The sequence below is a fragment of the Heloderma suspectum genome, chromosome Z (genome assembly GCF_057233095.1).
Source record: "Heloderma suspectum isolate Gila_16-S chromosome Z, 16-S_ref, whole genome shotgun sequence".
Classification (NCBI taxonomy): Eukaryota; Metazoa; Chordata; class Lepidosauria; order Squamata; family Helodermatidae; genus Heloderma; species Heloderma suspectum.
Genome location: NC_139476.1, coordinates 12,255,350 through 12,399,528, shown reverse-complemented (window position 1 = coordinate 12,399,528; position 144,179 = coordinate 12,255,350). Strand labels below are relative to the sequence as shown.

General features: G+C 46.3%; 2 protein-coding genes across 4 annotated transcripts in view; one reads left to right on the top strand and one right to left on the bottom strand.

The window, feature by feature from the left end:
• Nucleotides 1–40,788, bottom strand: part of ZAP70 (zeta chain of T cell receptor associated protein kinase 70) — a 43,996-nt gene extending 3,208 nt beyond the window's left edge. The window contains exons 1-13 of one of the 3 annotated variants that reach the window (XM_084826389.1): nt 40,750–40,788; nt 40,419–40,474; nt 24,443–24,900; nt 21,556–21,716; nt 20,706–20,844; nt 18,040–18,121; nt 17,316–17,356; nt 16,881–16,935; nt 13,137–13,320; nt 7,973–8,179; nt 7,069–7,261; nt 4,976–5,116; nt 1,152–1,264 (exon numbers count right to left, since the gene is read on the bottom strand). In XM_084826389.1, coding sequence (XP_084682515.1) covers nt 1,152–1,264; nt 4,976–5,116; nt 7,069–7,261; nt 7,973–8,179; nt 13,137–13,320; nt 16,881–16,935; nt 17,316–17,356; nt 18,040–18,121; nt 20,706–20,844; nt 21,556–21,716; nt 24,443–24,844 — 1,718 coding nt within the window. In that variant the 5' untranslated portion in view covers nt 24,845–24,900; nt 40,419–40,474; nt 40,750–40,788. Of the gene's footprint in view, nt 1–1,151; nt 1,265–4,975; nt 5,117–7,068; nt 7,262–7,972; nt 8,180–13,136; nt 13,321–16,880; nt 16,936–17,315; nt 17,357–18,039; nt 18,122–20,705; nt 20,845–21,555; nt 21,717–24,442; nt 24,949–40,418; nt 40,674–40,749 lie in introns of those variants that run through there. The other 2 variants (XM_084826387.1, XM_084826388.1) reach the window with 2 other exon arrangements.
• Nucleotides 40,789–62,970: 22,182 nt separating this feature from the next.
• Nucleotides 62,971–143,963, top strand: ADAMTS10 (ADAM metallopeptidase with thrombospondin type 1 motif 10). The gene is made up of 24 exons (XM_084825529.1): nt 62,971–63,058; nt 70,186–70,550; nt 81,246–81,405; nt 82,781–82,998; nt 83,579–83,662; nt 88,883–89,028; nt 106,072–106,115; nt 109,396–109,501; nt 110,050–110,196; nt 110,318–110,459; nt 112,049–112,156; nt 115,219–115,364; nt 115,455–115,518; nt 117,029–117,131; nt 124,566–124,699; nt 126,865–126,988; nt 129,752–129,832; nt 130,071–130,234; nt 130,804–130,930; nt 133,018–133,147; nt 133,841–134,045; nt 136,620–136,796; nt 142,326–142,482; nt 143,823–143,963. Exons 1-24 carry the CDS (start codon nt 62,971–62,973, stop codon nt 143,930–143,932), a joined length of 3,330 nt encoding a protein of 1,109 aa, XP_084681655.1. The 3' UTR covers nt 143,933–143,963.
• Nucleotides 143,964–144,179: the final 216 nt, after the last annotated feature.

Here is a 144,179-nt window from a genome sequence, read left to right as displayed (position 1 = left end):
GCACATTCCTCCGGCGCAACCTGCCGTGCAACCGGTTGCAGAACTCCTTACAGAACTGGTTGTGCAACTCCTTTGCACAACTGCTTGCTCAAGCGCAATGAGCAACCACTTGCACCACAGTAAGATTCAGCAGAACTCCGCTAGCTGTTTTTGTGTTTGTGGAATGACACCATTAGATACCGCCCTCTGAAACATAGGCAGCTGGTGCACGTGGGCCAGAATTGGCTGGCTTATCTCTCAGGCAACAGTTTTAAGACATTTTTATTCTCTTGGGCATTTTAATGAGTTGTATGTAAAGTATTGCAGGGGAAGCTGTTGTTTTAAATGTTGTTGTTTCAGTCTGCCATTCTCCTGAATGGCTATTTAATGGCTCCAGTTGTTCTGCTGATTTTAAGTGTTTTAAGTGTCTATTTCATGGCTGAGGTTTTGGTTTCAACCTGCATTTCTCTGTGATAAAGATTGATGAAGGGTAATAGATATCAATGCCTCACCAAAATAAATAATGAAAACAAAATGAAATAAAACTTTCTTTCAGACAACAACAATCGCAATAGCAATGAGCTAGGGGATCCCCAACTTGGTGGCTTCCAGATCATCATCATTATCATCTCTATATCACCATCTCTGGGCAGTTCACAATAATCCACAAGATAAAATACAGGATAAAATGTCAATATACAAAATTTAAAAACATTTCAACAGCAAAAAATAATTTCATGCTGGCTGGGGGATGCTGGGAGTTGTAGTCAAACACATCTGAAGGCCTCAAGAGTGGAGGAGGCTGAGCTAAAACTGTCCCACAAGTCCAGGGAGAAGCAAAACATGAAAGAATAATAGTGGGAACCTAAGTTAATTGCTCTCTGAAACTTTTTATAAAAAATTAATCCTCCCTCCACCCTGCCCCCCCAAATCAATGAAATGCCCCTTCCTATTTTCGCCACCTGAAAATGGGGTGGAGAATGGTGTGTGTATTGGATGGAGGGGGATTTCATTTCAGCCCTAGGGCTACTGTGCTGCAGGTAAAATAGTCTTGCAGGTGGCCAGATGTGGCGATTCCCCAGTTCAGAGATATCGAGGTGCAGCCAATTTGGGGGAGAAGGACGCCAGAACCCTTGCAAAGCGAAGCTTTATTCTGCTGAAGAGGGCCTTACTTGAACGTCCAACACTGTTGCATCAGTTTGTACATCTCAGGTGGGCACCTCGGCGGGCATTCCATCCGCTTCCCGCCCTCAATGAACGTCATGACCTCAGGACCTTTCATTTTCTAGGAGAATGGAAGACAGAGAAATTCATTCATTCCATATTTCTATACCACCCCATAGGCAAAGTTCTGTGGGTGGTTCACGAAAATGAAAAACCATTCAAATACATTATCCAAAGCACAAAAGCCATTTACATAGAAACATATAATGACAACATATAAACACACACAACATACAAAGATATAAACATATAAACAAGACAACATATAAACACTGAAGATATAAAGATATAAACAAGACAACATATAAAGACTGACAACTTATAAACACAGACAATGTATAAAAATATAAACATATAAACAAGACAACATATAAAGACAACATATAAAGACAGACAACATATAAATACAGACAACATATAGAGATATAAACAAGACAACATATAAAGACAGACAACATATAAACACAGACAACATATAAATGCAGACAACATATAAAGATATAAAGATATAAACAAGACAACATATAAAGACAACATATAAACAGAGACAACAGATAAAGACAACAGATAAACAACAGATAAACACAGATAAGATGTATCTAAAAAACATTTTGAAACCATCAGCCAAAGACAATCCAGAACCTGATTAAAAACCTCATTATGCCATAATGTCCCCCACAGGAGCTGATTTTCCAGCAAAACCATTTCCAGTCCACTCGTGTCTGTAAAGTGCCAAGGTCTCAAACGTGGAACTAGGGTGGCCACTTATGTGTTACCATGAAGGAGGAAATGTGTTGCCAAGAAAGAGGACAAAACAGGATGCCAATTCGCATAACATTTACATAATTTATATGCAGAGCTGCAAATTTAGAAATGACTAGGGATGTACGAAAGTCACTTACCAATCCGCGGATTATGTTTATGGTGGGGGGGAGGCGTTCCGTTCCTCCCCCCCGGAATCCTCGAACGGCCGGCTGTGCTCCGCGGCAGCTCCGCGGAGCAGCTGGCCAGGCCCAGGCCAGAGCTGTCCGCAGCTGGATTTCCGGCCGCGGAGGGCTCTGGGTAAAACAAAAAACAAAAAACCCACACGTACGCAAATGGTGGTGGCTACAGCCACCGCCATTTGCGTTCCTTATTTTTGGCCGTCTTAGTCTACGCTATTTGCGTTCCCCTTTATTTTCGAAAATAGAAATATTTTCTACGTAAATATTTACGTAGACTAAGATGGCTAAAAATAAGGAACGCAAATGGCGGCAGCTGTAGCCGCTGCCATTTGTGTACATGTGTTTTTTTTCTGCCAGCCGTGAAAAATCGCCAGCCATGATAGGCTACATAAATTTTTACGTAGCCTATCACGTCTCTGTAAAAAAACAACACACACACACAACCTGACAAAACTGCAAATGGCGGTGGCGGCAGCTGGTTGGAAGACCAGCCGCCGCCGCCGTAGCTGCCGCCGGAGCCACCGCCACCCAGAACATCCGCCCCAGGTAAGTCTCGTCCTGGGGGGGATCCGCGGGGGGGGGGCAGGGGTGGCAGGCCGTTCCGCCACGGAGTTCGGGGGGCCGAATGCACTGGCATTCGGCCTCACCGAGATCCGTGGCGGAATTCTCTGACATCCCTAGAAATGACTATAATTTAGATAGAACTACAAGGCATCTTGCTATAGTGGGGAAGACAGAGCAGGTGACCTGTGTGTTGGACAATTTATGGGCCTCTCGTTCCCTCTGTATCTTTCTTTGATTTTTAAAGACCAATCTTGGATAGCCCATCAAATAGTGGACACCATTAAATAGTGGGTGGTCCTCTGACAGCTCTTCTAAAAGAGGACTGTCCTCTGTAAAGCAGGATACCTGGCCACCATACCTGCCTGGGACTCTAGCAGTTGACCCAGCCACCTTGCTCTGGACCACTGTAACTGAGGGAGCTGTAGCTCAGCATCTGTCTGGCATGTGGAAGGTTCCAGATTCATTCCATGGCATCTCCAGATAAAGAAAGGATTAGGTCACTAACAAGCAGGAAGGCCTCTGCTTGAATCCTGGGAGAGCCGTTGCCAGGTGGAATAAACAATACATGGCTACAGGGACAGCTAGCTTGATCTGGTATAAGCCAGTATTCTCTATTCTCAATTTTCCCATTGGAGCAGAGGAGATCCTGGCTTGTTCTCCGCTGTGCTACAGCAGCTCTGCTATGGGATGGCCAAAAGGTGGCATTGCAAGTACTGGCTCTGGTGGGCTTATGACTATGAGGCCTACTAGTTCCCACCTAATCCTGATCTTGTCACATCTCAGGGCTTGCTCCAAAGAAGAAAGTTTCTGCCTCCTCAGGGCCTCTAGGAAAAAAGACTAAATTCTCTAGCGGAGGTATCAGCACCACAGGAGAAGGGTGTTTACTGTTTGGTTTAAGAGCTATTGCTGTTAACTCCACCTAAGAATCCATCAGGTTCTATCACTGAGCCCCTGGCATAGCCAAAAAGATCCCCAGGTTTAGTTCCCTGCTGGGGAAGACTCCTGCCTGAAACCTAAACAGCCACAACGAGTCAGCATTAGTGACCATCGTGAGGAAATCCAGCCCTTTTTTTCCAGGAGCCCTTGGCTTGGCTTGCATTTGTGCGCCAAGCTGTGGGCTTTCCCCCTGAGATCTGGGAACTTTCTCAGATTTTAAGAAAAATCGCCATTTACGCAAATGGCATCTTTGCATCTGCAATAATTCACACAAATTTGTCTGTAATTTGCTTAATTTTGAGCAAATTGCACCTGCAGCTTGCACAAATTGTGGCTGCTATTTGTGCAAATTCAGCAAATTACAGCTGAGATTAAGTAAATTAAGCAAGTTACGGCTGAAATATGTGTAAATGGCGACTAAAACAAAACACAGAAATTTGTGTGCTGGCCTGACTCGATAGAGATTGAGTCTGGCCAGCTCGTGGAGTACAGGGGGCTGAGCTGCTGAAAGCTCAGTGAACTTCTCCTCTCCCCCCGCCGCCCTGAATGGATTCCACTGACATCCCTAGTCAGTATAGACTAGCCTTCCCCAGTTGGTGCTGTCCAGTTGGGTTGGGCTGTTTCTTGTGTTTCTGCTTTTTGTGTTACTGACTTTTCTTCAGAACCATGAAGGCTGGAATCTTATTTCAGCTTTACAGGAAGGACTGCAGCTCAGTGGCAGAGACCCTGCTTTGCCTGTGGAACATCCCGTTTTCAAACCCTGGCATCTCCAGGAAAGGCTGGGAAAGACTCCAATCTGTAGCCCTGCTATTCAGTGTAAACAATACAGAGCTGGATGGACCAATGGTCTGACTCAGCATACAGTGGCTCCCTCTGTTCCTCATCGGCACTCACTTTAGGCACCACTAGGCTTTGCATCTGACTGCTCATTGGCAGAACAGAGACTGAAGCTGAAGCTCCAATATTTTGGCCCCCTAATGCGAAGAGAAAACTCCCTGGAAAAGACCCTGATGCTGGGAAAGACTGAAGGCAAAAGGAGAAGGGGACGGCAGAGGATGAGATGGCTAGATAGCATCACGGGTGCAATGAATATGAACTTGAGCACGCTCCGGGAGAGAGCGCAGGACAGGAAGGCCTGGCGTGCTATGGTCCATGGGGTCACGAAGAGTCGGACACGACTGAACGACTGAACAACAACAAGGCTTTGCATTGACCCTACCAGGTCCTGCCACTCACTCAGGATTGGCCCCTTCACTCCCAGGCTCCAGTTCTGGGTCACAAGGTCAAAGTGTTAGGGGAATCACCAACCCAGCCCAGTTCTTGCTCACCTTGTAGGGTTTCTGTCCATAGCTAAAGGCTTCCCACATGGTCACACCATAACTCCAGACATCGCTCTTGCTCGAAAACTTCCGGAACAGGATGCACTCCGGGGCATACCACTTCAGCGGCCATTTCCCAGTGGTCTTGGCCTGTGTTCAAAGACAGAAGGGATGTGGCTCATTGCAAAGAATACTTAGGCAATCTGAGGAGTGTGGAAAGAGTAAATGGAGGTGGAAATCCATCTCTGGTAGGGATGGGCGAACTCACCTCATCCCGCCTTGTGAGCCACTTGCCAGACCCTGGCTGGCCGCCCAACCCTGCTTGTTGCTGGGTGGTCCATGGGCACCTAGTGAGTGGTGAGTGGCCTCCCTCTCCCTCACTGATCAGCCATTTTGCATAAAAATGGTGGCTCAGCCTTATAGGGAAAGGCTGATTTTGTGCAAATGGCGGCTATAAAGAGGGCCATTTATGCAACATTACAGGTGTAAATGGTCTAAATAGAGGGCGGTACTTTGCTCTCAAGCATGCCAACCCCCAGTTAAAATAAATCATTAAAAAAACCTTAAGAAATTTAATAAAAAATCAGGAGGGGCACGGAACCTGGCAGGCACCAAGAGAGCTTTCCATGGGCACACTGGTGCCCACTGGCACTATGTTGGAAACCCCGACCATAACAACTCACCCATGTGTTGAGGGCCTTCTTGGAGTACCCTTCTGAGTTGAGCTGTGGTATGTATTCACAAAGGAGAGGGCCTTTTCTGTGGTGGCACACCAACTCTGGAATGCCCTCCCCAAACAGGCCCGACTGACACCAATACAACAGTCTTTCCAGTGCCAGCTGATTTGTCCATCCCTAACTACAATTCGGGATCAGGGGCCTGCTGTCCCATGTGTCAAGACCCCAGAATGGCAGACAGGAGCACGTCTTGCATACTGATGGGTTCCTGAGTCCAAGAGAACCTCCTCCCACCCCATGCTGCCATTGAGACCCAGTGACTAGGAAGGACTATGAAAGTTTCCAGGTCAGGTGGGAAACTGCACGGGCAACAACATTTATTCATTTTTATTCAAGTATTGTATTTCTATACTGCCCCAAAGCTGAAGCTGTCTGGGTAATCCACAAATAATTAATAACAGCAGGATTCAATGGTTTTCTGTTCTCCAGCTCTTGACTCCTAGTTAGGAATGGCTGTCACAGCGAAACCCAGCCCTTTTTGGGCTTGCCGGATTTCCCTGGAGCCCCTAGCTTGACTTGCATTTGTGAGCCGAGCCATGGGCTTTCCCCCGAAATCCAGGAACTTCCTTGGTTTTTTTCTTTCTAAAATTGTCGTTCACACAAATTGCGACTGCAAATTTCATGGTTTATGCAAATTTTGGCTATAATTAGTTTAATTTGCACAAATTGCAGCCATAATATGCTTAATTTTGTGCAAATTGTGCCTGCAATTTGTGCAAATTGCAGGTGTAATTTGTGCAAACTAAGCATGTTCCAGGTGCAATTTGCACAAATTAAGCAAATTATCACTGCAATTTGGTTGAATCATGCAAACTGCAGCTGCAATATGTGTAACAGGCGATTTAAGATAAAAAGAGAAAAAATCCGTAAGCTGGCCCGACTTGATACTGATCGAGTCAGGCCAGCTTGTGCTGAATCATGCAAATTGCAGCTGTAATATGCGTAATGGGCAATTTAAGAAAAAAAGAGAAAAAAATCTGTAAACTGGCCTGACTTGATACTGATCGAGTCAGGCCAGCTTGTGGGTAAGTGAGCCGAAATCCAAGGAGCTGAGTGGCTGAAAGTTCACCAAACTTCACCCCGCAGATGGATTCCTGCGACATCCCTATTCCTGGTTCCTGAGCTCATGATTCCCGGTTCCCCGGCTCCCAGGTCTTGCTTGCCCGCTGTCTAGGACTCTGCGCTCTCACAGATAGTACCAGTCATAGCACAGGCTCATTGATAACACGCATTAGTGTTTTCTGGGGATCCCCGGTGTGACTGCGCAGCTCCTCTCTCCCTGAGAAATCTGGATGGTTCTTGCACCACAAGACCCTGTCTCAACCTCCTGCAGAACCAATCCCCAATTAGTTCTTCGATGCTCACCATGTAGTAACTGTCGTCAGCAGCCAAAGCCTTGGACAGCCCAAAATCGCTGATCTTGGCATAATGCTGGTTGACCAGCAGAACATTCCGAGCTGCTAGGTCCCGATGGACAAAATTCTTCTCCTCCAGGTACTTCATGCCAATGGCCACCTGGTGCATGAGCTCCACTATGTTACTCACAGGGATTTCGTCCCTAGGGGAGAGGGAAGGAAGAGAAAATCCCAGCTTCTTCAGAGTGAGGCAATGACCTGGGGGTCCACTTCCACTAGACACCCTCCTGGTTGGGATTCGGGTACAACAAGGGTGAGGAACCTCTTTCAGACCCAGGGCAGAATTCAATTTCAGAGAAGCACTGAGGGGCTGCATTCTAGTGGTGGGCGGGGCTGAAAGCAAATGGGAGGAGGCAAAGGCAAAAGGGGTGGGGCCAAAAATACAAATGCCAGCATCTTTTAGCTTAAACGTCTTCCTGCCAGTAACTAAGCCTTAAGGGAGGCATTTCAACCTGTTAGAATGGGGAAAGGACAGCACAAAAGCTGGGAAACCACTGAACTATTGGTGATTGGGGAAAAGGGACTGGGGCAAAAGAAATAAGCCAAGGCCTTCTGGGGAACACTGGTGGGCCAGATTCAGACCCCCAGTGGGTTGGATTTGCCCCCAGGCCTGACGTTCTCCACCCCTGGACTATGAACACCCTGGCCCTCACAGGAACCACGTAATTTGGCCAGCCCATATGAATGCTCTGCTGATTATGCAGATCTCTGCAGATCCATCATTGAGCATGGGGCTGGACTAGATGATCTCCAAGAACCCTTTGAACTTGTTGATTATACTGGATTGGACTGCAGACAAGCAGCTCTAACGCTACATTCTGGAAATGTATCCATCGTGTCCCACATTGGCTCACCTCTTGGAAGACAAGAACTTGTTCAGCGGCCCACCAGATGCCATCTCCATCACCAGCATGAGGGCCTCGGCCTCGCAGACTCCGATCACGCGGACGATGTGGGGGTTGTCGAGCTGATGCATGATCTGTGCCTCCTTCATCATGTCGTCCCTCTCCGTCTTCTCGTTACCACTTTTCAGCATCTTGATGGCCACGTCAATTTGTTTCCTAGGAGATGGGGGGAAATGGAGGTGACAGCAATGCCATGACGGCATGGAGAATGGGACACAGTTGGCATTAAGGCTACACATCTGGAGGGCACCAGGTTCAGGAAGGCTGCTTTATTGTAGCTGGACTTAGGGAGAAATCCGATTACCAGTTGTTTTCCAAGCCATATTCAAGGTGTTGGTTTTGACCTTTAAAACCCAATATGGTTCCGGCCCAACCTATCTTAAGGAGTGCCTCCAGCAACACCAGACAGGCCACTCAACAAGATCGGCCTCGGATGGCCTTCTGTCTGTCCCATCAGCCAGGACAGCTAGTCTGGTGAGGATGAGGAAGAGGGCCTTCTCTGCAGTGGCCCCCACTCTGTGGAACTCCCTCCCTAGGGAACTCCGCCATGCGCCCTCTTTAATAAGCTTCTGCCATGCGTTGAAAACTTGGTTGTTCAGGCAGGCATTTGGGGGTGGGCTAGGGAAATTTTAGAAAATGATGTTTTAATGTGTAATTTTGTTGTTTTTAAACTGTTTGTATTATTGTACATTGCCCAGAGTGGCTGGGTGAATGGCCAGATAAGAAATTAAATAAATAAATAAATAAATAAATAAATCCACAAGGGATTCAAGTGGGTCCAAATTTCTATGAATCCAACTGGCGGATTCTGCAGCGAACCAGCTTTTTCCAAGTCAGAGTTGTGGACCATTTTTTCACTTGCGGAGGGGGGGAGGTTGCACTAATTTGCGTAAATACTAATTCACATTCGCTAATGCAGATTAACTAATGCACATTAGCACAAGTGTGCATTAGTGAGAATGCGCTAATGTGAATTAGTGCAGGTAGAACAATTTTGTTGTTCAGTCGTTCTGTCGTGTCCGACTCTTCGTGACCCCATGGACCATAGCACGCCAGGCCTTCCTGTCCTGCGCTCTCTCCCGGAGCGTGCTCAAGTTCATATTCATTGCATCAGTGATGCTATCTAGCCATCTCATCCTCTGCTGTCCCCTTCTCCTTTTGCCTTCAGTCTTTCCCAGCATCAGGGTCTTTTCCAGGGAGTTTTCTCTTCGCATTAGGTGGCCAAAATATTGGAGCTTCAGCTTCATTATCTGTCCTTCCAATGAGCACTCAGGGTTGATTTCCTTTAGGATGGACTGATTTGACCTCCTTGCAGTCCAGGGGACTCGTAAGAGTCTTCTCCAGCACCACAGTTCGAAAGCATCAATTCTTCGGCGCTCAGCCTTCCTTATAGTCCAGCTCTCACAGCCATACATTACTACTGGGAAAACCATAGCTTTGATTAGACGGACCTTTGTCGGCAAGGTGATGTCTCTGCTTCTTACTATGCTGTCTAAGTTTGCCATAGCTTTCCTCCCAAGGAGCAAGCGTCTTTTAATTTCATGGCTACAGTCACCGTCTGCGGTGATCTTGGAGCCCAAGAAAGTAAAATCTGTCACTGCTTCCATTTCTTCCCCTTCTATATGCCAGGAAGTGATGGGGCCAGATGCCATGATCTTTGTTTTTTTAATGTTGAGTTTCAAACCAGCTTTTGCACTCTCCTCTTTCACCGTCAACAAGAGGCTCTTGAGATCCTCTTCGCTTTCTGCCATTAGGGTGGTATCGTCTGCATATCGGAGGTTGTTGATAATTCTCCCAGCAATCTTAATTCTGACCTCTGATTCATCCAACCCGGCATTTCTCATGATGTACTCTGCATATAAGTTAAATAAGCAGGGTGACAATATGCAGCCTTGTCGTACTCCTTTCCCAATTTTGAACCAATCGGTTGTTCCATGTCTGGTTCTTACTGTTGCTTCTTGACCCTCGTACAGGTTTCTCAGGAGACAGGTAAGGTGGTCTGGTACTCCCATCACTTTAAGAATTTGCCACAGTTTGTTGTGATCCACACAATCAAAGGCTTTAGCATAGTCAATGAAGCAGAAATAGACGTTTTTCTGGAATTCTCTTGCTTTCTCCATGATCCAGCGAATGTTGGCGATTTGATCTCTAGTTCCTCTGCCTCTTCGAAACCCAGCTTGTACTTCCGGTAGTTCTCGGTTCGCATACTGCTGAAGCCTAGCTTGTAGGATTTTGAGCATCACCTTGCTGGCATGTGAAATGAGTGCAATTGTGCGGTAGTTTGAACACTCTTTGGCGTTGCCCTTCTTTGGAATTGGAATGTAAACTGACCTTTTCCAGTCTTGTGGCCACTGTTGAGTGTTCCAAATTTGTTGGCATATTGAATGCAGCACTTTAACAGCATCATCTTTTAGGATTTTAAATAGCTCGGCTGGAATACTGTCATCTCCACTAGCTTTGTTGTTACTAATGCTTCCTAAGGCCCACTTGACTTCACTCTCGAGGATGTCCGGCTCAAGTTCAGTGACCGCACTATCATGGCTATCAGGGACATTCAGATCTTTCCTGTATAGTTCTTCTGTGTATTCTTGCCACCTCTTCTTAATCTCATCTGCTTCTGTTAGGTCCCTGCCTTCTTTGTCCTTTATCATGCCCGTCTTTGCACAAAACGTTCCCTTGAGATCTCCAATTTTCTTGAAGAGATCTCTAGTCTTTCCCATTCTGTTGTTTTCCTCGATTTCTTTGCATTGTTCATTTAAGAAGGCCTTCTTGTCTCTCCTTGCTATTCTCTGGAACTCTGCATTCAGTTGGGTATATCTTCCCCTTTCTCCCTTGCTTTTCGCTTCCCTTCTTTCCTCAGCTACTTGTAAAGCCTCATCAGACAGCCACTTTGCTTTCTTGCATTTCTTTTTCTTTGGGATGGATTTCGTTGCTGCCTCCTGAACAATGTTACAGACCTCCGTCCATAGTTCCTCAGGCACTCTGTCTATCAGGTCTAATCCCTGAAATCTATTCCTCACCTCCACTGTATATTCATCAGGGATATGATTTAGGTCATACCTGAACGGTTTAGTGGTTTTCCCGACGTTCTTCAATTTAAGCCGAAATTTTGCAAGAAGCAGCTCATGATCTGAGCCACAGTCAGCTCCAGGTCTTGTTTTTACTGACTGTATGGAGCTTCTCCATCTTTGGCTGCAAAGGACATAATCAATCTGATTTCGATATTGACCATCTGGTGACGTCCATGTGTAGAGTCGCCTCTTGTGCTGTTGGAAAAGAGTGTTTGCTATGATCAGCATGTTCTCTTGGCAAAACTCTATTAGCTTTTGTCCTGCTTCATTTTGTACACCAAGGCCATGCCTGCCTGTTATCCCGGTGATTTCTTGACTTCCTACTTTAGCATTCCAATCCCCTATGATGAAGAGGACATCTTTTTTTGGTGTTAGTTCTAGAAGGTGTTGTAGGTCTTCATAGAACCGATCAACCTCAGCTTCTTTGGCCTCAGTGGTTGGGGCATAGACTTGAATTACTGTGATGTTGAATGGTTTGCCTTGGATTTGTACTGAGATCATTCTATCATTTTTAAGATTGTACCCCAGTACTGCTTTTCCCACCCTTTTGTTGACTATGAGTGCTACTCCATTTCTTCTAAGGGATTCTTGCCCACAATAGTAGATATGATGGTCACCTGAATTAAATTCGCCCATGCCTGTCCATTTTAGTTCGCTGATTCCCAAGATGTCGATGTTCAATCTTGCCATCTCATGTTTGACCACCTCCAGCTTACCTTGATTCATTGATCTGACATTCCAGGTTCCTAAACAATATTGTTCTTTACAGCATCGGATTTTCTTTTCACCACCAGACACATCCACAGCTGAGTGTCCTTTCGGGTTTGGCCCAGCCGCTTCACTCTTTCTGGCGCTACTTGGAAATACCCTCTGCTCTTCCCCAGTAGCATATTGGACACCTTCCGACCTGAGGGGCTCATCTTCCGGCGTCATATCTTTTAGCCTTGTGATACGTTCCATGGGGTTTTCTTGGCAAGAATACTGGAGTGGGTTGCCATTTCCTTCTCCAGTGGACCACATTTTGTCAGAACTCTCTGCCATGACCTGTCCGTCTTGGGTGGCCCTGCACGGCATAGCTTATGGCTTCACTGAGTTACGCAAGCCCCTTCGCCACAACAAGGCAGTGATCCATGAAGGGGAGGTAGAACAATGTTGTGGTTTAAAAAATCAGATTCCATCAATGAGTCAATGAGAGATCAGAAGATGCCTGACATGAAACACAGATGGAAAAGATTTAATAATATCTTTAGGGATGGCGGAGAATTCTGCCATGGATTTCAGTGAAGCTGAATGCACTGGCATTCGGCCCCCTGAAACCTGTGGCAGAACGGCCTCCCACCCCCCGCCACCCCGTGGCAGCTGGGCTCTCGGCTGGCTGCTGTGGCCGCAATTTGCGTCCTGCCAGGCTGCCGTGATAGGCTACGTAAGTATTTACGTAGCCTGTGACGGGAAAGAGCAGGGGCGCAAACAGCAGCTGCTACGCTGTTTGCGCCGCTGCTCTTTCTGTGATTTACGTATTAAGTATTTACGTAGCCTATCACGGTAAAGGCAGCCACGCAAATGGCGGCCAGTAAATACTTACGTAGCCTATCACGGAAAGAGCAGCGGTGCAAACAGTGTAGCAGCCGCCGTTTGCGCCCCTGTTGTTTGCCATGATAGGCTACGTAAATACTTACGTAGCCTATCACGGCAGCCTGGCAGGACAAAAGCCGCTGTGGCCAGAACTCCACCTGTGGACAGCCCTGGCCGGTGGCTCCGCGGAGCCACTGCGGAGCAAAGCTGGCCCAGGGAGGATTCTGGGGGGAGGGACAGAGCGCCTCCCCCCCACCGCGAATCAAAGCTGCGAAAAGGTAAGTGACTTTCGTACATCCCTAAATACCTGCACATCCCTAGCTGGACCCTTCTGATTGCATGCAGTAACCCACTGGCGAGGGGGAAAATAGCAATGGAGGACCCTGAGGGCACTTCTCACACAGGGCCCTTTTCACCTGTACGAACACACAGTCCAGCCGTCTGCTGAGGACCCAGGCATGCACACTTACTTCTTCATTTTGTAAACTCCTTTCCTGACACACCCGAAGTTGCCCGAACCGAGCTCCACCTCGTCGACGATGAGGTTGGTCCTCTTCAGAAACAACTTCCGATCCTTCAGCTCTTCAGGATCACTGTACGGGCTCTCGTAGCACGACGTGTCCATGGGCAGGATCCGCGTCTTCTTCCCTGCTCCTACCCCATCCCCAAGAGATCAAGGTACGATCACTGTGGCTCATGTTTTATGAGTGGTGGTGGCTGTTTGGATTGCAGCTGAATGGAACCTCCATGAACAGGGACAGTTCACCTCTGCCCACCAAATGCTGGGATTAAAGAACAGAGAAAGACCACCCCTTTCATGTTGGGTTTGTGGGCATCCTGCAGGCATATGACCGCCAAATTTCGTAATTTACAAACCTTACCACTTCATAATGCTCACCTTTTTAACGAACCTGGACTGGAGGCGTATGAGTTCACTATTACGTTCAGAATTGATTGTGAGCTTCTGAGCATGCACAGTCTATATCTCAACAATGCCAGTTTTGTGCAAACTGTTAGTTGGCTTAAATATTTCATTGCCTAATCCAGTGCTTCTTCCCTTCTGTTTGCCACCATTGCTCCCTCTGCCACCGCTCTGGCTCCAAGTGAAGGACTCAGCACCCCCCCCCCCATTTTTAGTCATCCTACAGTCTTCTTAGCAGCTTCCCTCATTGTCTCCACTGCCACTGCTCCTCTGGCTTTGAGGAAGCACTATGTGATTTTAAATGCCAGCTCCCAAGATGCACTTTCATATCACGCATATGCAAAAGCTCATTTACACAAAACAAGAGTTTGCTTTGAGGGGCAACTCTCGTCCAAGCCTGCATAGGTGAGTTCATCATTTTCTGAGTAAATAGCAAACTTACTCAGGTAAGGTTCACCCATCGCTAGGGATGTCTGTCACTGGGAAATCTGGTTCTTTTTTTGGCTTGACAAAGTTCAATGCCATATACAACTCACTTTGTGTCTGCAAGCTGAGCTACAGGCTGTTCCCCAAACTCCGGGAACTTTTTTGAGCATTTTTGGGAAGATTCCATGATTTGTGCACATTTCTTAAGTAATTTATGCAAATTATGGCTGAATCTGCACAAATTATGGATGAATTTCCCCAAGTTACAGCTAAATTTGTGCAAATTGTGCAAATTGGCTGTGATTTGCCTAATTTGCACAAATTCAATTGTAATTTGTGCACATTTGCCTGAAAATTGCTCAAATTGCATAACCTTCTCTTCTCCCCCCAATGCACAAAATTCCCCGCAAAATCTGTGAATTGGCCTGATTCACTGTATATCAAGTTGGGAGCCTCAGCGGGAACTGAAACAAAGTCCAGGGAGCCAGGCCTAGGAAAACTCATCAAACTCTACCCCCTAAAAGGATTTCTCCAACATCCTTACCCATCCCTACATATGACTGGCCCAGGGATGGAAGAATATGTCTATTTTGGTTTCTCTCAGTTTCTCATTTTTTTCTAGGTTTAAATTAAGTTCGTCTCAAACTTTCAGAATTTCTCCAGTCTTAGGTTCAGTTTATCCCAAATGCTGAGAGTTTAAAAAAAAATTTGCATGAAAATTTTTGTGTACATTTCTCCTATTAGATGCATCTTTCTATATTGAATGATATCCACATTTTTGCAAGCATTTTTCCTAATATAATGCATTTTTAACATTATTTCCCCTGCTACATGCAGTTTTTTTGATTGGAGAACACTGCAAAATTTGGAAAAGTATGAATTTTGAAGGGCACCTGAGTTACTGTTTGCATAATAGTTTTAAAGTGTGAAATTAGGTAAGTTCTCACAGAAATGTGAACTGAACAAATTTCTTCCCCATCCCTTTGAGGCCACTGATGGAAACAAGATGCTGGACTAGATGGGTGTTGGTTCTGATCCAGCAGGAGCCACTTGGACTTTTGTTTGGGCCTTGTGATGGATATTCACCAATAGAATTTAATTTCTTGCACAATCAAGCTACCTTAAAATGTTGGGGAATGGCCAATTGCCTATTTGTTAAACTTCCTTTCTCTAAGGAACAGACTCCATTCCTTCTGTCTTCCCTCATCACGCACTCTAATAGCGCACTCAGGTGGTGAGTGCCAACAGCATTCCCGCCCAAAAGGGCTCAGTGAGAAAAAAGAGGGTGGTATCAGCATGATTGAAGGAACCCAAAGGATTGCAGAAATAATAATAAAAAAATATTTAAGAGAGGGGAAAAAACCCTCAGAGGGCAAAAACCAGCCCAATGAGGACTAGGATGCTGAGTGGCCCCAAAACACTGAGTGTCTGTTGGGGATGTGGTGGGTGACCAGAAAACCAGACAGATGAAATGAGGTATCCTGGATATTTATCAGGATAACAGTGAAAGAAGGCATGACTGAACAGGAACACTCCAAACTGCAAAGTTTTCCTGCACATCCCACTTGTACAATTTATTAACAAAATTCTCTGAAAATGCTCTTGCCATTTTGCAGACATCCTATTTCAAATGCTACGATTGTAGCACAGCTGGCCACAAGATGGAGCTGATGTAACATGCATCCTGGAACAATCTCACTTTTGCACTGCTCATTCCTGCCTTTGTAATTGATCTTTGTAATGCCATTTATACTGGTAGTGTAAAATTAAAATCAATTTCTTATGTAGATATGAAACCCCCAAGTCAGCTTTGGATGATTCTTTCTTTCTTTCTTTCTTTCTTTCTTTCTTTCTTTCTTTCTTTCTTTCTTTCTACATTGGACGAAAAAGTAATTTTCAATCCAAAATAGTGTCTAGTGTTTCTGTTCCAGGGGGTGTTAAAGCTCTTGCAGCCCAAAGGCCAAATTCCATTTTGGAGAAGCCCACCAGGGCCATACTGCAGTGGTGGGCAGGGCCAGAGGCAGGAGGGGTGTGGCCAAGATATCAAAAATACTGCCAGCAATAAAGCTTTTGGAGAGGCACTTCAACCTTTTTGAATGGGCAAAAACTGTGCGAGATCTGGAAACCCACCCAATGATTGGAGGGTGTGGGAAGAACGGTGGGGCCAAGGAAAGGAGCATGGACATATAGGGAACCCTGGAAAGCAGATTGTGACCCCAGGCAGGCCAGATTTGGCCTCCATGCCTGAGGTTAAACACCCCTGTTCTAGTGGCATGGGCAGACATCAATTCTGACACTATACTGTGAATGTGCTTTGTTGTGAGTTGTGCAGTTGGGATAGGAGGGGGGACTCTCTAGTTAGCTTTAAAGAAATTCTAATGATAAATAAAATAATAATCATGATCTTTTAGAGAGCCAGTGTGGTGTAGTGGCAAGAGTGTTGGACTGGGAGCTGGGAGATCCGGGTTCTAGTCCCCACTCGGCCATGGAAGCTCACTGGGTGACTTTGGGCCAGTCACACACTCTCAGCCCAACCTACCTCACAGGGTTGTTGTTGTGAGGATAAAATGGAGAGGAGGAGGATAATGTAAGCTGCCTTGGGTTCCTTGCAAGAGGAAAAAAGGCGGGGTATAAATGCAATAATAAATCAATCAATCAATCAATCTTAATAATGCCATTGTAACATATACATGCATATGTATTTACCTATCACCCCAAGTTTCTTGTGGCCTTGTCAAGACTGCCCACTGCTTTGGCAAAAGGTGAAACAATACAAAGCCAAACATAACGTAGGGTTTCTTTCTTGGGTTTAAGTCTCAATGTTTTCTGAGTGCAAAAGTTTATTTTTCAAAGAAGACTTACTCACCTATGGGTTCAGGTGTGTATCCATCTGAGTTTTGAGATGTGAATCTCCGAGGGGCCTAGCCAGGAGCAAAAGAGGATGTTCAGGAGAGGATACAACCATTTTATCTTAACAACAACCCTGTAAGATGGGTTAGGCAGCAAGCGATTTGCCCAAGAACATTCAGTGAGCTTTATGGCTGAGTGGGGGTTCGAACCTACGCCCTCAGCTTTATCCTCTGTACAACTGTGGACAACCACCCATGTATTTCTGGCACACAGAACGATTCAACCAAATGTTCTTGGCTGGAACATAGGACTGCTGAAGGCTTGCCTAAGTGCCCCCAACTATGTCCTGCCTAGGCCAAAATAGGCCCAAATGCTGATGCCAACCCTTCGAGGTGGTACCTGCCTAGCGCAATTTGAGGAGAAGGGTGCAAAAGGCAACTGTCATACTTACCAACCCAGAGGGGTGTGCTGGAGGAGCTGGTGCTGCCGCGGCTGGAAATCAGGAAGAAAAGAAAGGTCGAGAATTGAGTTTGGCTAGGCTACATCGCAAGGTGGCAAGCAGTGGCATAGGAGAGCCAAGGTGTGCAGGATCGGAACCCCAGAAATGTTTGATTAGCTTCAAGCTCTTGCTGCCAGCAACTGGCGGTCTCCTAAGGGAGGTGAGGCCAGGGGAATTAGCGTGCCCCTCACCAGATCAGACTCCAGGTGAGTGGAGTTTGGCCCATGATTTTGCATCCTTGCTTTAGGACTATAATAATAGTCCTAAAGCAGGGATATAACAGAACTGCTTTGTCAGTCTTATTATATTTATCTATTTTTTAAAATTTCTTGGCCGCCTTTAAGGGCAGAAGCCCTCCCAAGGTGACTCACAACACTAGAATACGTAAAAACAATTAAAATATTGAAAGCGATAAAAACATCAACACATAACAATAAAAGCAACAATAAAAGCCAATAATAAAACCACCCACAGAACAGCAAAAACGACAGTTGTTATTATATTATAATCTCTCTCTCTCTCTCTCTCTCTCTCTTTAAGATTTGCTGTGCATGGGGAGGGAAGAGGGGGGTGACGAGAAGTGTACACAACACAACACTGAAAAAAAGTTAGGGAAAAGGTCGTCAGTTTTTCTGAGTGTTCTTGGCATGGCAAAGGGGAGAAAGAGGACACTTACCCACTGGAATTTCTGGATTGGGGGTGCTCTCCTTCAAATAATAGATCAGGCCATCCGGTTTGAGTTTGCAATACTCCACCAGCTGGGGAAAGAGTTTGAGAGAGAAAGTGAGAGAATGAACTCTAAGAAGTGATTGTCCAAGCAGGACCTCTGGTTTAACTTGTCTGTTTGGCATCCTTGGCTCAGATTGCAAGATTTCCTTGCAGGTATTGGGTTGAAGCCAGCTCTCACACATGCAGAGGGTTTAATTCACCTACCAAACTCATTCTTTACAGGGCTGTTTGGGGCTGGGGGAGGTGCCTAAAGATTTTCCAGTACTGCTGCAAACGTCTGGGTTCCCCCAAACCTGTTGTTATCTCTTTTCCTGTGCATGGATGGTGCTGTTTTGGCTGCATAGGCAATGGCACTCACCACCTGTGCATCAGAAATAGAGGCAACATTAACTAAATGGTAGGTCCAGATTCAGAGGCACTATGGCACTGACTACCGGTCTCTGGGGAGCAACAATAGGAGAGGGCTGTTTCCCCCATGGCTGTGCTTATGGGCATTCCAGAGGCATTCTGGGAAACAGGAAGCTGGACTAGCTAGACCTTTGTTCTGATCCAGCAGGACTTTTCTTTTGATCTTAAGAATGGTGTAAGTTAGCACCAGTGTCAGCTCCAGGTTTTGAAGGCCCTTTGGCAAGACCTCCTCCATGGGCTCCTCCTTCAGTGAGTCTCCCTTCTCACCGCCTCTGTCACCAGCTGCTGCTTCTCCTCCTCCTCTTCCTCATTGCTCCCACTTGCTCACTGGACAGGCCAGGGAGCAAGCAGGCCGTGGCATCTCCTGCTCCTCCTTCTCACCACCACCGTTGTCTGGGCCAGAGCGAGAGGCAGGTGAACAGGTGAATGCAATGGTGAAGAGGAGGAGGAGCAATTCCAGAGGGTTCTTGTGAGTGGGCCCTTCTTGTCCCTCGGCAAGTGCCCAACCATGCCTACCCTTGATGCCAGCCCTGCCTACCACAGTGTAACCATTTGGCCAACTGCTCATCTGTGTCACCTTGCCAAATGGAGAAAAAGGGCTTTACCACTTCGCCTCAGCCAGGGAAGCTCTCAAGAAGGACATCCTGGAGGTACTGTAAGCACCAAAGTTGGGAAATGGGGGACTTGAAGGGGTAAACTTAGATGTTCCTCTACTCCTTTACCCAAACTAATTATGAGTCAAGCCCAAACTTCAATGACGTTTAGAGCCAGTTTGTAATTAGTTTTGCTGGTGACACAGGATGCTGAGGCTTGTGGGAGGTTCGGAGGCTTGGGGGGTGTCATTGGGAAGCTTGGGGGGCAGGCAGCAGGGCCCTGACATGCACCTGATGATAAGGGATGGACGGACTCACCTCTGTCTGGTTTCGCCAGGCACTTGCCAAGCTGCCACCACCCGCCCCTGTTCACTGTGTGAGCCGCGGGAGCCACCTGTCCTCTTGGCGACACCACCATTTTGCGTTAAAATGGCAGGTCAGGGTTTTCTGGATATGTAATGCTACATAAATGGAGGCCGTAAAGGGGCCATTTACACCACATTACAGGCATGAATGGACAATTCAAGCCTGTAATATGGTGTAAATGGCCCCTTTAGGGCCACCATTTATGTAATATTACATATCCTGAAAACTCTGAGCTGCCATTTGTACACAAAATGGTGGCTCGCTAAGGGGACAGGCAGCCGCCAGGTGCTCGCGGACTTCATGGGCGCTTGGCAAGTGGGTCCAGCAAGTGGCAATGTCTTGGCGAATGGGGTCTGGGAGACTGAGAGGGGAGGGGGGGAGCCTGTGAGACACCACCTCCTTCTCTGACTCCCATGACATCCCTACTGATGTCCCTAGGAGTATTAAGAGGTATAAATTTCAGAACTGGGATTTGGAGAAAAGCAAGCTACTTTTTGGAGAGTGGGGGAATAGCTCTGTTTGGTGGGACTAGTTCCTAATCAAGTTGAGGGGAATTAACTAGAGATGAATGAACCTGTCCATTTTGGGTTCTCTCGGTTTCTCATTTTTCCAGTTTTAGGTTCAGTTTGTCCTGAACGTACAGAATTTATCCAGTCTTACGTTGGCTTTGTCTGAAATTTCAACATTTTGTCTGCATGAAAATTCACTAGCATTTCTGTGCACATTTCTCCTAATCCATGCATTTTTGTCCACATTCATTCATTCATTTATATACTGAATTTGTACACCACTTTACATCTAAACAGATTCCAGGGTGGTGAACAATAAAACATTGCCTAATATATACATTGCCTAATACACAACAAAATTTTTGCTTAATATACACATTTCTTGCAAGCAGTTTTCCTAATATAATGCCTTTAAATATTATTTTCCCCAATACATGCATTTTTTTCATTGGAGAATGCCACTGAAAAAGGCCAGAGGGGTGCGAGTTTCGAAGTATCACTGCGTTTCGGTTCACGTAGTGGTTTGAAAGTGCAAAATTAGGTAAGTTTACAGTAAGATGCAAAAACTGAACAAATCCTCCCCCATCTGTAGAATTAGACCATTGCTCGCCCCACAGTAGCTGATGCTGAGGTACACTGTCTCTGAATAAGGAGGTTTCATTTAAATATATACATGCTAGAAGGGGAGGGAGGGCTATGTATGTGTGCAAACACACACACACTCACACACAACCCACCTGCCATAGCGTATCAAACTTGGTTCCATCTTCCATAGAGTATTTCCCTGCTTTGTCCTGCTTTATCAGGTAGTGATACACCGTTTTGCCATATATAAGAGACAGTGCATAAGCTCCTTTCTCTGGCTTTTGTCTCAACCTGTGTGCAGAGGGGATGGGGTCAGAATCACCTGAGTTTCCACAATCCATCTGGCATTTGCATAGCAACTCAAAGCAGGAGGCACAAAGCATTTTTCCAGCAAACACAGACATACAAGGCCCTCTCTAGGTTCGAGGGGACCCTCAACCAAGTTCCCTGTGGTGGACTCCCTCCTAAGCCCTGGCAATCTTAGCTGGCCGTTGTGGTAGCAGTGGGTGAGGATAGCTGTGGTGTTAGGACTGGCTGTTTCAGTTTCCCACGCTGCCTCACTCTGAGTCTGCCACTTTAATTTCCCATAGTGCCTTTGACATAGCATCAGTCCAGGTCTGCCATTTTAGTTCCCCACAATGGCCCACAGCAATGCAAAATTGCGGGCATTGTAGGGAATTAAAAATGAAGCTTCCAGACCCAGCCACTCAGCTGGTGATCATAGCAGTAGGGGGAGAAATATAAGGAGGTCCCAGAACAATGTTAGTGGTCAACTCCATGCCTGAGGACTGAGGGCTGGTAGCTGCTTGATGAGGCCGCCTGCCTGCATTGGACCAGAAGGCGTAACATTTGTAACATCACTCAAAATAGGTTCTTCACTTGGTGGTGCAAAGCCGTGTGGATAACTGTTCTGAACTTGGAACAGCAGGAAGGGGGAAGAGGGAAAACGCCCCCAGAACTAGAAGGAAAGTTTTTCTCACATCCCTAACTGTCAGCACTTACAAGAATTTCCCATCAGGCTGTGCTCCGGAGTAGAGTCGGCTTTCGGCTAGCTCCCGAGTGATGGGGCCATGGTACCAAGGGAGTTTTTCATGGGCTGTCGTGGCAAGAAGCTTCTCCACCTGTGGGGCTTGGCTTATGATTGCAAGTTCGAGGGTCTCTCCCTATGAAGAAGTGAGAGAGGGTGGAAGAAACTTTCTTATGTTTCCAGGAATTATTGAAACGGCATTATTTTCTTTAAAGAAAAGGCACGAATGTTTACATTTTGTGCGCAACTTTCCCTAGCGTACACATCCTTGTAGACATCCTTATTTAATGCACATACTCTTCTAAGCAACTTCCTCTGATATATACAGTTTTGTACACAATTTTAGAGCTGAGAACTGCAGCACAACCTTCAGAGAAGGAATCCAAAGGTATTCCAAACCACATATTAGTCCAAGAAGTGCAAATTAGATTGGTTAGGGATGCACGAAAATTTCATTTTGGTTTGCAAATCACTTGGAAATACCCTGTTTGGAACCCTGAATGCGAATGTGAAGAGAGAAGCCCATGTTCTCCGAAAATATTTTAGTATTCCTGAATGTGTGTTCCCATTTGAAAAATGACCACTTTAGAAAATGCACACTTTAAAAAATGCACAGTTTTAAAAATTTGCATGTTCATGCTTTAGTCAAATACACACAGAAATGCCCACTATTCCCATTTGAAATGTGCAGTTTCTGCATTCAAACAGACTAAAAAAGAGGTCCCAAAATGAGAATGGGAGTGAGCTGAACCATGTTTGAAGTGACGTTCAGAGAGTTTTGTCTCTCCTATCCATCTGTGAGGTAGCTTTGCCTAAAAATGGGAACCACATGAAATTCCCCCTATCATTAGATGTTCAGCCCAGCACAGCTACTTTTGAGTGGTAGGCTATGGTAGAACGAACCACAGGAGTTGAACCCAGAACTGGTCTGGGCATTAGCCCCATGGAGGCAAGATGTGCAACACTGATGTTTGGCAGTAGGGATTTATGAGAAATCCATTTCAGTTTTAAATCAGGATCTACCCAGTTCGCACCTCACCATCTGAACACAGACTCAAAGGCAATCTGTAGTCGAAGTCCATCCATTTCTAAGCTTGCAATGTGATTTGCTGACCCCCCCCCACGTGAAAAAGAGTGTTCAATGGCATGCGTACATTTGAAAAATACACATGAAAAAATACATCCTTTTGGAAAATGTGCACAACCATGCTTTAATCAATGGGAGAAGAATGCATTCATGTCAAAGATGCACACAACTGATGTCCCTAATTGCTACCCTAAGGACAACTGCCTAAGGACACTGTCTGGCCTTTGACACTTTGCTGAAGGCCTTTCTTTGTAATCAAATAGCCTCTAATTGCTGATGGGTGGAAAGCAGGGATGGGAGAGTGTGACCCTCTAAATGGTATTGAACTGCAGTTCCCATCTTGCCTCACCATTGGCTATGCTACCTAGGGCTGATGGGAATTGTAGTCCAATACCATCTGTAGGACCACTGTTCCTCAACCCCTGTTCTAAAGCAAAGGTTGGCTTGCTTCAGTCTTCTTTACAATCTCAGTGGTCTATCCATTTTAATTTACATGGAGGGGGCTGTAGCTCAGTGATGGAACATGTGCTTTGCAGGCAGAAGGCCCCAAAGTTTAATTCTGACAGGGTCTAAGGCAGCTTCCTATGTTCTGTGTAGGAATGGGTGGATGAGTGATGTTCAAGATCACCAGCATTCTCTGAACACCATCTTACCACTTGTCTCATTCCCAGTTCCCCTTTACAATTGCTGCTTTTGCTCAGCCTGAATGGGAAACTTGCGCAAATTGAGCAGAGATCCAACAGGAGATTTGCACAAGTTTCCCCAAGTTTGCGCAACTCCCCCCAATTTTCTTAATTTGTGCAACTTTCTTCCATAACTAAAGAGGGTCTAATCGAACTGGGAATCAGGAATGAGATGGATGTGAGCATGTTTACATATACTTTCAGTGGACATGTCCTCATGCTCGTGTTTGGAGCTTCGGACGGGGCATGCTCACATGTTTGTGAGCAAAAATGAAATACTCATACATCCCTAGTTCTGATTAGCCATAGCTCAGTGGTAGAGCATCTGCTTTGCATGCAGAAGGTCGCAGGTTCAATCTGCAGCATCTCCAGTTAGAAGGTAGAGGTAGGAGGTGATGGGAAAGACCTTTCTCTGGAAAGATGCTGCTATTCAGTTTAGATCAGGCCTGGGGAAACTGTGGCCCTCCAGACTCCAACTCCTATCATCCCTGCCCCCTGAACAGACTCACACAGGCTGATGGGAATTGCAGTCCAAACATACCTGGGGCCACATGTTCCCCTCGCTGCTTTATACCAATCAGCAACTGGAGAATATTTGATTAGCATCTGATGTGGCAGCAAAGTCCATATTTCTGCCCAGAAAAATAGCATATAAAGATATAAAATTGGGGATGTTGGAGGAATCCATTTGCAGGGTGAAGCTCAATAAGTTTCCTTTGGTTCAAACCCCCCCCCCCGACTTTGGTCCATTTTCCGCGAGAACTGGCCTGGCGCGATCTGCATGGAATTGGGCCAGTTTGCGGATTTTCCTTACTTTTTTTATTTGCGCATATAGAGATCTGCCTAAATTGGAGCTGCAATTTGTGCAAATCTCTGTTTGTGGAAATAAAAAAAAAACAAGGAATGCAACAAGTTCTCAGATTTTGGGGAGAACCTGCAGCTTGGCCCACAAAGGCGAGCAGAATCAGGCACACCAGGGAACTCCTTCAAGCCAAAAACGAAGCGGATTTCCCGGTGTTGGACATCCCTACATAAAATACGTTTGAAAAAGGAATCAGTGACAAAGAAAAAAGGGTGGTATTTGGCCCATACCTCCAGTTTCCACGTCTGCCGAATGTATTCGCGCACCATGTTCTCCCGGATGTTATCAAAGACCCCTGCCTGGGGCTCCAAGCTGCTGGGACGGTTGCATGGCTTCCGGAGAGTACAGCAAAGTCCGTCCGCGTCCTTGGAATAAAACTCACAGAGCTCCTCGGGGCCGCAGTGTGCTTTCCCCCCGGCGATGGCATAAGTTCCATTCATCTGGCGCTCGATGGGGTAGTGGTAGAACTGCAGCTTGTGCACCAGGGACAGGACATAACCACCCAGGTTCCGGAGGCACTGTCGGAGCAGAAACAGCCCGTCCGCCATCCCAGCCAGTTTGAGGTGCTCCTCTGCATCAGCGCGGGAGATGCTCCCGTAGTAGAAGGGGAGGTGAGCAGCTGCATTGGGCATCTTGCAAACGTTCCTGGCTCCCCCAAAATTGTGCTCATAGAGTGCTTAGGAAAAGTCTAGGAAACAAGGGACAGGCAAGAACTAACTGACTGATGTCAACGGCCCTGTGGAGAAGAAGGAGTGAGGGAGAAAGGAGCAGGCTGAGGGAACATTGAGAGCCAATGGGTTGTAGTGGTGAGAGTGTTGGACTGGGACTCGGGAGATCTGGGTTCTACTCCCCATTCAGCCATGAAGCTCACTGGGTGACTTTGGGCCAGGCACTGAATCTCAGCCTAACCTAAGAACATAAGAACATCAGAAGAGCCCTGCTGGACCAGACCAAGGATCCATCCAGTCCAGCACTCTGTTCACACAGGGGCCAACCAGCTGTCGACCAGGAACCCACAATCAGAACACGAGTGCAACAGCACCCTCCCGCCTGTTCCCCAGCAACTGGTGTACACAGGCAGACTGCCTCTGATACTGGAGGTGGTATATAACCATCAGGACCAGTAGCCATTGATAGCCTTCTCCTCCAGGAATTTGTCCAACCCCCTTTTAAAGCCATCGAAATTGGTGGCCTTCACCACATCCTGTGGTAGCGAATTCCACAGTTTAACTCTGCACTGTGTGAAGAAGCCCTTCCTCTTATCTGTACTCCTTTTATCTGTACCTCACAGGGTTGTTGTGAGGATAAAATGGAGAGCAGGGGGACCAAGTAAGCTACCTTGGGTTCCCTGCAAGAGGAAAAAAAGATGGGATATAAATGTAATAATAAATAAATCAGGCCCTTCCTCCACTTGGACGGCTCCAGCCATGATATAAGAGGCAAAGCAGGGCTCCTCCATCAGCCCTGCTGAAAATCAAATTTCCCCCCTCTTCCCTTCCCATCCCTTTTTAATTTCTGTCATGTATTTTTAGATTGTAAGCCTGTGGGCAGAGACTGTCTTTTACTGATTGATTGTAAGCCACTCTGGGACCTGGGGGAGGGGCGGGGGGCTAAGGAGTGGCATACAGATACATAATTTTATTTATTTATTTATCAAATGAATCAAATGCCTCCCAAAATAAATTTCTCAAGGCATTTTACATTTCAAAAGATCATCATATTGCCATAAAATCAAACTCTCACCACCAGCAGCCGATCCAGAAGGCTGCACTCAGGTTGACGAGAGAAGGGACGTGAGGCCATCCCACCAGCCCTGCTGAAAGACTTGGTTCTTTTCCTCTTCCTCTTCCCTTCCTTTATCCTTGTGTGTCATGACTTTTAGGATTATAATCCTATAGGCAGGGGACTGTCTCCTTTTACAGATTATATGTAAATTGCTCCTGGAGCCATTTTGGCTGAGGAGCGGGATAAAAACACTTAAAATAAAAACAATTAAGCATGGATGCCTTTTTAGAGAGCAATCCTATGGCCTCTAGACTGCAGGGGGGGATAACATAGGATAGTTCAGAGTCCTAGATCCGGGGTCAGAGACAGTGCTCTGGCCTCAGACCCAGGAGTCTGAGCACCCTGCCCCTTCCCCTTGCAGCTGCTATGGAAAGAACCATGACAGCTGCCTTTCCAGGCTCTCAAAAGCAACCTCAGAGAGAAGGGAGAGCGGGTGGTACTGCAGGCGGGGAGGGTGCAGGGTGAGGAAGTGGGGATATGAGCTCTCCCCTACGCTCCCCAGCCTCCTTCCCTCCCCTTCCGCAGAGCTCCAGCTAGACAGTCAAAAATGCCCATTTAGCCAAATTGCCTAGCAGGAAAAGCACAGACCTGAAGATCGCTTCCACGCTCCTCCCGCTCCGCATAGGATGCCCATCGCCCTCTGAATTTGGAGGCTGGCGGGCATCCGGATAGGATTGCGCCCTTAGTCAATCGAAAAGTAGGGATGCACGAAAGTGACTTACCTGTTTGCAGATGTGATTCGCGGTGGGGGGGGAGGCACTCCATCCCTCCCCCCGGAATCCTCGACGGATTCTGCTGTAGCAGCCGCCATTTGCGTCCAGCCAAGCTGCCGCGATAGGCTACGTAAATACGTAATACTATCACGCCAAGCCAAAAAAACAACAATAAAAAACCAGTGTATGCAAATGGTGGTGGCTACAGCAGCCGCCATTTGCGTTCCCTATTTTTCGCTGTTCTAGCCTACGTAAATATTTATGTAGGCTATTACGGTGAAAAAAAAGGAACTCAAATAGCGCCCACTACGCTATTTGCATTCCCTTTTTTTCCCGCCATAATAGCCTACGTAAATATTTACGTAGGCTAGAATGGCAAAAAATAGGGAACGCAAATGGCAGCCGCCGTAGCCGCCATTTGTGTACGCTGGTTGTTTGTTTTTTTTGGCTTGGTGTGATAGGCTACGTAAATACTTATGTAGCCTATCACAGCTGCAAGGATGCCAATGGCAGCTGCAGCAGCCCGGCTGCAGCTGGCCAGGAGACCAGCCACTGGAGCTGCTGCCGCCGGAGCTGGCGCCGCCACATCCGCCCCAGGTAAGTTCTGTCCTGGGGGGATTCCGTGGGGGGGGGCAGGGGGGCAGGAGGCTGTTCCACCATGGATTCCGGGGGAATCCATGGCGGAATTCTCTGCCATCTCTATCAAAAAGGCTCCCAACCTATTCATCAGACTAGTTCATCGATTCAAGGTTGCAGTGTCTATTTGAATGCTTGATTCTCTACCGTTGATTCTCTTGTTTCTTTCCTGCATTGAGCCAGGGGTTGGACTCGATGGCCTTGTAGGCCCCTTCCAACCCTACTATTCTGTGATTCTATGATTCTATGATTCTATGACTGCATTGGTCATCTTTTATTGTTTGTTTTGCTGTTTGTTTTAATACCAACCCTGGGGATTGTGATTCCAGAGAAAGGGAGGAATAGAAATGTTTCTTAAAGAAGCTGGGCCTCTCTTAGGGTGAGCCAAGTTCAGCATAGTCCCCCCCTTCCCCTCGTCCCTTGCACTGCAGCTGACTTGGAATGGGTGGAGATGTGACCTGGGTCAACTAGACTCTGCCTACAGACCATGCCGTCCACCAACCCCAGGATTAAATCTGCCAGATTGTACTGTTATGTTACAGTTTTGGAACATTATCTTTTCAGAAATAGCAGACATTATCGATCAAACTCTACGTCTCACACCAGTCCAGCATTGGCTCTGTTAACAATATGGGAGGAACAAAATGCCAAAGTGACATCGAAATAATGAATCATGTTTACATAGATGGCAGCTTGCTGGGTAATTGCTAAACACTGGAATATTGCAGAACTTTTAATGCTGAAGTCTTGGGACATGGAGCCCTGCCAAATAGCCATGGCAATAAAAAATGGAGGTATCAACTTAAATGAGCTAAAGGGAAAGTTTAAATATCGGATTGTTATACAACATGGTATGATTTTATGCAGTAACATGTCTCCAAGCCTTTCTTCAGATTATGGAAAAAGACAAAGGGTAGTATCCAATAGTAGTTCTCCTTAGAGTAAACCCATTGAAATGAATGGGACTTTGGTTAATCATGACCAACTTCATTCCCATTCATTTCTATTGGTCTGCTCTAAGTAGGACTAACATCAGATAGTATCCAAAGACTGCTATCCTGTGCTCACCTACCCAAGTGTCATTCTTACTGAACTCAGTGGGACTTACTTATGAGTAGACCTATATAAGATTGCACTGTAAAAATATAATTTGATATTATGAAGAGCCATAAAGAAAATCTCCAGGCAACCAATGGATCCCCCACTCTCATAGTTTTGCTTATAAAGTCGGAAAAATCCTAGAATCCTAGAACAGAATCATAGAAGAGTAGGGTTGGAAGGGGCCTACAAGGCCATCGAGTCCAACCCCCTGCTCAGTGCAGGAATCCAAGTCAGAGCATCCCTGACAGGTGGCTGTCCAGCCTCGTCTTGAAGGCCTCCAGTGTGGGAGAGCCCACCGCCTCCCTAGGGAATTGGTTCCATTGTCGTATTGCTCTAACAGTCAGGAAGCTTTTCCTGATGTTCAGCTGGAATCTGGCTTCCTGTAACTTGAGCTGATTATTCCGCATCCTGCACTCTGGGATGATGGAGAAGAGATCCTGGCCTTCCTCTCTGTGACAGCCTTTCAAGTACTTGAAGAGCGCTATCATATCTCCCCGCAGACTTCCCTTCTCAAGGCGAAACAGGCCCAGTTCTCTCAGTCTCTCCTCATATGGCAATGTTAAAAATATACTACCCTCTGGCAACAAGTAAGAGTCAGACTGGATGCAATTTATTTTTCTTTTTTGTTTGATTGTCTATGTATTCAGAAAATTAATACATTTCTTGTTTTTAATCTGCCAGATTGCACTCCTTGCAGCATCCCATGTGTTTGAGATCATCTTCCAGTCCCAGAAGGCAAGAGCTCTTCTAGAGGAAGTGGCGCAGGAAGTTGTGGCAGGAAGCAGAGCCAGTGACGAGGGCCGCGACTGAAGAGCCGGCCGGCGCTCTCTTTGTGCGTGTTAGGGACTTCCTGAGAAAATGTGGCTGGGGGAGGGGGGAACAGCCTTTGACACATGCTTGCACTCAAGCTGAAACATTACTTGAGGTGGAGGACCTTCAAGTAAATCCGTATGCGTTTGCAGAAAATTCACATTCCAGTGGCCATCTTTGTTTTTCCCTTCAGTTCTGCATGTGAGCAGGATCAGGGCTGTCAAGAAAAGAGCCCTGCTGGATCAGATGAAGGGTCCATCTAGTCCAGCATTCTGTTCACAGAGTGGCCAACCAATCGGGAAGCCTTGAAGCAGGACATGGGCACCCTCCCGCCCATGTTGCCCAGCAACTGGTGTTCATAGGCATAAGGCCTCTGAGTCTGGAGGTAATTTATATCCATTACTAGACTTTGATCACCATTTATCCTCTATGAATTTGTCCAGTCCTCTGTTAAAGCTACCCAAATTGATGGCCATCACTACATCTTGTGGTAGCAAATTCCATAGTTTAACTATGTGCTGTGTGAAGAAGCCCTTCCTTTAGGTATGTCAGAGAAATCCGTTTGGGGGGCAGAGTTTGATGAGTTTTCCTAGTCTTGCCTCCCCCCTGCCCCCCGACTTCTTTTCGGTTCCCACTGTGGCACCTGACTTGATCTGCAGTGCATTGGGCCAGTTCATGGATTTTCTGGGAATTTTGTGCATTTTTTTGGGAAGGTTCATATTTTCATGCCTATTTTCACAAATCAGTTGTATGCACTTTTGAAATGTACACATTTTTTTCTCCCATTGATTAACATATATTTGAACCCGATTTTCAAAAGTACGCGTTTTTCATGCCCATTTTTCAAATGTGCACATTTTTAGTTCAGAAATGCACAGATTCCCACTGCAGCTTGCGTTTGGGTCTGCATTCTGTTCCAGGAGGTGCGAATTGGGAATGTTCTGGTCAAAAACAAACTGAAACAAATTTCTCATACATCCCTAAATTTGGTATTGAGTCCTGCAAATTAGTTAAGTCTTTGTTGAAAAGTTCCTCCTTTTTTCTGTCCTGAATCTCTTGCAATAGCCTTCTCACATTGGGGTATTATGGATGAGAGAGAGAAAAAATATTACTTCTCTTTATCCACTCTCTCCACAACCATATTTTATTCTTTTCTTGATTTTTAGTTCCATCTATCCAGGCAGAGGACTCTTGAGTGTTTGACTCTTAAAAAAATCTGGCTTTGAATCCCTGTATATTCAACCATGTTCGTGGTGCTAAATTAAGGTTGTCCCCTCTTCTTTCTGATGAGTTCCTCACTTTTAACAGCTACACAGCAGGAAGGCTTAATCTGGTCCTTTTCATGCTAGTGATAGCTGTACCCACTGCATTTGGCTGGCGCAGATGGGAGGAAGTTCCACTCGTTTTTGGTTTTGTTATTTCTGAGAATATACTTAGATTTGCAATTTCCATCCAAGAATTTAAAAACATCTGCATGTGGGCGAAGTGATACTGACAGATTAATCCATTCCTGCCCCATGCACACGCACATAGAACTGAATCCGTTCAATCTAATTCATGGTAATTTCCCCTCGACCTTTGCTGACTTTAGCCCCAATGCCCCCAAAGGCCAGTGTCCAAATGATTGCCCCAAAGAGATCAGACATGGTGAACCTGTCCTCCAAAACGTCTCCAGTGGAGGCTGATGGGTCCGATTTTGGTGGGGATGTGAATCCACTCCAGGTTTTGGGGATAGGGTTCCTATTTGGGGGATAGGTTTGGCACCTTGGAGAGCTCCTTTAGAGCTCTGGCTGGTTCTAACTGAAACCCAGAATGGATTCACAGCTGTGCTGAAATCAGAGCCACCCGCCTCCACTGACATCTCTCTTCCAAGTCGCACTGCCAATTTTGTCTCCACAACAGGTCAGCAAAGTGACTGAGCCTGGGCCAGCTGTGGCATCTGGCACCTTTGGGCAGTTACCAAGGCCCCTTTCTGACACATACCTCTGGCCCCCTTGTAATTCCCCCCCCACACACACACATACTGCTCTGGTCCTTCAAGCTCTGCTAGATGTTTGGTTCTAGCTGCCATTTTAAATTTCCCACAAGGCTATGTGAGGGCAGGGGTGGGCAGAAAGTAGATCTCCAGATGTTCAGCTTCAGCTCCCAGCATTCCTGACCACTGAGCCATGCTGGCAGGGGCTTCTGTGAGTTGAAGTCCAAAACAGCAAAACATGTCCCTTCTGCCCATCCCTCCGCTAGAGGCAGTGCAGGAAATTCAAATGGTAGCTGTCACCACTGAATGAACATTCCAGGATCCAACAACGGATGAGGGAACTCTCTCCAGGGCCACATCAACCATGGAGCTGGCCCTGGACTGAACTTAGAATTCAAGGCTCCAAAATCCAGAGAGAAATATAAAACATGTAGATGGGGAGAATTCCATAAGCATCCCTTCCTTGAAATCAATGCAGCTTACTTCCAGAGAACCTTACTTTTCATGAATGATACAGCTATCAATGGCTGCTAGTCCTAATAGCTATATATTACCTCCAGTCTCAGAGGCAGTATACTGGGGGATACAACAGAGAGGGTGCTGTCATTCTTATGTCCTCCTTGTGGGCTTCCAATTGGGGCATCTGCTTGGCCACTGTGGAGACCAGGATGCTGGACTAGAGAGGACTTTGTTCTGATCCAGCATGGAATCATTGGGGTTTGAAGGGAATCTGGAGATCATCTAGTCCAACACCCTACTCGATGCAGGCTCTGCACTGCAGGGCACAGCTACAGCATCCCTGAGAGATAGCTGCCCAGCTTCTGCTTAAATACCTCCAGCAAAGGAGAACCCACCCCTCCTGAGTGCTCAGCGTTGAGTTAGTAAATTTCTCCTAATATTTAGCCAAAATCTGCCTCCCTGCAATTTCCACCCATTGTTTCTAGACCTGCCCCCTGGAGCAATAGAAAACAAGCCTGCTCCATCTTTTGCCTGCCTGGCAGCCCTTCAAACATTTGGTTCCATGTGCTTCATGCATTTGTTTGCTTGTCATTCAGATGATATGACAGCCTTTCAGTACAGCTCTTCTTACGTTCTTATCTTAACCATGTTCAGGATGGTGGCCGATTGACAAATGGGCAAAGCCTGGGAGGAGGAAAGGTACATTTCTAGTCTGACATGATCGCCTCCAATCAACATCTCTCTCTTTTAAAAAGATACAAGATCACAACAACTGACTTGCCTCCGGATGCCTGACTTTTTTGTGGTTGGCAGTTTCTGAGCAGCACAGTGAGTGTGGGTGAGAGGAACCGACAGGGCCATTACTCACTCTTCAAGGGACAGTTTAGTCCTCTGCTGTGTTCGAGGAAGCCATTTGCGAATCGTGAGAGCTCAGTGGGGAGTGGGTGGTGATGATGAGGAGAAACAGACCTGCGTCTTTGAATGGGGGGGCGGGTAGGACAAGATGAAAAAGAGTTTGGTATTTGCTGGAAAAGATTGCTCAGGAGAATTCTGCGGAAAGGGATGTTTTGCTGTAGAAGCAAAATTTGCTACGCATGCTTGGATCCTACCTGGTTACCTTTGGCAAGCTCCGAACACAGAATCAGCTTGCACCGAAATTGAGCCAGACATTCTCCTGGATGGAAGTGTGGCCTGAAATTTGTTGGAGCAGGGAAACCTGCCCCCCCCCCCCCGGGTCACTATCCCCCACCACACACAACTCCACTACCACCAGTCGTGCCAACTGGCTGTAACAGAGAGAGATGAAGTGGGGCTGTTCCACCAGCCTGCTCAAATACAACTCATTCTTTCCTCTGCCCTCCCCACCCCATTTTCCTTGTCTGTTGCATCTTTTTTAGATTGTAAGCCTGTGGGCAGGAACTGTCTTGTTTTACTGATTGCCGCTCTGGGAGCCTTTCTGGCTGAGAAGTGGGCTAAAATACTTTAAACAAACAAACAAAAACAAGCAAGGTCCAGTTTTGCCCTGGGCAATTGTGCTCCTCCTTAGGATTTTAACTTCCGAAAGGTCTCTTAGGAGTGAGATGACTTCATGGTTCCCATACCCAGCAATATGTCAGACAGCGGTTTTATTTGCAGACTTTTTTTTTTAGAACCCTGATTTTCTTGTTCTTCAAGCTGCGTTTAAAACCAATGTTTTGAACCGCGGTTGCCTTTGCTTATTATTTAGTTTGGGTTGGGTTGTTGTTTTTAAATGTACTTCTAAGTCGCATTTTGAACTCCTTTTGTATTACACTGATTTTAAAAAAGCTGCCTTGTGTACAGTTTTGTTTTAAAAAGCAGGATATAAATAAATAAGCTCCTCTTTCATTCCAATTCACCAACACCCCAATAAATACCGACCCCCCCATTTCCCCACCTGCAAATAGAACAGGAAAGTGTAGAGCGGGGGGCAGGGGGGATTTCTGCTCAGCCCTAGTTTAAGCCTCTTTTGCCCACACAGAAACATATTTGTTTATTTATATAAATAAAATATATAAATAAAAGCATTTTTATTTTTCTGTTTCCACCAACCTTCATCGGAGCGACTTACAAAATGTCTCTACAACAGAACATCCAGACAGCTAAGTTAAAAGAGCAAAACATTTGAGAAAAAAAGGAAAAGACAGAAAAGACACAAGGAAGGTCCCACAAATGATCATTCAGCAAGCAGCAATATGCTCTCAGGAGGCTAACAGTGCAGTCCTATATGTGTCTGCTCAGAAGTAAGCTCCCTGGAGTTCAAAATGGGACTTTCTCCCAGGGAAGCGTCTAAAGGATTGCAGCCTTAATTGCTCTGCGGAAAGCAGGCAATAATCGAACAGGGGTTGGGCAAACTTTTGGACCTCCATAAGTCCCATGATCTCTCAGCTTTGGCTATTCTGGCTAGGGATGATGGGACTTGTAGGCCAAAACATCTGGAGGGCCCCAAACTGCCCACCCCTGAACTAGGCGGACCTGTCCAGTCCAGGGTGAGTTTTCAGTAGTCTGGGCACTGTTCCTTGAAACTGAGGGGTGACACACTTTCCAGTCACTTTGGGTAGCTAGTACAAGCCATCAAAGCTGTTCACCCAGTTCTTTTAGTCTACCACTGAGTGCCAGGTATATAGAAACCTAGGAGGGTGGGGGGCAGACATTATACATACCAATGCATGGAACAAAGCTTCATCTTTCTTTTCTTTTAAATGAAAAGCAGACTTGGGAGGCTGCAATTTTAAGTGGAGGAGCAGTGGAGGGGAGGGTACTTCACCCTTCCACACAGCCCACTTCCCCCATTTAAAAGTCCTTCTTCCGGTTGTTTGCCATCTTCCTTGTGGAGTTGTAAGCACTGTTTTGCCTTGTAAACGCTGATCTGGAACCTTGCAAAGGGACTATCAAATTGGAGGGGAGCAATTTTGAGCAAATGTGAAAGGGTTAAGCACCTCACTCCTTTTGCACTTCTGCTCACAATTCCAGGCTCCTGAGGCTTCTTTAGTGATTTTTTTTTTAAAAGATGGGACTAAATTACACACATCTACATGTAACATCTAATTTGCCAAAGAGACAGAGAGAGAGAGAGAGAGAGAGAGAGAGAGAGAGAGAGAGAGAGAGGCTCATGGATGTTGCTGTTTTTTTTCTTAATGAAGGAGTGTTTGCAACAATTTCTGCTTAGAACAATTTTTGCTGATTTTGCTGGAACTTGCATCCACATTCAGGCTGTGAACCTAAGCACGCTTACCAGGGAGTAACCCCACTGAACACTGTAGGACTTTCCTTTTGAGTAAACACGCAGAGGATTGTTGTGCATGCATTCTTAAGATCGCAGCCATGTGGCTTAGTCACAGAATCATAGAATCATAGAATTGGAAGGGGCCTACAAGACCATCGAGTCCAACCCCCTGCTCAGTGCAGGAAGCCTGATTCCCAGGCGGTCTCCCATCCAAGCACTAACCAGGGCTGACCCTGCTTAGCTTCCGAGATCAGAGGAGATCAGGCACATCCAGTCCTTTGCTCATCCTTTGCATGTTTTACTTGGAAGTACATCCCACTAAATTTAAAGGTTTTGAGTGGGGGAATGGGCAGTGTGGAAGGGTGTATTATTTGTGTATTTATTTATAATATTTATATACTGCTCCACATCCAAAGATTTCAGAGCAGTGAACAGCAGAATAAAAACACCATGTTAAAATAATTACTAATTTTAAAAAAGAAACAGACTTCTGATAAAACAAAGTTCTGATAAAACTGTGGCCAGTCACTCAAGGAAGGCTTCCTGACATAACAATGTTTTCAGCAGGCGCAGAAAGCAACACAATGTTAGTGCCTACCTGACCTCCGGGGCAGGGAGTTCCAAAGAAAGGGGGCCACCACACTAAAGGCTTTTCCCCTGGTGGACTCCAACCAGGCCATGGATCCATTTGGAACCACCAGAAGCAAGTCCTCTGATGACCTCAGTGACTGGGCAGATTGGTAAGGAAGGAGGCGCTCTCTCGGGTATCCTGGTTCCAAGTTGTTTAGGGCTTTGTATGCTAGTACTAATACTTTAAACCTGGCGTGGTAGCGAATAGGCAGTCAGTGCAGTTCCCTCAGCAAAGCAGTTACACACTGAAAAGGGGCAGCTCCTAACAACAGCCGAGCTGCTGCATTCTGCACTAGCTCCAGCTTCCAGACCAGCCTTAAGGGCAGCCCCACATAGAGCACATTGCAGTAATCTAGTCTTGAGGTTACCTGTGCCTGGACCCCTGTAGCCAAGCTACCCCTGTCCAGGAGAGGGTTAAACACACCTCCCCTCCATGGCTCCTCTGCTAAAAGGTGTGTCCCCTGAAGGCTGCTTTTTATTCAAAAACAAGGAAGTTGTGATTGACTGAGTGCAAGCAAGATTCTTTTTCTGCGGTGTTTCACTGATGTCCACATGTACTCTAGTACATTGGTTAAAAAACAAAATGCCAAAAGAAAGTTCTTCGTTTACTTTTTTGCAGTGTTTTACTGATGCCTATAAGCACTCCTTTAGATGGGCAAATCCCCACCCCCAAGAATCTTGTTCATTTTGGGATTGCTTTTTTTGCAGTGTTTTACTGATGCACATGTGAGTTCCTGTCCCTTGGTAAAACACACACACATACGCAGAAACATTCCTATTTAGACCAAGTGTCTCAGTGCTTACTCGCCATAAGATGTCTACTCTGCTTGTGCAATGAAGCCACAGCTACCACGGACATATAGATATAAATATAGATATAGATATACAATTTGGCTAGCTTTGTGATAGAATTTGATTGCAAATTATGGAGATATTCATGATTTTCCACCCTATTGTGGGCAGGAAAATTGAGGGGGATCATTGCATTGAATTTCTCCAGTGAGAGGAAGAATTTCCAGATGGCATTAGTAGCATTCATAGCACAGCATCTCTCATTTTTCTTATGGTGGCATTTTAGGCAGCAACTGTGTTTTGCAGCATCCACAATGCATTGGACATAGTGTCATTTGGGGGCATTTGGTGGGGTGTGGTGTGGAATGTAAGTTGAATATACATTTGGCTCCATCAGTACAGGCTTTTCAAAGCAAGAGTTTGAACCATCTCTTTGGAGTCACTATTAGTTGCAATGCTGGACTGAATTTTACAGAGCAACCCAGTACATATTTACTCAGAAACAAGTCTCATTGTATTCAATGGAACATACTCCCAGATAAGTGAATATAGGATTGCAGCCTTCATAATCTATAGGGCTGCTGGTTTTAAACTGCAGTCTTTTATACAGTTACCTAGGCTTACATCTGAGTAGACGTGCAGAAAATTGCACTGTTAATTGTTAACAGAGCAATTATGTTAATCAATGCCTACTCTAAAGCAACCTCTTTGATTTCAATGGGGCTTACATGCCAGTAAGTGCATAAGGTTTAAATAATTGATTGACTTTACATGGCTTGTGAAATGTTTGAATGTGATTACTAGAATGTGATTTTTGTAGTCTCATCTTTTATTTTGTATTTTTATATGTGAAGCTTGGGAAGGATTTGCTGTAAAAAACAGCCTAGAAATATTTAAAAAGGAAGAAACATTAACAGTGATGATGATGATGATAAGTCCTATTTCTTATCTTTGTAAGCTGCTCTGGGACCTTTTTTTAGCTGAAGGGCAGGATTAAAATGCTATAAATAAATAATAACTTGCAACCTCAAAAAGGGGCGGGGGGAACCTAATGAGAAAACTGTTTAACAATATCTATGGGAAGAAATGTGTTAGTTTAGAAAGTGATTAGAAAGGAAATATATGCTGAATCAGTGTATTTGTTATTCTGGAGGGGAAACTGTCAATAAAATGTTATAAGAAAACAAATAGGTCGGTATGTATACCAAGAAGCATTAAGCTGGATTTGGCTTACTCCCAGGTAAGGCAGCAATTCTGTACCTATTGACCTGGGAGTAAGCCTCATTCAATTCAATGGGGTTTACTTCTGAGTAGACATGCATAGGATTGCACTATACGTCTCTCTAATTTATATGCACAGACGTCATACCATTCTGCATTAAAAATGCATAGTGGATTTCTCCCACCATCTGTTTTCTTGTCTTTTGTACAAACATCTGCATGAAATGAGAATAAGAGAATACCTTCCACAGTAAATTGGCCCATTTGGTTTAAATTGTAATCATATATTTAGACACCTATTATCCAGCTTTCATTTTAAATGTAGCCCATTAGGCAAAGTCTGCCTCTAAAATTCAGGCAGGCTCTGAAAATAAATTCTTATGTCTGTCAAAGTGATATTTTTATTTTTTTTTATGTTTTATGGATTTTTCAAACAACATTTGCTTTGTAATTGTCATGGGGCTATATAATAAATCTGTGGATGGATTGAATGAAGTCCATAATTTAAATGTTAAAGAAGAGGAGTTCAATTTTTTTTAAAGTTGTTTGGTGGTGGATAATGCAGCAGAATTAAATTGAGAAGACTTAAATTCAAACCCTCACACAGCTACCAAGTTTTCTGGGTGAAATAAGATCACAGTCTCTCAGCATTAACTGAGGGTTATTGTGAGACTAAAATGGGGCAGGGATGGGGGTCTGCCCTGAATTCCATGGCAAAAATGCAATAAAATATAACTAATCATACAACCCAATAAAACCCTAATGTTTCTTTTTTTTCTTATCTTTTTTTTAAAGAAGCACCACGTAAGAAACATTGTAGCACTCCCAAACTGGAGTATTAATAACTGGAGCTGCGCCAGAGGTCTATGCAATATTTATCTATATCGGCTGCCATTTTTTGCAGTTTACAAAAACCCAAAACAAAACATTAAAACGTAAACACAAAACGAGCTCAAAAGCCACAAAATTATAAAAAGCAGAATAAAGAAACAGTCAGCAACCCCTTACCCTAAAAAGCTTAGGAAAATAAGAAAAAGTTTTTCCCTGATGCCAAAAGTCCAATAAAAACATATCTGGAAAGAATGTTCGACCACTGAGAAGACCCCTCTCTCGGCTAGTCCACCACTCACCTTGGAACAGTGGGGACAAACACAGCAGGATGTCCACTGGAGATCTCAATGTACAGGTAGGTACAGATGGAGTAAGGCTCTAAGCCATGTTACTTAAATGTACAGGGGTGGGGAAACTGTTGGACTACAACTCCTGTCATGCGTTGGCCATGTTGTCTGGGACTCATGGGAGTTGGAGTCCAGCACCATCTGGAGGTCCCCAGGTTGCTCACCCCTGGCTGAAAAGGTCAGCACTTTGGTTTGGACTTGGAAAGAGAAAGTGAACAGAGCAGCCTGACCCAATCTGGTGCCCTCCAGATGTTTTGGAATTCAACTCCATCTGCATTTGCCAGCATGGCCAATGGGCAGGGATGCTGGGAGTTATAGTCCAAATCATCTGGAGGGCACCAGGTTGAGGAAGGCTGAAATAAAGGGAAACAAAATTATTTATTTCCTTCTTTTTTCTAAAAACATGCATGTTCAGGGTCAAATGACTTGGAACTGGATATGATGAGGGCCACAGGCTTACTGGCTTCTTAAAAAGTTTAAAAGGAGAGGCCCTGCTCAAAACAGCTATGAGCAGCTAAATATGAAACTTCTATGTTCAGAGGCAGGATCTGAGAACCAAATGTCTGAGCCCCTGAAGGAAGGGCTCTCCCCACCAGCCCTAGATTGTGAGATTGCCACAAACATCTGGCTGTCCACTGTTGGAGGCAGAATGCTGGAATTCCATAGCTCAGTGGTAGAACCCCTGCTTTGCATGCAGAGGGCCCCATGTTCAGTCCCCGGGATTTCCACTTAGGGTTGGAAAACTCCTGCCTGAAATACTGGAGAGCTGCTGCTGCCAGTCAGTGTCGACAATACTGGGCTAGATGGACCCAGGGTCTGACTCCAAATAAGTCCTCTTCCTACATTCTGGACTAGGTGGACCCTTGGGGAGATTCCAAATATGTGAATCTTATATTATATCTTATATAATTATATAAACACATCTAAGTTCTTAATATAAGAATCCCCATGCTGGATCAGGCCAAAGGCCCATCTTGATCAGCATGCTTGACAAAGTTCCCAATTCACTTCATGGTGTCGCCTCTGGGCACTCTTTTACCCTGCCTTCCATAATCAAAAGGATGTCAAGTGACAGAAACAGGGATAGCAAAGAGACTGGTGAAGCTGTAAGACGGGTGGCCTTTGGTTTTGTTGCTGAAACTCGGAACTTCAGAAAGAGTCAGGATGGAACCAGGTAAGAACATAAGAACATCAGAAGAGCCCTGCTGGATCAGACCAAGGGTCCATCTAGTCCAGCGTTCTGCTCACACAGTGGCCAACCAGCTGCCCACAGAAACCCACAAGCAGGACACGAGGGCAACACCACCCTCCCACCCATGTTCCCGAGCAACTGGTGTTTGGAGCTGCGGGCTGGCAACTTCCTTGTCATCCTGAGCTGCCTGATATCTCATACAGAGGGCATCATGATGAAGAAAAACACAGCGAAGAGTTATGTCCATGTCACATCAGTTGCATCTGTCTACGAAAGTTTCCATGAAAGCTTATGGCAAAATAAAACCATTTGTTAGTGTTTATGGTGCCTTAAGACTCTGTGTTGTTTATGCTGCTGCATGCTGAAAGAATGCCACCACGACCCTATGAAAGAGAAGCAACCAGTCTGAAATCTCTTCCCTTAAAGTCCGGGCGTCATCTTGAGGGACTGAACTCCTGATATAGCCTTACCTGAGTCAGAGAGCAAGCAGACGGTGCGTCTTTCCTTAAACGTTTTCTTCTGTTTTCTAAAAATGATAATAATTAAATCAAATTAAATGAAAGCTGTTCTCCGTTCCAAGGCACAACAGTTGTTTTGGGTAATGAGTGGTTGCGGAGATGATGAGGTAGAGATGGAGTCCGTTGCCCTGAAAAGGATGAGACTGAGTTTTGCTCTGCAGACGTTGCTCTGGTGACTTTGAAGCTTTGACCTGATTTCCTCATTGTGAAGGCAGGAAAGTTGAAAGGGTGAATTTAAAGCAATGCACATGGGTTTCACAAAGCTGTGAAAGTATGGTGTTACCTTAGGGGGTTGAAAGTGTCACTGAAGAGCAGGGTAGCAATATTGCCATCTTTCCCCAGCACCTGTATCTTTGGCTGCTGTGCAGCAGGCTGACAGCTAACAGATGAAGCCTTCTCTCTCTCCCCAACCTCTGCGTCTCCCTGCTTGTAAAAGCTGCAGTTGTAGATTACTGCCTCTTATTAAGGCATGGTGGAAGGCGCAGAAGCTCTGGAGGGGAGGAGGGTGAAGGAGGGAAAGGGTGGCAACTTTGCCTACCAATTAGAGCAGGGATATTGAATCCCTGCTCTTTAGGACAAGAGACTAATTCCATTTTGGAGAAGCTCTCAGGGCCTGCATTCCAGCAGTGGGTGGTGCTGAAGGCAAAATGGGGCTGAGCCAAAAATACCCCAAATGCCCATAACAACATATTTTAGCATACAGCTCTTACTGCCACTAAGCCTTAGGAGATGAATTGCAACCTTCCAGACTGGGGAGGGGAAAACTGCACAAAACCTGGGAAGCAACCAAATGATTGGCAGTTGGGGGAAAGTGGGTGGGAAAGAGGAAGGAGGTATGGCCATCTAGGAAATCACAGAGGGCCAGATTTGGACTCCAGAAAGGCCAGATTTGGCCCGTGGGCCTAAAGTTCAACACCCCTGAGTTAGAGTTTCCGCTGAATTTGGCCTCAAGCCAAATTTCGAGGCACACTTTAGCTTCCTTTCAGAGAAAAACAGCCAAGGGGCTTTGAATGGAACAAATAGTATTTTGTTACAAACAGCAAAAAAGAAGTTTTGATTGTGGTTCACACATCCTCATTAGGAGTATGAATGTCAGAGGAACCTTGTTGGCGGGTGGAGCTCGATGAGCTCTTATTGGCTTGGTGCCCCGGACTTCAGTGTGTCTTCAACTTCTTGGGCTGCAACAAGTCAGGCCAGCTAGTGGATTTTCTGTCTTTTTTAATTTGTGGAAATAGACATTTGTGTAAATTGCAGGTACAATTTGTGTAATTTGTGCAAATCTCAGCTCCATTTTGCGCAAATTGCAAAAATTGCAGCCATATTTTGCATGAATTATGCAAATTGCATCTGAAATTTGCACAAATGTCTATTATTGCAAATAAAAGAAAAAGTATGGGTAAAGGTCCTAGATTTCAGCAACAACCCACACTGTTCAATTTGCAAATGCAAGTCATTTGCAGACATACCATGCAGGCACACCATGGAACTCTGAGGAGCCCCCAAAGGGCTGGATTTCCTGGCAACAGACATCCCTAATTAAGAGTCTAAATTCTGTCCTGAAGAAGTTCTTTGCATCTGAAAAATCCAGATTCTCTTATTGAAATAAATTATGCTCCTTTGGGGACATTTATTTATTTATGTATGTCTTTATTTTTACATTTTTATCCTGCCTTTTTTTCCTCTTGCAAGGAGCCCAAGGCAATGTAAGTTGTACTCCTCCTCTCCCTTTTATCCTCACAACAACCCTGTGAGGTAGGTCGGGCTGAGAGTCTGTGACTGGCCCAAAGTCACCCAGTGAGCGTCATGGCCGAGTGGGGACTAGAAGCTGAGTCTTCTGAGTCTGACCATTACACCACACTGGCTCTCAATTTACCTAATTTACATGCATTATTGTGTCTCAGGGAGTGGTTTATTTACAGTTAGTTTTCTAACAGTTTTTGGGGTCAAGCATTCAGTGTCAAAATGAATAGACAGGGACACTCCCCCAAAGAATGGAGTTTGTAAGTGCAGAAAGGGAAAAGCCCTCTGCATATGCTTAGAGGTTATCTTACTTCAAACCTGCTTTTTAAAGAGGAGGTGGGACTTAAGAATTGGGAGGCAGAGGGTGCATTAAAATGAGTGTAGTTACAAAAGGAGGGTGTGTCTACAAGATCAAAATCAACAGCTTGCAAGGCATTACTTTAATATTTTTTATGTTTCATTTACTTAATTTAAGAATTCTTATACCCCACTTCTCCCTTCCAAAAAAGGAGTTGCCCAAAGCAACTTAGAAAATATAAAAACAGAAAAATGACAGCTACTCATTAAAAGATGTTAACAAGTTAAAAGCAGCAGCGAAGAAAACACCAACCCCTCAAGAGCTAGCAGTCAATTAATTAAACATTTAACATGGGAACTGGTTTCCTGTGGGCTGATTGGCCCACCCCTTGTGGGTATGGCCTGTCATGTTTGTTTATACCATGCAATCTTTGCCTGATTGACAGAACCAGCATCAAGCGTAGGCATAGTTGGGCAGTTGCTGAGGGCCCACACCTCTCCAGGGTCCCACTGACAAGATCCTCCTGGAGTTGCTTCTCCTCTCTGCCACTGCAAGCGGCTTGTTCACCTGCCTCTTGCTCTGGCTGAGACAACAGTGGTGGTGAGAAGGAGGAGCATGAGATGCCACGGCCTCCTTGCTCCCTGGTTCTCTGCCTGTCAAGCAAGCAAGTGGCAGCAATGAGGAGAAAGAGGGTGACGAACAAGAACAGCTGGTGACAATGGGAGAGAGAAGGTAGACTCACTGAGGGAGAGGCCCAGTGAGGGTGTCTTGCCCAAGGGCCCTCCAAAACTGGAGCTGGCCCAGACAGCTCGAATCAGGGTGATGATTGGTCAGTGAGAACCCATGTGATTGGCCACGCCCACATTCTGGCAGGTTGTTAAATGTGTTCCATGGGACGACCTTACAGAAATGCGGCCCAATGCCCAGCTGTCACGTCTCTCAAGGGCTGTTAGAGTAACTGGAGGTAGGTCAGGTGCTAGAAGACATTGCCTTCCAATCAATCAGCTGAGACATCTAAACTGATGGCCCATCATCCTCAGGGACAAAAAGTTTTGTGCATGAGGAGGAAAATATGAGAAATATTGAATAGATGGGAGCCACTTAAGACAAGCCACAAAAGAAAAGAAAAGTCTTCCTTCTTTTGTCCACAAGAGGGTGCTTTAAAACTGAATGCTGGTGCATGTTCTTCTCGATGTTGTTTTAATCTCCGAAAGGATCCCCTGCAAATGACTGTTTCATCCCCCCACCCCCCAATCTCCACCCTAGGCTGTTGTACTTGTCCACATGCCTCAATTTGAGCAGATCCATTTGAAATGCAGTCCTGAGGATTCTCATAGTTGGGCAACTGCCAAGGGCCCACGCCCCAGCAGGGACCCACTGACAAGAGCCCCCCTGGAGTTGCTCCTCCTCTCCACCCTTGCAACCGGCTTGTTCACCTGCCTCTCGCTCTGGTCCAGACAACGGAGGTGGTGAGAAGGAGGAGTAGGAGATGCCACGGCCTCTTTGCTCCCTGGCTCTCTACCTGCCAAGCAAGCAAGTGGTGGCAATGATGAGGAAGAAGGTGAGGAGCATCTGGTAAGAAGGTGGGCTCACCTACTGTGTAGGTATCTTGCCCAAGGGCCCTCCAAAACCTGAAGCCAGCACAGCTCCTGCCCACCTCCTTTGTGTCTCAGCCCTTTTCATACAGTGGAATAGCCCCAGGATTGAGGGGGCAAAGTTCCTATGTCAATGAACCTCCACCAACTTACCTGATGGCAGTCCCACACAGCTGGGTCCCGAAGCCGTCAGTTCATTTACCCACCATGCCCTCCATGTAACACCACCTAGGCCAGGGGTAGGTAACATTTTTGTTCTGTGGGCACACTGGGCAATTTGAGAAATGGTCATAGGCTCCACCACAACATGGCTATCATGGGAGCCATAGCTAGTCACAACAGACAAGTATCCTGCCCAAATGACTGAGTACAAGGCAGAGGTGGGTCCTGAGTCTCAACATACTAAACAACTTCTTTGAACCTACACTTTTCAGCACCAACAGAAACCTACAAACCTACAGAGGGCAAATCCTTTCTGCTTCCTGCTCCTATGCCAGCCAACTCACTCCCCCCATTTCTTTTTCTCTCGCTCTCTAGATCATCACCCATAGATGATCTCCCTCCCCCTCCCCCCCTCTCACCCCCCCCATCCATTGGTTTCTTGTCTTCATTTCCTAAGAGACACATAAGACATAAAGAGTGCCTGACTTTTTTCTGGATAGCAGCTAGGTTGGTCATAGCTGCTAACTGGAAATGAGCAAATGAATTTTCTCTTATCATACAGAAACAGAAAATTTGGCACCTCTTGGCTCAGGACACTTTTTCCAAGAATCCCAAGGATGCCATTTCTAACCTACTTTTTCCGCATGTCTTTCTCTTGGTGGGAGTTGCTTCCAGGTTTGGCACCTCACTGGGAGGGGGGATACATGTTGTTGCCTTAAAGCCCAACCTGCTACTGTACATGGATTCAGAGGTAGCATTACGTTGTCTAGGGATGCCGCTTAAATACACAATTAGCCAATCAGTAATCCAAATCCAGCCAGTTCATAATTCCCGTACTTATCATGAGCCCTGACCCCAATGGGGTAGAAGTTTTTAATTACTTAAGTAATAAGTTCTTAATTAAAAATGAGACAGATGGTGAGTTAATTTCTTTCTTTTACATCTGCACATTGGGCAGAACACAGCAGCCAAGGTCAGCCAGCATCCACCATCTTTGCACATGCTCAAATGTTGTTAGTTTACCCAGGGCAGGAGAACCTCCAGCCCACTGGACTCATTTGGCCTGTAGGTGTTCCCCATCTGGCCTGTGGAGGTCTTGCCTCCCTCTGTGCCCCCCTGCTCAAGCCCTACCCCCCCAGGGTTCTCCCAGAGGCTAGGGCAGGGAATCTTCCTCTTACCTGTCATCATTGATTGGAGATAACACTCTCGAAGGGCCCTGGAGGCTACTGGAGGTTTATGAAGGGGGCAGGGAGAAGAATTCCCTTGTTATCTCCGATCAATGATCGGGGATAACAGGAGGATTCCCTTTAGTGTACTGCAGCTCACCTACCCAACTGGAGCTCTAGATGGCACTCTGGCAGGGGAATGATGATGTAATTGGGTGTGGCCACCTCCTCTGCTTTAACCCTTATTTATGTATGTATTTATGTATTTATTTAATTATTTAATTTTTATACCACCCAATAGCCAAAGCTCCTGGGCAGTTCACATAATTAAAACCACAAAAATGCAACAGAAAATACAATAGAAAATATAATAAATTAGCATTTTTTGGAAACAAAACACATGACAATGGAAAATTAGACAATGATGCACCAGGACACATGACATCATCGCACTAGGGATGTTGGCGGATTCGGTCCAGGGGGTAGAGTTTGCCTAGCTTTCAGCTGCTTGGCCCCCTGGACTTCTAATTGCTTTCCTGCAAATTCCCCTGACTCAGTCCACATCAAATTGGACCAGCGTGCAGGTTCCCATTTTTTTAAATTACTATTTGTGTAAAGCAATTTGTGCAAATTGCAGCTGCAGTTTGTGTGAATTATACCAACTGCAGCCGTAATGTATGTGAATTACATAAATTGCACCCCAAATTTGCATAATTTCAATTAATTGAAGTCAAAATGTGTGTGATTTGCACAAATTGTGGCCACGGTTTGCACAAACTGCTTTTTACATCCCCCCCCCGACTGAAGAAGTTCCCAGATTTCAGGAACAGCCCCCCAAGTGGATCAGCTCATGATGGCAAGCTGAGTCAGGGGGTAGTGGGGGGATTCATAGGGCCAAAAAAAAAGGCTGGATTTCCTGGGGAAGGAAATCCCCAGATGTGCCACCATCCCAAGGTGTGACCACCATTAGAAAAAATCGGAATATAGGAGCAGTTTCTTCTGGATATTCATTCAGTTCGTAAATCGTGCTGCAATCTGAATTGCTATCAGGTCCCTTTGGCCATTATTAAGTATGCCTTGCTGGTCAGAGGGAGGGGAGAGAAATCCAGGTGTGTACACATTTCGAAGAAATGTTTAAAGTTTTTTTTTTTTTAATTCCTTATTGGATCACTCTTAGAAGGTGCTGGGACTCTTCTCTGAGCATCAGTCCTACCCACATTTCCTGAGGGCTGGACTGGAAGGATACCCATGGGAACCATAAAAGAAAATGAGGAAAGGAACCACTGGCCACCTTGGAAAGTGGTAAGGGGAGCTAAATCCTCCTATAAGACCACCTTTTCCCATATGAGCTTGTGTGAGGTTTCAGATCTTTGTGGGAAACTCTTCTCTCAGTCCAGCCACCATCAGAAGCACGTTTGCTGGGGACTCGAGACAGGCCTTCTTGGTGGTGGCTCCCAGGCTTTGCCATGGAAGGTTAAGTAGGACCCCTCTCTATTGTCCTTCTGCCTGCAGGCAAAGATGTTTTTATTCAGACAGGCCTTGGGCATATACACTAGTCTGTTGCTGAAGAGTGTTGGGGGTGTTGTTTATTCTTTGTATTGTTGTGTTTTTAATGCATTTGTTTTTATGCAAAGTTTTAATTAAGATTTTGTTTTTCACCTGGATTTTATTGTTAGCTGCCTACCTTGAGGGTCAGTTTTATTTGTTTTATTTTTAATTTTTATTTACCAGGTACAGTCCCCCATGCTTAATGCTTTCAAACACCATGCTTTAATGCTTTCAAACAACCCCCTCCAGTCTGAATTTCTGCCTAGATTTTGGCATTCCAAAGTGGAACGAAAGCTTTATGAAGTATCCATTGTTTCTTTTTTAAAATATCTAGGAAGCAATCCTATGGCTGCTAGTCGGCAGCTAGATGGCCATAGGATATGTGAGTTTCCGGGAAACAACCTTGGAGCCTGCGCTCCGAGGTCAGCTCCCGGAGCACCAACCTTCCCTGCCTTCCGCTCTGCCTCACACGCAGCATGAAACAACCCCGTGCTCTGCGCTCAGAAGAGGAGCGCAGAGCGGCCATAATGGGGTGTTCCAGGTGGCGTTCTGGGGCAGGGAGGGTGGAAATGCTGGTACAACACATCCTATGTCTCATCCAGCAGCCTCCTCCCCCACTCCGCCTTCCCACGGCTAGACAGCCAAAATCAGCTGTCCAGCTGCGAACACAGGGCAGGGAGAAGCGTGGAGGGAATGTTCCTCTGTCCATTTGCATCTTTACAATGCATGCATGCTTATCAATAAAAAGATGAGAAAGCAAAGAAAATAGTGATTATAGTACTAGGGATCTCTTCGAGATTTCCTTTTGCCAGGAGTTTTTCTGGTGCGGATTGTGCAAATCTGTGTCCTATTTGTGCCCTTTCCATTGGGCCATCTGGTTGGTCACTGTGGGAACAGAATGCTGGACTAGATGATGATGATGGTTACATTTATATCCTACCCTTTTTTACCTCTTGCAAGGAACCCAAGGCTTCAAGGTGGCAGTGGCCGAGAAACCTGGACATCCAGTGGTATAATGGAGACAGGGTTCGCAGGGACACAGCACCAAAACATTCTTTATTAGCAGGGACGCTGATGTCATCTGCCACCCAGATTGGACTTCCTCTGCTTCCTCTGAGCTTAGCTGCAATCCTCACACTAGCTGGGGAGGAAAATGAATTTCCCCAGCAACAATAGATTGCTCCCTGTGGTAATGCAAAGTATTTTGTGGTTGCCTAGTCTTGAATGGGCAATTACATTTTTACAATTACTTCACAGTAGACCAGCACCAGATAGATACCAAAACCGCTAGAACTGGTTTGTTGATATGGATCAACCCAGCGGCCTGCAATTTTAGAATCTCCTTCGGGGCATAGCTAGGGAGACTGTCAGGGTGAGTGCCTGCAGTTCAAAGTTTACCCCATGACACCAGTGGTTACTATTTCTGTGTTTGTATAAGTTTAAAATAAATAAAAAATGTAATTACAAAGCAAACAAACAACTACTAAGTAGACCCCCAAAGCCGGTGACTAGAACATTTCCCAGAATGCCCTGAAACCCCTAGAACACATCCCAGAATCCTCTGTAACGAACACAGTGTGGAAGACGTACAGTGGTTCTGAGCAAATGTGGAAATCAACAACATTTGAAAGCACAGAGCGAGCTTTTGATAAAACATGGGTTTCATTTGAAAGTGTAGCAATGTTAGGTGCAGTCCAGGTCACCGTCTCGCTGTGTGTAACAACTGTCCAAAGGGAGGTTGATGAGTGGGAGGGTTTCTTGGCCGGCTCTCTCACTGGGTGGGAAGAGTCATTTCCTTCCTTTTATTTAGTTCATGCAGCGTTGACCACAGTGTATGGCCCCTCCGTTGCACACGCATAAAAGGAGACTTGAACAAAAGTGCCAAGCATTTCACTGAGGAACAAGACCAGCATTTTTTGGTCCAGGAAGGCTCACCTCTCTGGAACAGGAACTTGGCTCAGGGCCTGATAATTCGAACTCGCCACCTTCCCTTCTTATGTATTCATTTGAAGGAAACGCAACCTCACACCCATGGATTTCCTTTTCTGAACTTTATTTAGATACCTCAGGGACTGAAGTCTCCCCCACCCTCAAGGCATTTTAAAGGCTGCACCAAAACTCCCCCCCCCCCAATTCAATGCCATATGGTGATGAATTTAGGGGGACATTTTGGTGATTTTTCAGTGGGTGGCCAAATTTGTTAACAGGTTCATGAGTCTTATCCCTGGCGGGCAGCACAAGGTCTCTTTACATTTAAACTGCCAAGCCTCATCCCCCCCCCCCCCCGAATTTGTAGGAACAATGGTGCAGCTGGAGGAGCATTTGAAGAAAAAGATGGTTGTCAGCAGTAAGGACAAAAAACATGTTCAAAAAGAAATAGATCAGTTGCCACCTGCTCACGATAAGCCCCTCACCACCTCTTTAGAAATTTTGCTTTCCTCCTTACCCCATTCTTAAGCCTAACGTAGAACTTGCAGTTCAGTGCTATTTCAAAAGCACTTTCTTGGATTCCAGCTCTGGAAAATCCTGCTGTTGCAAGTTTTTTCTGGGTTGCTGTTGTTTTTCAAGAGGCCTGAGTTCAAATCCTGTTTCTAGAATCTAAACTTGGAAAGTCCTCCCCCCAAATACTCTAGAAGTGTGTTTTTGTGTTTTTGTTTTTTTGCAGGGGTCGTGTGGTGGTGGCATTCTCTGTAATGTTGCAAGCAATTTCTGGACCTTATTTTGGGTCTTTGGCTGAAGCTTGTTTAGTATGTTCAAAACGTGGATGTCTGGATCCTCCAAGATACTAGTGTGTGTCCCTGTTTGTGTGCAAGACACCAAGAGGTTCTTCTCCAATGAGGTCCAGTATGTCAGTCCTGAACTCTGGTGTGGAAAAACCTCAATGAAATTGCCAGCAATTTGTGCTGGGCTTGCCAATGTTTTTAACCAGCCTCTGCTCCCATGCCTTTAGGAAGCAGCATATTCCTCAGGCATTAAGAGGCAGTTGTGCTTTGCTCTGTACTGTGAAAAAGCTTCATTTGCTGGTTTCTGCCAACCTAGCTGCTGTTTCTAAAGTCACAGGAGCAGTTGGCAACCCTAAGTCACGAGCTCTTGGTTTTCCTATCTGTAAAATGAGAATGGGAATGTCCTGATTAAACAGGCTTGGGGTCAGGGTTCATGAGATCTGAAAAATGGCAGAGCCCATTTTCAAGGGGCATAGAATAACTTGAGTTAACAATATAAGAGGATGGGAACAGAAAATAATCTAATCCAGCATTCTGTCTCCAGCACTGGACAGCCAGATGATCCATGAAAGCCTCCTCCCTTGTTTCTTTGAGAATCTGGTATCCAGATGTAGAGTCCCTCTGCTCGTGGAAGCTCCATCAAGCTTTCATGGCTAATAGACTCTGGCAGACCCTTCAAAGATCATGTTGCCTGGTTGGGTCATGTCAAAGGCTCGTCCAGTCCAGTATCCTGTTCCTCGCAGCAGCTAGACAAAGGCTTCTAGGATAGAAGTGGGGGAACTTGTCCTGCTGGCTTGGGCCAATGGGATCTAAGATCCAACAGCTTCTGGAGAGTTACAGGTTGCTCCATCCCTGATCTAGGAAGCCAACAATGATGGCCTTTCTTAGTCATCACTGGTATACTGCCTCTAAATGTGGAGGTTCCACTTGCAGATTCCAAAGGATGGATAGATAGATAGATAGATAGATAGATGCAGATGATAGATAGATGCCAAAGACAGACAGATAGATAGATGTAGGAGATGGATCGATAAATGCAGATGATGATGATAGACACACAGATGTAGGATACAGATAGACAGATAGATAGATGATAGAAAGAAAGATAGATAGATAGATAGATATAGATAGATGCAGAAGACAGATAGATTTGGGAGATGGATCGATAAATGCAGATGATGATGATAATGATAGACAGACAGACAGACAGACAGATGCAGAAGATAGATGCAAAAGATAGATAGATGATAGCTAGCTAGATAGAAGAGATAGATATAAACACAGACAGACAGACAGACAGAGGAGATAGATGCAAAAGATAGATAGATGATAGATAGCTAGATAGCTAGATAGAAGAGATAGATATAGACAGATAGATAGACAGACAGACAGAGGAGATGATAGATAGATAGATAGATAGATAGATAGATAGATAGATAGATGCAGAAGACAGACAGATAGATGTAAGAGATGGATAAATGCAGATGACAGACAGACAGATGTAGGAGATGATAGATAGATAGATAGATAGATAGATAGATGCAGAAGATAGGTAGGTAGGTAGATTATAGACAGTTAAATAGATGCAGAAGATAGATAGCTGAATAGATGGATGCAGAATGTAGATGGATAGAGGATAGATATTTTGCCAGTGCTTTTATTTTGAGAAGGAAGCATCGTTCTTAGTAGAAGCTTTAATGGAAAATGGTAGGGTTGGCGGAGAATTTCTCCCCGAAACTTCGGGGGGCCAAGCGCCAATGTGTTCGGCTCCCCGAACAAGTTTCAGGGAGAAATTCAAAATGGTCCTGAAAGACAGACTGAGACTGGAGGTGGTTGCTCCATTCTCAATCACTTCCTCTCCATATGCTGGACAGGATTCTCCCCCCAGCCAGCCCCATGCTTTTTCCATGAGTTCTAACCAGGAGCCAGAGCTTTCCACCTGTACAGGTTGACATAGGTGGAAAAGAAGAGGGTGTTCCTCTCCCTGGCTTCCCACAGTTGAGTACTTCTTTGGGGATTCTGATCTATTGGATGGCAATGAGACCTACGAGGTGAAGACAGCAAGTGGAACTCACTACCACAAGATGTGGTAATTGTCACTGGCATGGATAGCTTGAAAGCAAGAGTGCAGAACCTATTTCAGCCAGAGGGCTGAATTCCATTTTGGAGAAACTTTTGGAGGCCACATTCTGGTGGTGGGTAGGGCCACAGGCAAAAAAAAAAGGGGGGGTCAAATGCCAGAAGATTTGACAGAATGCCTCTCCTGGCCTGAACCTACCTGGACAGTACAATCAACATCTGGGGTTGTCCTCTGAGTTCTTCCTCTGAGGGAGGCTCAGAAGGTGGCAACAAGGGAAAGGGTCTCCTCAGTGCTGGCCCCTGACTATAGAACAATCTCCCCACTGAGGCCTGCCTGGCACCAACACTGTCATCTTTTTGGCACCAGGTTAAGACTGCCCTCTACTCCCAGGCATTTAATGGCATACAACTGGGCACTTATGTCAGCTGTCTTGAACAGGTCTATTACTGGAATTGTTTATTGAAACTGTTTTTAGTAGTTTAAATTGTTTTTAAATTGTGTCCATTAAAATTTGTTAGGCTATGTTTAATTGTAATGTTGCATTATGCAATGCTGTATAATGTTGTGGTTTGAACTTTTTGTTAATTGTTGTGAACCACCCAGGGAGCTTTGGCTATTGGGTAGTATAGAAATGATAATAATAATAATAATAATAATAATAATAATAATAATAATAAAGTTTAAAACTGCAACTGCCAGTAATTAAGTCTCAGGGGAGCCATTTCAACCTTTTAAAATGGGGGAAAAAACTGCACAAAAGCAGAGAAACCATCAAACTATCTGGTGTCTGGGGAAAGGGGTTGGCCTTCTGGATACTGGAAGGATGGCCAGGTTGGGAGTACGGCCAGGTTGGACCACCAGGGCTGTGATTCTACACCCCTGCCCTATATTTATATGAACTGTTTTTGTTCTTAATCTCCTCTTAGGTAAACATCTTTGAGGGACTGCTTTCTTAGCCTGTTCCAGGAAAGAGCAACAAAGAATCTTGTGACACCTTAAAGGCTTAACACATGCACAGCAGCTCTACATGAAGCAAAAATCCTGCACCCTTACTGGGGCTTCTTCTTTCAAAATCTTTGTGGGATTACAATGGGCACCCCTGCTTGGGGGGGGGGGGGCTTTCCTTTGTGGGCAAGTTCCATATGTTTTATTTACACAGCCAGTAGATGGTGCTGCGATATTGTGCAATTCTGGAAATATATTATATACCACCTCTTTGGTGGCTGTTTATATTTATTACCACACTTTTGGCAATAAAAAAAAGGCAGAATAAAGCTTAAAAATGACAGGAGTGGCACCAGAGGTTGATGATGTCGTGAAAAGGACCCACAAACTTCCATGAGTTTGGAAGGGCACAAGGGCACAAGGGCACACTAAAGCCTCCTGTGAAGAAGGCCAGAGTGTGGATGCATCATTAACAACTACTACTACTACTACTATTACTACATTTATTGGATGTCTCTCTCTAAAATAGACTCTAGGTACCTTACAGCAAAGGCTAAAACATACAAAAAATTAAAAACATTTTGAATTTAAACAGTTCAGTAAAAACAAGACAGCTCCTGCTCTCAGTCTTACTGTAAGGGAAAAACTTTTAAAGGGAAAATTTAAAAAGACATGGCAGACAAAGGAAAATGGGTGGGGAGGGAAAAGGAAAACTAGCAAGCTAGAAATCTAGCATTATAGGCATTGCAGTTGGTAAATGCAAAGACCTTATAACACAAAGATGTGGTGCCAGAGTTTGTTAGTTTTCTTTTCTTTTCTTTTCCTTTCCCAATCCCTTTTCCCCTACTCTGCCATATTGTTTTAGACTGTAAGACTAAGGGCTGGGACTGTCTTGTTTTTACTGATCTTAAGCCACTCTGGCTGAAGAGTGGGGTATTATTATTATTATTATTATTTCATTATGGCATAAACTGTAATCCCTGTGCCATACTTCATTTGTTAGCCTTTAAAGGTGCAATCCTATACATGTTTAGACAGAAAAAAGTCCTACAACTCCCAGTGTTCCCCAGCCAGTTTAGACAGAAAAAAAAAGTCCTAAAACTTCCAGCATAGCTGGCTGGGGAATGCTGGGAATTGTAGGGCTTTTCTCTGTAAACATGCATAGGATTGCACCCTAAGTTGCTTAAAGACCCTCTGTGGCTTTTAAAATATATGTGGCTTTTCTCAGCACAGGGAAAAGCCCTGCAAATACAAGCTGCAGAAAGGTGCAGTCCTAAAACCGATGGGGAACTTTATTTCAAAGTATTTGGAGGATTGTTTGCAGTTTTTAATAGATCAACACTTTTTCCTTAGACACACAACTTTTCTCCCATCTCTGCCTTCTCCAGATCCACCCCCCCCCTTTTTTTAGCGGAGGTTAAGCAAAGCAACAGAGAAAGAGACCTACCGTTAGATGGCGTCACTGGAGAAGGAGGAGTATGGATTTTTTTAAAAAATCGCCTGGCACAATTCCCTCATTTTTTAAGCAGTCCGTCTCTCTCCACGCTGCTACATATCCTCCCTCGTACTCCCATTTGCGTTTTGAAAGGAGTCCTTTAGCAACGAATCCGTTAGCTCAGCCACAGCTTCGCAGAAGTGTTCTTTCTTTCTTTCTTTCTTTCTTTCTTTCTTTCTTTCTTACATCTCTCCCTCTCTCCCTCCAGCTGTTGCTTTGGGGGAAATTCTCACCCTGAACCTGGAGGACTCTCTAACAACAGAAAAGTGAATTTTGGCTGCCAGGGAAAGAGAAAAAAAGATTTAGCAAAGGGTAAGCAAACATTATTATGTTATTTCTCCCAAACCTCCGGGTCTCCTGAGTGTGTGCAACAGAAGGAATAAAAGCCCTACCAGGATGGGATTGCAACGGTCTGTGGGGTGGCGGTGCAGAAAAGACTGTGCGTTTCTTTCGGGCTGACACTGGTGAGGCTGCTCTCCACCTAAAGATGTTTCATTTGGGGTTGTAAATCGGCGGCGTTCCAAGGAATGGGAGGGAACTCGTCGTCTTCTGGGTGGGTCGGAGAACGCTAACTATGTTCGGCAGACGTTCCGAAAATTCCACACGTATGCAGAAACGCCAGGGCCGTGTTTCTGTGGGCCGACGGAACGGGCCTCCCCGCTCTCTCGCTTTCGCCAACGCCTGCCCTCGACCATCTGGTCCTGTGCGGGCGCTCCAACATCCCTCTCCCTTGAGACAGCTGCTTTGACTTCCCCCGCGCGCCCGCTTTCCGGCAAGCTTTTAATTACCTGTCTTCCGTGACAGCTCTCTCTGGCCGCTGTGGAATTATAGGTCTCCCCTTCTCCTCCGGCTAAGCGCACACACCCCTGTCTCCCTTTCGGATGGCCATTGCTTCACTTTCCCCCAACGCGATCAGAAACTTCCAAACCATATCTCCCTTGGAAAAAATCGGTTAACGGTGGGGCGCATTTTGCAAGGGCGGCTGGATTTCTGGCACTGAGCGCCGAGTCATATGCTCCCCTGATTAGATCCTTAAAAGCATTTTCCCCGTCCAAAAAAATAAAATAAAACCCAGCCATCCACGACCTCGCTTAATTAAACCCGTGGAACATGTTATTTTAATCATCCAAGAAAGTTTTGTCAAGATGAAAAGCCGGATGATTCGTTCATCAACATCAGGAGTGTAAATAATGGGGTTTAATAAAGGGGAGGTTTAGGGCTCAAGGCAGGCTGGAGGTGAGGCAATTTTGTCCTAGATTCTCTTCCTTCCAGATGTTTGGGAGCGGATTACGATTACATTCGGTAGATTTCCACATTTAATAGCTGCATACCAGGCAGATGTTCAGCCATAGAGTCCTAGAAGTAGAAGGGACATCAAGAGGACATCTAGTCCACAGGTGGGCAGCTGGTGTTCCTCCAGATGTTTTGACCAGATGTTCTCCCTCACCCCTCACCACTGGCTATAGTGGCTACAGCTGATGGGAGTTGTAGCCCAGAACATCTGGAGACCACAAGTTGCCCAACCCTATTCTAGTCCAAACCCTGGCCAGTGCAGGAATGGAAATCCACAGCATTCCTGACAGGTAGATATCCAGCCTTTACTTGAAAACCTTCAACAAGAGAACATCTGGCACAGTCCAGTGTGGGCTGCCCCACTGTCCAATAGCTCATATCATCAGAACGTTCTCCCGAATGTTTCATCAAAATCCCCTTTCTTCTAATTTGAACCCATTGGTTCAGGTCCTATTTAGGAACAGGGTACAAATCTGTTTGGTTTGCTTTTCATTGCAAACTGATCTAATTCACTCTTCCTGAACCAATACACACACTGAAACAGTATCCCCTGTTCGCTATCCACACTTTGCTCAATTTTGCGATGTGGTTCTCTGCTCCAAAATGTGTACAAACACAAAAATGCACACAAGAATGCATTTATTTGGGCTGGCTCTCCCAACTTAGTGCCTTCCAGATGTGTTCAACTACAACTCTCAGAATCCTCCAGCCAGCATAGATGGCCGGGGGATTCTGGGACCTATAGTCCAAAACATCTGGAGGGCATCAGGTTGGGTAATGCTGTGTTAGGGGAAGATGTGTCCCAAAATGCACCCATCTGTGAAAATAACATACAAGAATGCAATATATTATGGGGAATGGCTGACCAAAACGCATGTTCTGTTAGGCAAAATTGCCTACAAAGAGGCACAAGCTAAGAGAAATGTGCATGAGAATGCATACGAGTTTTCCTGAAGACGTTAGCTTTGTTTTAAATTGCAAACTGATGCAGAAATGAGATGGGGAGTACTTAGGTTGAAAAAAAGGCAAAACTAGAGAAACCAAAATTGACAGGTTCTTCCATACCTAGTCTTACCCTCTTGACTAACAGAGACCAAAATTGCTCCATCAGCCCTTCAAATATTTAAGATGGCCTTCATATCAACACTTAATTGTCTGTTCTCCAGGCTATCCCAGACTCCTTTAACTTTTCCTCATAAGCCCCTCCATTGAGGACATTCTCAGCATGGAGGCATGCAATGAAACCTGCCACCATTCCATTTCTGAGAAAGACAGCTGCTGAATTTCCTTGTTGGCAGACGAGCACTCAGCATGTGTTGAGGGGTCCTCTGGTCTGCTCCCCATCTTGTCCCTCTTCTCTGGCTTCAAGAAGAAGTTCTAGGATCTAAAACCTGGAGATTCTAAAACTTTCCAGGAGGGGGTTCACTATCCCATCAAAAGGATGGCAGGGTCAAGAAAGAGCTAGAAACCCAGTAGAACTGCTGCCAGCAAGAGTTGTCCAGTAATTCCCAAAGCAGACAAGAACAGCCAGCAGGCTGTTAGGAATGAAGTAGAATTAATCCGTATATAATCTGAAGAGAAACCAGAGCATGAAAATGCATTACTTACTTACTTACTTACTTACTTACTTACTTATGGAAGACTCCTGTAACTGTTTGCTTCCAGGCACAACAAAGGCTGTTTGGTGATTCCCTGATAAGTTGCTGGTGCTCTTCCAAGATACACTGCTTCTGATGAAGAAGTTCAGTTTCACTCCCATGCTTTCTGTGGCCAATACCCACGGGTAGACCTTTTAAAGCTATATTTTAAAAAAACCCATGAATTAGTCAAACAATTCCATTTTAAAGCCATCCCCATGAGTTTTAGAATTGTATTTATGTATTAGTAATGCTTGTCTATGCTTAATATAAGAAAACCTCTCTGTGGTGTGCATACAAAAATATAATCACCATTAAAAATGCATCTATTATACAATATAATGTAAACTAAAGATGTGTTGGGATGAAAAGGACTTCCATTTCATTGAGGAAACACCCTGAATCCTACTGTTACGAGCAAGAGAGAACAAGGCTCTTTGTCCAGTTTCTCCACACAGTGTGCCCACAGAATTACTAGCCTGCAAAAATGAAAACAAACAAAAAGGTTTACTAGCCTGCTTGGGGCTGGCAGAGAAGGAACAGAGAGCTCTGATCAGTCTTGTAGTAGCTCATTGCATTTCTATGCCAGGCACAGCAGAGAGATGGAGTGTTCCATCCTTCCTCCTCTGCCAGGCCACTCACTCGCCTGCACACAATTGCATTTCGCCTAAGGCTACCAGGCTAGCCCTTAAATACAAGGTTGGTTTATAAACCAGTCCACCATGTCCATGCACAAACCTTGTTCAAGGTCCCCTAAATGGTTTTAACAACATAAGAAGAGCCTTGCTAGATCAGACCAAGGGTCCATCTAGTCCAGCATTCTGTTCACGTAGTGGCCAACCAGCTGTTGATGGGAGACCCACAAGCAGGGCATGAGTGCAACAGCACCCTCTCTCCCGTGTTCCCCAGAAACTGGTGTACATAGGCTCACTGCCCCTGGTACTGGAGGTAGCACATAGCCATCAAGACTAGTAGCCATGGATAGCCTTTTTCCTCCATGAATTTGTCTAACCCCCTTTTAAAGCCATCCAAATTGGTGGCCATCATGACTTCCTGTGGCAGCAAGTTCCATAGTTTAACTCTGCGCTGTGTGAAGAAGGACTTCCTTTTGTCTGTCCTGAATCTCCCACCCATCAGCTTCATGGGTGGACCCCTTTGGGTTCTAGTATGTTGAGAGAGGGGGGAAATGTCTCCCTATCCACATTCTCTACACCATAATTGTGTAGACCTCTCTCATGTCTCCCCTGACCTTCCTTTTCTCCAAGCTAAATAATCCCAGCCTTTCTTTGTTTTAGCCTTTCTCTGTAGAGAAGATGCCCAGCCCCACTGATTACTTTGGTTCCCCTTTTCTGTAGGATGGCCACCCATTTGGAGGGCTTCAAAAGGGGGTTGGACAAATTCCTGGAGGGGAAGGCTATCAATGGCTACTAGTCCTGATGGCTCTGTGCTACCTCCAGTACCAGAGGAAGTGAGACTATGTACACCAATTGCTGGGGAACATGGGTGGGAGGGTGCTGTTGCGCTCATGCCCTGCTTGTGGGTTCCTGGTTGACAGCTGGTTGGCCCCTGTGTGAACAGAATGCTGGACCCTTGGTCTGATCCAGCAGTGCTCTTCTGATGTTCTGATGTTCTTAGGTTAGGCTGAGAGGCAGTGACTGGCCCAAAGTCACCCAGTGAGCTTCATGGCTATATGGGGACTAGAACCTGGATCTCAGAGGCTGTATGTACACTAGTTGCTGGGGAACATGGGCAAGAGGGTGCTGTTGCACTCCTGTCCTGCTTGTGGGATTCCCATGGGGGCAGCTGGTTAGCCATTGTATGAACAGAATGCTGGACTAGATGACCCTTGGTATGATCTACCATGACTCTTCCCATGTTCAGTGTTCAAGATAGCTTCCCACACATCATCTCTATAATCTTTACAATGGTCTTACAAGGTAGAGTTGGTATTATTTACACACACACCCCCAGACTGAAGACTGAAACTGAGAGAAACATGCTGTGCCTCATCAGACTTAGGAAGCCCATGACAGAGATACAAATTCACACTGGGTTCCTCGGCTGCAGGAGGTTGTTACTGCCCCTGCAGTGCCTGTGGGTCTCTTTCTATAGGCATTGGTTTAGCCACTGTGAGAACAGAAGGCTGGATTAGTCAGGTCTGATTGTCTCATGCACATCCCTTAGGGGGCTACAGTGATCAGAAGGGGGGCAGATTTTCACCAATGACATTTCTGCCTCCCAGACAGCTATTAAAAGGGATAGGACCACTAGCAAGACATTAAGGTAGTAACTAGGCAGGGATGAATCCATCCATTCTGGTTGCTCTCCATTACTCATTTTCCCAGTCTCCAGTTAGATTTGTCTTTGAAAATTTCTCTAGTCTTGAGTTCAGTTTGTTCCCAACTTTGAGGATTTTTTTTTTTTAACATTTGCTTGGAAATTCAGATGTGTCTTTGTGCATGTTTCTCTGAATGCATGTTTCTCTTGGTATGCATTTTTGCCTGATATGCACCTTTCTCACAAGCAATTTCCTTAAAATTAGGTAAATACGCATTAAAATGCAAACTGAAGGAAATATCGCCTCCATCCCTTACTAGAAATGAAAGGAGTTGGAGTGGAGTGGGGGTTATGGGCTCCCCCCCCCCAAGCTGCTTCAATATAAATAAATAAATAAATAAATAAATAAAGAGCAGAGCTCCTAATCAGCAAACATGGGATCAGGAACATGAAACTCTGTAGAAAAATGATCTTATTCTCTTTGCAGTAAAAAAGACACCCCCTGGGCCAAAGTGAACGCCCATCTGCTTCTTATTACCATCTCCTGCAGCTGGATCTAGAGCCAAAGGGCTGAGTTGTCTCCAGCCCCAGTGGCAAAATTAGGAACAGTTGCTCTCCTTCCCTCTCCAGAACAACAAGCTTTGACCCCCCCCCCAATTATTCCCCCCTTTCTCTCTTTCACTCACACACACACACACACACACACACACTTCTTTCATGGTTAAGAAACATTCCTGATTTTGCAGGATTTCTAAGATGCAACATGAACTTTTGCAGGAGGGACTGGCTGGAGGTCTTTGGGAAGGCATGTGAAAGACAGGCCGATGGGGGCCAGGCATGTGTGTGGGGGGGAACCCTCCGTGAAGCCATCAGCTGTGACTTGAGAATCTTTTGGATTTGCCGAAGGGTAACAGGAAGTCATTGTTCGTAAGAGCCCAGTGGACTGAAAAACGAAGCCAATTACGAGTCTTAAGCCCGAGGTAAACCAGGCCTCTACAGGGAAGCTCTGGAACGCTGACAGAACTGAGTCGTTGGGTTGCAAAGCCAGAGAGACGCTGAAAAATGCTGACTTCAGACAGACAACCAATGGGCTGGATTCCATTCCTTTTTATTCCTTTCTTTTTCTTTTCTCCTATCATCCCCCTCCCTTTCTTCCCATCATCCATTCCATCAGTTCAATTTCTCTTTTTCTTCTTTCTATCCCATCACACTCACTTCCTTCCTTACATGATCCATTCCTCTTTCTTTCTTTCTTTCTTTCTTTCTTTCTTTCTTTCTCTCTCTCTCTCTCTCTCTCTCTCTCTTTCTTTCTCCTCCTCCTCCTCCCCCCTCCCCCATCACTTTTCTCTTTCTCCCCTGCTTTCAACCATTCTATCTATTTGATTTCTTCCTTCTCTCTCCCATCTATGTCTCCTCACCCCCCCACACACACTTTCATCCATTCTGTGTGTTCAGATCCATTCATTTCCTTCCTTCCTTCCTTCCTTCCTTCTTTCCTTTCCTTTCCTTTCCTTTCCTTTCCTTTCCTTTCCTTTCCTTTCCTTTCCTTTCCTTTCCTTTCCTTTCCTTTCCTTTCCTTTCCTCCCCTGCCTTCATCCTTTCCATCAACTCAGTCAATCTTTCTTTCTTTCTTTCTTTCTTTCTTTCTTTCTCTCTCTCTCTCTCTCTCTCTTTCTCCCTCTCTCTCTCTCCCTCCCTCCCTCTCCCTCCCTCTCTCTCCCTTTCTCTCTTCTCTCTCCCCCTCCCTCCCCACTCCCTCCCCCCTATCCTTCTTCAGTTTCAAGGGAAAATAACCACTGAAGACTCCCCCCACCCAAAAAAGTCAGCATTTTTTTTTCCAGCACCCCTCCTGGCCTAATCATTGCATGTGGTAATCAGCTGTAGAATGACAATTTGAAATGCCATTGTACTCCAACATGGCATGCTCCACACTGCCGCATTATGCATTGGACACAAACATGCTAAGCAGCCTCTTTGGAGTTATGCCAAGAAATGCCCTGAGATGGAGTCCTATGCCCACGTGAGTGCTGTAGGGCTTGCACACACCATGTTGTTGTCATGGATGTATGAGAATTTTGTGTATGCTTGCAAATCATGTGAATGTGTCCAGTTCGCAATTCTAAATGCAAATCCAAACAGGAGTGCATATTCTCTCAAAATTAGCAAGTTCCCGAACTTGCACTCATGTTCAAAAAATGCATGCTTTAAAAATGTGCATTTTTGCAAAAATCACATTTTTACACTTTACTCTGTGGGGGGAAAATGCGCATTTGAGTGCTCTCTTTTAAAAACGTCTATTTTCCCTATTCAAAATGTGCTCTTCTCCCACTCGAATGAAATGAAAAAGGAATGTCACTGAACTCAGGAAACAAGGCAAGTCGAGCAAGGTGGGGCTCACAGAATCTCATCTATCGTGCAAATCCCTTGTTCGCCCAACCCTATGTATGTCCCACTTTTTAAGACAAACATACATAATAACTTAGGGGATACATTTCGAGAGGGGCAGCCATGTTAGTGTGCTGCAGCAACAAATACCGTGACAGTTTTGTTACAGCACAATAATCTGTATGTCTACTGAGAAGTAAGTCCTATTGAATTCAATGGGGTTTAGTCCCAAGGAACTGGGGAGAGGATTCGAGCCCAAGCCTTTAAGGTGTCCCCAGACTCCAGTGTTGTTAAAGAATACATATAGAATTTAGGGTGCAATCCTACATGTGTTTAGACCAAAAAGAGGCCTACAACTCCCAGCATGCCCCAGCCATTTTATTTACATAAATTTGAAATGTGCACAAATTGTGGGGAGCACAATTTGCTTAATTATGCAAATTTAGGCTGCAAATGGCATAATATATGCAAATTGCAGGCACAGCTGACATAAATTACACAAATCGCAGGCACAATTCGCATAAGTTGCACAAGTTGTGGCAGGAAGTTGCATGCATTTCAAATTATGTGAACAGTTTTTAAAACCTGGAAAAATCCGCAAGCTGGCCCGACTCGATTCAGATCCAGTTGGGCCAGCTCACAGGGAAACAAGTCAAAGTCTGCAGGGCTGAGCTGATGAAGGCTCCACCCCCAAGATGGATTCCTCCAGTATCCCAGCTCCTGATGTACACTACTGGTAGGTAATGAATTGGTGCACAGCAGGTATGGGAAACAGCGGCAGAAGTAATGCCTGGGTTAGGTTCTCCCTCCAGTAAGGTTGACTGGACCCCTAAGTCTCTCTGTGCCAGAATACAGTGTATGCATTCCCCCAAATCTCCTCTCTCCGTTCGGTGTTGCTCCCCTTAACTGTGCCCTTCTCCTCCCTTCCGACAGAGCAATGCCGCAAATGACCAGCACATGCTGAGGAACAGGATCCTGCTTCGACGTGCTACAACACCTGCCCTGTCACTCCAGAGAGCGCCCAGTGGCTAAGAATGGCCACCAAGGACCTGGGGACACCTCTCTTAGCATAAGTGGTGGCTCAAAGAAAGAAATGTGGGGGAACATCCTGTGCACCTGGTCCAATGCAGCCCGCACCGCACAGAGCATTGCTGCCCATTATGGCAACAGCATGGAGGCTTCTGACCTGGATGCTCGTCTCTGCCATGTCTGTGGGCTGCCTTCCTGGCTACACATTCCAATCGCAAGGTACAGGGGTTTGGGGCCGAAAGGCACGGGCACTGAGCGCCACCCTGGGGAATGTACACAACCGCCTAGAGATGTATCGCTAGTCATTTCAAATAGCCCTCGAGAGTCTATGCGCAAGCAAGATTTAGCCCCTAAAGCCAAGGGGTGCTGAACCTCAGGCCCGTGGGCTAAATACAGCCCAACTGGAATCCCAATCAGGCACTCTGGGTTTCCCCAATTGGACATGCCCCCTTTCCTTGGCCTCACCACTATCCCCTGACTGACAACCATTTGGTTGTTTCCCTGCTTTTGCAGTTTCTTTCCCATTCTAAAAGGTTGAAATGTCTCCCCTAAAGCTAAGTGACTGTCAGTGAGAGATTGAAGCTAAAATATGCCCATATTTGTGGCCCTTCCCAATTTGCCTTTGGTTCTGCATACCAGTTTTCTGCCTCACATAATACTAGAACTGGGCTCATCCCATGAAACTGATTGATGGAAGATTCAGGACAGATACAAGGAAAGGCTTCTTCACACTATGCAGAGTTAAACTATGGAACTCGCTACCACAAGATGTAGTGATGGCCACCAATTTGGATGGCTTGAAAAGGGGGTTGGACAAATTCCTGGGGGAGAAGGCTATCAATGGCTACTGGTCCTGATGTCTTCATGCCACCTCCAGCATCAGGGTCAGCGTACACCAGTTTCTGGGGAACAGGGGCGGGAGGGTGCTGTTGCACTCGAGTACTTCTTGTGGATTTCTTGTGAGCAGCTGGTTGGCCACTGTGGAACAGAATGCTGGGCTAGATGGACCCTTGATCTGATCCAGAAGGGCTCTTCTGATGTTCTTATGTTCCCCACTGGAATGTGGCCCCTGAGAGCTTCTCTGAAATGGAAACCAGCCCTCAGGCTACAAGTGATTTGACACCTTTGTGCTAAGCTATCAAACTGGGAATGTGCCACCCCTAACCTGAAGGGTTCTCAGTTCAGAACTTTGGGCATGAATTTGGGCACCAGGGCAGCCCTGGCACCACCCAACATGGTGAGGCAAATGCCAGTGGCCTTGGCTGAGTCCACTGCAGCTGCTGCTGAACTGATGCAGCTCAGCACAGGGGTCCTGGTAGTGCCAAGAGAAACTCTGGGCCCGTACAGTGCATGTCTCCTGGCTGGCATTATTAACATGGAGGCTCTGCATAGTCCAGCATCCAGCTAAGCTCTTGGCATATACTAAAGATGTCTGGTGCAGGGAAATCTGGCCTCTTGGGGCTTGTCGGATTTCTCCCGAGTCCCTGGCTTGGCTTGTGTTAGTGAGCTGAGCCACAGGCTCCCTACTGGGACTCATGGACTCCCAGCCATGGCAGGGTCACTGTGCATGGGTCTGTCCATCTCCCTCTCAGGCCCTGGAAGGGAAAAGGAGAGACTCGCACACAGCAACCCCACTGTTCACAAATGTCTCCTTCTCCCTCCCAGGACCTGGGAGACATGTGCACATGGCAGCGATGGGTGGTGGGTGGCAACCACAAGAGTCCCCGCCACTGCCAGCCGCCACTGCTGCAGGCACCATGCACAAACTCCTTGTGCGCTCCTTGCTGGTGAAGGCACTGGCAAGGAAAGTGTGAGGGGTCTGCACAGAGCGGTGCCAGTGGCGGAAGTCCGCGAGCTGGCCCAGCTCACACAGGTCGAATCCTTGCGGATAAGCGAGCTGGAGTCTGGGGAGAAAGCTGCCAAAAGGTCAGTGGACTTGAATCCAGGACGGATTCCTCTGCTGTCCCTACCATATATTGGCCAGTGCTGCCACCTTGATGCCAGCCAGTACCACACTGCCAGCCAGTACACATATACAGTCTGGGAGCTCCATGCAGCACTGCAGCCAGCAGGCTGCTTAGTAAGCGGCCAGGAGTGGTTGCCACTATGCCTACTGTGGGCAGCTTGCCTAGCCACCCCCAGAAACCCAGAGAAAGGCCTGTTTGCATTTGGGGTGGTGGTGGAGGGGCAGAACTCACCAGGACCCCTGTACCTTCATCCCAAACCAGGCTATATTTCTTTCCTCAGAAAGCATGGAAGGAACTGTCAAAGGGTCATTGAGGGAGAGAGAATGATGGCTTCACCAATGGCTATCAGTCAATGAGAGAATAAGACTATCAGTAGTGACTGTTCACTTACTATTTATTTATTTATTTATTATTAATACTAAATGTATTATTATTAATTAATATTAATGACATCATCAATACTATAAATAATAATATTAATTGTAATTTATTGTTTTTTAATAATATTTATTTATTATTCACTAATATGGATTTATTATTTATTAATAATATCTTGTACCACTTAATATGTTAAAATCTCTGTGGTTTACATATAAAATATTAGAAACTGCTGTTTAAAATACACTACTAGTAAAGAATTACAACAACAATAACAAAATGAAATGAAATAAATTAAATAAATAAATAAAGGAAACAATACAAAACAACGGGGTAAAATTGCAAGTCATGATGGCTATGTATTGCCTCCAGTATCAGAGGCAGTATGCCTGTGTAGGCCAATGGCTGGGGAACATGGGCAGGCAGGTGCTGTTGTGTTCATGTCCTGCTTGTGGGGTTCCCACTGGTGTCTCTGGTTGGCCACTGTGGAAACAGAATGCTGGACCAGGGGCCTGTGGTCTGATCCAGCACTGCTCTTCTGATGTTCTTATATGTTCCTATGATAGCTGACATTAAAAATATATCTTATTAAACCATGGGCATCAATCACAACTTGATGTTGTTATTGCCCCTCCCGTCAGGAGTGCACCTAAGTCAGGATTTTGCCCCCCCCCCAGCCCCCCAAATGACCACCCAGAGGGTGGCATCGGCATAGCAGACACAAACTCCATCTTATTCCTGCAGTCATTATGTTGCTATGATTTAAGTGAGCTTAAAACGCAAAACTGCACAGGCTTAGAGAGTCTTTTTGACAGCAGGGTTGACAAATTTCCTAACATATAAGGAATGCAGAAGTGGTTGTAAAGCGTGGAATGGCCCTTGTGGGGGAATAGAAATGTTCTTTGGTGCTTCACAACTGAAGTGATATACAAGGCCATATAAAGCTAGGAATGTACGAGAATTCAGTTCTTGCTTGCCAAAGATGCAAACACACTCTGTTCGAAGACCCAGACACAATCATGAGCACGTGTCTGCTGAACATGTTCACACATTGGCGGACATATGCTTGTGTTCAGTTTGCGCAACTTCCCCGCTTTGGTTTTGTGCACATTTCCAAATTTCCACACACTTCCCCTCTAGGCTGAATCAGCCTGCTTTCGTTTATGGAGGAAAGCTGCACAAAGTAGGAAATTATAAAAATTTGGGGAAATGTGTGCAAATATCCTATTTGATCATTGCAATTTTCCTATTCGCACAGAGCAAGCAGCAATCAGAAACACAAGCAGGAATCAGGCAAGAGACAGTGCAGCGTAAAGGACTGTTTGGAGAATCCTAGCCATTGCGAATATTGCTCATTTGTCCATCCCTGTATAACCCTCACCCTGAGACTATTAAAAAATCCAGGGTCTAATATTAACTAGCTCAACCACTGTCTCCACATATTTTAGACTACAATTCCCATCTGTCCTAATGGTGAGAGATGATGGGAGTTGTGAGCCAAAATATCTGGAGGGCCACGCTTGACATGGAGGGAATAATAAATGGTGGTGAGATCTGCAGCAAACAGCTCATGCTCCAGTGGTGGAACTGATGAGGCTTTAGTAAACCTAAATTAAGCCAGAATTCCTGAGGACTAGAACTCAGGGCAGGGTGAACCCTTGAAGCCATCACGGAACAGAACAGGGGAAACCGCCTCATTTTCATTTAATTTCATTTATTACATTTCTATACCGCCCAATAGGGAGGTTTATAAAGATTTAAAACCATTAAAATACATTATACACAGTATGAAAAACCATTTACATTCAAACATATAAACAGACAGCACACACACAGACACACACATATCTAAACAATTTTCAACACTAAGAACAACTCAGGACCTGGTTAAAACCTCATCATTTGCTGGCAAATGCCTGAGCGAAGAGGAACGTCTTAATCTGGTGCCCAAAAGATAACACAGTGGGCGCCAGGTGGGCCTTGTTGGGGAGATTATTTCATAATTGTGGGGGGGCAACAACAAGAAGGCCCTCTCCCTTGTTGCTGCCTTCCAAGCCTCCCTCGAAGGAGGCCTTAGATGATGAGCATAGAGTCCGGGTAGGTTCATGCTGGGAGAGGTGCTCCATCAGTTTCTCTAGCTGAAATAATCAGCATAACGCATTTCTGTACGCTTAAGCAAGCTAGCAGCCTTAAGAAATAGGTGTGGCAGCAGGACATATTCGATTGGAGTGTCCGAGACAAACAGGCTCACACTTTCATTTCCACAAAGGAGCCAAGAAACTGCAACAGAGAGGGGAAGAGAAAGAAACAATCTGTGAGGCCGCAGCATCAGCATCAGAGGTGTTTGTGGTTTGGGAGAGAAGTCAAAAGCATCCCGGCTATGACAGTTATAGGCCTGTCGAAAAAGCCCATCCTGTTAGCATTTGGCAAAGGGAAGCCAACTCGAGAACCAAGGGTGGGAAACAATAGCAGATGCTATGGATGATCCTGCTACTCTCCTTCTCCCAGTTCCATCCCAGAGTTCAGCATCCGGAATTAGTCAGTCTTGTTTCTAACGTGGAATCCTCCATTACTCTATTCCCTGCTCCTCCATTTGTAAGGGCCATTTACATGAGCATTTTATCTCAGCCTCCAGTTCCTTCCCATTTCTTCTCCACTCCTCAGCGGCTTTACTGTAAGGATGGATGGATCTGTCTAATTCAGGAGTGGGCAGCCCACATCCCATGTGTCTCATGTGCCCCCCTCAGCCCTCCCAAACCATTTTTAAATGAAAAAAGTGGCATCTGTGGCATTTATGGAACGCTAAAACAGCCAAATTTAGCTTGCTTGCAAGCTAAATGTGGCCCTTTTGATGCCCCTTAGCTGCTACAGAGCACCAAAAACGGTTAGATTTAGCTTGAAAATTTACCCCTTATACTACTCTGTAGTGCTATGTACACCACATGCTGGGGAACATGGGTGGGAGGGTGCTTTTGCACTCATGTCCGGCTTGTGGGTTCCAAGTCGACAGCTGGTTGGCCACGGTGTGAACAGAATGATGGACTAGATGGACCCTTGGTCTGATCCAACATGGCTTTTCTTATGTTCTTATGCTACAGAGCAGTTTGCCACTGAATTTCAAATGCAAACTGGTGGTTCCCCCGCTTTTCAACTTTTTTGGGGGAAAGCCATATGGACTGCATGGTGCCCCACAGAGTATGTCATGTGGGGGGGGGGTAGGCAGAGGGAGAAAATGGCTCTGGATCTCCTACGCTTGCCCAACCATGGTCTAATTCCAGTCCATGTCATTTTCATACGAGTTCATTCATAAGTCCGTTCCGTCCCATTTCCCCATTGACCTGTGTTTTTTTTTTTAAGTATGCACAAAAGAATCACATTTAAATACGTATTTTCTCACAAAATATCAATTTCTAAACAGATTGTATCTCAAAGCATGCATTTCTACACCAATTTGATTGCAAAATATGCAGCTTTCAACACATTTCGAGATGCTTTTTGAGCCAAGAGCTACATCGCAAAATTCGGAGAAGTACAGAATGTGAAGGATAAGTGCGTGCTGAACTGCATATTACTCCTGGAACTGAGGATTGGGTCCGTTCATATTGGAATTTGCAAAGACTGAATTCCTCAAGAATCCTGACTTTCCTGATGTGTGCATTGCTTAAAAAAACACAAACTACAGACAAGTGATGTGTCTTTCATTTGGGAGTCATGCGCACTAAATCTGACAGCATTTTCCACCCATGCACAAAACAGAAAAAGTGGGCCGGGCACTCATTTTGGGGGGGACAAATCAGTTGGGTAAACCAGTTCATTTGGGCTGAGTTGGGGCTGCACTTCCCAGAGCAGGAGAGGGAACAATGGCTTGGCTCCTTCTTTTTCTTTTTTCTTTTTAATGTCTTAAAAGTCACCACCTGTGAGGGCAAGGGCAGCTTCCTCTCCTCCCCTTCTTTCTCCCTGCCACCAATTAAAGCCATGGCAGCCAGACCAAAGCATGCTGGGAGTAGGAAAACATGGCTGCTGCTGGGGGCTCCAGCTGCCGCAGCTTTGATTAAATGTCGGAGGGAACAGGTTGAGGAAGAGAAAAAGGGCAGTCGCTGCCACCTTCAACAGGCAGTAGCTTTTAAGATGCTTAAAACAACCCCCAAGTCTTCATTGCCACCACTGCTCTGATGTGTCCCCACAGTATGAACCAGACAAAATGGCTGACACATACACCCATCCACACCCCTCTGAAATGGCCACTCCAATTCCTCAGCAGCAAAAGGGGCAGGTGTGTGTGTGATTTATTTCTTTATTTAATAGAATTTAATGTCCTACCCTTTCAGGTCATCAACCCTCTCAGGGCAGCTTACAATAGCCTATTAAACATCCAAACAATCAAATATAAAATGTATAACCATATAATACAAAATAATGCCCTCACAGATAAAAGAGTTATAAAACCTTCTGAAATAAAAATAAACTATAAGATCATCCCAAAGATTACCATACGTATCTCCCAGAGAAGAGGGTTGCAAAATGATGGGGCCCACAACCAAAAGGGCCCTGTTGCTGATATTCACCAGCCTAATAAGCCTTGCTGAGGACCAGAGCTCAGGGCCTCAGAAGCCAATCATAATGCTCAGGCAGGTTGATATTAGCAAGATAGTTTTCCTGGGTGGAGGGTTCATAGAATCATAGACTAGCAGGGTTGGAAGGGGCCTATAAGACCATCGAGTCCAACCCCTTGCTCAATGCAGGAATCTAAGTGGATGAAGTTGTATCAATGTGTATGTGTGCGTTGGTAACACAGATGGAGAGGAAAGTTGGAGATACATTGAAAGCTCTTGTGTATCCCACACCCTCCAATTCCAGAATGAAATTTTAAATCTCCTAGTTCAGTTGTCATTCAGGAGTGGTGGAATGTAGCACTGAGTGAAATTCTGAAATAATTAATAGATAGGATGCACTTTGTGTGCGCCCTGGGTCACTATTGCGTGTCCCTTTTTCACCCAACAGAGGAGTTCCTCTCTAGCCTCAACCACTATGAAATCGCCTTCCCAGTCCAGGTGGATCAGAATGGTGAATTTCTCAGCTTTGACATGAAAAGCCAACGGAAACAGAGGTCTCGGCGCAGCATGGGTCACCTGCCCTACGAACCGCCGGAACAGCAAGTCTTCTACAAGGTCTCTGCCCACCGGACTCAGTTCCTCCTCAACCTGACGTTACACACCAACCTGCTGGCGGAGCGTTTCCGAGTCGAGTACTGGAAACGAGACGGGATAGACAGGCAGCACGAATTCCATGAAGACTGCCACTACGCTGGCCACTTACAGGATGAGTACCTGAACTCGAAAGTCGCCATCAGTAACTGCAATGGACTGGTAAGTGCATTGCTTTCTCTCTTCTTGTGGCAGGACAGTTGAGAAAAAGATGTGATAACAGATAACAGTGGCCACTTCTGATCAGCTGGCATAAGAGCTAAACCCAATTCTCAACCTCGGATGTATGTAAGATTATATGAGAGTCAAGAACTGTGAGAAACTAACAGAAAAACAACAGTCACCCCACCTTCCCCTTCGGTGTTTTATGCACACTTTATTATTCCTGCAATCTCACATTGCTTTGGTGCCATTTTTTGTTAACTGCGACAGGGATTCTCCTTCCTCCTTTACTGCATGATCCTAGCCAATCAGGGATACAAACCTTTCTGAAATGCTTCTCACTGAAATTTCATCACAGATGTGGGAGTTCTGAATGTCCAGGTCTTGTTTCTGAAGTGGAACCTGATACATTAGAAATACCTTATTGTTTATGTGTTTTTATATTGTTTCTAAATTTTGCACAAAGCACTGAGCATGCACAGAACATCATAACTTTCATTTCCTTCTGTTCATTCCCAACTCCCCCCCCCTTTTTACATTACAAAAGCTGAGCAATAAAACACTGCAAAAAAAGTCTGAATGACTTTGTTCAGCTTTCATTTCCTTTGGTTTATGTGTGCCCTCCATCCCTCTTCCTTAGAACATGTGTGCAAAAAACATATGTGCATTGATTTATAATGCAGTGGAAAAGAGCCATCTTGGTGTGATCATATGTACAGTTGTATCAAAATTCTTCTGGGTGATCTTATACCAGTGTGCAGGACTCCATCAATAAAACACTGCACAAAAAGAATCTTGATGAAGTTGCCCATAGGATCACATCAATATTGTTTTTCTGCAGTGTTTAATCAGTGTACATGCACACATAGTTTAGACAGAGCAGTATGTGTCTGTGTGTGTACATGCACAAATGAATTGAAGGACCTGGAAGCTGTGGAAAACTGCACATACTACAATTCCAGAATCAATTTTAGAATTCTCCTAACTAAACTGAAATAAAAATACTAAAGGGATGGAACAGGGAAAACTTCTCATCCTTCATTAGGGAACTCCAAAATCTGGGAATGAATTCGAGTGAGAAGAAGCATCTTGTATCCTTCATTGGCTGGGATCACACAATAGACTTTCAGAAGCATTTCTAATTCCTGATTGGGAGGCATCCATATCTCTGATTGGCTGGGATCATACAATTAAGGGGGAAGAACAATTGCACAAACTGAATAGGCACAGCACCCTGTACAAAAACTGGAAATGAAATAGAAAATAATGGAGGGTTCCTAATGGACCAGTGTCACTTAGGAAATCAGATCAGGTACTTTAAGGTGAAATTCAGATATGGATAATTTTTCTAAGCATCTCTTTAAAAAAAACCTTAGGTAATTTGTTTTGTTTTGTTTTGACTTCTAAGTAGGGTTGTCTGTCATGGGGAAATCTGGCCCTTTGGAGACTCAACGGATTCCCGTGACAGACTTGGCTCAACATGCATAGGTGGGCCAAGCCACAGTACAATTCCTGAAACTTGGGAACTTTACCAAGGTTTTTTTGTGCAAAATGGTGGCGAGTGATAGTGGCTGGAGTCCCCACCATCACACGGCACCATTTTGCACAAAAAAAGTCTGCTGCCATGCTCAACTGGCTCCTTCTCCTCCTCCCAGGTCCCGTGAGGGGGAGAAGGAGCCGGTTGCACACAGCGGTGGGGTCGCGGTGCACAAAATGGAGGAGGGGAGGGAAGTGGTGCTCCCTCTCATCCATTTTCTATGTGTGCAAGTCTTTTGTTCTCCCTCCTGACCCCAGGACGGAGAACGAAGGACTTGCACACAGAGGCCCCAGTGTGCACAAAACAGAGGACAAGCAAGGAGCACCGCTCCTTTCTCCTCCTCCCATCCTGGTTACTGCAGTGGCAGCAGCACTGGCGGGACAAGAGAAGGATGGGAGGGACTCCTGTCTTGTCCTCCTCCTGTCCCGCTGCTGCAGTAGCCAGGATGGGAGGCGAAGAAGGGAGCTCTGCTCCCCTCTCCTCCTCCCATCCCTCTACTATGGCAGCAGAGGCCGTAGCGCAACAGTACGGGGAGGAGGATGCATGAGAGAAGTTCTTCCTGCCCTTGCTGTTGGGCCATTGGAAAATCCACCAGCTGGCTTAGCTTGGCAAAGTCTGAGTCAAGCCAGCTGGTGGATGGTCGGGTCGCCGAGCTTCACCCCCCAAATGGATTCCTCTGACATCCCTGCTTCTAAGATGCATCTAGTTGACTGCTGTAAGAAAAAGTACATGGACTAGATGGACTTTCAGCGCAATCCAGCAGGGCTATTTGACTGCCAGATTCCATGGCCTTCTTACCTGGCTTATGGGCTTCCTGGCTGGCCACTGTAAGAAACAGGGTGGTGGATTAGATGGACCCAGCAGGACTCTTCTGATGTTCTTAACTCTAGGAACAGAATGGACTAGCCTGCCAATGTATCGCCCCTGCAGTGGGCGTTGAGCTGTTAGGTTAGAAGTGCTAAGATAGTGATACATCAGACTCAAAGGTTTACTTACAAGGAGACTTTATTGGGTAACTTACAGCACACAGGCATACCCAATGGTTGGATCAGACAGCTTCTCTGAACCCCGAGCCACTGGGCACAATGGGTCTTATACTCTGCAGGTTAGCAATAAGCAGCTTTTAAGCAGCACACACCCCTAGCGTTCATTCTCAGCATAGGCTAAAAGTGTTTGATTCTCAGGCACAGCCACCTGTAAACAGACTTTGCTTCCCAGGCACATCAGAGATGAAGACTCGACTCTCCTCATTAGCAAGGAATGCACCAAGAAGGCTGTTATCGGCCTTTTGACTCATCTGCACATGCTCAGAGGCTTGCTAGCATGGGAATTGCACCAATAATGAACTTAAGCAAGCATTATGGATCTCTAGGCCCCTCTGACACTACAAATGACTTGGCTACTCTCCTGGGGCCAATACAGCCACAGAAACCCTGTGCATTCTCGGGCATATTCTAGGAGGCACATTCATGCCATGTGGGGCAGTGCTGCCTTTGCTGCTGCATTTGATGACTGACTGCTAGAGAATCATAACATTTTACAATTACAAGGAAGCTTGGAGGTCATCTAGTCTACCTCCCTTCTCAGTGCAGAAATCTCCCAGTGGCAGCATCCCTGACAGCCTCTGCTTAACTACCTGCAGTGAAGGAGAGCCCACCACTTCCCAAAGCAGCCTGTTCCACACCGATCAGCTTTTATTGTTAGGAAGTTTCTCCTATGCCAAAATTGACTTCCCCAGAATTTCCACCTATTGGTTCTAGTCCTGCTGTCTAGAGCCACAGAGAATGACTCTGTTCCATTCTCTGTCTGACAGCTTTTCAGATATGTGAAAGCTGGTTGGCCACTGTGTGAACAGAATGCTGGACTAGATGGACCCTTAGTCTGATCCAGCAGGGCTCTTCTTATGTTCTTATGAAGACCACTATCGTGACTCTCTTTATGTAAGTTAAACATGCCCAGCTTTTTTAACTGTTCCTCATAGGACTTGGTTTCTGCTTCTAAACCTCACACCTCCCTTGCCACCCTCCTCTGGACATGCTCCAGTTTAACAATGTCCTTCTTAAACAACATCCTTCTTAAAATGTGGTGCCCAGAACTTGAGACATTCCAGACATGGCCCATTCAAGCCTGACTTTGACTTTATGATCTCATGGTGGCATAGAATCACAGGGTGGGAAGGGGCCTACAAGACCATCGAGACCAACCCCCTGCTCAGTGCAGGACGCCTGATTCCCAGGCGGTCTCCCATCCAAGTACAAACCAGGGCTGACCCTGCTTAGCTTCTGAGATCAGACGCATGTGCCCTAATCTTTGTACTCTAGAACCTTGCTTGCTATTTATGAGCTTGTTGGATTCTTGCTGGCCCCAGGACCAGTTTTCAGTGCTGGATTGCTGCAATTCCAGAATACACCCACACATTCCTCCATGGATAGTTGTTCAAAATTGCCTGGGGGAAGAGAGTTTAAAGAGATGCCATGATCTCCTTTGGTGAGTTACTCCCACGGTTGACCTGTTCAGAGCATTAAGCGTTCCCCGCCCTGAACATTTTCCTCCTTGGGTTAAAGGAGGAAAGAATTAGACTCAGCTTGAGTATCAGGAAGAATCTTGCTACATGAACGGTGGAAGAAAGTTACCCAGGGAAGTTCTATATTCAGCACCTGTTTTTTGAGGGGAAACTTTCTGTTTGAAAGAAATGGGTTATATAAACAGCTCTTGAGCCCTGTGAAGGTATATCATCCAATCTCATTTCTTCCAGCAGGTGGGGGGCAGGGGTGGGGTGGGGAAACATCTAGAATATTTAGATAATTAGAGGTTATTTAAGGACATGGGGCTGGCTTAAAGAGATTTTTTTGGCTGCAGTGTGGGATGAAAGCATTCCTGTGGAACAGGGTGGCCATATGTCCTCCTTTACAGAGAACAGTCCTCTCTTTGAAGGCTGTCTGGTCCAATTCCAGTTTAAAGATAAGCATGTATCAGAAGACAGAGCAGGCAAGGGAAATTACCCACCAACCGCTAGCATCTGGACAGCAGACTGAGGTCACTTGGTCATATTCTTCTCCACTATGGTAAGAGATATTGCATTTCTATTTAAATTATAAGAACCATTTCTAAATTTGCAGCTTTGCACATCAAATAACATATGCAGATTTTATGCAAATCATGTCCCCTTTTGTCCTCTTTCTTGGTGATGCGTTTGCTCTTTTTTTGGCCACGCATTGCTGGTACGGATGGATGGAACCTCCCATGCACCCACCTACTGCTCGCTGAACTCCTGCTGCTTACTGGGCATGTTGAGCAGCATGGGGCAAGCTGCTGGGCCATCTGGGGGGCTCTCAGCAGCTCTCATTTTTTGATGAGCTGCTATTTTGCGCAAGATGGGGTTCTGTATTTTCACAGATCTACTGTTTGCACAGTAGATCTACCCAATGGTGGCTGTAAAGTTTCATTTCTATAGCTGGATAGGCCCCTGCCAGCTCTACTATTTTATGATTCTACTATTCTATGGTTTAATGTGCAAACAGTAGATTTATGAAAAGACAGAGCCCCATCTTGCACAAAAATGGACACGTGCATGGATGCCAGGTGGCTGTGGTGAGTCTCCCATGCGGGGTGGGGGGTTGAGGTTCACTGAACTGGGTTCAGGGGCACGGGCAGGGGCAGGGGGGGATTCAGCCGTTTCCTGGACCCAGTCAGGCACCTGTGCTATCCCTAATCACTGTCCACCCTACTCCTGAGATGGGAATTTGCCCCACTCCCACCCACCCCCACCAATCCCAGGAAGGTGAATGGAACTTCCCCGCCTTTTAAAAAAAAATATGTTAGTACAATTTGCACAAAATCATGGGTATGAATATTTACGGAAATCACGATTTGTGCAAAATCTCTACTGTAAATAGCACAATTTTGTGCAAATTGTACTATTTACAGCAGCAATTTTGCACAAATATTTATATTTATGATTCTGCGCACATTGCAATTTGTGCAAATGAAAAAAGAGGAAACCCATGAGCCTGCCCAACTTGGCGTGTGCTGATGTCGGGCCCACTTGAGGATCTGCGAGACGGAGTCTGGGGGACTGAGCTGACAAAAACTCACCAAGCTCTACCCCCCAAGCGGATTCCTCCGACATCCCTTGTCACAGTGGGACAAAAGAAGTACATAGGAATAGCAAGGAAGTAGAGTGGTATGAAAAATTAATTTCAACTTGTTTTTGACCAGAACATACCCAATTTGTACCTCCCAGAACTGAACGTGGAGCCGAATGCAAGCTGATGTCAAGTCCATGCATTTCTGAACTTGTAGTGTGATTTGCAGAGGACAAAAAAAAATTGCATCAAAATGTATACACTTGGTAAATGCGCATGGAAAAAGCCGTACTTTGAAAAATGTGCACAAATAACCTTTCATCAACAGAGAGGGAGGGCTACATTTGAAAAATGCACACAGTTGATCCGCACTTTGGGGGAAATGCACCACAAAAATGCACACGGATTTTCATGGAAAAAGTGTGTGTGGGGGGGAACAGCTCACCATCTGATATTGACACAGTTGGGATGACCTTCGAGGTGGAATTTGATGAACCTCCTCAAGCTCATTTTTTGCTGATTCATGCAGGGAAACTGAAACCTCTTTCCTAGACAACCCTTAACTCTTTGAGAAATAATTACACAGTTTCCCCTCCACCCTCCCAGCACAGCACTTAAGAAATTGAGCATCCCTGGCTCTCTGTTGCTCTTTTGGCTTCCCCAACTTCTCTTCCCTCCCCACATGCACAGCGAGAGTTGAATCACTTCTGTGTGCCTGCCTGCAGTGAAAAGTTCCCTGCCTCCCCAGCCCTGGAAGGGGTTGCTGTTGATGGCCCTGCAGTGGATTTCCTCCCCATACGCAAGCTCTGTTGCTCTTGGCAAGAAGCCATCATTCCAAACACAAGCAAGGTAGTGTGAGGTTAGCCTGGTGGGACATCTGACCAAAACCCAAGCATCAGCCGGCGAAGGGGGCTGGGAGGAAATGGGCCACCTCTTGGCTTGTAGCTTGGCACTTTGGGGTATGTATGTGTTGTGGGGAGTGGTGGAGCGTGTGAAGAACACAGGCTCTGAGGGACGCTTCACAAATTCTCTTCAAATTACCTGGCCTCATTTCCAAAGCGAAACCAATTCATTAGGAATCCTAGAACGGACGGGTGGAAATTGGCAAGGAAGAGGATTCCAGCTGAACATTAGGAGAAACTTCCTAAAGGGAAGAGCTGCTGGAGAGCAGAACAGGCTGCCTTGTGAACTGGCGGGCAGTCCTTAGCTGGAGGTGTTGAAGCAGAGTGTGGACAGCCATCTGTCAGGGATGCGGCAGTTACATACTGTACTGCAGATCCTCTAATGAGCAGTGGATTGGACTCCAGGGTGCCTTTCAAGTCTAAATTTGTATCCATCTTCTGTGCTGCATTGGATGGTTGCTACTTATTATTTCCAGATCTTGTACAGATCCCAGTGGGTTTGCCACAAGCACATTGGGGGCTCCATGCCAGCGATGGGCAGGGCCACAAATCAAAGAGGATGGGCCACCCCACTACTGACACGCAGTCCCCAGGTATGTCCCAAGGAGGTCTGAGAGAGGCCAAATGCAGGGGTGAAGAACCTCAGGGGGGCAAATCCAGCCCTCCTGGGTTCCCCAGAGGACCCCACTCCCTTCCAATGATGAGATTCATTGCTGACCACCGTTCTCCCCCACAATGTCTCTGAAATGACATGATGTCAGTGGTGGGCAATATGTGGCTTGCGCACACACCTGGAGCCCCACCAGCCTTCATTGCACACACCCAGCTGCACACACATCTGCAGCACCACCAGCCTTCATTGCACACACACGCAGCTGTGCACACACTTGCATCCCCACCATCCTTCATGGCACGTAGGGATGTACAAATCCCTTACCTGTCTCCGTTCCGGGGCATCCATGGTGGGGGGGAGGCACTCCGTCCCTCCCCCTGGAATCCTCCCCGGCTGGCTCTGCTCTGCAGCAACTCCACGGAGCTGCTGGCCGGGGCCGGCTGCAGCTGTATTCCGGTCGCTTCTGGGCTGCTGCAGCCGCAAATGGCGGCCGCTACGCCAGCTGCCATTTGCATCCCTGCCAAGCCTTGATAGGCTATGTAAGTATCTATGTAGCCTATCATGGCAAAAGGCAGGGATGCAAATGGCATAGCGGCTGCCATTTGTGGCCGCAGCAGCCCGGCAGCAGCCGGAAGAGGAGCCGGAGCTGCCGCCGCATCTGCTGTCGCCACATCCGCCACCACATCTGCCGCCAGGTAGGCTCCATCCCAGGAGGATTCCGCAGGGTGGCGGGGGGGGGGGATTGCCCTGTTCTGCCACGGATTCCAGGGCACTGGATTCTTTAGAATCTGGCCTCAATGGAGTCCCTAGCGGAATTCTCCAAAATCCCTAATGGCACACCTACCTAGCTGCACACATACCTGCAACCCACCAGCCTACACTGCACACCCACCCAGCTGCACACACACCTGCAGCCCCACCACTCTTCATCGCACACATACCCAGCTGCACACACACATACAGCCTGACAGGCCTTTGCTGCACACACACCCCTAGCTGCACACACAACTGCAGCCCCACAGGCCTCCACTGCACACACACACCCCGAGCTGCATGCACATCTGCAGCCCCACAGGCCTGCACTGCACAAACACACACCTAGCTGCACAACATCTGCAGCCCCACAGGCCTGCACTGCACACACACACACACCTAGCTGCACACACATCTGCAGCCCCACAGGCCTGCACTGAACCCACACACCCACACCCCTAGCTGCATGCACATCTGCAGCCCCACAGGCCTGCACTGCACAAACACACACCTAGCTGCACACACATCTGCAGCCCCACAGGCCTGCACTGCACACACACACACCCAGCTGCATGTACATCTGCAGCCCCACAGGCCTGCACTGCACAAACACACACCTAGCTGCACAACATCTGCAGCCCCACAGGCCTGCACTGCACACACACACACACACCTAGCTGCACACACATCTGCAGCCCCACAGGCCTGCACTGAACCCACACACCCACACCCCTAGCTGCATGCACATCTGCAGCCCCACAGGCCTGCACTGCACACGCACACACACACACCTAGCTGCATGCACATCTGCAGCCCCACAGGCCCGCACTGCACACAAACACGCGCGCGCACGCACACCTAGCTGCATGCACATCTGCAGCCCCACAGGCCTGCATTTCACACACACACACCTAGCTGCACACACATCTGCAGCCCCACAGGCCTGCACTGCACGCACGCACACCTAGCTGCACACACATCTGCAGCCCCACAGGCCTACACTGCACACACACACACACACACACACCTAGCTGCACACACAACTGCAGCCCCAAGGCCTGCACTGCGCACACACACTCTTAGCTGCACACACAACTGCAGCCCCACAGGCCTGCACTGCACACACACACACACACCTAGCTGCACACACATCTGCAGCCCCACAGGCCCGCACTGCACACAAACACGCGCGCGCACGCACACCTAGCTGCATGCACATCTGCAGCCCCACAGGCCTGCATTGCACACACACACACCTAGCTGCACAACATCTGCAGCCCCACAGGCCTGCACTGCACACACACACACACACCTAGCTGCACACACATCTGCAGCCCCACAGGCCTGCACTGAACCCACACACCCACACCCCTAGCTGCATGCACATCTGCAGCCCCACAGGCCTGCACTGCACACACACACACACACACCTAGCTGCACACACAACTGCAGCCCCAAGGCCTGCACTGCGCACACACACTCTTAGCTGCACACACAACTGCAGCCCCACAGGCCTGCACTGCACACACACACACACACCTAGCTGCACACACATCTGCAGCCCCACAGGCCTGCACTGCACACACACCCCTAGCTGCACACACATCTGCAGCCCCACAGGCCTGCACCGCACACACACACACCTAGCTGCTCACACATCTGCAGCCCCACAGGCCTGCACTGCACACACACACCCCTAGCTGCACACACAACTGCAGCCCCACAGGCCTGCACTGCGCACACACACCCCTAGCTGCTCACACATCTGCAGCCCCACAGGCCTGCACTGCACACACCCCCAGCTGCACGCACATCTGCAGCCCCACAGGCCTGTACTGCACACACACACCCTAGCTGCACGCACATCTGCAGCCCCACAGGCCTGAACTGCGCACACACACCCCTAGCTGCACACACATCTGCAGCCCCACAGGCCTGCACTGCACACACACACCCCTAGCTGCACACACATCTGCAGCCCCACAGGCCTGCACCGCACACACACACCTAGCTGCTCACACATCTGCAGCCCCACAGGCCTGCACTACACACACACACACCTAGCTGCATGCACATCTGCAGCCCCACAGGCCTGCACTGCACACACACACACCTAGCTGCACACACAACTGCAGCCCCACAGGCCTGCACTGCACACACACACACCTAGCTGCACACACAACTGCAGCCCCACAGGCCTGCACTGCACACGCACACACATCTGCAGCCCCACAGGCCTTCATGGCCATTCCACCAATTTTGCTGCAGAAATTTGTCAGTGCATTAATGGCAAAAAAACCTGGTGATTTTGTGAGAAGCATGGGCCTTGTTTTCAAGCAAAACCTTGGAGGAGGGTTTTGTGGTATGGAAGGAAGGGCAGAGGTGGGGACCAGGTTGGGGGCAATGCACCCCTGACCCCCAGAAGCTGCCCATGATTTAGCTTCATTAAGAGGGAGATTGTGTGTGGGGGGGTCAGTCTCCAGCTGTAGTTGAAATTGGGGAGGAGGCTACTCTGGGAAAGGGGTCTACATAAATTCTTCTCTGGTGACCAACTGCTCGTTTTTTGGAGTGCACCTTCCAACAGGCTGTGCAGCATGGGCATTTGCAAATGAAGTTAAGTATTAACTTAGCAGACATGGTTAAGTATTATCCAGTTGCTCCCCCATGCAAGGCAAAACCAGTCTGGAAGATTTTGCCACTCAGAGAAGATGTGGGAACAGGGCTATGTAACTATGTATCTTGTTTTGTTATTAAACATCATTAAATTATTTTGTTAATACAACTCCCCTCTACTCATTTTTCCAGCACGGTGTGATCATCATGGATGACGAGGAGTACTTCATTGAACCACTGACCCCCGGCGGTAACATCAGTGGTGGGCGTGAAAGTGAAGGGAGCCCCCATGTGGTATATAAACGGTCTTCTCTCCAGCACCCTCACATGGACGCTGCCTGTGGCGTGTTAGGTATGACCTGGGCTATATCAGTGCCACAATTTGGCACACAAATACAGTACAGTGTTGGATATAGAATTCCACTCCCTGAGAACCGTAGCTTACTTTTTATTTATTATCTCTAAAAGGAAGTTTCTAGTCCTTGAGATTTCAAAAATTCTGAAAGAATGTGTATGGGGTGATGCCTGGCGAAATCTCTAGAGCCAGAGGAGTGGCCAAATAAGATTTCCAGTTTGAGGGGTGGGGAGGAAGTTTAGCACAAATTATGCAAAATAACTGAGATTGTGCAAAATTTAGAACGTTCATCTGTTTTTATAAAGTGCCCTTCATCACTCCTCCACCACCATAGAGATAGGAAAACTAGTAGATAGATTGATTCTCAATGAATTCCACAGGTCTACTCTGCCCTCTTGTGGCAAGGAAAATCTACAGGTTTTCCTCACCTAGCATCACCAGTTTATTGTTATTTTTTACAAACCCTGCTCCTGCACCATTAACAGAAGCTTGGCGTGCAAAGCTTAATCTGGTGACGCATTGCCTAGCATGGAGAAAAACAATGGCGGAAGCATTGCCTAATTCAGGGATGGACATTTTGTGGCCCTCCAGATGTTCTGGCCTACAACTTCCATCACCCCTAGGCAGCATAGTCAATAGTGAGGGATCATGGGAATTGCCTAGTCATTACCTAATTAATGCCTAAGTTTCAGGCTGTTGTTAAAGAAACAGAAGCAGGGCCTAGTGAAAAAGTTGGCAACCCTAAACACACCTTTCTTTCTTTGAATTAAATTCACAGGAGCATTCATTCATTCATTCACTCATTCAGGTAGATACATGCAAACACCCCTTAGACAAACCCTTTCAGCAGCAAGCGTACCCCGAGACTTGGCCTGGCTTGTACCTAGCACCTTCCGCAGTCCAGGTCTGTTTTGAGATTCCCAGTAGCAGAAGGGGCATGAGCGTAACACGCTTGCTTTCTACACATAATCTTCCTTTGTAATTTCTCCTTGCTGTCTTTCTTCTGTATGATTGTGTTACTTCTGTGCTCTGCTAGGCTATTTTCTTGCTAATGAAACTTCTTTTTGACTTCATCCACTAGTGTGCTTATTGTTTCTGAATAGCCCAAAAGAACCATTGCCTATTGGGAAACCGGGGGAGCAGGGAGGGTTAAGCACTCGCTTCTGCCCCCACACACACACTAGGGTCCCAATCCATATCAGGCCCACTGCACCAAGTCTAGAATACAAGTCGATGTCTTTAAAGTGTGTTTTGGCCCTGAGAGTTTTCCAGGGAAGGTTGTGGCAAATTGGGGAGCGGCATTCTTTGCCACGCAGTGTAATGCTGTGGAAGAGGAAGGGAAGTCATGTGCCTCACAGCCATTTTCCCTCAGATGAGAAACCATGGAAAGGTCGGCTGTGGTGGCTACGGATGCTGAAACCCTCCCCTGTGAAGACCCTGGGCAACCTTACCCAACGGGGGCAGCTGCCGCTGAAGAGGTCGGTGAGCACCGAGCGTTACGTGGAGACCCTCGTGGTGGCCGATAAGATGATGGTGGGCTACCATGGCCGGCGGGACATAGAGCAGTACATCCTTGCTATTATGAATATTGTAAGTGTTACAACCAAGACATTTTTCCCACTGTCCTCATCACCAACCAGTAACCCTCCTCTTTGAAATCCCAGCCACTGACAGCTTCATCCTTCAGGTCCACACCTGACACATCTGCTGACTTAGATTTGTCACATTCACACGTTACACGGATGCACAGGAGATGACAGGGTTTCCAGCTCTCTTGTAGTTCCTCAGACTCAACTCAAGCTGTGGAGCCTGGGAGATAAAGGGAGGTGCCTAGCAATGATGGGGCAGAGTCCATTGGGCTAGAGAGGTGGAGCTTACTGCTGCCTGGACTGGTTGAGGCAAAAGATGGTGCCTGCTTTTATCTTCTTATGGGAAGAGGCTAGTGGGTGAGGGCAGGGTTTGATAGATATGTAGCACAGCCAATGGCAAAAGCTCCAAGCAGAAACTCGCCTTCCCCTTCCCCTGAAATGTTGTCCCCTCATTCTGAACTTTTACTCCTTCTCCTGCAGACCCCGGAGAAGGATGCTAAAAACTTGACATCTCGGATTGACCATAGAGCTGAACCCATCTTGTTTTTAACACTGGTCTTTCTTTGTTTTCTGGAGGTCAGGTTGCTAAACTTTTCCAAGACTCAAGTCTGGGCAATATTGTGAACATCCTCGTGACCCGTCTCATCCTGCTGACAGAGGACCAGGTAAGGATGGTTTCCCAAAGGGAAGAAAGAAGGGCAGCAGGTCACTGAGAAAGCAACCTGTGGTTCCCCTCATAGAGCCATTGTTACCATTTAGGCCATGCTTCTGCCCTACAAATTTACACTGCTGTCACACCAGATTAACCTTCATGGTTCCCCCCAGAGAATCCTGGCGATGGTAGTTTGGTGAAGGTGCTGAGATGTCTGTTAGCTTCCCTCACAGAAGGTGCTGAGATCCCTAGCTTCCCTCACAGAACTACAATTCCCTCAGTCCTCCTACATGAGAGAGAATAGAACTCTGTATACCTTAGAAAATGCCAGCGAGCTTTTATCAGCCTGGCATGGTGGAGAAATATTGATTGATTGATTGATTGATTTATAGGCTTCCAAGGTGGCTTACAAAGATATTTCTTAAGACAGTCCCCACCTATAGGCTTACCATATAAAAAAACACAACACAGAAAGAAAGAGGACTGGGAGGGAGGAGGGGAAAAAAGCAATGTCAGGCTCTAAAAATGCCAAAAAAAAAGCACTCCTCAATTCAAGCAATGATAAAAAAAAATACAGTATCTCCATTAAGGGCAAAATCCTGTGGGGATAGGAGGCCACCTCCGAACTCGGAGGTGACCGCCTACGCAATGCAGGGCAGGAGAAGCACGTTCCCTCCGTGCTTCTCCTGTCCCGCATTTTCGGCTAGACAGCCGATTTCAGCTGTCTAGCCGTGGGAAGGCAGAGCCGGGAAGGAGGCTGCTAGATGACAAATAGGATGTGTCGTACCGGATTTCCACCTTCCTTGCCCTGGAACACCCCCCCCCCCGAACACCTCATTTTGACCGCTCTGCACTCCTCTTCTGAGCACGGGGCCGTTCCACGCTGCCTGCGAAGCAGCACAGAAAGGGGGGAAAGTCGGTTCTCCGGGAACTGACCTCGGAGCATGGGCTTTGAGGTTGGTTCCCAGAAAACCACATATCCTACGGCCATCTAGCTGCTGACTAGCAGCCATGGGATTGCCTAAGTGTATTAAAAGAGTACACAAATACAAGATGTACAAAATGTACTGCAAGAATAGACATATACATTGTATACAATATCGAAAGTACTATAGACTGTTCTGTCCCCACTGAACTCCTCCTCTGAGGAGGAAGAGTCAGAGGGCCCCAACAGAGGGCGATTCCCAGTTCCTGCCAGGGCCCACACCGCGACAGGGGCCTGAATCCATGGAAGAGCTTGCTGAGGTCCCGGCTGCTCAGGAAGACGGGGGGCTCTGCCTTGGAGGAGGAGGCTGAGCACCCCCAAGTCCCAGGGAGCGATGGTGCCAGAGGAGGCAGAGGAACCTCAGCGAAGTGCCAGGCTGCAGTGGAGGTCTACTTCAGAGGGAAGGGACTCCTCGTGAGCAGGGCTCTGACTAGAGAGCTCTAACATGCTGCAGCTGAGCCCTGGGTGGGGCAACAGGCTCTGCTGTCAAAAGCCTTCGGTATCTGCCTAGCTAGTGTTGGAAACAGCACTGTTCTAGCAGCTATACTGCTGTGTACCTTGCCTCCTGAACTGTGCCGTGCGATTGATGCTCTGTTTGCTGACCCCCCTGGACTGCCTAGCAACCCTGATTCTGGACTGCGTAATGTACCTGACCGATTTACTGCGACCTCTTGCTTGTTATCGTGACCGCTCTTGCTGTTGCCTGATCCTCTTGCCTGACTGTCTAACCGACCTCTGCCTGCTCTTTTGACCACCTCTGCATTAGCGTGACCCCACGTATCTGACTGCTTGCCTATGCTTGACCATTTGCCTGCTTAATTGACCTCTCTCTTGTCTATATCCCTGCATTGGCTAACAAAGAGCCAGGACCCAGTTTAAAGTGGGACATAGATGGAGTGCTGGATGTTATCTCTGTTTTGAAATCTTCCTCAGTAAGAAAAGGATTCACATGCTGTATTGTCCCACAATGTTCAGACAAATGGTCTGATTACATACAATGGGAGCTCTCTGCACATAGCTGACGGAACTGTCATTAATTTTTCAGAAGGTCCCAGTTTATGTCTGAGCAAATTTAGCATGAGGCCTTTCTGTTCTTTGGCCTTGGCTGTTGCCAACTCATGTGAAGCTTTTGGCTGGGATTAGAGGTGTAAAATTTCCGGACATTTTGAGGCCATGGAGAAAAACCTTTTTTTGGGGTGGGGGGAGGGTTGGAAACAGAAATTTTGGGAAACATTTAAGAATAAGCAATACTTATTTTTAAGCACTCTTTGCAGATCTAAAATCACTCTGTTGCTTTAAGACAGCCCTCCTCAACTTGGTGCCCTCCAGATATTTTGGACTTCAGCTCCCATCAGCCTCAGGCAGCATGGCCAGTGGTCAGGAATGCTGGGCGCTATAGTCCAAAACATCCGGAGGTCACCAGGATGGGGAGGGCTGCTTTAGGAACACAAAGCAGCCTTTTCTGTTCCTAAAGTTATTTTATGTATTCCTTAGTTTGCTCATAAAATTATCATTATATTTTAAAACTTTTCAAAATAAACTCAGTAAATTTGTAATTCTTGTCTGAATATGTTAGAACTACATTAAATGACTGCTACAGCATCAGAAACACAGGACTCCACAGAACAAAACCCAAGCTGTCAAGAATGCACAATGGTGACTCTACTCACATGTTGGGAAACTGAGCGTAAATATTTATCAGTAAAATATTCTTTAGATCAATAATTTTAATAAGGAATGAAAGACTAACTATGCTGGGATTAAAAAAAACATTTTTCCCCATGTCTTCATGATTTCCAGACATTTTACATCTCTGATCTTTCTATAAAAGTGTTCTTATTATATAGTTTTTAGGAAACATTTTGGGGGGGAGTAAAGGCTGGGTAACACTATATAAATACTTTGTCTTACATTCTAAAATAAATGATTTCATAATCCAAAGCTATTTAATTTTTCTAATTTTTCAGAAAAAAACAAAAACAGTCGTCGGGATAGGGGTGGGGGGAAACACCTCGCCCCCCATGTTTCTCGGTATTTTTTTTTTAAGGCTTTCACATCTCTTGTTGGGATATTGATTATTTTTGTGATTGTATGTAATGTGGACAATTTATAGGAATGTTGTGGGACTATACAGCATGTGAGTCCTTTTCTTACTGAGGAAGATTTCGAAACAGGGATAACAGTTGGCCCTTTCTCTGCAGTACTTCGGATTAATTCTTTTTGTTGCCTTTACCTTGTTTCAAAATAAAATAAAGTTTCATGGCATATGCCAGTGGAGGCTGGGGGCTCCAATGTCAGTGGGGCAGGATGATGAAGGCACTGAGGATGGGAGCGGGGTTGCAGGGAAGGAGACCTGCGCAGATTTGACAGGCGTGAAGGCAAGAATCTCCTGCCAATTGCATCTCCGGCCTCTGCATTTCTCAATCAGAGGGAGAAGAGGATAAAATCCCTCCCTGCAACGAAGGGAGACACATCTGATCCCCCACCCCACCAAGCTCAGAAGCAATGTTCTCTGTTGATTCAGAGCACTCCATTAAGTTCAATGGGACTTACTCCCAAGGGGGAGCACTGGAATATGTTTAGTACATTTTTTCTATGTCGTATTGTATTTTAATACATTTGATGGAGATGCTGTATTTTTCTGTCTTTGTTTGAACTGGGGAGTGACCGGTATCCAACTGTGTCATTCAGTGTTGCGCTGTTGGAAACTAGGTTCCGAACTATGCTCAAGAGGGGAATCCAACTAAAGCTACATTTGTGTAAGTGTGTTTGCGCAGGCAATGATGCATTATGCTTGCACAAACCCATTGTGCAACCCATTGTGCATTTTTTTCTAATGGAAAAGAACGCACAAACCTTTTTAAACGCAGCCTGGAGCTCTGAAGAGAATCACAAAGCATGACAGCTGCAGCCACCACCAATTTCCCCAGAATGCCCGTGGGCTGTGGGCCAAGAGGCATTCTGGGAAAATTACGATTGTGATGCAGTCTCTTCGCCCAGTGTTCCTCTTTTCAGTGCTGGGCTGCTGGCTGTTGCCCTGTTGCCCACAGTGAAACTGGTGGGGGGGGGCACTGGATGGGGTGCTGGGAACACCTGCGGGATAATAACTTTGGCTGCTATGATGGTTCTTGGGACTGGATGCTAGAATCCTTCACTTGTCAAAACCTTTGGTACCTTAAAGAATTGTGTGTGGTGGTGCAGTAGTTTGGTGGTAGAGCAATGCAGAAGGGTCTTGGTATCTCCAGTTCCTTAGGTTGCAAGGATAGGGAATACTCATGGATGAAACATAGGAGAGAAGTCACCAGTTAGAGAGGATCAAGGTTGCAATGCATTGAGCCAATGTGGGTTTCCCATGGGCAGCTGGTTGATCACTATGCAAACAGAATGCTGGACTAGATGGACCCTTAGTTTGATCCAGAAAGGCTCTTCTTGTTTTCTAATGCCCTGACTTGGCATATAGCAACCTGTTAATGGAATAACAATATATTTACCCTCATCTTGACAGTAAAATGTCCAGGAGAGCTTAAAGAATTAAGAGAAGACAATAAATGCAATACCATGAGTCCTAACACAAGATTACTTAGGGAGCAATCTTATGCATGTTTAGACAGAAAAAATGTCCTGCAACTCCCAGAATTCCTTGGCTAGCCATGCTGCCTGGGCAATGCTGGGAATTGTAGGATTTTTTTCTGTCTAAACATGCATAGGATCGCACCCTTAAACAAGTTCACAAAAGGAAATTTTCCAATCCTCTTCCCCCACCCTCGTAAATAGTGCATCCCATCCCATATTCTGGAGGGAGACCCAATCTTCTGGAGAGTCTACTCTGGCACATAGGTGGCTGCAGGGGAAAGCCAGGGACATGAATCTTTCCTTCTGTGAATGCCCTATTAAGTTAAGAGCTCTTAGGGTCCAAGCCAATAAAGCATACAACATTGCTAACAAATACTTAAAAAAAAAAAAAAGCACAATTCAGAATAATATACCAGAGAGACTAAAAGTTAGCGAGTCAAACACTCACCAAAAAAGAAGAGTCTTTGCACTGTGGCAGAAAACCATCAAAGGAGCATAGGAAGGGAATTCCAAAGATGCGGTGCAGCCACAGAGAAGGCCCTGTCCAGTGCCCCAACCAAAAACAGGTCAGAATTTGGCATGGCATGAAGCGGAGCCTCTCCAAAATATTTCAATGAGTGGACCGGTCTATATGTTCATATATGTTCAAAGAATGTGATCTGTCATGTTCCCCAGCCAACTCTGGAGATCAACCACCACGCTGGGAAGTCCCTTGACAGCTTTTGCAAGTGGCAGAAGGCCATCGTGAACCGCAACGGCAATGGAAACGCTATTCCGGACAATGGCATAGCCAACCACGATACTGCCGTTTTGATCACCAGGTAAACCGGAGAGGTGGGATGGGGCTGAAGGAACAGCTTGCCCTAGAGCTGGAACAAAGCCCCGTCTCACCCCACTTCTGGCTTTGATTAAAAACTAGCGAATGGACCCAGCCTTGAATGGGTTGAGATAGCTTTTCAAGCCTCCCCCAAGCAAACTTACCACATTGTGCCCACCACATCTGGCTGGAGCCATGCCCACTCACACCCCTAGGCATGGCCCCTGCTATGATGTACCCAAGGGAGGGGTCTGCCCACTCCATTCCCTGCCCCACAGTAGAGGGGAGAAAGGAACCATATAATGCTGTCCCTTCACCTACCAATTTCCCCTGGCTTCAACATGTATGGACTGCAAAGTTCTTAGGGAAGTTCCCCCCTAATGACTGAAGATGTTACTGCAGGCTTCAACCACACAGAGAGCCAGCATGGAGTAGTGATGAGAGTCTCGGACCGGGAGTCAGGAGATCCAGGTTCTAGGCCCCACTGGGCCATGGAAGCTCCCTGGGTGACTTTGGGCCAGTCACAGACTCTCAGCCCAACCTGCCTCCCAGGGTTGTAGTTGTGAGGATAAAATGGAGAGGAGGAGGATTGTGTACGCCGCCTTGGGTTCCTTAGGAGGAAAAAAGGTGGGATATAAATGTAATAAATAAATTGACACACTACAATAATTTAAAATTAATGCATTTAAAAAATAACCCTGAGACACATGCTCCTAGGGTCCCTTAATATGCATGCCAAGTACAGGGGTCTAGATTTCACAGTCTTGGAACTATGGTGCTGACGGACAGACATGCATCCTCTTTTATTATCATAGATAAAAGCTCTTACTTTGGTTTATTTATTTCTAAATGTACGATTTGACTTTCGGAGCACATAGGGATGCCAAAGCGACTTGCAATTAAAAAATAAAAACTTATTTTAATTATTAAAATTTTGAAACATCACAAACAGCAGAATTAAGAGCAGAGAAGGTGTTGCCTTTCTTCTGTTCCTTGGACATTTGCTCTACTTCTCTGCAATGGCGTGTGCTATGCCAGGTCTGGCTTGTGTCAGGACAAAGTTGTGAAATGCCAGGGAGCGAGTGCATGGCCTTGTAGGCCCCTTCCAACCCTACTATTCTATTCCATGTGCGTGTGCTCTCTCTCTCTTTCCCCCTCTCCCTCTCTCGTCTCGTGGGATCTGTGTCTCTCCTTTTTCTTTCTCTTGCTCCACATATGCAGGATGTGGAATGGAAGGAGGATACTATCTTGGACTACCTTTTGCTTTTGCCTGTTCAAAGGCCTGCCTGTGGGGTCCCTGAGGCTTACTTGCAAAGCCAAGCCTTGGATGAGATGCAGTGTGCCTCATTAAACTGTCACTGTGTCTTGTAAATTCCTCATAGACTAATAACATCTTGCTTTATTATGGGGTACCCTTCCTTCCTTCCTTCCTTCCTTCCTTCCTTCCTTCCTTCCTTCCAGAAAGCACCAGAAATTAGAGAGCAATGAGCCAGCAGAACACGCTAAAAATTAGGCTGAAGCCAAAATGTCTCCCCGCTCATTTTGCTGCCAGGTTTGCACATGGCAAAAATTAGGAGGCCACATCATCAAAAGCAGGGTGGTGGGGAGGGGAGGACCAAATGGGAAAGAAACTGCAGTGAAAGAAGGGCCTTATCAGCATTGGAAATAGCCCTCTGGATGGCCAGTGGCAGCCATTTTTTTCCCAGGAGTACCCTGGGAAACATGCTATGTGTTGACAGATTGTTGTTCCCAGGGAACCTATGAGAAACTGAAATGGTTGCCGCCAGCCACGCAGAGGAGTGCCTCTTCCGCAAAACTTGTGGTGGCAGAGAAAACAGATGAGCTGGGGGTGGGGCAATTTGGGGTCAAATCCCCCCCCCAATCAAGCCGAACATTCTCATCATAGAACATGAGGCTTCACCTTACTCAAACAGAACAGCAAAACACGAATGCTTCTGTGCACTCTGTTTGTTCTGTGGGGCTGGGTTTGTGGGGCTATACATATTATCAGAGTGTCTGTGAAAGAGGGCAAGATTAACAAGGTGTCTCTCCCCCCGCGTCCCCGTCCCTGGCACAAGGCCTCACATTTCTTTAGGTGCTTATGGACACAGGGCCATAAGCACCTAAAGTGCATGTTTAGACATACCCAGAGAAGTCATGAGCCAAATCATTTGCTGATAGCGGCTTTGTTGCCACAGGAACATTTGGCAGCAAAACCCCTGGAGACTGCAGAGATATTTAGATGTTGCAAGCTTAACCAGCAGCAGGGCCAGTCCTACCATTAGGCAGAGTGAGGCAGTCGCTGCAGGTGGCAGTTGCTAGGAGGCAAGGAGTTCAAGGAGAGAGCTGTGTGCCTGTCAGCCTACTCTGTGCCCCCTAACTTAGCCTGCTGCCTTCATGTTCAGTGGAGAACGTTGTCCCATCATTAGTGTTGAAGACAAATCCATCTGCCAGTCCAGTCAGCTTCTGTACATGGAGTGGGAGGGGGGCACCATCTTGACCTTTGCCTCAGGAAGCAAAATATCTTGGGCTGGCCCTGGCCAGCAGGAAAGGGGAACAGTTAAAGCTGGACATGGAACATACACAGCAGTTTCGCATACAGAAGAGGGGATTCATTCACCCTTCTCCTGAACCTGTTTGAAATCCCTGAAATCCTGTCTACTCCCCATCTCGCCTGGACCCTCAAGGGAGACGTAGCCTGAGTTGCCACTTCCATCAGAGCTGAGCTAGCCCCATTATAAAGTAAACCTCCGTGAAACTCATGGAGCTCGATCATGTGGGCCAGTATGCCTTTGGCTACCATTTGCCAGGAAATAACCAGCTTTCCAGAAGCTTCTGGTTGGCCCCTGTGAGATGCAAGATGTGGAACTAGATGTACCTTTGGTCAGATACAGCGGGGCTCCTATGTTCTTAATTGTAGCTAAATAAAACCTCCACGTTCAGAGGGAGTCTCTCTCTTCATTATACCAGTTTCTGGCAGGGTGGGGGACACAGTTGGGAAGAGCTGTTGTCTCTGTCCCCTGGTTGCATCTGGCTGGTCACTGTGGACAGCAGAATGTTGGCACAGAGACCTTCGCTTATTTGTTCATTATTTATTTATTTTCTTATTTTCTTAAAATATTTTTATCCAGCTCCTCGGCCAAAAAGTTTCTTGGAGTGGCTTACATGCTATCAGTACACTAAGACTGTCCCTACCCGCAGTCTAAAATAGGCATAAACCACAAGGAAAAAGAATGGGGTGGGAAGAAGAAAAATTAGTCTTTTAGCAGGGCTGGTAGAATGGCCCTGCATCCCCTTTCTTCTCCCTCTGTACACCCTGCTGGCATTTGGTTGGATCCAATAGGGCTTTTCTTCATGCCCTTATGGAAGCTTTTCAATATTGGCAGCAGTCAATATTTGCCGGCACCTGATGGGAGAAATGGCAACCCACTCCAGTATTCTTGCCAAGAAAACCCCATGGAACGTATCACAAGGCTAAAAGATATGACGCTGGAAGATGAGCCCCTCAGGTCGGAAGGTGTCCAATATGCTACTGGGGAAGAGCAGAGGGTATTTCCAAGTAGCGCCAGAAAGAGTGAAACGGCTGGGCCAAACCCGAAAGGACACTCAGCTGTGGATGTGTCTGGCGGTGAAAAGAAAATCCGATGCTGTAAAGAACAATATTGTTTAGGAACCTGGAATGTCAGATCAATGAATCAAGGTAAGCTGGAGGTGGTCAAACATGAGATGGCAAGATTGAACATCGACATCTTGGGAATCAGCGAACTCAAATGGACAGGCATGGGCGAATTTAATTCAGGTGACCATCATATCTACTATTGTGGGCAAGAATCCCTTAGAAGAAATGGAGTAGCACTCATAGTCAACAAAAGGGTGGGAAAAGCAGTACTGGGGTACAATCTTAAAAATGATAGAATGATCTCAGTACGAATCCAAGGCAAACCATTCAACATCACAGTAATTCAAGTCTATGCCCCAACCACTGAGGCCGAAGAAGCTGAGGTTGATCGGTTCTATGAAGACCTACAACACCTTCTAGAACTAACACCAAAAAAAGATGTCCTCTTCATCATAGGGGATTGGAATGCTAAAGTAGGAAGTCAAGAAATCACCGGGATAACAGGCAGGCATGGCCTTGGTGTACAAAATGAAGCAGGACAAAAGCTAATAGAGTTTTGCCAAGAGAACATGCTGATCATAGCAAACACTCTTTTCCAACAGCACAAGAGGCGACTCTACACATGGACGTCACCAGATGGTCAATATCGAAATCAGATTGATTATGTCCTTTGCAGCCAAAGATGGAGAAGCTCCATACGGTCAGTAAAAACAAGACCTGGAGCTGACTGTGGCTCAGATCATGAGCTGCTTCTTGCAAAATTTCGGCTTAAATTGAAGAACGTCGGGAAAACCACTAAACTGTTCAGGTATGACCTAAATCATATCCCTGATGAATATACAGTGGAGGTGAGGAATAGATTTCAGGGATTAGACCTGATAGACAGAGTGCCTGAGGAACTATGGACGGAGGTCCGTAACATTGTTCAGGAGGCAGCAATGAAATCCATCCCAAAGAAACAGAAATGCAAGAAAGCAAAGTGGCTGTCTGATGAGGCTTTACAAGTAGCTCACGAAAGAAGGGAAGCGAAAAGCAAGGGAGAAAGGGGAAGATATACCCAACTGAATGCAGAGTTCCAGAGAATAGCAAGGAGAGACAAGAAGGCCTTCTTAAATGAACAATGCAAAGAAATCGAGGAAAACAACAGAATGGGAAAGACTAGAGATCTCTTCAAGAAAATTGGAGATCTCAAGGGAACGTTTTGTGCAAAGACGGGCATGATAAAGGACAAAGAAGGCAGGGACCTAACAGAAGCAGATGAGATTAAGAAGAGGTGGAAAGAATACACAGAAGAACTATACAGGAAAGATTTGAATGTCCCTGATAGCCATGATAGTGCGGTCACTGAACTTGAGCTGGACATCCTCGAGAGTGAAGTCAAGTGGGCCTTAGGAAGCATTAGTAACAACAAAGGTAGCGGAGATGACAGTATTCCAGCTGAGCTATTTAAAATCCTAAAGGATGATGCTGTTAAAGTGCTGCATTCAATATGCCAACAAATCTGGAACACTCAACAGTGGCCACAAGACTGGAAAATGTCAGTTTACATTCCAATTCCAAAGAAGGGCAACGCCAAAGAGTGTTCAAACTACCGCACAATTGCACTCATTTCACATGCCAGCAAGGTGATGCTCAAAATCCTACAAGCTAGGCTTCAGCAGTATGCGAACCGAGAACTACTGGAAGTACAAGCTGGGTTTAGAAGAGGCAGAGGAACTAGAGATCAAATCGCCAACATTCGCTGCATCATGGAGAAAGCAAGAGAATTCCAGAAAAACGTCTATTTCTGCTTCATTGACTACGCTAAAGCCTTTGATTGTGTGGATCACAACAAACTGTGGCAAATTCTTAAAGTGATGGGAGTACCAGACCACCTTACCTGTCTCCTGAGAAACCTGTACGAGGGTCAAGAAGCAACAGTAAGAACCACACATGGAACAACCGATTGGTTCCAAATTGGGAAAGGAGTACGACAAGGCTGCATATTGTCACCCTGCTTATTTAACTTATATGCAGAGTACATCGTGAGAAATGCCGGGTTGGATGAATCAGAGATCGGAATTAAGATTGCCGGGAGAATTATCAACAACCTCCGATATGCAGACGATACCACCCTAATGGCAGAAAGCGAAGAGGATCTCAAGAGCCTCTTGTTGAAGGTGAAAGAGGAGAGTGCAAAAGCTGGTTTGAAACTCAACATTAAAAAAACTAAGATCATGGCATCTAGCCCCATCACTTCCTGGCATATAGAAGGGGAAGAAATGGAAGCAGTGACAGATTTTACTTTCTTGGGCTCCAAGATCACCGCAGACGGTGACTGTAGCCATGAAATTAAAAGACGCTTGCTCCTTGGGAGGAAAGCTATGGCAAACTTAGACAGCATAGTAAGAAGCAGAGACATCACCTTGCCGACAAAGGTCCGTCTAATCAAAGCTATGGTTTTCCCAGTAGTAATGTATGGCTGTGAGAGCTGGACTATAAGGAAGGCTGAGCGCCGAAGAATTGATGCTTTCGAACTGTGGTGCTGGAGAAGACTCTTACGAGTCCCCTGGACTGCAAGGAGGTCAAATCAGTCCATCCTAAAGGAAATCAACCCTGACTGCTCATTGGAAGGACAGATAATGAAGCTGAAGCTCCAATATTTTGGCCACCTAATGTGAAGAGAAAACTCCCTGGAAAAGACCCTGATGCTGGGAAAGACTGAAGGCAAAAGGAGAAGGGGACGGCAGAGGATGAGATGGCTAGATAGCATCACGGATGCAATGAATATGAACTTGAGCACGCTCCGGGAGAGAGCGCAGGACAGGAAGGCCTGGCGTGCTATGGTCCATGGGGTCACGAAGAGTTGGACACGACTGAACGACTGAACAACAACAACAACAGATGGGAGACTTGCAACCATTCAATTTTAAGTCCACTGAAAATCAAAATATCCATTTCTCTTAACCAGTCAGTAGACATCAATGTTGACTTTCAGGGCCCAACTTTGACTCTTAGATGCAAGTGTCAAATTCTGGGGAGGGTCAAACATTTCACTACCAAAAATAAAAATTTGTCATAGAATCATAGAATCATAGAATAGTAGCGTTGGAAGGGGCCTACAAGACCCTCGAGTCCAACCCCCTGCTCAGTGCAGGAATCCAGGTCAGAGCATCCCTGACAGGTGGCTGTCCAGCCTTGTCTTGAAAGCCTCCAGTGTGGGAGAGCCCAGCACCTCCATAGGTAATCGGTTCCATGGTCGTATTGCTCTAACAGTCAGGAAGCTTTTCCTGATGTTCAGCTGGAACCTGGTTTCCTGTCACTTGAGCCCATTATTCCGCGTCCTGCACTCTGGGATGATCGAGAAGAGATCCTGGCCTTCTTCTCTGTGACAGCCTTTCAAGTCCTTGAAGAGCGCTATCCAATTTCCCCTCAGAATTCTCTTCTCAAGGCTAAGCATGCCCAGTTCTTTCATCTCTCTTCATAGGGCTTTGTTTCCAGTCCCTTGATCATCTTCATTGCCCTCCTCTGAACCCTCTCCAGTTTCTCTGTATCCTTTTTCAAGCGTGCTGCCTAGAACTGGACACGGTACTCCAGATGAGGCCTAACCAGTGCTGAGTAGAGGGGAACTAGTACTTCCCGGGATTTGGAAGCTATGCTTCTATTAATGCAGCCCAAAAGAGCACTGGCTTTTTTTGCAGCCACATCTCATTGTTGGCTCATATTCAGCTTGTGATCTACAACAATTCCAAGATTCTTTTTCGCTTGTAGTGTTGTTGAGCCACGTATCGCCCATCTTGTAACTGTGCATTTTGGTTTCTTTTTCCTAGGTGCAGAACTTGGCATTTATCCCTATTAAATGTGATTCTGTTGTTTTCTGCCCAGCGCTCCAGTCTATCCAGATCACTTTGAATTTTGTTTCTGTCTTCCAAGGTATTAGCTATCCTGCCCAATTTTGTGTCATCTGCAAATTTGATCAGCATTCCCTGCACCTCCTCCCCCAAGTCATTCATAAAAATGTTGAATAGCACTGGGCCCAGGACTGAGCCCTGCAGTACCCCACTCATTACCTGACCTGTCCCCACTTTGAGAAGATCCCATTGATAAACACTCTTTGAGTCCAATTCTGTAGCCAACTGTGGATCCACTGGATCGTTGTTACATCTCGCCCACTTTGAGCTAGTTTGCTCATCAGGATATCATGGGGCACTTTGTCAAAAGCTTTGCTGAAGTCAAGGTATATTATGTCTACAGCATTCCCATGGTCCACGAGGGAGGTTACTTGATCAAAAAATGAGATCAGATTTGTCTGGCAGGACTTGTTCTTGACAAATCCACGTTGGCTTTGAGTAATCGCTGCATTGTTTTCAAGGTGCTTACTGTCAGGGTGGAAACTGAGCCGATAGAACCCCAGAGTAGTTCTGATTCTGAGGAGGAACAGCAATCCATGTGAGGGGAGCCAGCTTATCCCTCACAGTCTCAGCACCTGGCAGAAATTCCTCCTGCCAGCATTCCAGAGATAGTTAGTGACCCGGGTAGTGAGGGAGTGCGGGAGGGGGGCTTCTTAAATGCTCAATGCAGACACAAAGAGCGATGAGCGATGGAGGGTGCGGAAAGGAGGCATAGCGCCCGTTTGGTGCGCAAGCAACAGCCGCTTCCCATGGACCCAAGGGAAAGAGGGAGGATCTCTCCCTAGCCCATAAGTCCTGGGTCTTCAAGTGACTCTCTTTCAAACGGGAATCAACTGCCTGCCTGAAGCTTAGGCCACACTGCTGTTCCTTGCTTTAGCCACTGGTGATTAGCATCTGAAAGAGTCATTAAGTTGTAATGGGATTAAAGCTTTGAAAATAATTCCCTTTTGTCTGTGTCTTGAGTTGGCTATTGGAATCTACTGAGATAGGCCACCAAGGCGTTCCTGACACTTACAGACGGATTGCTTTATCATCTGCTCCAGAATTTTCCCAGGGACTGATGTCAGACTGACTGGTCTGTAGTTCCCAAGTTCCTCCTTTTTACCCTTTTTGAAGATAGGGACAACATTAGCCCTCCTCCAGTCATCTGGCACTTCCCCCGTCCTCCATGATTTCTCAAAGAGAAGGGAGAGCAGTTCTGAGAGTTCTTCTGCCAGTTCCTTTATTACTCTAGGGTGCAGTTCATCTGGCCCTGGAGATTTGAACTCATTCAAAGTAATTAGATGTTCCTTGACCATATGCCTGTCGATCTCAAGCTGCGATCCTGCCCCTTCAGCCTGTACTTTGCCTTTGCCAGGGGGGTCATAGACCCTCTTTTGGGAGAAGACTGAGCCAAAGTAGGAATTGAGCACCTCTGCCTTTTCTTTGTCATCTGTTATCGTTTTGCCATCCGTATTTAATAGCTGAACAACCATTTCTTTCCTCTGCCTTTTACTATGCACGTAGCTGAAGAAAGCCTTTTTGTTGCTTTTAGCATCCCTCGCTAACCTCAGCTCATTCTCAGCTTTAGCCTTCCTGACGCCATCCCTGCAATTCTGTGCTACCTGCTTGTACTCTTCCTTTGTTACCTGGCCTTCTTTCCACTTCCTATATGTGTCCTTTTTTGTTTTCAGGTCATCTCTAAGCTTTTTGTGAAGCCACATTGGCTTCTTCTGTTGTCTTCCACCTTTTCTTCTTGTTGGAATAGTTTGTAATTGTGCCTTGAGAATTTCCTTTTTTAAAAGCTCCTACCCATCTTGGACTCCTTTTCTCATTAGAGTCACTTGCCATGGGACCTTACTGATCATTGTTCTGAGTTTATTAAAATCAGCTTTCCTAAAACCAGGGTATGCGTTTGACTACACTCGGCTTTTGCTTCCCTTAGAACCAAGAACTCAAGTACAACATGGTCGCTTTCCCCCAGAGTTCCTGTAACTGCTACCTTACCCACTGAGTCATCTCTGTTGGTTACGATCAAGTCAAGGATAGCCAGACCTCTAGTTCCTTCCTCTACTTTCTGTAGGAGGAAGTTATCCGCCACACAAGTCAGGAATTTCCTGGAGGGGCCATGTTTTGCAGAATTTGTCTCCCAACAAATATCGGGGAAATTGAAGTCCCCCATTACTACTACATCATGCTTCCTTAAAACATCAGCTATTTGCTTTTCAAAAGTTTCATCCTAGTCTTCTCCTTGCTTGGGTGGCCAGTAGTAGACTCCGATCATCAGGTTCCTTTTATTCTTTGCTCCATTTATTTTGATCCAGATGCTCTCGATGGGGCTACCAAGCTCATCCTCCTGTATTCTGTGCAGAGATGTGTATTTTTCACATACAGTGCAACCCCACCTCCCTTTCTGTTCCCCCTGTTCTTTTTGAGCAAGTTATATCCTTCAATTGCTGTATTCCAGTCATGAGAGTCATCCCACCAAGTCTCAGTTATACCTATCAAGTCATAATTTCCCTCCTGTATTCAGAGTTCAAGTTTGTTCTGTTTGTTTCCCATACTCTGGGCATTAGTATATAGATATCAAAGACCATGTGCTTCATAGTCTGGCTTTCTTCCTACATGTGTCTGAAGACTATTATTGGGTGCTATCAGAGCTGTTCTCTCCGTTGCAGTGCATGTGCCTACGTCCATTGTTACTCCCAACTTTACATCTCCCTTCCCCGTAGGATTCAGTTTAAAGCCCTCCTGATGAAGTTCTTCATGCTGTGGACAAACACATTCTTCCCATCCTTTGTGAGGTGCAACTCGTCCCTTGCCAACAGGCCATCTTCCAGGAAGTATAGCCTGTGGTCCCAGAATCCAAATCTCTCTCGTCGGCACCACCTTCGTAGCCAGTCATTCACGCAGAGTATTTTTCGTTCCCTTTCTATCCTTCTTCTAACTACTGGAAGGATGGATGAGAGAACTATCTGGGCCCCAAAGTTCTTGAGTTTCCTTCCCAAAGCTTCGAAGTCTGACGTAATTTCTTCATAGCTCCGATTGGTGGTATCATTTGTTCCCACATGGATGAGAAGGGAGGGATACCTGTCAGTGGGCTTTATGAGTGCAGGCAAACTTTCAGTCATATCTCTAATCCGTCCTCCCGGGAGACAACATGACATACTTGGGTCTCGATCCCACGTAGCAAGGAGTCTCCCACTACTACCACTCTTCTCTTCTTCTTGTTGTAGGCCTGGGTTTCATCGCCTCTGTTTGACTGACCTTCAGCCTCTTGCTCTCTCATGTAGGTTCCCCTGTGATTCTTCCTCTGCAGGCTGTCCTCCAGTCTCATCCGCAAGTACCTGGAATCGGTTCCACAACTCCACTGCTTCCACTGGTGCAGAGTGGTGTCTAGTTCTTCTTCTCCTAACTGTTACCCTTTCCCAAGGAGTATCCTCTACTGCATAACTCAGCGTAACTCAGTGAAGCCATAAGCTATGCCGTACAGGGCCACTCAAGATGGACAGATCATGGCAGAGAGTTCTGACAAAATGTGGTCCACTGGAGAAGGAAATTCTTGCCAAGAAAACCCCATGGAATGTATCACAAGGCTAAAAGAGATGATGCCGGAAGATGACCCCTCAGGTCAGAAGGTATCCAATATACTACTGGGGAAGAGCAGAGGGAATTTCCAAGTAGTGGCAGAAAGAGTGGAGCAGCTGGGCCAAGGCCAAAAGGACACTCAGCTGTGGATGTGTCTGGTGGTGAAAAGAAAATCCGATGCTGTAAAAAACAATATTGTTTAAGAACCTGGAATGAATGAATCAAGGTAATGAATCAAGGTAAGCTCGAGGTGGTCAAACATGAGATGGCAAGATTGAACATCGATATCTTGGGAATCAGCAAACTAAAATGGACAAGCATGGGTGAATTTAATTCAGGTGACCATCATATCTACTACTGTGGGCAAGAATCCCTTAGAAGAAATGGAGTAGCACTCATAGTCAACAAAAGAGTGGGAAAAGCAGTACTGGGGTACAATCTTAGAAACAATAGAATGATCTCAGTATGAATCCAAGGCAAACCATTCAACATCACAGTAATTCAAGTCTATGCCCCAACCACTGAGGCTGAAGAAGCTGAGGTTGATCAGTTCTATGAAGACCTACAACATCTTCTAGAACTAACACCAAAAAAAGATGTCCTCTTCATCATAGGGGATTGGAATGCTAAAGTAGGAAGTCAAGAAATCACCGGGATAACAGGCAAGCATGGCCTTGGTGTACAAAATGAAGCAGGACAAAGGCTAATAGAGTTTTGCAAGAGAACTCGCTGATCATAGCAAACACTCTTTTCCAACAGCACAAGAGGCGACTCTACACATGGACATCACCAGATGGTCAATACTGAAATCAGATTGATTATGTCCTTTGCAGCCAAAGATGGAGAAGCTCTATACATAGGGATGTCGGAGAATTTCTCCACGAATCTCCAGGAAGCTGAATGCCAATGCATTCGGCCCCCCAAAATTGGTGGAGAAACGGTCTGCCCCCCTGCCCCCCCCGGAATGGGACTTACCTTTGCCGAATGTCCCTGGCACTGGCGGCACCCAGAGGCGGTTCGGCGGCGGCGATGGCGGTGGCCGGTCTTCTGACCGGCTGCCGCCGCCGCCATTTCCAAGTAAAAAAAAAACACACACACAAGCAAACGTGATAGGCTACGTAAAGATTTAGGTAGCCTATCACAGCTAGATTTTCAAAAAACACCGTGATAGGCTATGTAAATCCTTACGTAGCCTATCACGGCTGACTTTGGGGGGAAAAAAAGTGGGCGCCGCCATTTGCGTTCCTTATTTGACCATGTGTAGTCTACATAAACATTTATGTAGACTACAGCGAAAATAAGGGCAACGCTAAATTAAACATTTAAACGTAAATGTTTACGTAGACTACATGTGCCCAAATAAGGAACGCAAATGGCAGCGCCCATGGGCGCCGCCATTTCCGTACGCACTTCCCCCCCCAAAGTCAGCTGTGATAGGCTACGTAAGTATTTACGTAGCCTATCACGGCTGACTGCAGGGACGCAAACGGCGGCGGCTATGGCCGCCGCCATTTGCATCCTGGCTGACCAGGAGGATTCGCGCCCGGAGGGATGGGGTGCCTCCCCCCCTGGTCAGAATTTCGGCCGGAGGGACGGGGCACCTCCCCCCCGGCCAGAATTTCGGCGGGGAGGAATGGAGCGCCTCCCTCCCCGGCCAGAATTTTGGCGGGGAGGAACGGAGCACCTCCCCCCCACCGTGAAGCAAGCTGCGGGACCAGGTAAGTGACTTTTGTCCATCCCTATTACAGTCAGTAAAAACAAGACCTGGAGCTGACTGTGGCTCAGATCATGAGCTTCTTGTTGCAAAATTTCGGCATAAATTGAAGAACGTAGGGAAAACCACTAAACCATTCAGGTATGACCTAAATCATATCCCTTGTGAATATACAGTGGAGGTGAGGAATAGATTTAAGGGATTAGACCTGATAGACAGAGTGCCTGAGGAACTATGGACGGAGGTCTGTAAAATTGTTCAGGAGGCAGCAACGAAATCCATCCCAAAGAAAAATGCAAGAAAGCAAAGTGGCTGTCTGATGAGGCTTCACAAGTAGCTGAGGAAAGAAGGGAAGTGAAAAGCAAGGGAGAAAGTGGAAGATATATCCAACTGAATGCAGAGTTCCAGAGAATAGCAAGGAGAGACAAGAAGGCCTTCTTAAATGAACAATGCAAAGAAATCGAGGAAAACAACAGAAGACTAGAGATCTCTTCAAGAAAATTGGAGATCTCAAGGGAACATTTTGTGCAAAGACGGGCATGATAAAGGACAAAGAAGGCAGGGACCTAACAGAAGCAGATGAGATTAAGAAGAGGTGGAAAGAATACACAGAAGAGCTATACAGGAAAGATCTTAATGTCCCTGATAGCCATGATAGTGCGGTCACTGAACTTGAGCCAGACATCCTAGAGAGTGAAGTCAAGTGGGCCTTAGGAAGCATTACTAACAACAAAGCTAGTGGAGATGACAGTATTCCAGCTGAGCTATTTAAAATCCTAAAAGATGATGCTGTTAAAGTGCTGCATTCAATATGCCAACAAATTTGAAACACTCAACAGTGGCCACAAGACTGGAAAAGGTCAGTTTACATTCCAATTCCAAAGAAGGGCAACACCAAAGAGTGTTCAAACTACCGTACAATTGAACTCATTTCACATGCCAGCAAGGTGATGCTCAAAATCCTACAAGCTAGGCTTCAGCAGTATGTGAACCGAGAACTACCGGAAGTACAAGCTGGGTTCCGAAGAGGCAGAGGAACTAGAGATCTAACCGCCAACATTCGCTGGATCATGGAGAAAGCAAGATAATTCCAGAAAAATGTCTATTTCTGCTTCATTGACTACGCTAAAGCCTTTGATTGTGTGGATCACAACAAACTGGCAAATTCTGAAAGAGATGGGGGTACCAGACCACCTTACCTGTCTCCTGAGAAACCTGTACAAGGGTCAAGAAGCAACAGTAAGAATCAGACATGGAACAACCGATTGGTTCCAAATTGGGAAAGGAGTACGACAAGGCTGCATATTGTCACCCTGCTTATTTAACTTATATGCAGAGTACATCATGAGAAACGCCGGGTTGGATGAATCACAGGTCAGAATTAAGATTGCTGGGAGAATTATCAACAACCTCAGATACGCAGATGATACCACCCTAATGGCAGAAAGCGAAGAGGATCTAAAGAGCGTCTTGTTGAGGGTGAAAGAGGAGAGTGCAAAAGCTGTTTTGAAACTCGATATTAAAAAAACAAAGATCATGGCATCTGGCCCCATCACTTCCTGGCATATAGAAGGGGAAGAAATGGAAGCAATGACACATTTTACTTTCTTGGGCTCCAAGATCACTGCAGACGGTGACTGTAGCCATGAAATTAAAAGACGCTTGCTCCTTGGGAGGAAAGCTATGGCAAACCTATACAGCATAGTAAGAAGCAGAGACATCACCTTGCCGGCAAAGGTCCGACTAATCAAAGCTATGGTTTTCCCAGTAGCAACATATGGCTGTGAGAGCTGGACTATAAGGAAGGCTGAGCGCTGAAGAATTGATGCTTTCGAACTGTGGTGCTGGAGAAGACTCTTATGAGTCCCCTGGACTGCAAGGAGGTCAAATCAGTCCATCCTAAAGGAAATCAACCCTGAGTGCTCATTGGAAGGACAGATACTGAAGCTGAAGCTCAAATATTCTGGCCACCTAATGCGAAGAGAAAATTCCCTGGAAAAGACCCTGATGCTGGGAAAGACTGAAGGCAAAAGGAGAAGGGGACGGCAGAGGATGAGATGGCTAGATAGCATCACCGATGCAATGAATATGGACTTGAGCACGCTCCGGGAGAGAGCAGAGGACAGGAAGGCCTGGCGTGCTATGGTCCATGGGGTCATGAATAGTTGGACACGACTGAACAACAACATCCTCTACTGCATTTTTCCTCACTTCAGCATTTCCCACTTCTGCCTCATTTTGCTGTTGCTCTTCAAGTGTCTGTTCTTCACTTTGCTGCTGTAGTTCCACCATTCTGTCCAAGAACTCTTCATGTTCTCTTATTCCCCGGAGGGTCGACAGTCGCCGCTCCAGTCCACTTACTTTTTCTTCCAGCAGCGTGATCAACTTGCACTTCTTGTTCTCGCAAGTTGTTGATCAACTTGCACTTGTTGTTGCCTGAGAACAACAGGCCATGTTGTTCTCAGGCAAGAAAACAAACATCGCACACACCTTGCAGGTCACCACCACTGGAGAGTCTTGTCCTTCCATAGCCTCTTTTCCCTTTTTGTGTCTAGCTTTATGATTGTTCTAGACTAGTCTCTGCCTGCTCCTCTACTCAGTAGAGGTTAAAAGCAGAGTCCCACTGGTGTGGAAGTGTATGTTACAAGACAAATAAATAAAAAAAAGTTAGTTAAAAAAGAAAAAAGGTGTTAGGGGCCTCCCCCTTGACCTCCCCTGCTGAACTCCCCTGGCCAACTCCTGTTTGCTCCCCGTGGTCACTCACTCTCTGGGAGCTTGCTTGCTTTTGTAGTCCCTGGACCAGCTGGAGCAGCTTGCTCTGCTCTGCTCTGCTCAGCTGGGAGGCGGGAAACAGACTGAACCTTCCCGCCCACTCAGCTGCCGGGAGTACTCAGGCCACCCCCCACAATTCAGTTGGAGCACTGAAAAGCACCTGGTGAGCTCACAGCCACTCAGAAGGATAAAGGGCAGCCCCCTGGGCTTCCTGCAGCAGCCCACTTACCTCTTAGCCTCTGTCTCCTTTGTCTCTTCTACCACTGCAGTTCCCCTGGCCAACTCCCGTTTGCTCCCGCTGTTCGCTCGCTCTGGTCGCTCTCTCTCTGGGAGCTTTCTTGCTTCTGTAGTCCCTGGACCATCTGGAGCAGCTTGCTGTGCTCTGCTCAGCTGGGAGGCAGGAAAAGACTGTACTCTTCCTTTGCTGTTTGGCCTTCTTTCCACTTGCTATATGTGTACTTTTTTGTTTTCAGGTCATCTCTTAACTTTTTGTGAAGCCACATTGGCTTCTTCTGTTGTCTTCTACCTTTTCTTCTTGTTGGAATTGTTTGTAATTGTGCCTTGAGAGTTTCCTTTTTTAAAAGCTCCCACCCATCTTTGACTCCTTTTCTCATTAGAGTTGCTTGCCATGGGACCATACTGATCATTGGTCTGAGTTTATTAAAATCAGCTTTCCTAAAATTCAGGGTATGGTTTTGGCTACACTCGGCTTTTGCTTCCTGTAGAACCAAGAACTCAAGTACAACATGGTCGCTTTCCCCCAGAGTTCCTGTAACTGCTACTTTATCCACTAAGTCATCTCTGTTGGTTAGGATCAAGTCAAGGATAGCCAGACCTCTAGTTCCTTCCTCTACTTTCTGTAGGAGGAAGTTATCCACCACACAAGTCAGGAATTTCTTGGAGGGGCCATGTTTTGCAGAATTTGTCTCCCAACAAATATCGGGGAAATTGAAGTCCCCCATTACTACTACATCATGCTTCCTTGAAACATTGGCTATTTGCTTTTCAAAAGTTTCATCCTTGTCTTCTCCTTGGTTGGGTGGCCAGTAGAGACTCCGACCACCAGGTTCCTTTTATTCTTTGCTCCATTTATTTTGATCCAGATGCTCTCGATGGGACTACCAGGCTCATCCTCCTGTATTTTTGTGCAGAGATATGTATTTGTCACATACAGTGCAACCCCACCTCCCTTTCTGTTCCCCCTGTTCTTTTTGAACAAGTTATATCCTTCAATTGCTGTATTCCAGTCATGAGGGTCATCCCACCAAGTCTCAGTCAAAAAATAAAAATCATGTTAGCGCCTCAAATTGAAAAAAACACAAGCACATCTGGGTTTTTTGGAGTGGTGGTGTTCCTTTGTTTCAGTGTTTCTTTGCCAGGCAGTGATCCTGCAGAAAACACAACTTGCTCAATCAACATGGTGGAATCTGTTTTTGTGCCATTTTCCCCCAAATTTAATTTTGTCTTCCTCTCCCTCCATTTTAGGTATGATATTTGCATCTACAAAAATAAACCATGTGGCACTCTAGGTAAGTAGGAAATTTGCAACCACATGCTTATCATTACAAACTACATTGTTACTTTTTTCAGATTTTCAGGGGAGTTTTGAGACCAGTTTGTGACATGTCTGGTGGCCAATTTGGACATGGTAGTGTTCGTGTCTGTAGCCCCTGTGTGGCTGACTTTTTCAATAAATATGCTTGGAGGGGAGGGAGAGCTGGGTCAGATCCATGACAGGGAGTCCTGAATGGGATTGGGTCCACAGCAAAGGTGAAGGATTAAAGATCTCCTCCCCGCACACATACCGCAGTCCTGTTCTGACTCTTCCCACCACATCTCCCTCCAAAGTGGGTATATATTGTGGGAAAAAAAACAGCCATGCAAGGGTGAAGGACCTGCATAACTTGATGTCTAGTTTTGCCCCTAGCAAGGATGTTAGGTGGGGCTGCAGCCAGATGCAAGGGGCAAAAAACAGACTGGAAGCAGACTGAAGATGAGTAGCTCCCCCTGCCCCAACCAGGACAAATTATCCTGACTGAGGAAATGAAAATGATTGAATTTGTATATTTTTAATGAGTTTTTATACTTTATACCAGAAGTGTTGAACCTCTTTCAGCCCGAGGGCGGAATTCTGTTCTGGTCTGGAGAAGCTCTCAGGGGCTGCATTCCAGTGGTAGGTGGGGCCAAAGGCAAAAGGGTGGGCCCCCAAAACAGCATATTTCAGCGTAAAGCTCTTCCTGCCAGTGGCTAAGCCTTAGGAGAGGCATTTCAGCCTTTTAGAATTGGGGGAAACGGCACAAAAGCTGCAAAATCACCAAAGGGTTGGTGGTCAGGGGAAAGTAGGTGGAGCCAAGGGAAAGGGGCGTGGGCGGCTGGGGAACCCTAGAGGGCTGGATTGGCCCCCCATTCCTAAGGTTCTGCAGCCCTGTTTTACACAGACTGAGAACATTTGCGTGACTGAGTTTTTATACTTGGTGGTAGTACCCGGTTGGGTTTCTCAGATTAACTGTCTTCTCTCACGCCAAGAAGAGAATGGGGCTATTAATTATGTGAATCCCAAACAGGATGTGAACAGAGATTACCTTAACAAAAACAACAACAACCTCCAAACCCTGACACAGCAAAGCAGTAAAGGAAACAGTTATAAAAACAAAAAATAAACACACTGAGGATAAAAAATGTGGAAGCTAAAGAAAAATATCGAGCAATGGTCCATGTTCAACAAATAGTAGCAGTAAACTGGATAATCTAATGCAGGGGAAAGCAACCTGTTGCCCTTCAGGTGTTCTGAACTACAACACCCATCACCACTGACTATTGGCCTTGATGGCTGTGGCTGATGGGAGATGTAGTCCAAAATATCTAGAGAGCACAAGGCCCCCTCGTTTTAATCTAATGGTATGATATACACAAGAGAATGACTTCATTTTTTAAAAAAAACCTGTGTAGAAAGCCAAAAGCATTTTGACCCAGTGGGCAGTACATTGAACAACACCACATATCCACTGCTGGAAACTCTTGCAGTGTTTTCCTCTGTTCACCTGGTGCCTCCTTTGCATGGCTCCAGGTTCAAACCTGGCAGCAGTAGCTGACAGAGATGTGAACAGAAAACTTGGTGTGCGAATGACTTGCCAGATTAGGACTCAGGCTGCATGAACATGCCCCACCACTCCAGCATTTGCCACCCCATTCGCAGGTGGCAAATTTAAGTTGGCCATTTTGGCAATTCGGGATGGATTAATTTTCATGTCAGCAACAGCAAACAGTAACAGTTGCTGTTAACTTAAAACTTGTGTCTGTGAGGTTTAAAGCTCCTTTTCTCCTCCCAGAATGACTCAGGAATGGAATCATTTGGGGGGTGGGGGTGAAGGTGACACTCCCTGCATAAAAATGGTTAGAGGAGTTCGGAGGCAGAACACTTAAAGCAAATATTTAGATTTTTTAAAGGAACAAAGGACAGTTGCCAGTGACAATGATAAACCCTTCATCCTCACAAATTAAATTATTCACAGATTTCACCTACCCCCCCCCCCCAGCCTTCAGTTGCTAAGAGGGGTTGAAATTCATCCCCATCCTCTCCCAGGCAGAAACTTAAACTGCCAAGTTTATGCTGCCCTTAAACGAAACTATAGTGCAACCACACTTGGAATACTGTGTACAGTTCTGGCCAATGCACCTAAAAAAAGATATTGTAGAGTTGAGAATGTGCAGAAAAGGGCAACTAAAACTATCAAGGCGCTGGAGCAACTCCCCTATGAGGGAAGGTTACAACAGTTGGGACTGTTAAGCTTGGGAAAAGGGTCAGTACGGGGAGAGATGTATAAAATTATGCATGGTGTGTAGAAGTGGATAGGGAAATATTTTTCTCCCTCTCTAATAAAACTAGAACCCAATGGGGTCGCCCCATGAAGCTCATTGGTGGCAGATTCAGGGCAGATCAAAGGAAGGGCTTCTTCACACAGCACAGAGTTAAACTATGGAATTCGCTACCACAGGATGTAGTGATGGCCACCCATTTGGATGGCTTGAAAAGGGGGCTGGGCAAATTCCTGGAGGAGAAGGCTATCAATGGCTACTAGTCCTGATGGTTACATGCTACCTCCAGCATCAGGGGCAGTATGCCTGTGTAAACTATTTGCTGTGGAACATGGGTGGGAGGGTGCTGTTGCACTCATGTCCTGCTTGTGGGTTTTCCATGGGTCATTGTGTGAACAGAATGCTGGATTAGATGGACCCTTTGTCTGATCCAGCAGGGGTCTTATATTCTTACAAACAAGTGATGTTGGCGATTGACAAGAGCATCTGAATACCTTGAAGCTTGTCTCACCTCATTTCCCCTGTTCAATTGCACGCTTTTTTTGTTTTGTTTGAACAGGAAAAGTGTGCATGTAGAAGGAGAAAATGTGCATTCTTTCAAAAGCACACCAACACGCACTCTTTCCCCCCATAGATTAAACCGTAAAACTGCACATTTTTGCAGAAATGCATACTTTTTCAAAGGCAAATGCAAGTTTGGGAATTTGCTCACATTTTCAGAGAACATGCTTTCTTATGCACATTCGTGTTTAGGGACATGATTGCATGACATGTGCACATAAACAAACTTCTCATACATCCTTATTCACCCACCCCAATTCAAGCTGAAAGCACTCCCCCAAGAACATTTGATTTGGCACTAATTGATGACCTCTGCTTAGACATTAGGTCTACCAAGAGATTAAAAAATGGATTGGGAGGGAGTATACAGTAAACACGTTTGGCTCTCCATCCCTCCCTCCCCCATCCATGATAACTTTTTACCTCTCCCAGGATTGGCACCTGTCGGTGGAATGTGCGAACGTGAAAGGAGCTGCAGCATCAACGAAGACCTCGGTTTGGCCACGGCTTTCACCATCGCCCACGAGATAGGCCACACGTGAGTCATGTGTTACTCTTATTTGTATTGTTGTACTAATTATGGTTTATATTGATTTTGTTCTCTCTGTTCAGTTTATTATGGATTTCTGTATTTGTGTGTGCAAGCCTCTTTGAGACTGCTTTTGTGGTGGGAAGCAACACGTTATTATAATAATCATAATCATAATTATAAAATGTATAACGCTGGCACAGTCTGGATTTGACCCTGAGACATGTTCCTCTACCACCGTCTTGACAACTCCATTTCCATGTTTTGGTGAGATGAAGTTACCACTTCATGAAAAAGGCACTAACCCTCCGTCAATGTCAGTTCAGCTCATGCAGGAGCAGGAGGTATTTGCCCCCCCCACAGGCACACACACATGCCTTTCCGCCCTTCCCACTGCAAACGACTTGACTTATTAGGTGGTATGACGGTGGTCCTTTGCCAGCTCTCCTTCACTTGCCAGTCAAATTTACTCCTGAGTGGACACCCTGCACCGTTTCTAGCAGCAAAACTCATGTGGGTTTCCACCTCTTCCTCTTGTCTTGTGTTGCTCCTTCCAGATTTGGCATGAACCACGATGGTGTTGGAAACGGCTGTGGCTCCCAGGGCCAGGAGACAGCCAAGCTCATGGCTGCCCACATCACCATGAAGACAAACCCATTTGTGTGGTCAACATGCAGTAGGGATTATATCACCAGCTTCCTGGAGTAAGGATTGCTTTTCCTCCTTTGCCCATCTCTGACCCCCATTCCTTTCCTTTGTCTCTTTTCCAAAGGGTTGATCATCTCCTAATACACTTCTCTTTCATTCCCTGTGCTCTTCCTCTAGCTCTGGAATGGGGCTGTGTCTGAATAATGCTCCCCCCAAGCAGGATTTTGTCTACCCAACGGTGGCTCCCGGACAAGCCTATGATGCGGATGAGCAGTGCCGCTTTCAGTACGGAGTTAAATCTCGCCAGTGTAAATATGGGGTAGAGAAGACTTCCTGCTTTTATTCTTGATACCCAAAGGGGTGGAGGGATGGGCTACCCATCAAGCAAGGGTATTGGCCCATGTAAGCCATCCTTCCACCAATCATAGCCCTTGGCAGCCATCTTTGCGGGCTGTTGAGGGGCTCTGTTTCCCCACTGGGGCCTCTGTTAGGCTGCTCCAAGAGTCAGGATAACCATGGATCAATGTTGCAGTAGATTTATACTTGTCATCACCTGCACGGAGAAAAATTTGGTGACTGAATTGCACAGGCAGCAACACAATACAATTAACTGTCCATGCTGCTGTGGGATTATGCTAACTATGAACAGTGATCCAGATCCACATCAACTTAAAACAGCTGTTTGTGTTCTTGTGAAAGAGAAGCAGGATGCGCGATTTGGCCAAGTGTACAGGCGATGAGCAACACATTCTGATCTGCATTAATTCAGGCTGTGCTTTTGAGAAGGGGACATGTCTTATACCTGTGTACGGTTTAATGGGGAAAACTATCATCATCATCATTTCTATACCACCCAATAGTAAAGCTCTCTGGGTGGTTCACAAAAATGTAAACCTTAAAATACAACAAGATAAAACACAATCTAAAGCCTTTAAAAGTTTAAAACTGAAGAATAACAGAGTAAGAACCAGCAACAGGGAAAGATCTAAAAAACACACAAGAGCGCACATTTTAAGACAAAACAAAGGACTAAAAAGCCTGGGAAAATAAAAAGCTCTGGGAAGGGCATTCCACAATTGAGGTGCCACCACCAAAAGGCCCTGTCCTGAGAAGCCATTTGCTTCACCTTTTTAAAACAATGCGCAACAGTGGACAACCAGATGTGTCTAATGCACAACAATGATTTGGACCCACTTTGCAAAACACACGTGTCCTGAACATGCAATGCCATTATATGGGATGATGGAAGTATCTATGAGAGACATGGAGCTTCCCCACACAGGGCTTTTATCCTGCAATTGAGTTTGGTTACTTATGGGAGCTCGCAGGGCCTTGGCACGACGTTGTCACCCTCCAGGGCCATTCCAGTTCTTTCCAACCATTTCCACGGCTTTATTTGAAATGGAGATAATGAGCGAATATAAAAAATGTGAATTGAATTTGTCCGTGTAAAGAGGGAGTTGCACTATACTGGCAGTGACATCTAGTGGCTAGATAATGAAACATACAGAACTTGTACATAAAGGCACCCCCCCCCCCAAAAAAAGAGTACATGCGTGTGAAGGAGCCAATCTTAATCCTGCAAAGGATCCAGTAAAGTTGCAGGGGAAAAAAGCCTGGTGTGGAGAAGCTCACAGAGTCAGGTGACACATCCCTCTGTTGCAAATGGCAGCCCTCTTGTTATTTCTTTCTATATCCCATGAATCTTAGAAGTACGATTGTCGTTGGGACTCCACATAGCCAGCAGGGACAGCTTTGGTCTTGAGTTGGGAGGGAGGGCACCTCTCTCCTTATTTTGGGAAATGGAAATGTTTCCTCCGTAGCTCCAGCACGTTCCCGCACCACCACCTGCAGCATCCATTTTCCCTGCCTCCCACCCTACGCACTGTTACCTCTTTCGTCCTCCAGGAAGTTTGCAATGAGCTCTGGTGCCTGAGCAAGAGCAACCAGTGCGTCACCAACAGCATCCCAGCTGCAGAAGGAACCATTTGTCAAACTAACACCATCGAAAAGGGGGTAAGAGAAGCCATGGGGCCAAAGCCAGGCGAGGCCCTGAATGCCTGATGTTAGCCAGAGCTTAGTGGAGAGCACCTCCTTTTGCAGGCAGAAGGTCCCAGGTTCGATCCCTGGCATCTCCAGGTAGGGCTGGGAAAAACCCTTCTCTGGAACCCTGGAGTAAGGGGCGTTGTTGCTAGGGCTGGGCACATGAGGCCCGAGCCCTGGATCTTTTCCCCACAGCCCTGAGTGTCCTTTGGTGCCAATGGAGGGTTTTTCTCTTCACTTAATCGTCATGCGGGGGGTGATTTTCGAGGGGAATTGCAGCTGGGGAGGGAAGGACAAACTCTCCCCTCCCCACATGCTGCAACAACCCCCACACCAATCTCTCCCTGCATGGCAATTAAGCTTAGACAGAAAACGTTTCCCATTGGTTTGGGATGATCTGGGGCAGGGCGAAACTTAGTTGAAGAATGTATTTTATTTGAGATTATTTGGATGAGAAAGGAACTGGCCAGCTTTGCCACCTGATGAAATGTAAAGACATCCTCATAATTATTCCTAAGTGTGTGTGTGTGTGTGTGTGTGTATAATTAGACATATGCAAATGTTATGCAGATTTGTGCCCTATGGGTGTGGGCCCTGAATTTTTTAAGTGCCTAGCAACACCCTACTATGAGAGCTGCTGCTTGTCAATGGTGATATTAGTGATGCGCATGCGCTCATATTCAGAGTTAGTGTAAGGCAGTTTCCTGCGTGCCTTTTTAAAATCAGCACTTTATTCAGAACCATGAGGATTGGAAACTTATTTTCTTATTTTGGTGTGGCACTATAATGTGATGGAACTCCAGGGCCTGCTGAGCCAACCAGGCCCCAGAATGCTCTCTGAGCATGCTCTAAGAGTCCAAGAGCATCACCTGTAGTGTGAACGAGGGATCTACAGTCAGCTCCACCAGTTCTGGTTTTGAATGAGCTTTGAAGACCCATTTGTTTCAAATTGCTTTTAGTGGAAATGTCTTTTAATTTAAGAATTTGAGCTGGTCTGGGATTATCTGTGGCTGTGTGTTTTAAAATGGTTGCATTTATTTCTACGGATTGCTAGGCTGGATTCTGATATTCTGATATTCAGAATCCAGTTTAGCAATCCATAAAATCCAGCCACCATTTCAAATTAAATCATTTTCTTTTATGTAGTATATTTAGAATTCTCTATTGGCTGGAAGCACCCGATCTCGTCTGATCTTGGAAACTAAGCAGGGTCAGCCCTGGTTAGTACTTGGATGGGAGACTGCCTGGGAATCAGGCTTCCTGCATTGAGCAGGGGGTTGGACTTGATGGTCTTGTAGGCTCCTTCCAACCCTATGATTCTATCTTTTTGTAGATTTCTATGTCTTTATATAAACCTTGAGAAATACTTATCTATCAATCACTCAGTCAGTGGATAGTATCCAACATTAGTCCTGTGTTGTGTAGACCCATTGAAATGAATGAAACAAGTTAGTCATGACTTAACTTGAGTTCCATTCATTTCAATGGAGCTACTCTACAGAAGGCTAACACTGGATACTACCCAATGGAATAAATGATTTTCCCACTTGCAGGACTCTGAAGCCTGGGTAGCAGTCATCTTCACAACCCATGGGTAGCCACTAAAAGTAGCCCTTTAACCCATTGTTTTTGCCCCTCAGTTATTCAACAGAGCTAATATCAGGAGTGGGAATGGGGGGATATTTTATGAGGAGTCAAGCCAGGGGGGATTATTGTTGACTGCCTAGGGCGTGGGTGGAAAACCATTTTTGGCCCGAGAGCCAGATTGCCACCCGGGAAACCTCCCAGGGGCCACATTCCAGCAGTGAGCACAGCCATCCCATTTTCTCTCACACCATTCACAAAGACATGCACACCCCATTCATACCATCTGCACAATTAGGGATGTCGGAGAAATCTGCAATGGAACCAGATGAGTTCAGATTGTCATGAATCTGACGTGTGGATTCTGCAGTGGATCAGCTTTTTACCTCTTGGGTGGATTCCGCAGACTTGCGGACCATTTTCCTAACTTTCCTGAAATTTGTGCAAATTTTGTCACAGAAAAATATGCAAAATAAAAAAACTGGCCAAAAATACACATTTTCCCCATAAACTAAAGTGCGGCAATGCACATTTTGTGGGAATTTGCCAATTTTGCATGTGCAAATTTGCACAAAATGCAAATTAGCTCAAATTGAGAAAGAAAAAAAATCTGATTCTGTCCATCAACAGGGACAAATCTGACAACAGGGCAAAAGGAGCCTAACAATCCACAAAACACAGATGAAACAGATTTTACACAATGTGCACATCCTATAATCAATGCAAGCTCACCTAGGTACATCACCTAGGGATGTACGTATTTCGTAAAATCCATTCCATCTGCATTTTACAGATTGTCAGGTGCCTTTTCTCCTATTATCTGCTCATTGACAGAATTGGATTTTTCCCAATTTCCCAAATTTGTGCAAATTCACACATGTGAAAATGCGCAAAACCCACTCCCAATGAGAAATTTGGTCCCAAAATGCACATTATCATGCTTTAGCCTATGGGGGAAATGTGCATTTTTGGCCAGTGTGTGTGTGTTTTTTTAAATTTTTTTTACATATTTTAATGACTACATTTGCGTACAATTTCATAAAATAATAATAAAAAACACTCTGCAAATCTGCAAAATCTGGGTGACTCGGGAAAAGCTGGTCCTCTGAGGAACCCAGGGGTTGGATTCATAGAAATCCAAGCTCATTTGATTCTGATGTGGATTGCTCTGACATCCCTACCCAGACCCACAACCACACCCACTTCCTTCCTTCAAAGCCCCCCTGCCCAGCTGATCCATGTTGATCAGTTGAGGAGGATGAGGTCCTTTTTATCCCTGTCATGGTATGCTGATTGGACATACGAGCTTTTACCTCTCTCTGGAAAGGGGCCCCAGGAAAGAAGCTGGTCTGGAGGGCTAGACTGAACCATGGGGCTGAGATTCCTTGTACATGGCTTAGGGTCTCTCATTCTTTGCATCCATTCTTTTCTCCCCCCTCATCCCCCCCCAGTGGTGTTACAAGCGGGAGTGTGTGCCTTTCGGCACACGGCCACAGGGCATTGACGGGGCATGGGGCACATGGTCGTCATGGGGCGAATGCAGCCGGACGTGTGGGGGAGGTGTCTCCTCGTCTCTCCGCCACTGCGACAGCCCACGGTAAGCGGACCTCTGCCAAAACCCGGTGTGCCCTCTGCAAGGTCCTTGGTGTCCAGGGCCCAAGTCTCCTTTCTCCTTTCTGTTCCAAAGGCCAACCATTGGAGGAAGATACTGCCTGGGAGAACGGAAGCGCTATCGGTCCTGTAACATTGATGTGAGTAGCAAGAAAACGCTGCAAAACTGGGGTGTGGAGCCTGAGGTCCCAGTCCAGCCTTCATGGCCATGCCTCTTCCCCCAACCACCAATCGTTTGGTGGTGTCAGGGTTGGATCAGAGCCCAGAGAGCCCCAAAGCAGTTCTGATTCTGAGGAAAAGATAGAAACCACAGGAGAGGAACCCACGCACTGTTCAGAGGAGCAGCCAGGGGGAGAGCCTGAGAGTGATAGTGACCCTGGCAGGGAGAGGGAGGAGCAACAGCAGTTTCTGGATGCAAGGCATCGGCGCAGTGTCAAGTGGGAGATGGTGGGTGCTGAGAGGAAGCGCTCAGCCCGCTTGGTGCGATGGCAACAGCGCCCCCCCAGATGCCCCATGGGAAAGGGATGGACTCTCTCCTCCTAGCTCATAAGTACAGAGGTTTCCCGCCTTCCCCTCCAAATGGAGATCAACTGATTCCTAAGGTTAGAACCCCTGAGTAGGCAGCTCTCTTAAGTCTCACTCATAGGATCAAGCAATTAGCATCTGTAAGCGTCACTAGGTTGAATGGGAATAAAGCCTTGGAAAAGAGCCCTGTTGTCTGCATGTTGATTCTGGCTACCTGAGGATTTCAGAAGACAGCAGGGGCGACCTCTCGACAGGTGGTTTCCTGGCATTTATGCAGCTTTTCCTCCCATTCTAAAAGCTTGAAATGCCTCTCCTAAGGCTTAGCGACTGGCAGGAAGAGCTTTAAGTGAAAATAGGCCATTTTTGGCCTAAAGTAGGCCTGCCCTTTTTGCCTTTGGGCTCGCCCTGTTTGGCCTTCAGCCCTGCCCACCTCTGGAATTTGGCTGCAGAGAACTTCTCCCAAATTGAATTTTGAACCCCTACTCCAAAGGATTCTGGGATGGATAGATGGACAGGTAGATGGTGGATAGCCATACTGTTTGTTTAGGACTGGAGATGTATGTTTTTAACGACCTCTCATTAAGGTATTTCATGTGGTTCTCAAAGATGCACGGGAGACTGTTTATTGACCAACATATTTCCGAGTTAAAATTCAAAGCACTTTAAGGCGGCATGGAAGACAAACAAGAGTGTTTTGAGTTGCTCTTTGGGGAAAAGCAACAACCCTGAATCAAAGTTTCCCTTTCAAATGCCCTGTCTGTGGGCTTCCTGGAGTCAACAGCCCTCCTGTGTTGTTTCTCCCTGGTTTTTAGCAATCAGTGATAGACTGCCCCCATGCATGGAGGTTCTATTTAGCTTTCCTGCTTAATAGCTATTGATAGACTCATTGTCCATAAGAACATATAATGATGTAAGAAGAGCCCTGCTGGACCAGACCATATATTTTGTGGATGAGCCAATTATGGCTGTCCCCCCACCCCAAGTATTTTTAGTGCCCCCAACAAAGTTTTTGGCTACAGGCCAGAATACGTTCTCTCTGCTCTACAGGAGTTGAGGGACAGAAAGCTGTTAATAATGATAATGATAATGAGGTTGGGGTCTTTCTTCCCCCCCACCTCACCTCAGGACTGTCTGCCTGGATCACAAGACTTCCGAGAGCTTCAGTGTGCAGAATTTGATCACATCCCCTTTCGAGGCAAATATTACACCTGGAAGACATACCGAGGAGGTAAGTGTGCCTGTTCCGGTGCACAGCTTCAACATCCAAGCGCCAAGGATAATAATAATAATAAACATACAAGTGGTACTGCAACAAAGTGTTGCAGTATATTGTAGTATGGAGTGCTCTTGTTCAGGGTTCCGGCCAGACTGGAAATGCCCTTTTCCAGGATATTCTATTCTATTCCATTCCATTGCCTTCCTTTCCACCACTTTTCAACCCCCACCCCCCACTACCAATAGTCGGTTAGCATTCTGTGGCGACTGACCACACCCAGTCTTCATTGGGCTGTTTGGGGTGGGGGTGGGGTGTTACGTCCTCCCTTTAGGGATTTTTCCTTTTTAAAAACTGTACTTCTTGGGGTTCCCCCAAGCCTGCTAATACCACCCTCTTGTGCTGTTTTGGCTACGTAAGCAATGTCACTCAATGCCAGAACATGAGAAATAGAGGGAACGAGTGACAGGAAACGTTGCGGCGTGAGTGATGCTGTTCAGGGTTCCAGCCACTCTCCAAGAGCAGGTTTACTAGGCAGCCCAAGGGGTGGGCCGGCCAGATGCAGGCAAAGAGCAGGAATCCAGGCAACGCCAATCCCTCTGCAGAGTCACAAGGCAGCCCAAGGTCTAAGCCAGCAGTCAGAGAGCAAATATTCAGACAAGGGAGAGTCCAAGCACGGAGTCACAAGGCAGTCCAATGTGTCCAACACAGAGGGGCGCGGTGGGGCAAGGGCTAGAAATCTGGATGAATGCAAGCAAAGTCCAGAGCTGGTACACAGACATGCACATACTCCAGCAACTCTCCATGCCTGCTTATAAGGCTTAGCAGCAAGTCTTACTCGTGGGAAGGGCATCGCTCATGATGAGGCCTTTACTCCTTTACTTGTCCACTGTCCTAGCCTGGCTCTTTAGGTGCCGGTGTTCTCAGGGCCTAGATGATGGCTCAACATCCCCCCGCCCGCCTCAGAAGCTGCCTCTCAAGGAGGCAGATCTGAAGCTATCTTCCTGGGCCATCTTGGACAGCCCGGAGATCCTCTGTAGATTCTAGATCTTCCTCTAATGAGGCATCCCCTAGGGCAGCCACAACAATGCTTTCAAAAGCACTATATGACCTGCTGGAACTGCGATATATCATGGCATACCGTCTCCAGGGTTGGCCCTATAAAGAGGCAGAGTGAGGCAGTTGCCCCAGGCAGCAGATTTTGGTTATCTTAAGAGCAGCAAATTGTTAGTTGCTAACTTTATTATTATTGTATTCCTGTTGCTAGGGATGGGGAGAGGTGCTTATGGGCTTTTCTGCCTCATCTACCAAAATAACGTGGCTGGCTTTTGATGCTATGCACCTTGGTTTGGGTGGCTGGGAGAGGCCATTTGATGCTTTGCCTCAGGCAGCAGAATGTCTTGGGCTGGCCCTGACTGTCTCTCATACAACCTTTCTCTCCCCTTTCTGTGTGTTGAGGTCAGTTTAGCAGGCCCTGCTCCATGTGGCTGTTGGCTATAAGGAGCAGGACTCTCTCTGTATTGGCACCCCATTCTGTGGTGCTTTCTCCTCAGAGAAATTATAACTGGGCCTATTCTGTCCTGCCTTTCTGAGATCGATGCTGAAAGCGACGTGTGGACAATTTCATACGGCGTGGAAACAGGATTGGCACACTTTCTGAAGCCACGGTCAAAGAGGACAGCCTGGAGTTTACCCGGCAGCAGAGAAAATGGCTTCCTTCTAGCCCCATAGCAAAGAGAACTGGTTTGGAGCAATAGCTGAGGAGTGGGAGAGAATGGTAGGACCAACCAGGGCTGGTCCCAAGACATATTGCTGCCTGAGGTGAAAGACAAGATCATGCCCCCCACCCACACACAGATGGAGAAGACAATTCGACTAGCGGTTGAATCTTAGCGCTGGCAGGGGGATAATGTCCTCTGTCATCTGGAGCACCAGAGGGCAGCAGGCTAGTTTAAGGCAGGCAGGAGAGGCTGGGTGATGCACACAGCTCTCCTCCAAAAAGGGTCAGGGGGCTGAGAAGCAGCAGCCACTGTGGCCCCCCTTCTCCAGCATCTGTTGCCTGAGGCAGTTGCCTCACTCAGGCCCAGGCCAGTCCTTTTTTCAACGGTGATTTATGGTTCCAAAGCAGAAGCCCCAAAGGAGAGGCAACGAGGGAACTGCTGAGCTCAGCCTTTTTTTTCTCAGATTCAATCCACAACCTTGTGTGGAATGTGGCGTCCCCTCTTTGTTTACATTGCTTTCCTCCTCTAGTTATCCTCCTTGTTTTCATCTGTAGACAACGGAGAGAGCCAAGGGAGAGAGGGTTGCAGGGCAGGCTACGGCGTGGAGAGGACTGCCAAGAAAGCAAAAGATTTCACATTGTGGACTATAATCCCAACAAATTCCTCTGGGGCAAGAGTTATGGGATGGAGGAGGGGGCATGCATCCTCTGAGGCAAAATATTGTCTGTGAACTTTAGCAGGCAACGGCTTCATTTTCTAGGAGCTGCTCCTGAGAGGAGACATTTTACCTCAGCGAATGTGTCCCCGCAAACTCACGTTTCCTGAGGTAAAGGGAATGTAGGCTGAGGGGGCATTTTTAGAAGTAAATTTGACAGACTGGAGAGAAAGGTGCTGTTCCTGCATCCTGCAGTACTACGTGGCAAACCTGTCTCCCCCTTTTCCTGTCAACCAGGCCTACTTCTGGTTTTGGAGCCAAGCTAGCAGGAAAAAAACATTAAAATGGCAAGGGGGGGGGTGAGAAATACTGGAGTAGACAATGGCTGTATTTGCACATAACACTAAGCCATGGTTTATGTTGCTAATCATGGCAGGCAGCCGTGCAAACAAGCCAGGGATAAGCCACAGTCCTGGATTCAGATGTCACAAAAAGCCATGGTTTAAACAAGCCAGATTTCATAAGCCAACTGCACATTCTCTTCTATTTGTGGGTTGTAGCCAATTAACAACCCATGGTTTGTTTGCTGGGATGGGTTCAGACACAAGAACAAGCCAGGTTTCTTTCAAGAAACCAGACTGTGGTTTAGTGTTATGTGCAAATCAGACCAATATTGGGCTAAATGGAGCAATATTCTGATTCAGGTCAAGGCAGTTTGGTCATACACTCTGTATTTGTCTTCTGGGTACGACTTATCCAAATTGTGCTGGTGTGCATTGTCATTTGACAGGATTCAACACCTTTTATCCCCTGGCTGCCAATAGTTAAACCTCTGACAGGGGAGGAAGAAACTGCATCCTGTCTCTGCTGCACATGTATGTAGTGATGTCTGTTGCTGGGAAATCCAGCTCTTTTTTGGCTTGACTGAATTCCATGCTTTCTACGACTTGCTTTGCATCTGTAAGCTGAGTTGTGGGCTGTTCCCTGAACCCCAGCAACTTTTATGTGCATTTTTGAAGGTTCCATAATTTGCACAATTTTTTGTGCTATTTGTGAAAATTGCATCTGAATGTGTGCGAATTATGGCTGAATTTGTGCAAATTATGGCTGAATTTGTGCAAATTACACATATTCGGCTGTAATTTGCGTAATTTGCACAAATTCAGCCATGATTCACATAAATTGAGCTGTAATTTGTGCAGATTGCTCAGAATTTTGTGAAAATTGCAGGACCTTCCAAAAAATGTGCAAAATTACCAGAAAAATCTCCAAACTGCCCCCACTCCCTGTAGATCAAGCCAAGTGCTGTAGTGAGACCCAAAATGAAGTCTAGGCAGCTGTGTCTAGGTAAATTCATCAAATCCCACCCTCCAAATTGATTTCTCTGCAATCCGTACATGTATGTCAATGTGTGTGCATGAACTCTAAGGCACCACATGTTGCATAGCCTTGCTGTATTACACGCTGGCTGCAGCTGCTGATGGAGTATATTTTGAACTGTTGATAACAGATGGCAGAGCAATTACGTTTTGTGTTCTGTTCATTTTTTTTTTTCTATAACCAGAAGAACAAACTCTCCCACTTGGCTTTTAAATCAACGGAGGATGGAGTAAACACCAGGCATTGGACAGCCTGCCCTTTTGCATGCTGCAGCTGCTGAGTATTATGAACTAGCAATAACTTATTACATTTTCCTAGGCAGCTGCAGAATAAATAAAGTAATATGGCATACAAAAGGTGGAGAAGAATCATCAGCAATGATAACAGCCTTTCATAACCAGGTGCCCTCCAGATGTGTTAGACTACAACTCCCATCATCCTCAGACACTGTGGCCAATGCTGGTTGAGCATAGGGATGCCCGTTGCTGTGAAATTTGGTTATTTTTTGACTCAGCGGAGTCCAAGGCACATATGGCTTGATTTTTCTGGGCTTTCCCCCCAACTCCAGGAACTGTTTGTGTGTTTCTCCCCACAGATTCTGAGCAATATGCACAGATTTCTAAGGAATTTGTGCAAATCGCAGAACCTGTGGGGGAAAAAGGTGCAAAATGCCCAGAAAATCCATCAACTGGGTTGACTTGCTGCAGACTGAGTCGGGCACCACAGTGGGAACCAGAATTCTGGGGGGCTGAACCTAGGAAAACCCATCAAACTCCACCCCCGAAACAGATTTCTCAGATTTCCCTATTTGAGCATGACAGGAGTTGGAACCCAACACTTCAGAAGGCTGGGGAAGGCTGATGTAGAATCATAGGACTTTAGAGTTGGAAGGTAGTTTGGCGGGCATCTAGTCCACCCCCATGCTCAGTGCGGGAATCTCACAACTGCAGCAACCCTGCCACATGGCCATTTGGTCTCTGCTTGTACCATTGGGAAGGTTCTCCTAATGTTTATCCAAAATTCCCTGAAATTTCCATTCATTGGCTCTGGACAGCAGAGAACAAGTCTGTTCCACCTTCTGTGTGATACCCCTTGAGATATTTGAAGATTGTTATTATGTCACCACGCTAGTCTAAACATGCCCAGCTCTTTGAACCATTCCTTGTCGTAGTCACCATCCTCTGGACACACTCTAGTTTATCACTGTCCTTCTTAAAAGGTGGTAGCCATCCAGAACTGGACACAGAACAGACATAGCCCATACAGGCCTAACCCTGAAAATGTATAATCTAGAACCTTACTTGTTATTTACAAGCTTGTTGGATTGGTCACCAGTTTTCTGTGCTGGATTCCAGAGTCCACCCACAGTACTGAATGGATGCGTGTTCAAAATTGTCTGGAAAAAAGTTTAAGGAGATACCACGATCTCCTTAGGCTATTAACTCCCAGAGTTGACCTGTTCTCAGCATTAAGCATTCTTTGCCCGTAACATTTTTTTCCCCTGGTGACTCATTTAGGGGGAAATTCCATTCTGCATATGTTCAAAGGTTAAAAAGTTATAATCATGGTTTGCATATTACAGAGCTGGACTCTAGTGCAGAAAATAATTGCTATGATACTCCTCCAAACTGGAGTACACAAGGGTGCACAACTTTGCACGATCTCCATGCACGAAGTTGTGCTGGCAGTAACACAGCATTGGCCCTTGTCCTGTCAATGCTTTGACTAATAGTGCAATCCTATACATGTCTACACATGAGTAAGAGGCATTGAGTTTAATGTGGCTTACCCCTGGATAGGGATGCTGCCAAAATCTGTAATGGAATCAAGTGAATTAGGATTTCTATGGATCCGACCTGTGGATTCCTCAGTGGACCGGCTTTTCCTGAGTTGCACGGATTCCACAGACTTGCAGACTGTTTTCTTTTTTACTTTCCAGAATTGTATGCAAGTTTAGTCATAGATAGGCCGCATCAGATAAAGAACACTTTAAAATAGAAGGTTGTCCTCTGACAATCCTTGAAAATGGAGGACTATTCTCTGTAAAGTAGTACACATGGCACCCTAGTTGGCGACCACTTTTCCCCAAGTAATATGTCGTTCCACTCGCATTCTTCTTCGTCTTGCTTCACATCTCACGGGTTGAGCCCTGCAACAAGAAGCCAGCCTGGCTTCAGTTGCAACCTGCACATGTAGCATGCTTTCCCCCTTTCCCCCTGATTTTGCTGAACACCTAGGCTTCATCACAGAGCCGACAACAGCTGATCCCTGGCTGCTTCCCATCTCTGTGTTGTCCACAGCAGTGGTCAGTTTTCAAGTGCAGGCAGCCATTGTGACAGCCCCCCTAGCCATGCCCCCAAGGAGAGTCCAAAAATCCAGGCAGCTGTGTCAATCCATATCAACAAATCAGTTCTAGGAGTTTTCATCTCCACCAGAAGCAGGTCATTTGTCAAGCGAATGGGTCTTAATTGCCCATTCAAGACCAAACCACCTCAAAAATTCTTTGCATTCCAACAGGGAACAATATATTGTTGCTGGGATAATTCATTTCCCCCCAGCTATAGAGAAGATTGCAGCTAAGCTCAGAAGGAACAGGGAATGCTGAGGGTGGGTGGGAAGATGATGTCAGCAACCCCGCTAGTTAAAAGTGCCGGTGCTGCATCCTTGTGAGCCCTGCTTTCACTACAACACTGGATGTCTAGCTCTCTTGGTCACCTCCACCTCAAAGGATCTAGCCTGCACTGAGTTTCTGGCTTCCAGAGCTGAAATGAGTTTGGAATGTGGTGGGGAGAGGAGGAATCGTCCCACGAGTTTTCCTTGCTCAGATCTCAGATTCCTTGCTCAGATCAGATTTTCACCCCCAATAACTTAATCACAACAGAGATACCAGGATTGTCCAAACTTCTTGTGTCTGAGCAATCCTTTCTCCACTTCCAACTCCCCAATTCAAATGATAGGTCTGGTTTGTTCTTGCTCTCGAAAGGGTCTCCTTTTTGAAGAAGAAAGCGTAAGAGTTTCTCACCCTCTGTGTTTCTGGATGAGTCACTGATATGGGCACACCTCTTGATTTCAGAACAGGGACCCGTACAGAGATATAATGGGCAGGCTCTGCAGAGGGTTGGTTGTTCTTTTGCATCAGGAGTGATTCAGTGAACAATTATCACCCAATGCAGAGGTAGGGCAGAATCACCCATTCTGATCAGAGAGAAATTGGAATGAGATCAGCCCAGACTAATGACTCATCCAGGGTCACAGCTGGCTGTCTCTGGAGGTCAAGTTATTTTCCTGCATTGCTGTGTTGGGAATGACTGAATGCTCAAATTGCACCAAAGGAGACAAAGCACAGAGAATCATACAGAGATGCAACAGGTAGCCTCCTCTGTGGGTTTTTATCTTGGTGCTCTTAGGAGATTTTCATTGATAAATTTATATCTTGTAGCACATCATTTGGCCATAACTGGACCCAGGTGCAGAAATTGGATTGCCCCACTGGTAGAGCACTGCAAATTCATGTAGGGGAAATCCAATTTGCCTGCCACAGGTTGAGCAGCTGCAACAAGGGAATTGGTTTAGATCCTTGCAATAACTTAGCACCCAAATGCACATTTATTGTGGCTGGAAAGGGCATTGCCTGCTGGCAAAAATAGATTTGCTCTCCAGTTCCATCCAATTGAACTACATCTCTCCCTGCAGGTGGTGTAAAGTCCTGCTCACTCAACTGCTTGGCTGAAGGCTTCAACTTCTACACAGAGAGAGCTGCAGCCGTGGTGGATGGGACCTCGTGCCGCCAGGACTCTAACGACATCTGTGTCAATGGAGAATGCAAGGTGATTGCACTGTTGCTCTAGCTAGCCACTGCTCCTCTCTGCCTGTATGTCACTGAGTTGTGATTCAGGTTTGATGTGCAGCTTTGGGGAGTTTAATTAGGAGGGAGGGTGTAAGCAAGAATATGATTAGGATAGGGGTGTAGAACCTCAGGGGTGGAGGCCCTCTGGTGATTCCCAGAAGGCCCTGCTACTTTTGCCCCAGCCACAGATCATTTGGAAGTGTCCCAGCTTTTGTGCAGTTTTCCCCATTCTGAGAGGCTGAAATGCCTCTCCTAAGGCTTAGTGACTGTCTGTAAGAGCTAAGCTTTGAGCTAAAATAGGCTGGTGTTTTTTGGTCATACCCCTTTTCCTTTCAGCCCCTTTTCCTTTCAGCTCTCAGATATCCACAACTGGAACGTGGCTTCTGAGAGCATCTCCAAAATGAATTTCAACCCTTGGGCTGGAAGAGGTTCAATACCCCCTCTGCAAGAGAAGACTAGAGCATTTAGAGCTTTTGAGTTTTGAAAAGAAAAGTGGCTAAAGGGGGTAGACGTGATAGAGGTTTAGAAAGTTATGTATGGTTGGAGAATATAGATGGAGGGATGTCTTCCTCCCTCTTTCATAATATTAGAATCGTGAGCCACCCAATAAAAGTGATAGGAAGTTGTTGATTCCAGACGAAAAAGAAAATCCTTCTTCATGCAAGGGAGGATTAACTGAAGGAACTCACTGCCACAATTCATAGCCATAGGCACTGGCTGGGTTGGTTTCAAAAGGCAGCTGATGGAGAGCAACTGATGGAGGGCAATGGATGGAGAATGGACCTTCTATTGGCTGGTAGCCATGTTTAGAGGTAGCAAACCTGTCAATACCATTTTCCGGCAAGCAACAACATCAGGGGCCAGTTGCTTTCATCCCCTGCTTGTGGGCTACCCAGAAGAATCTGGTTGGTCACTGTGGGAAACTAGATGCTGGAGAAGATGGACCATTTGCATGCTCCAGTAGGACTCTTGTTGAGGTGTTCCGTGTACTTATGAAAAGCCAGTGTGGTGTAGTGGTGAGAGTATTGGACTGGGGTTAGGGAGATCTGGGTTCTAGTCTCCACTCAGTCATGAAGCTCAGTGGGTGACTTTGGGGCGGTTACTGACTCTCAGCCTAACGTACCTCACAGTGTTGTTGTGAAGATAAAATGGAGAGGAGGGGGACCATGAAAGCCCCCTTAGGCTCCTTGTAAGATGAATAAAGGTGGGATGTAAATGTAATAATAAACCACTGCTAGCCATGATGTCTGTGTGGAGCTTCCATGTTCAGAAGCAGTCTGTCTCTGAATACTAGATCCTGGTGAAAAACAAGAGGTCCTGCTGGTGGTATTCTTGGAGGCATCTGATGGGCCACTGTGGTCAGCAGGGTGCTGGATTAGATGGCCTCCTGGGTTGAACCAACACAGCTCTTCTCATCTTCTCAGTAGGACTGTAGTTGCAACACACTTCAGAAGCATGTGGTAGGGAGGGATCTAAATGGTTTTCAAATAGGATCTGAAGTAAAACTAAAAATAAACAAAGAACCACCACAACTTAAAAAAAGGATACTGGAGAGTTGGAAAAAGGAAACTAAAAATGATCAAGTGGCTGGAGCACTCCCTACGTGGAAAGGTTACAACGTCTGCAACTGTTTAGCTTAGAAAAAAGGCAAGGAAGGGGAGATTTGATAGAGATGTACAAAATTATGCCTGGTGTGGAGAAAGTGGAGAGGTAGACATTTTTCTCCCTCTCTTCTGATACTAGAACCCACTGGGGTCATCCCCTGTAGCCGATTGGTGGGAGATCCAGGATGGGTAAAGGGAAGGACCTCTTCACACACCACAGAGTTGAACAATGGAATTCGCTACCACAGATGCTCTAAAACGAGATTAGACAAATTCATGGAGGATAAGGCTAGCAATGGCTGTTAGTCATGATGGCTATATATTACCTCCAGTATCACAGGCAGCGTGCCCATGTACAACAGTTCTTGGGGAACACGAATGGAAGAGTGCTGTTGCACTCTTGTCCTGCTTGTGGGCTTCCCAGTGAAAGCTGGTTGGCCACTGTGTGTACAGAATGCTCACTAGAGAGGCCTTTGGTCTGATCTAGCAGGGCTCTTGTGATGTTCTCCTCCATAATCTCTGCTCAATTATTTCCCATAAGCATGTGGGCTGTGACCGCACCCTTGGCTCAGACACCAAGGAAGACAAATGTCGTGTGTGTGGAGGAGACGGGAGCACCTGTGAAACCATTGAAGGAATCTTCAACCATTCGCTGCCCGATGGAGGTGGGAGTAAGTCCTGGAGGGCATACGAATGTATCACCATAGGAGTTGCAGAGGCAGTTTTACCACTATGCAAACAGATGAACTTCCTCTATTCTGAGAAGAGCTCTTTAAAAAAAAAGTTGTGCAAGTAGAGCTTAAATGAGGATGTTTTGCCTGAGGGTGGTACTGATCGGCCAGTATCTGTCATGTTGTGAACTCTCAGTCCCACCAGCTGTTTTGCAGTTCTTTTCAACATGTTTTCAGGTTTAAAATGAAATGATGACAACCACACAATGGCTGAATGGATAACCAGATAAATATACATTTGGTGCTTTGAAGATATTTGGGCAAGCTGCCTGAAAACATGGGGAAAGATGGCTGGCTGAAGCAGAGCTTTGTTCACTCATGTGCATATCTGTCAAATTGGACTCACAGCATGGATGAACCACTGTCTTCACCCAGAAACCTCATTGGCTTCAGTGGGACTCAGATCTTGGCTACATGTTGTGTTCACCACATCAAAAATAACCACATCTGGCCAAGCTCTGTCTTTGCTTCACAATAATGCATGGAGTTGGACCATCAGAGGCTCTAACTTCCCTGTGTGGTTGGCTCTGATCCAATTCTGTTGTCTCTAAATAGATCAACACAAGTGGGCCATACAACAAAATGTTGCAGCATAAAGTTCCACCCATTCCATTCCTTTCTCCTCCCCATGGTTTTCTGGTGCTCTTCCCCAACAACCAGTCAGCATTCTGAAACCACTGACCATACTCATTCCTCATTGGGATGTTTTTGAGGTCATCCCCCCCTTTAGTGATTCCCCCCCCCCAAATATTTTATGTGTCTGCAAAACTTGGGATTCCTTGGGATTCCCCTGAATCTTCTGATTCCTCCTTCTTGTGTGTGGGTGGTGCCATTTTGGCTACATAAGGATTGGCACTTTCTCTGGATCAGGGACGGGGATGGGCAAATGAGCAATATTCAAGATTGCTAGGATCTCTGAATATTATCTTGCTGCTTGTCTTGTGCCTGATTCCTGTTTGCACTTGTGATCACTGCATGCTCTGCATGAACAGGAAAATTGTGCAAATTTCCCAACATCTATGCAACTTTCCTAATTTGCGCAACTTTCCTTCATAGACTAAAGCAGGGCTGACTGAGTCTACAGGAAAACTTGCACAAATTAGGAAATTTTCATGAAATCACACTGGGAAAGTTGTGCAAATTGAACGTGAGCACATGTTCAGCAATTTGTGAATGTTGTCAGTGGACATGTTCTTGCAAACATATTCAGGGCTTTAAACAAATTGTGCTCACTTGTTTTCTTAGCAAAAATGAAATTTGCATACAATTCTAATCAGGGACCCTGAGTTCCTATCGCTGTAAAACCTATTTGCATCTTCCCACCAGTTACATTGAGGGAATGTCATAACTCAGTGACAGGGTATGTGATTTCCACAGAGTAAGGTCCCAGGTTCAATCCCTGACATCTCCAGCTAAAATGACCTTAGGTATCAGGGCCCTAAAACACAGATGGCCATTGTGGGAAAATCTGGCCCTTTTGGGGCTCACCAGATTTCCCCAGAGCTGGGAGCCCCTGGCTTTGCATTTGTGAACCAAACTGCAGAATTTCTGCCTGCAATCCAGGAACTTTCTCGGATTTTTTTTGCCATTTATGCAAATGGCAGCTGCAATTTGCACAATTTATGAAAATTCTGGCCATAATTTGCTTAAGTTGTGCAAATTGGAGCTGTAATATGCTTACTTTTGTGCAAATTTCAAGTGCAATTTATGCAAATTAAGCATATTATTACAGCCGCAATTCATGTAAATTAAGCATATTATGGTCAAAATATGCATAAATTACAGATGTGATTTGCATAAATGGTAATTTAAAAACAAACAAACCCAAAAATCCATGAGCTGACCTGGCTTGATAGAGTCTGGCCAGCTCACGGGTAAGTGAGCTAGAGTCTGGGAGGCCAAGCTGATGAAAGCTTGGTAAACTTCACCCCCTGGATAGATTCCTCCAACACCCCTAGTCTAAAAGCCCCCTTTCTGCCTGGAAACATGGAGACCTGCTGCCGATCACAGCAGACTATACTGCACTGGATGGAGCAATGATATGGATGGAGCAATGATATAAGGCAGTCTCATGGGCTGACAGAAACCAAGTCCTATAAGAAATCACAGAATCATAGAAGAGTAGGGTTGGAAGGGGCCTACAAGACCATTGAGTCCAACCCCCTGGCCCCTGCTCAGTGCAGGAATCCAAGTCACAGCATCACTGACAGGTGGCTGTCCACCCTCATCTTGAATGCCTCCAGCGTGGGAGAGCCCACTGCCTCCCTAGGGAATCGGTTCCATTGTCGTATTGCTCTAACAGACAGGAAGTTTTTTCCTGATGTTCAGCCGGAATCTGGCTCCCTGTAACTTGAGCCGATTCTTCCGCGTCCTGCCCTCTGGGATGATGGAGAAGAGATCCTGGCCTTCCTCTCTGTGATAACCTTTCAAGTACTGGCTGAAAGAATTTGGCCTAGAGAAGAGTAAGGGGAGACATGATATTGTCCTTCAAAGATCTGAAGGGCCATCAGGCAGAACATGGAGCAGGCTAGTTCTCTGTTGATGTAGAGCAGAGGTAGGCAGAAGGTGAATCTCCGGATGGTATAGGACCACTTCGCATGTGCCCCACGTCCTTTGTGCCAAATTTGCACACCCAATTTAAGCCTTGAAACAGTCTGTTATAATTCCCTGGGCTCACATTCATAATTTGTCCTGCAGGCTATGAAGAGGTGATATGGATCCCCAAAGGATCGGTGCATATTGACATCCGGGAACTCAACCTTTCTCTGAGCTATCTTGGTGAGGTGCCTGGAAAGGCCTCAGGCCTGATGTCCTTGAGGTGACCTCTTACCTCTAGCTTTGCATGTCGTTCTCCCCTCCCAACCTGAAAATAGACCCCCCACTCTCTCTGTTTCCCATATACTGTATTCCCTACCATCATTAGTGATTGGTATCTTGGCCTTCTTTCATCAAGTGTGAAACATCAAAGAACCATCCATCTTTACCTTAGACACTTTCTCTTGGCTTCTCTTCGCAGCTCTGAGAGGGGAGAATGATGAGTACTTTGTCAATGGGAAACTCTCTATTGACCCTCCCCGGCGCTTTGACATTGCTGGGACCACATTCCACTACAGGCGCTCACAGGATGAACTGGAGTCACTGGAGGCCCTAGGGCCAACCAACATCACCCTCATCGTCATGGTTGGTTACAGTGCTGAGCCAACATCTGTGCTGGGCGAGAGGAAGGGTTGATTTTGCAGAAACCTTCATAAGACTCAAAATGGGGTTCTCTCTTTGGGCAGTTATATGGTGAAACTGATATGGTGACCAGTACAAGAAATAGTGCCCATCATTCTAATTGGCTCCATTTGTGACATCATCACATAGTTAAATCTGATTGATTTCATAGGCATTGTGATGTTATCCTGTCCAGTGCGTGATCCCTGATTGGCTTCATAGGCATTGTGATGTTATCCTGTCCAGTGCATGATCCCTGATTGGCTGAGATTTATTTTATTTTATTTTTTATTTAATAATAAAGGGTAAAATTTGAGGGGTAATGCAACAAAGGGGCTATTAAGGCAGCAAGCAGAAACAGGAGCTGTCAACACTTACAGACAGTCAAGAAAAAAAAAAAATCTCTTCCCCCTTCCAAACCCCCAAGGTGCTTATTCCAACAGTGAATTTTGTGCTTATCCATTTGGGCATGAGTGAGAGGTGCTCCAGTTTCCCATCCCCAGTGCTGTGATGTGGTTGTCCCCTCTCTGTAGGTCCTTGTGCGGGAAGAGCTGCAGAGGATTCGGTATAAGTTCAATGCACCCATCACTGGTGGTTCTGTGACCCAGTACTTATGGCACTATGTCGCATGGACAAAATGTTCAGCCATCTGTGCCGGAGGTAAGGATTGCTATAGTGGAGATCTCCGAAGGGAAAAGGGGAGAGATAAAGCCTGGATTATGATTAAGCTTTACGTATCTGATTGGCTACATAGGCCACTGCATGATCCCTATTTGGCTGGGATTAGGGATGGATGGACCCACCACTGTCCGGTTTTGGCAGGCACTAGCTGAAGCACAGCCCTTGCTTGAGTCTCCCCCGGACCCATGCTTGAGCCCCCACAAGTTTGCTGAGCCACCTACACTCACCCTGGATCCCATCCGCGGGCACCCGCCATTTTCCTGAGCTTGTTTTTATGGAAAAAATAGTCTTTTTTAAAAATTCGCACATTAAAATATGTGCACATTCGGGCTCGGAAAGGTTTGTGCCTATTTAAATATGTGCATTTTTAAATGCCTCCTTTTTTCATAAAAACAAGCTTGGGAAAACAGCGAGTGCTCGTGGACAGGTCCAGGTGAGTGCGGGGAACATCCAGGAGGGCGTGAGCAGAGCAAGCGAGGCCAGAGGCTCGGCGGGTGCAGTCTGGAAGTGCAGGCGTTGGCGGGGGGTGGGGAGCCTGACGGATTCCCGGACCCAATCAGGGACCCATGTTAGCCCTAGCTGGGATCACTTGAGATGTCATGTCATTTCCAGTAGAGCCAAAATTTATTCAAAGACATTTCGGAGTGTTTCCTTTTTCTCATCCCCCCCCTTCCCCTAGAAGTTGTGACTTGCAACAGCAGCCAGACAAGCAAAAAACACACACCTGGTTGTGGGTGAAGGCAAAAGTTGTGCTATAGCCACAGTTCAGAGTAAGCCCCACCCTTAAGAAACTGTTGGAGAATTTCTCCTCCCCGTGGAGGAATTCAGTGAAATGGTCCCCCAGTTTCTCTGCTCACAAATAGGATAGGGGTGGAAGAGAAATGCATCTGTTTCACATTTTAATGTGAATTTATCTAATTTAGCGCGTTTGAAGCAATAGGTGGGCTAAAACTTAGCCTTCAAAATCCACACTGCTTCAAATTTTGCAGTGGAGTTCTCCAATCAAACCGTGCATACAGAAATGTGTATATTAGGGGAAGGTTCACACATATCTTAGTGAAATGTGAAATGTTAATGTTAAAATGCATTACATTAGGAAAATTAGAAAAAACGTGTAACGCACATTTTAAAAATATATGTGCATGGATTTGTATCATAGCAATGAATACGTGTGAAATGCATACAGCTTTCTACCAATTATACATAGGCTTCAACAAAAGTGGACCAATTATCCAAATAAGTATGCATTTGATGGTGGTGTCTATATACCACGTATTCAAATATTGAAAGCGTTGTAAGGTCTTCAATCCATTTCATTGGAGGAGGTGAACGTTTATCCTTCCAATGTTGTAATCTCACTCTTTGAGCTGTCAAAAGGGTGCAGAGGATCCATTTTCACTGACTACTTGTTAATTTCCATGAAGCAGGTAAAAAATTTAAAAGAGTGCATACATCAGTGAATATTAAAGACTGTTCCAGACCAGTACAAAATTTATCTGTGTAATAACCTCCCATCTCAAAAGAAGCAGCTACTAGACATTGTCAAAACATAAGTTTAAAAGAAATGTTAACTGCATTGCACCATCAGCAATTAGTTGAATTAGACATTCCTTTATTAAAGAGATGTGGCAGTGTTCAATAGACACGAAACAAAAGTTTTTGCTGAGTGAGATTCAGCCTAAGATCCATAGATGTGACAAGTAGATGCCAAAGCAATGATTAGGCATTTTGTGGTGGTGCCCACAGCAGATTCTCAAATTCCCAAATGTGCCCACAGGTCCAAAAAAGGCTGGGGAGCCCTGCTCTAGAAACTTAAAGTTGGCTTTTCCAGGAAGCTGAAATCTACACCCAGTAGCAAACTCCCCCCCCCCCCATTAGCATACACAGTATCTCATGTCCACACATCTTTTAAAAAATTCTGGGGGCTTGTGGGAGGCGATCACTGGTGTTGAAACACAAGACTATTTGGCGAGGAGATGTTCAAGGTGCCTGGGGAGGGTGAGAAGTTGCTTTCTTCTGTTCTTTGAGTCTTAGCATCCTCACTCAGCACCCCAACCATCCTACAGGCAGTCAAGTTCAGTCAGTCGTATGCAGGAACCAGGCTGACAGTTCTACGGTGTTCAACCATTTCTGCACCCCAGAAACAAAGCTGCCCGAGAGGCAAAGACTGTGTAACACTGAGCCATGTCCGCCAAGGTGAGTTTGATCCTTGCCCACATCTGTGTGGCTGTGTCTAGAGGTGTGCTGGTGTGCAGGAGCTATTCCCCAGAAGGGACCGGAGGCTGAGGTTGGGAGCAAGGAAGGAAAGAAACTCCCAGGTTTTGAATTTACATGTAGAAAGTCATTTCAGCGAACATCTTTGTCATTGTTTTTTTTTTTTATCAATAGTTGCAATTATAGTAAGGAAGGAAGAAACACAGGGAGAGACAGATAGAGAGGTGTCTGGAAGGAAACTGAGGCAGAGCAGGGAAAGGCAAAGTTTTGGGAAGGGAAGGAATGAGAAGGGAAGGGAATATGTACACAGACAGAAACCTGGAGGGAAACTAAGGCAGAGTAAAACATACAAAGGGGGGCGGGGAGAGAGAGAGAGAGAAAGAGAAATCATTTCCTTGGGCTCCATCAATTTTAGTATTACATTCTACCGTGACCAAGAAATTAAACAAAGGGTGGGATTATGCAAAGGAAGGGTGAAGCTGTGTAGATATGGGCTGACCTCATTCTCAATGCTTCCTGTTGAGTTCCATGAGACAAAGTTATTGAGTTTCAGGTTGTGATCGGACAAATCCTGACTCTCCCTGCAGATGCTTGGCATCAACATGTAGTTAACCCTCCCCAAAATGGCATCCTTCACTGCCCACCCCTTTGCTTTCTGCCTCCTGTCTTCATCAGCTGGGTCATTGGGAACTGGTCCGAATGCAGCCGCAGCTGCAACCAGGGAGTGCGCACCCGGAGCGTGACCTGCCGGCGCAAGGTCTCCACCACCGAAGAAAAAATACTGGATGACTCCTCCTGCAGCCTGCTGCGCCCCCGTGTGCTGGAGCCCTGTAATAACCAGACATGCCCCCCGGAATGGGCTGCCCTGGACTGGTCTGAGGTATGTGTCTCTAGACCAGGGGTGCAAACAGAGCAGCCTGCGGGCCACAGGTGTCCCCCAAACCCTGTCCGGCAGTCCCCCAGTCCCCCAACATCTGCTGCTGCTGAAAAAAGTAAACACACACACACACACACACACTAGGAATGGGCTCTGTGGTTCCTTCCTTGGAAGCCTCTTTCCTAGATGGTCCTAGAAAGCAGGGCTGAAAGATTCCTGCTTGCTTCCAGAAATGCTCTAGGAACAAAGCTTCTATAGTGAAAACCACAGAGCCTGTTCCCAGAGCGTGGTTTTCTTTTTGTTATTTTCAGTGGTAGAGGGAAGGGAAGGGTTAAAGCTGTGAGTGAGTAGACGTGTGTATGTGTGAGTCAGGGTGAGGAAGTAACTGTGTGTGTGAGAGAGTAGATGTGTATCCGAGTGGGGGTAGTGTGTGTGTGTGTATGTGTGTGAGGGGGGGTATAGGGGAACTCAGCTCCTCACAGATTATGCCCCAAAGGAATGCAGCACACGCCCCACCCCAACCCCGAGTCTTATACTGAACATTTTTTATAAATATCATTTCATTTATTACATTTCTATACCGTCCAATATCTGAAGCTCTCTGGGAGGTTTACCAAGATGAAGACCTTAAAATTGCATTATAAAAACCACTTACATATAAACATATAAACAGGCACCATGCATGGAGACATGAATATATCTAAAACAATTTTCAACAGTCAACAATAAGAAAAATCCAGGACCTGATTACAACCTCATCATAGGCTGCCAAATGCCTGAGAGAAGAGGAAGGTCTTAAACTGGTAGGGATGGCGGAGAATTTCTCCCCGAAACTTCGGGGGGCCGAGCGCCAACGTGTTCGGCCCCCCGAACAAGTTTCGGGGAGAAATCCTCCGCCCACCCCGCACCCCGCACCCCCCCCCGGGACGGGACTTACCTTCGCCGAATGTCCCTCCCGGCGGCGGGTCCGGCCGGCGGTTCGGCGGGTGTTCGTGCGGGGCGGGAGCGGCAGCCAGTCTTTTGACCAGCTGCCGCCACCGCCATTCCAATAAAAGAAAAAAAAAACGCCCCCGTGATAGGCTACGTGACGATTAACGTAGCCTATCATGGCTAGATTTGCAAAGTCAGCCGTGATAGGCTACGTTAATCGTCACGTAGCCTATCACGGGTGACTTAAAAAAAAAAAAAGCGCGTACGGATAATGGCGGCCCCCATAGGGAGCCACCATTCCCGTTCCTTATTTGGTTGCTGTAGTCTACGTAAAGAATTACGTAGACTATGGCGAAAATAAGGGCAATGCATAGCTTTGACACTTTGCAGATCTAGCCGTGATAGGCTACGTTAATCGTCACGTAGCCTATCACGGGGGCATTTTTTTTTTTTTTAACTTTCGAGTCCGCGGCCGGGCGAGGCGGGAAGCCTCCTCCCCGGCCTGAATTTCGGCCGGGGCGAGGTGGGAAGCCTCCCCCCCCGGCCTGAACTTCGCGGGGGGAGCAGCGAAGCGCCTCCCCCCCACCGTGAACAAGCTTTGACGAAAGGTTAAGTGACTTTCGTCCACCCCTATAAACTGGTGCTGAAATGATAACAATGTTGGTGCCAGGCGGGCCTTGTCAGGGAGATCATTGCATAACCGGGGGGGGGGGGACACCACTGAAATGGCCCTCTCGCTTCTTGCCACCTTCAATGCCTCCCTCACAGGAGGCACCTGGAGGAGGGCCTTAAATGATGAATATAGTGTATGGGTAGGTTCATGCCTGGAGAGACACTCCATCGTATATTGGAACATATATAAGATAATCACCATTTGAGTGAGTGAATGGTGTGTCTATGCATGAGCAGACACTCAGTGTGGCCCTTGGCGCTGAAGAGGTTGTGCACCCCTGCTCTAGACAATGGCCATCTAACCCAGTTCTCATGCAACATGACAGCTCTTAGATTCTTCTGACAACTAATACCCATATTAGCTAGCAATGGAGCCCCACGTTCAAAAGCAGTGTACCTCCAATTCAGAGAAGTTTAAGCCTTCACACCTTGTCAAGTTCCCAGATGCATCTAATGGCACCTGTGGGAAACAGGAAGGTGGATGAGATGAACCTTTTGCCTGATCAAGCAGTTTTCTTACATGTTCTTATGGAGCCTGTCTGTCTGTTTGTCTGTCTCTCTCTCTCTCTCTCTGTGTGTGTGTGTGTGTGTGTGTGTATCAGTGGCAGTTTGTCAGGGAGCTAAATGCAGCTTCTGTGTACAGGGATAATCTACCTCTGATAGGAAGCCCTGGTGCCTGCATGCCCTTGTTTTGGGCTTCCTGGAGGCATCGGGCTGCCCAGTGTGGGAAAAAGGATGCTGCGCTAAATGGAACTTTGCTCTGATCCAACAGGGTTCTTCTTGTGTTCTTGTCCCACTGTGCCTGTGCTGACCCATTCCATAATGCACAAATGCACACACACCAGTCCAGCAAGTCCCTACCTCCCATCATCCCTGAAGTTCGGATGCACGTGCCAGTAGAACACCTCCACTGAGTTCAGCCAGTCTTTTTGTTTGGAATTTCATCCTAGCCTTAATATCTCCCTCTCCTTGCAGTGCACCCCGAGCTGTGGACCTGGCTTCCGCCACCGGATTGTCCTTTGCAAAAGCGGTGACCACAGCTCCACCTTGCCAACCTCCCAGTGTCCTGGGAATTCCAAACCCCCCACCAGCATAAGGTGCAGCCTCCGACGCTGCCCACCCCCACGGTGGGTCACTGGCGAATGGGGAGAGGTACGAAACCCCCATGTCTCTATTTTCCTCCTGCAGTTAGGCATGCTAGAGAAATTCAAGGTGGACTAAAATGAGCTCGGATTTCTAAGAATCCAATCTGCGGATTCTGATACAGAGCGACCCCCTCAGGCTGCATGGAGTCTGTGGACTTTTGGATGATGTTTTTTACTTTCCTGAAATTTATGCATATAAATCCATAGAAAAATACATAAGTTTCTGCTGAGGAAAAGTGGAATGGAATGGGGGAGAATACACTAAATGTTACATACTGAGGTAAATTATGTAAATACTTACGTAAATACTCAGGTAATTATTTACGTATTTCTTCCGCATGATGAAAAAAAAAAATTCGCATCCATCTGTGAGAGGACGATGGAAGAAAAGGCAACTGACCATCCACGAAACACAGACGTTGCGGATTTTACACAGTCCGTACATCCCTACCTGAAGTTTCATGGAAGAATTCAAGTATTATTCCAGGATGGGCCACTAGGAGGAGCTGTACCCAAGAGCAAAGAGCCAATGTCTACCATATTGGTTTATTTTAACCTATGTTGGGGGTGTGGAATACATGGAGGGGAGGCCCAAAAGAGAATAATCTCAGAGGTATTTCATAAGGGATCCAGAGTACATCCTAGTCAAACGTTTGAAAAGTGTGACAGTTAAAGACGATAAAATGCAATATAAAGTTTGAAACCACAGTATAAAACTAAAAATAACAACCAAACAAAAGATAGCAGCAGTGCAAAGATTAAAGTACAATACCAGATATAAAACAGAAACTAAAAAACTAAAATGCCTGGGAAAATGAAAAGGTCTTCACCTGACATTAAAAGGAGCGCCATGTAGGCACTCTGGGAAGCTCATTCCACAACCAGGGTGCCACAGCAGAAAAGGCCCACTTTCTGGTGGCCACCCACCTCACTTCCTTTAGTGGGGGCTCACAAAAAAGATGGCCTTAGGGTCTAGGCAGGTACTACATAACCTGGCCCCAAACTGTTTAGAGCTTTGAATGTTAGTACCAGTGCTTTGCCCCTTCATGGATCACTGCCTTGTTGTGGTGAAGGGGCTTGTGTAACTCAGTGAAGCCATAAACTATGCCGTGCAGGGCCACCCAAGATAGACAGGTCATGGTGGAGAGTTCTGACAAAATGTGGTCCACTGGAGAAGGAAATTCTTGCCAAGAAAACCCCATGGAACGCATCACAAGGCTAAAAGAGATGATGCCGGAAGATGAGCCCCTCAGGTTGGAAGGTGTCCAATATACTACTGGGGAAGAGCAGAGGGAATTTCCAAGTAGCGCCAGAAAGAGTGAAGCGGCTGGGCCAAAGCTGAAAGGACACTCAGCTGTGGATGTGTCTGGTGGTGAAAAGAAAATCCGATGCTGTAAAGAACAATATTGTTTAGGAACCTGGAATGTAAGGTCAATGAATCAAGGTAAGCTGGAGGTGGTCAAACATGAGATGGCAAGATTGAACATCGACATCTTGGGAATCAGCGAACTAAAATGGAAAGCATGGGTGAATTTAATTCAGGTAACCGTTATATCTACTACTGTGGGTAGGGATGTCAGAGAATTCCGCGACGGATCTCAGTCAGGCCGAATGCCAGTGCATTCAGCCCCCTGAAATCCATCGTGGAATGAAGCCTCTGCCCCCCCCAACCCACAAAAGGCGCGCGGGACAAAGTCCCTGCCGCCCCCAACCCACAAAACGCGCGCGAAACGGAGCACTTACCTGCTCCCGTCCGCGCTGCTTTGCGAATGGCGGCCGTTCTGCAGCTGCCATTCACTTCCTCCTCTTCATAGCCGTGATAGGCTATGTAAATACTTATGTAGCCTATCACGGCTAATGCAGGGACGCCATTTGCGTAAGTATTTACGTAGCCTATCACGGCAGGGTGAAAAAAAACCAGCGTATGCAAATGGCGGCAGCTACCGCCATTTGCGTACGATGGGGTTTTCCCCCCTGCCGTGATAGGCTATGTAAATATTTACGTAGCCTATCACGGCTCAATACAGGGACACAAATGGCGGCGGCTATGACAGCTGCCATTTGCGTCCCTGCAGGGCTGCCCAGCGGCCGGATGTCTGGCTGCGAGCGGCTGGAGCCGGCTGGCGGCTCCGCGGCTTGGCTGTGGAGTGGAGCCGGCTGGGCAGGATTCCGGGGGGCAGGACTGGATCGCCTCCCCCCCCATCAAGGATTCCGGGGGAAGGGACGGAGCACCTCCCCCCCACCGCGGATTGCCCGGCGTGGAGCCAGGTAGGTGTTTCGTACATCCGTAACTCTGGGCAAGAATCCCTTAGAAGAAATGGAGTAACACTCATAGTCAATAAAAGGGTGAGAAAAGTAGTACTGGGGTACAATCTCAAAAATGATAGAATGATCTCAGTACGAAACCAAGGCAAACCATTCAACATCACAGTAATTCAAGTCTATGCCCCAACCACTGAGGCCGAAGAAGCTGAGGTAGATCGGTTCTATGAAGACCTACAACACCTTCTAGAATTAACACCAAAAAAATATGTCCTCTTCATCATAGGGGATTGGAATGCTAAAGTAGGAAGTCAAGAAATCACCAGGATAACAGGCAAGCATGGTGTACAAAATGAAGCAGGACAAAGGCTAATAGAGTTTTGCCAAGAGAACACACTGATCATAGCAAACACTCTTTTCCAACAGCACAAGAGGCGACTCTACACATGGACATCACCAGATGGTCAACATCGAAATCAGATTGATTATGTCCTTTGCAGCCAAAGATGGAGAAGCTCTATACAATCAGTAAAAAACAAGACCTGGAGCTGACTGTGGCTCAGATCATGAGCTTCTTGTTGCAAAATTTCAGCTTAAATTGAAGAACGAAGGGAAAACCACTAAACTATTCAGGTATGAACTAAATCATGTCCCTTATGAATACACAGTGGAGGTGATGAATAGATTTAAGGGATTAGACCTGATAGACATAGTGCCTGAGGAACTATGGTCAGAGGTCCGTAACATTGTTCAGGAGGCAGCAACTCAATCCATCCCAAAGAAAAAGAAATGCAAGGAAGCAAAGTGGCTGTCTGATGAGGCTTTACAAGTAGCTGAGGAAAGAAGGGAAGCGAAAAGCAAGGGAGAAAGGGGAAGATATATCCAACTGAATGCAGAGTTCCAGAGAATAGCAAGGAGAGACAAGAAGGCCTTCTTAAATGAACAATGCAAAGAAATAGAGGAAAACAACAGAATGGGAAAGACTAGAGATCTTTTCAAGAAAATTGGAGATCTCAAGGGAACATTTTGTGCAAAGACGGGCATGATAAAGGGCAAAGAAGGCAGGGACCTAACAGAAGCAGATGAGATTAAGAAGAGGTGGAAAGAATACACAGAAGAACTATACAGGAAAGATCTGAATGTCCTTGATAGCCATGATAGTGCGGTCACTGAACTTGAGCCAGACATCCTCGAGAGTGAAGTCAAGTGGGCCTTAGGAAGCTTTACTAACAACAAAGCTAGCGGAGATGACAGTATTCCAGCCGAGCTTTTTAAAATCCTAAAAGATGATGCTGTTAAAGTGCTGCACTCAATATGCCAACAAATTTGGAACACTCAACAGTGGCCACAAGACTGGAAAAGGTCAGTTTACATTCCAATTCCAAAGAAGGGCAACGCCAAAGAGTGTTCAAACTACTGTACAATTGTGCTCATTTCACATGCCAGCCAGGTGATGCTTACAATCCTACAAGCTAGGCTTCAGCAGTATGTGAACTGAGAACTACCGGAAGTACAAGCTGGGTTCCGAAGAGGCAGAGGAACTAGAGATCAAATCGCCAACATTTGCTGGTTATGGAGAAAGCAAGAGAATTCCAGAAAAACATCTATTTCTGCTTCATTGACTATGCTAAAGCCTTTGATTGTGCGGATCACAACAAACTGTGGCAAATTCTTAAAGAGATGGGAGTACCGGACCACCTTACCTGTCTCCTGAGAAACCTGTATGAGGGTCAAGAAGCAACAGTAAGAACCAGACATGGAACTACCGATTGGTTCCAAATTGGGAAAGGAGTATGACAAGGCTGCCTATTGTCGCCCTGCTTATTTAACTTATATGCAGAGTACATTATGAGAAACGCCGCTGGGTTGCATGAATCACAGGACAGAATTAAGATTGCCAGGAGAATTATCAACCTCAGATACACAGACAATACCACTCTAATGGCAGAAAGTGAAGAGGATCTAAAGAACTTCTTGTTGAGGGTGAAAGAGGAGAGTGCAAAAGCTGGTTTGAAACTCAACATTAAAAAAACAAAGATCATGTCATCTGGCCCCATCACTTCCTGGCATATAGAAGGGGAAGAAATGGAAGCAGTGACAGATTTTATTTTCTTGGGCTCCAAGATCACCGCAGACGATGACTGCAGCCATGAAATTAAAAGACACTTGCTTCTTGGGAGGAAAGCTATGGCAAACCTAGACAGCATAGTAAGAAGCAGAGACATCACCTTGCCGACAAACGTCCGTATAATCAAAGCTATGGTTTTCCCAGTAGTAATGTACGGCTGTGAGAGCTGGACTATAAGGAAGGCTGAGCGCTGAAGAATTGATGCTTTCGAACTGTGGTGCTGGAGAAGACTCTTACGCGTCCCCTGGACTGCAAGGAGGTCAAATCAGTCCATCCTAAAGGAAATCAACGCTGAGTGCTCATTGGAAGGACAGATACTGAAGCTGAAGCTCAAATATTTTGGCCACCTAATGTGAAGAGAAAACTCTCTGGAAAAGACCCTGATGCTGGGAAAGACTGAAGGCAAAAGGAGAAGGGGACGGCAGAGGATGAGATGGCTAGATAGCATCACCAATGCAATGAATATGGACTTAAGCACACTCCGGGAGAGAGCAGAGGACAGGAAGGCTTGGCGTGCTATGGTCCATGGGGTCACGAAGATTCGGACATGACTGAATTACTGAACAACAACCAATGCTTTGAATCGGGCCCAGAAATAGACTGGCAGCCAGTGCAGATGGAAAAGTACTGGCATAATAAAAAGTACTGGTACTAAGATTGTTAACTGGCCAACACAATCTGGTTGCCTTATTTTGGACCGTGAAGTTTCTGGACCGAATAGTCCCTGGCCAAGTCCCTGGGGGATTGTGCTGCTTGTTGTCACCCTGGAAATGGCAAGTGTTGCTTGAATGGACTAGCACCAGCCAAGTCGGGCACATCCTCTGTGCTCCCTTGGAGTCCAAGCCCTCCCTGGAAGAACACGATGAGGCTCCTCAGGCCAGATTGTGGAGCCCGGTGGACCGGATTATGTCTGTGGGTATAAGGTTCTGCACCCCTGTTATAAAGACTTAAGCACACAACCTCTAATATCTTTATGCATGCACCATTTTAAAAATAATCAGATCTGGAGTAATGTTAGAAAAGCAGCTGTGGGAGGAGGTCATGTTAAAAGAGGAAGGGGGGAACTACAAAAAGAAAAAGTAGCAGATTTTGTTTTCTGCTTAACCCACCTCAACCTTTCTACATCTCCCTTGCTATTTCCCATAGTGCTCTGGGCAGTGCAGCTTTGGGCAGCAAAGGCGTTTGGTCCAGTGTGTGACCCACACAGGGCAGCCATCCAGCGAGTGCGTGGAGACCCTGAAGCCGATGATGATGCAGCAATGTGAGAGCAAGTGTCACTCTGGACCGACGGAGAACCCAGAAGGTATCCATGTCGTGGGATGGTTTTACATTCATGTTACAGACATGGGGAAGCAAAGAGATTTCTCCATTGGGAAAAGTAATCTTGCGCAGCCCTCTGGATGGAACAGTGTCTTGGGATAGGGACGGGGGAGAAATGAGTTCAGTTCACATTTTAATGTGTACTTATCTAATTTTGCACTTTCTAAGCAAGATGCAAACCAAAACTCAGTTATCCTTCCAAATTTGCACTTCCCCAAATTTTATAGTGGAGTTCCTCAATTAAAAATGTGCATAATAGGGGAAAGTGCACACAAAAATATGTATAGTCATGAAAATAACATTCAAATTCAAAGAATTGCTTGGGAAACCTGTGTATCTTAGACAAAATTGGGTATAAAATTGCATGTATTTGGATGAATGCACACAAAAATAGATTTTCTTGCTTTTCTTTTTTTTAAATGAACTGAAGTTATGATTAGAACAATTCTCACAGTTCAGGAAAAACTGAAATTAAAATAGGAAAAATGAGAAACTAAGAGAAACTGACATTGACAAATTCATCCATCCCTACTTGGGGCACATGGCATGGTTCATGTCAGGAGCGCCCTAGAGGCCTCTTTCAGTACACTCCAATAGCCAACTCAAGACACAGACAAAAGGATTCTTTTCAAGGCTTTAATCCTTTTACAACTTAATGACTCTTTCAGATGCTAGTCACCAGTGACTAAGTAAGGAACAGCAGAGTAGCCTATGCTCCGGGTAGGCAGTTGGTCCCCGTTTGAAGGAGAATCATGGGAAGACCCTGAACTTATGGGCTAGGGAGAGATCCTCCCACTTTCCTTTGGGTCCACAGGACGCGGCCGTTGCTTGCGTGCCAAACGGGCGCTACGCCTCCTTTCCGCGCCCTCCATCGCTCGTCACTCTTTGTGTCTGTGTCGAGCATCCAGCAAGCCCCCCTCCCACACTCTCTCACTGCCCGGGTCACTATCTATCTCAGGAATGCCGGCAGGAGGAATCTCTGCCAGCTGCTGTGCCTGTGAGGGATGAGCAGGCTCCTCTCCCACGGATTGTTGATCCTCCTCAGAATCAGAACTGCTCTGGGGTTCTATCGGCTCAGTTTCCACCCTGACATCTCATTACCCAGTAACCGTGAGATGCGAGGTGGGAACTTGGCCTGGGTGTCCACACCAACCTTTGGCAAAAAGGAGTAAGCACAACAGATGTGCCAGGCCAGCAAGGGAACCTTAACAGCAACTGACCAGAGCAGGACAGGGGGTGCTCACTGACCAGCCAAGGTTGCATTCTCTCAACTCTCTCTCTCTCTCTCTCTCTGTCTCCCTCTCTCTCATTTTCCTTCTCCAGAATGCAAAGATGTGAACAAGGTCGCCTATTGCCCTTTGGTGCTGAAGTTTAAGTTCTGTAGCCGGACTTACTTCCGACAGATGTGTTGCAAAACCTGCCAGGGGCATTAAACCAGGGCACACACACTTGGCACTGTGAGAAAACTGGAAAGGCCCAGGAAGAGGGGTAGCAATGCCATTTCCCAAACACCACCTGCCCCTTGCCACGGGATTGCCAATGAATTCAAAGCAGGCACCGTGGGCCACGCTACTCCCAGCAGCCAATGAGAAGCCGTACTCTTCCCATTCCCCAGGAACCTCTGTTGGGCCACTGCTGAAACGTGTGCCATGGTGGTGGGTGCTAAGTGTGGTGCAAGAG

Excerpts from the sequence above, each read along its gene's own strand:
- ADAMTS10 (XM_084825529.1), top strand. The coding sequence starts at position 62,971 with ATGGCAACAGCATGGAGGCTTCTGACCTGGATGCTCGTCTCTGCCATG. Across the intron at positions 70,551-81,245 it reads TCAGTAACTGCAATGGACTG|CACGGTGTGATCATCATGGA; the intron begins GTAAGTGCATTG and ends TCATTTTTCCAG. Across the intron at positions 134,046-136,619 it reads CTGCCCTGGACTGGTCTGAG|TGCACCCCGAGCTGTGGACC; the intron begins GTATGTGTCTCT and ends CTCTCCTTGCAG.